At 38.6% G+C, this 144,179-nt stretch overlaps 1 protein-coding gene across 1 annotated transcript; it reads right to left on the reverse strand.

Moving 5' to 3' along the window:
• Positions 1-29,109: 29,109 nt before the first annotated feature.
• On the reverse strand, positions 29,110-107,119 carry LOC131420370 (ectonucleotide pyrophosphatase/phosphodiesterase family member 3-like). Its single transcript, XM_058566261.1, has 25 exons — positions 107,042-107,119; positions 103,908-103,983; positions 93,078-93,200; positions 91,255-91,380; positions 88,055-88,115; positions 84,808-84,905; positions 77,110-77,189; positions 75,012-75,131; positions 74,342-74,451; positions 73,021-73,086; positions 69,981-70,053; positions 64,417-64,525; positions 62,854-62,982; positions 62,440-62,471; positions 59,396-59,523; positions 53,983-54,049; positions 51,649-51,736; positions 50,158-50,336; positions 48,273-48,324; positions 47,098-47,252; positions 40,651-40,786; positions 38,059-38,136; positions 37,312-37,444; positions 35,569-35,725; positions 29,110-29,365 (listed from the first exon to the last, which is right to left on the reverse strand). The coding sequence occupies exons 1-25, from the start codon at positions 107,117-107,119 to the stop codon at positions 29,195-29,197; spliced, it is 2,625 nt and encodes an 874-aa protein (XP_058422244.1). The 3' UTR covers positions 29,110-29,194.
• Between the last annotated feature and the right edge of the window lie 37,060 nt (positions 107,120-144,179).

A 144,179-nucleotide genomic window follows, 5' to 3' on the forward strand; every position in this document is an offset into this window, starting at 1 on the left:
CTCTTTAAGAGGCAGGGCTATCCCTACTGGAGTGGGAATAATTGTAGAACTTTTACCCGGAATCTGTTAGATGCATCTATCTGTTCTGTTTGGGATCCCATTTCACTGTCTGTTCTGTATGTTTGTAATTCTTAAGGGGGAAAGTTCCATCTGTCCCCAAGGAGAGCCTCTGGGCCACCTCTTGACTAAATGGGCTATATTCAGCTAGGAGCTCATGTCCAAGAAGAAGATAGTTTTTTTTCTTGTAACACCACATGGCCACAATATTCCATAGACTCCAGAGAGAAAAAGTGACCAAAATGGGTGTCCTGACATGAGTACAGCCATGTTTGGCCGCTCCATTGACCTATAGCCACCAGCACACAAAGAAATACAAAGCTGCTTTCTGTGTGGTGGGAACTGGCCTTTTCCTGGGAACTGGCCTTTCTCCCACGGAGGGAGTTGCAAGTTGTAACAGTTCAAGACTCTTGGAGCGTCGTAGCACGGGATGGACTGGCCATCTGTGCCGGGCTAAGACGATAACCAAAGAAAACAATGCACGTACACAACTACTGGGCTGAGACGTCAGCCAAGGGGCTCAGTGCACGTACGCCACTGATAACTGTTTTGTGCATGGAAACACTGGATGCTTGCTCTGTAAACTCTGTAACTGCTTATATAAACTGCTGGAGACTGAGACCCGGTGAGAGTTCCACCTGTGGAAGGGACACCTTGCCCAGGACATGTGATCCTTGCCCAGCCGCGTAGATTGACAGGCTCTCCCGGCAGTGGGGCGTGGATATTGTGAGTAACTGATTTGATGTGAGTAATTGATTTACTGTGAAGTAACTGATTTGATGTGTCCTCTTTTCGGTCAACCTGGTGTTTCTCTTTCCGGTTGATTTGTGTCATTTCCCTTCAGTCGATCTGGTGTTTCCCTTTCCGATCGATCTGATGTTTTTCCCTCTTATTATATGACCTATTCGGATCTGCTGCTATCTCAGCCGATGTGGATGTTTTCCCTTTCCAGTCGAGCTGGTGTTTTTTCCCTCTTATTATTTGACCTATTCGGATCTGTTTGCGGACTATCGCCTTTACTATCCTCTATATAATAAAATATACCTTCAATCCATTTATTTAAAATAAAAAATTTCTTTTACGTCTCCGATCAAATCCCCAAACCTCTCATAACAGATATGCAAGAGAAATCCCGTTCAGAGAGGGTACAAAGACGGCTCTGTTCTGCAGAGGTCACCTCACCTGGAGTACTGAGTTGAGTTCCAAGCACCACAATCGAAATGAAAAGGAATACTGTTAAGCTGAGAACAATAAAAAGGTGCTGAGGGAGTACACAGCCTCTGTCTTATGAGGGGCAACAGAAAAGAAAAAACCAGGTTTGCCCTGAGAGAAAAGAAGATCCAGGGGACACACGATAGCTGCCTCTGTAGTAGAGTGAGTGCTGCCGGGTGCGGAACAGGAGAAAATGGCTGAACGTTCACTGCCCATCTCTGAGTCAGGCACTGCTCTGATGCAGTCTCTCATTTAATCCTCACGTTGAGCTTTAAAGTGCCTGGTCCCTGATGGACGCAAACAGGCGTGTAAGGAACATTGAAAGACATCTCTTCTGTACGGCCGGTCCTATCTTCCGAGACTCCGAATTACTGCCCTTGTATTAACTGATTCTCTTTGTTTGAAAAGTTCCAGCAGTTAAGGTCAGTGAAAACTAAGAAGAGACAAAAAGAAGTATTTTGTCCTTGGGGGCAGATGTTTAACTAAGAGGCAGAGGGAGAGAAATCACTCCAGCCATCACAAGTGACTGTGTGATCTGAAGGGACACAGGGAGTGCAGCCTATGATGTTGCTTAGAGCAGCCCAATCCCATAGAGAAGTGTGCTGACATAGCACGATCCTGTGCAAGCAGAGCTGTTCACTGATTGCCAAATGGGGCTCAAGGACTTTCAAATGTGGGGTCTGCTTTGGAAATGAAAAAAGCCGGTCTGCCTGATGGGAAAGTCAGTTGGGTTTCTGCAGTTCAATAAACATTTCTGAACCAGGCTTCTGTTCCTTTAAGCACCATGCTTACCTTCAAATTCATTTTGGTTTATAGAGGCCCTCCTTCATAGCAATGCTCAGGAAGAAAGGAGCCCTTTCAGGGAGACCTCAGAAAATATATGAAAAGATTCTTTGAAAGCTATCACATTTTGAAACTGCCTTTCAATGAGCTGCTGCCAGCTGCAGTGATCAGTTTAAGTAGAGTCAATGGCTTTTCTTTATTTTTGTATTTAATAGTTCACTTTTTCTACTATTCTCAAATAACCTAAATATTCTGAGCTTTCTGGTGTTCCCTTTACAAGGAAACCGATAGCATAAGAAGCAGCATTCTTTTTCCCCTGGTAATGTTCCCAGCAGATTTCTGCACATCTGAAGTTCTGTGGTTAAAGGGCATAAATTTATAGGCATACATTTAAGAGCTATTCAGGAAAACACACATCTAAAATATCACCTTCATGAAACGGTAGTGCTGTTTTAAATACTATGTTTTGGGGTTTGGGAATAGAAAGAAGTACTTTTACTGAATAAGTAACTGCCTAGATGACTCCACTTGGGCGGGGGGGGTCACAGTCCCCATGCGGTGGATTCTAGTCACAGGCTCCATCCAATCTGTCCTTCCACTGCCTCTCAAACCAGAGTCTGGTCAGTCCTTAACTCCCCCAAAGCTGTTCTTTGCTCACGTTGACTTTTTTTTTTTTTTTAAGGATTCACAGCAGGGTTTTCTTTTGTTGTTGTTGCTTTTTTTTTTGGTGAGGAAGATTGGCCCTGAGCTAACTAACATCTGTGCTAATCTTCCTCTATTTTGTATGTAGGACACCACCACAGCATGGCTTGATGAGTGGTACGTTGGTCCACGCCTGGGATTCGAACCTGCAAACTCTAGGCCTCCAAAGTTGAGCATGCAAACTTAACCACTACACCACAGGGCCGACCCGTCATGTTGACTTTTATTAAATACTTATTATATGCCAGGCATTTAAGGACACAATTGAATTTCATCTTCACAGCAATCTCTTGAAGTGGGTACTATTTTGACTCCCATTTGACAAAGGCAGAGACTGAAGATTAGAAATTCTTCAACCGTTGGCTGGTAAGTGGTGACTCAGAGCTGGAGTTCTTCACTATTATGCTAACAGGCCTCTCGCAGCCAAGTTCCTTCCACCTAGGATGGGTCCATAGAAGCCTGAATTTAATCAGAGGTGTTCTCATGAAAAGGAAAATCCCAGGTAAGAAATGAGCTAGTCAGACCTAGAATCTTTGGCCACTAGAAACAAAAGGCAGGAGTGACAGTGAGCACTATGTGTGAAATCAGTTATTCTGTCCGTTCACCCACAGCCGTGGCCACAGACTCTGCAAGGCTGGCCGCATGAGCACCAAGGAGAGACTCCAGTGCTTTACTGTCCTTTTTCATTTTTATTTTTTCAGGTTTCTGGGCTTTGGAAATCCACCAGAAATATCTGAGAATAGGCTTAGGAGAACTGTTGGCAGCACCCCTAGGAGTTGTCAGCCAAAAGCTTCAAACTCCTCCCCTCATCATTGAGACTTGTCTGTTGGGAGTAACTCAAAGATATTATTTCAACCAAGATAATTAGTTTAGCAAAAGGGAGTCATTGTGGTTAAGAGAGCTCACCATTGATTACTAGGTCAAGATAAGAATTGTTCTCTCCTTTTTCCCTCTTGAGACCTTAGATAATAAAGGACTTTTGACCATGTGCAATAGATATCTTCTTTCCTATTGAGAACAATGGGCGGAGGGACTGGAGGGAGGAGGGAGGAAGTAAACATCCATTGTACCACTTCTCAGCACTCGTGTTTACACCATCAGCCTCCGCTTAACCCACAGGCATGTGGCCCTCACCAGCAGAGTCAGGAGAAAAACATGACATTCCTAAGGCTGGCGATGGCCCTGAAGGTGTTCAGAACATGCCACCCTGAAATATACTGCTTTGGCACATCGGTTATTTTGAGCTGAAGGCACTTGAGAAATGGTGGATGCAGGAAGGGCTCTCTGACCTCTCCTTTTCTACCTGAACACAGGTCCTAAAATTTCGCATGAGACAGGTGCCCTCCCTGCCCCAGGAAGAGAAGACCATTCTCATCACAGGGAATAGTATACAAACAAACCTACTAAAATAACCCTTATCTTCCAGTAGTTTCCCCCATGTACTTTCTAGTCACTGTCTCATAATTTATTGCCCCTAGCCCAAATCCCCTTGTCCTATCACATCCCGCAAATTTATCATTCTTTGTTTAAAAAGATATATAAGCTTTGGGCCTAATGGCTTCTTCTGCTCGTCATTTTCCTTTTGAAGAGTCCCATGTACACATAAAAATATTACATAAAATTTGTATGATTTTCTCCTGTTAATCTGCCTTCTGTCAGTTTAATTGTCAAGCCCAGCCTCAGAACCAAGGAGGGGGTAAGGAAGTATTTCCTCCCCTAGATCCCTCTTGGAATGCCTGGAAACTTTTAACTCAAATAACTTGATGACAAAAACTAGCCAAACCGATGAAATGACTCTTTACAATATTTTTCTCTTTTTTTGCCCTTATGAATTCTATTCATGCTCATTGAAGAAACTTTAGAAAATACATATAAACAAAAAGAAAATAGGTAAATTAAAACCACTAAAATACCACTGCCCAGAGATAATTATCACTAATAATTTTGTGCAGGTTCTTCCAAGATTTTTCTATTCAAATATAAACATTAAAAGTTACTCTTTTTAAAAAAAAATGAGATCAAATTCTACACATGGTTTTGTAACTTACTTTTTCCTTAAGAGTATATCATGAATTTTTCATATAAAAATAAACATTTCTCTCATTTTATTGCCCTGTAGGTTGCAGTACATGGGCACCCCATCCTTTATCGGTCAGTTCAACATCAGGTCGTCCTTCACCTTTCACCTTTACTTTAAGCAACAACACAGCAGCATCATTCATACATTTTTGAGCACTTGCCAATTATTACCTCAAAATAAATTGCCAAAACTAAAACCAGTACACGTATTAAGGTTTCTGAGACACTGCCCTGCAGAAAGATGGTGTCCAACAGCAGTTTCACCAGCAATGTTCGTAAGTGCCGTAAAGCCCTTAGCATAGCAAACCAATGACCCCAAAATAATCCCAGGAGAGGGAAGATGCAGTTCCACTGCTTTGCCAGGAGGCGCCTCTACTGGGGCGCTTACATTTCACCAAGATAATGCAAATGATTGTCACCCTGTTCCTTCACCCCGAACTTGTAAAATGAGACAGCAGCGGAGTTAGATCATTGTCCCAGAACAATGGAGAGTCCCAGGGGCCTCCTGAGAAGGTATTGCTGTGGTGTGCAGCGTTGTTAAGAAAAGAGAGCAAAAACCAGCATTTGGTGTAAAAGCTCATCTGCGGCAGTTGGGAAAAGCTGATGCTTCAGAGGAGCAGAACATATTTATGAATCCAATACTTATACAGCATTGGAGCTATATATTATGAGCCAGCCCCTCTAAGTGCTTTATAAATCTCAAATCATTTAATTCTTATAACAACCCTATAATAGGGCAGATACCACTTCTACCCTCAGTTTTACATGGAGGTTAAGTAACTTGTTGGGATTAGTTCTAGAGTTTGTGTTTCTAACCACAATGTAATGTTGCCTTTTAGAGAATGTCCCTGATCCAACTAAGAGCATCTCCAACTGCCCCCACAAATATAGGACAGTAAATACCCAATTTTCCAATCAAACAGGAAGCACCATTTCGCTGGTGTCACCACAGTAAAAACAATGAAAATGGAACTTTGCACACAAAAAGCCACTTAATAACTAAAATAATGTTAGATAATAACATGTTCCCTGTACCTGAGTTGGCCCTGGCTTCATTTGCCATTTATTAATTTTAACTATTTGTTTTCTTGGGCAGATTCCATTTTTTCTTCAATAAATCATGGTTGAACTATTTAAGGCTTTATACTTTCCAAAGCCCTGTGACACATTTCATCTCATGTAATCCCCCAAACAACCAGTTTGGAAGGTCCTGAGGCTTAGAAAGGCTAAGTGAGGTATTTGTGGTAACAGAGGCAAGACGTGAACACATCTAACCACTTCCCCACTCCGTCACATCTCTAGCCTTCATAGGCTTGCAACAGGTATTGATGCCAAGCAGAAACATGAAAGAGTGTGCTGATAGGTTAAAAGACATAGGTAGCTAGATAGATAATTGTCTAGATACACACACGCTATAATATTTCATGTATTTTGAATTCAACCATCTGAACTCAAGACCATCTGGTCTATTGATCTATCTGTCTGTCTATCTATCTGTTTATTTGCTCATCTCTAGTCAGCTTCCTTTTCCATACCCCACAGAACTGATTCTTAAATTTCACCACATATCAAGCCCTGTGGCTTCTTTTCTCTCTGCAGTTGACAGAGAAAGTTAAGGCCATCCTCCACTCATTTGTTCATATGTGCACTCGTACGAGTGAACCCGCCCTGGCGCCTTCTACATAACTTACCAAAACACCCTCAGTCTCTCTCAGCATAAACACACACACACACACACACACACACGCGCGCGCGCGTGCGCGCGAACACACATGCACACACCTACATGCTGCAATCTTGCATTCCCTCTGGCTTCTATAGCTTACAGATAATATCTCAATTTCTTCTCTTATTCGTTAAACCTTATATTAAGATATTTCAAGCATTCCCCAAGGCCTCATCTACTAACCACCTAGCTTTGACAAATATTAAGATTTACCTTAATTTTTTTCCATTTATGAAAGGAATGCAACATTATACATGCCACAGAAGCTCTTGTACACCTCTCCTTGACTCTTACTATCTCTTCTTCACCAGAGGTAACCACTAACATGACTATATTATATAGGGGTTACGTCTTTTACTATTTATACATGTATTAACATTTTTTAATCTTTTGTATTCTTAAAATTTCCTTTAAATGGAATACTGGAGTATCATTCTGGAACTTTCTTTGTTCTTTAAACATGCTTTTGAAATTTATTCATGATGACACATGTAGCCATAGTTCATTGTAACTGCATTTTACTAGCATGCTATTGTTTGTACTTGCTACAATTTCTTTATATGGTTGCCTCTTTGTGAATATATAGGTTAGTTTTATTTTTTTCTAAATTACAAGATCTCATCTCCTGCTCCTTCATGAGAACTAAGCCCCTCACACCAAGACCAGTAAACTCCCCCAAGGCTGCTAGGGCACCAGTTCACACACTCACCACTCAGGTGTTGAGTTTTCTCTTTGTATATGGGTCCTGGGAATCTCACTTTTTGAAGGCTTAGCTCCACATTTAAAGCACGTGTGTCATATTTTATCCAACATATCTGGTTGTTACTTAGCAAGGATGTTTTCTGGTTAGCTAGTCCTTCATACTGCCTGAAATGGGAAGTCACTACTTTCCTTTCTAAACTTTCAATTTCTTTGGTGTCACCACATTCTATTGCTTCTCTTCCTCGTTGCTCCTCTCCTGATTTCTCGCCCTTTAAATATCAGAATTACCATCAGGTTTGTCCTGACTCTTTCTCACCCTAATGTGCACGTCCTGTGTGATCATTTTCATAGACATAACTGACAACAATGTGCTGATGACTCACAAATCAGGAACCCAGAATTCTCTAACCAGAATTTTCTTGACTTCCAGATCTGTGTATCCAATTCTTCCTGTATATTTTCACCTGAATGGGCCACTAGCATTTTAAATTGAGCATTTCCAAAACCTAACTATTCTTTCCCCAAAATCTTCTCTTTCTCTTGTATCTCTCAGAGACAGGAGATATCTTCCACTCAAGTCAGAAAACTTAAAGTTACTCTTGACTCCTCCTTTTCCCTGAGTCTCCACTTCCTGTCTCCCACCAGAGTAATCAACAACCACAGCCCATCCGGTCTACCTCCCTTCTCTTCTACTCAATGCTCCACTTTCCTATCTTTTCAGGCCTTTGTCATCCCTCTTTGAGCAATCACAATAGCTGCCTCACCTCTGCTCTTGCACTTTCCAACTAGGGTTGCCAAGTTTAGGGAATAAAAATACAGAATGCCCAGTTAAATTTGAATGTCAGACAAAAAATCAATATTTTTTTAGTGTAACTATTTCCCAAACATGAATGGGCAACCTATGATTTACCTGGCAACCCTACAAACACATCTTCAATATTGCCATCAAAGTGAGCCAAAAAAATGTACCATAGTATTCCCAGCTTAATGTCATCAAAAGTTCCCCATTGTCCACAATATTGTCTTTAGCAAGGCACACAAAAACCTCCATGATCTGGCCAGTTTATACCTCTCCAGTTTTTCTCACATATGTCCCCCCTTGTTCACTGTGTTCCAGCCAGACTGGCCTCCTTCTTGGTCCTGGAACACATGGAGCTTTTCTGCCTTGGGACTTGCAGGTCCATCTTCCTGGACCACTCTCCCTCAGATCTCTGTATGGCTGCCTGACTCTCTTTTGTCAGAACTTAGCTAAATGTCACTTCTTCAGAGACAACTTCTCTGGGCATTCTATCTAGCAGCTTCCAGTTACACTTCACCTCATTTTTGTTTCCTTTCTTGAATGCACTTTCACAACCTCAAAGTATCTTGTTTATTAGCTTATTACCTATATTTTCACTAGAATGTAAAGACTATGAAAGCAAAGACTTTTCTTGTTCACCGCTGTACTCCCAAGGGTTAATACACATACCCTCTCGACACATAGTTGGTGTTCAATAGATATTTATAGAACAAATGCATAAGTGAATGAATGAATGAACAAATGAATGAATAGTTAAGCCCTGTAGCCGTGAGTTCCTTGCTTATGCCCTGTGCTTCATGCCCTGTCTTAGTCAGTTTGGGTTGCCATAACAAAATACCCTAGACTGGGTGGATTACACAATAGAAATTTATTTTTCACAGTTCTGGAGCCTAGAAGTCCAAGATCAAGGTGCCAGCATGGTCAGTTTCTGGTGAGGACTCCCTTCCTGGCTGATAGATGGCTGCCTTCTCACTGAATCCTCACACGGTGGGGGGAGAGAGAGAGAGCAAGCTCTCTGTTGTTTCTTCTTATAAGGGTATTAATGCCATCATGAGGCCTCACCCTCATGACCTCACCTAAACCTAATATCTCCCAAAGGCCTCATCTCCAAATACCATTACATTGAGAGTGAGGGCTTTAACATATGAAATTTGGGGACGCACAATTCAGTCCATAGTATGCCCAAAGTGTAATGCCCTCTTTTCCCTTCTGTGTGCTCAAGAATCACCATCTCTACAAAGAGGCTCCAGGTAAAATAAGTCACTTCTTCCTTGAATCTCACCAACATCCTATGAACCTGAGTACTTCACTGTAATTAGTTTCTTACATTTCTTAGACTGTAAGCTCCCTGAAGGCTGTACCAATACCTCATTGTGCCATGTCTGATACATAAAAAGGGCTTAATAAAAATTCATTGATTGAATAAATAATTGGATGAATGAATACCAGCATCTAAGAAGGCAACATAAAATGACTAGGACTTGGGGTAGCCAATGTTCACATCGTAAAGCTCATAAGAACTACTCATAGGAGATATATTCTTGGATTCTCTTAAAGTCTATTTATAATTAATTTTCATGGTATTAATTAATTTGGTTACATGATTTCCAAGTCAACCTGTATTAGTTTGCTAGGACTAGGTATCAAAGTACCACAGATTGAGTGGCTTAAACAACAGAAATTTATTTTCTCACAGTTCTGGAGTCTAGAAGTCCTAGACACGGTGTTGGCAGGGTTGGTTGCTTTTGAGAGGTGTGAGAGAAGGATCTGTTCCAGGCCTCTCTCCTTGGCTTGGAGATGGCCATCTGCTCCCTATGTCTTCACATTGTCTTCCCTCTGAAAGTGTCTGTGTCCAAATTTTCTCTTTGCATAAGGAGACTGGTCGTATTGGATTAAGGCCCACCCTAATGATCTCATCTTAATTTGATTACACTTGCAAAGACCCTATTTCCAGACAGAGTTACATTCTGAAGTATTGGGGATTAGGAGTTCAATGTATAAATTTTGGGGAGAGCACAATTCAGCCCATAACACAATCTCTGTTATGCAAATTAGAAAAGGGGTAGGCAGGACTGGTCTAAGCAGTCACACAGCAGCAGAGAGAGAAGTGATATCCAACCACCTGAAACCAAGGGAGAGAACATGGCAGGCGATGGGGTGGGGATGGGGGGGAGCAGTGGAGAATGCAACAAAGAGCAAGCACAAAATTTCAAAAAAAGGAGACTGACCGAAGGGCAGAGTGCGCTACTGTTCATGATAATGAACAGGGTCTTTAGGAAAATATTCCGTTATGTTTAGAGTAGCCTGTTTAAAGGGGCAGGAAAGGCTGTAATACATTTTATAAAGTGGTCCTTGAAGTATGGTTACACAGTTTTAAATTGCTTCTTAAATGTCAACTTCCAGGCCCATGAAACATTTAGTTACTTAAAGACTCAGCCCCCCGGTGGTCCCAATGGTTTCTGATAACTTCTATCTCAAAGTGAATGACCACAGGTCCTAGAGGAGAAATGAAAAAGCAAAATATCAAGTGGTTCCAAAAGATGGGTGAAAATATCAGGAATATGCATTCAGGTGAGAAACACCGATGTGTAAAATAAGACACATTCTATTCTCTAATTCTTCTGCTTGCTCTTAATTTCTCTTCTTTGCCACCCACCTTTGAGAACATCTGCTTAGACATCCTGGAAGAGTGAATCACCATGTGTAAGGAAACCCAGGAGTATTGGTTTCTTGGAAGTCTGGCATGTGACTCATATTTCATAGATTTGCCTTTAACAATTTCATTTGGAAAAAAGTTTTCACATTTCCCAAATATACAGTGTGTCTGTTAAGAAGTTTAAACGTGATAAAATAGTGCATAGCCTGTTAAAGCTGGAAAGTGTTGTACACTTTTTGTAACATAAGATATTTTCACTTCACCATGTTGTCGTCTACATTCATTTTTTTAACCATAACTGTTATCAGTAATTGTATTAATTAGGGTAATGCTGTTTTAACAAATATCCTCCAAATATATGTTTCAAACAACCACCTTGAGTATTTTACTTGGGACGGCTTAGCTTTTCCTTTGGCAATCTTAACCCTTCCGTATTTGAAAATGGGTCAAGTATGAGGATACTGTTATGTTCCAATCAACAAAGAGAGAACTCTTTGTACGCTGGATATTCCTGAATTCTTTCCTCAGTATAGATTAGGAGATTTGGCTTTGGTTTGAATTTCTTTCTATTCCTAAAATCTCCTCGTGGAATTCTTCAACTTGGGCCAATGTCTGGACAACTAGAGTTATGGTGAGTCCTGCAACTTAAGTGACGATGAGGCTTACCTACTTAATGTGCCATAGGCCGTAAATAAATAGGAAGACTTCTGTTTGGAGAACTCCCAAAGGGGTTAATTTCTACCCCTTTGAACAGCCAAGTGTTTCCACATGTGTAAAATAGCATTTATCTCATGGTATAAAAAGAAGTTTAATGAAATATTGTACGTAGAGCACTTAGCACAGTTCTTGAGTATAGGAGACAGATAATAATCAACACACAGACTACGACCTCATACAAGCAGCACTAGAATGAAATGCATCCAGATATTAGTGATGATTTGCTCTGCTTAGTAGTATTTTGAGTGTTATGTCTTTTGCTTATCTGTATTTCACCGTTTATAGTAAACATTTATAGCTTTATAACAAGTAAAATTAATAAGTGATTTTTGGTTTTTAAGATAATATTTTAAATTCAGTGCAAGTATTTTTTAATTCTTCTCTCTTTACAACTAAAATTTCTCTGTTAACTGGATAGTTCAAAATACCCATTTGCAAAATGGGTCCTATTTCTCCATGAGGAGTTTAATGTATTCAAATTTTTGTTAGTGACATACAGATATAATCATAAAGCATATATGAAAGAAAGTACTTTCTCCCTAAGAAAGTAGTCATCTTTTTGCTTTACATTCTAAATTTGGAGAAAAAGTATTAACAGTAGATAATCTGATAATCATAACGGCATTTTCAATTAAGAACAGATAGATCAGTGCCTGAAAATTGAGGTAACCCAGATATGCCTGAACTTCCGTGGTGGCTTCTGTTCTCACCCTGTGCCTCCTCTGAAGCCAAACTCAGCTTTTTCCACATCTCCAAACGAAATCCAACACTATAATGCATTCATCAGTAATGTCAACTTTACTGAATACTTACAGGCGAGATGAGGAAAAGAAATTATATCACATATCACCCAGAAAAACTTAATAAAAGTTAATCTTCGGGGGCCGGCCCAGTGGCATAGTGATTAAGTTCACATGTTCCACTTCAGCGGCCGGGGGTTCGTGGATTCAGATCCCAGGCGCAGACCTACACACTGCTCATCAAGCCATGCTGTGGTGGCATCCCACATACAAAATAGAGGAAGAATCGCACAGATGTTAGCTCAGGGCCAATCTTCCCCACCAAAAAATAAATAAAGTTAATCTTCACTATTTGCCCCCACACTCCCTTTCATCTGTCAATCAAAAAATCTTCTCTATTGTCCTAATATTCAAATCAAGCCTTTGGCTTAAATTCTTTATTTACCAAAAAGAAACCCAGGTCACCAGCAATGCCCTCTACAAACAATAGCCATCACTATTGCAATAAAAAACAGATCAATAACTATTTAGGGTTAGTTAAGTATGTCCTGTGGATGTTTTATGCTCCATCTCAAGGAGTTTATCAAAATATTCACTCAATCAATTATTATACTATATATTATATTATATATTATATTATATTATCAAATATTCACCACATATCTGGTGTTGTGGTGGTGGTACCAAAATTCTGCAGCTGAGAGAATATCATTTTCACCAGATGGATAAATATACAACATGGTCATATGTCCATAAACACATTTGGATAAATACACAATATGAAAGTGACAAGGATTCCTTCACTTCTGCTCTCAGCCTGTCCTTGCCTTGAGCTTTGGCTTCTGATGAGAATGAGCCGCCCAGCCCTGGAGCCCCTGGTGACAGGACTGGGGATCTTTGACTTAAGTTCTCTCTACGTGGAAGCCTTCTCTATACTCTCTCACAAAGCACATTGCAGTGGCTTATGAGAACACGTGAAGCCTCTCAGTGCAAGTATTTTTTAAGAAAACTTTTAAAAACCAAAAAAAATTTTTCTCTATACTTTTGTACAACACACTTGACTGATCAAGATGAATTTTAATTAGAAATACATAACAAACTTCTACTTTCCTTCAACAGCCATGTGTCCTATTAATATATAAAACTGTCTATACCATGAGACTAAGAAGACTCCCTCGAGTCTTGAGCTGTCATGAATCCAAATTCAAGCTTTTTTCCAATTATTTATGCCATCACTCAGCAACCGTTTAGTAATTGCCCAGTTACTGTTTCCAAGTCTGTGGGCTCTGGCTCGTAAAGTCACAGTGGGAAGGAGGAAGACCCAGCCTACAAAGTTTCCATCAAATAAGCCTAAACTCCAGACATGTTTTGAGTCACTCCGACTCTACTTGGTTATTGAAATTACATGGAAACTTCTCTGGTCATTTGCCAAAACCTCCAGACAACCAATTTCCAACCTTATGGTGCGGTGTGCCATTTTTCCCTAATTGCTTTCTGAAACATAAGTGAGTTTAATACTTCTACTTTCATCCTTGCTGTTTTGGGGTTTCAAAATTTATGCTTGCATATTATCTAGATTATTCTTGTTTTCAAATAAAGATGATTACAGTTTTAGACTTCAATATTTGACTTCTTCATTTGCCATTGCTTTTCAAAACCTAAACCACCCAGCTTGTCTGAGGCGGCCACATTCCATGGCTGTCCCAGACTTTCCTGATGAACACAGCTTTCCCGCAGCAAATCTGTGAAGGAGGAGAGCGCGTTTGCCCTCGATAGACCTGGGCTCCCCTTTTGCTGATCCTTCCCCTACTAGCAGCATCTTACCCCCAAAGTTTTACCCACAGCTCTCAGGCAGTTACCATCTCTCAAGATTCCCGAAAAAATAAATTAAGAATTGAATGAGTCAATCTCTTAGGGACAGATACAATTCAAAAAAGGCGCAAAGATGTAGGATGAATTTAGCAGATCTCTGATGGGAATAGTTAAGACTCCAGAGGGGAAAAGTGTCAGAGCAGAGCCCTTACACGTGGTGGGTTTCACTCTGTTGGCCATCCCGTGGTCTTCAGAGGGGACCTCACACAGGACTAAAGACAGCACTGTGAATTCTCTGAACCTCACTTGCTGCATCTGTACCTACTCTCAGGGTGATGTAGAAAAATGAGATTGTGTAAATATAAATACGCAATATTTTATGAGTGCGTGTAAGAACTGGTGAAATCTGAATAAGACCAATAGGCTAGTTAACAGGATTGTACAATGACATTTCCTGGTTTTGATATTTTACTATAGTCATGTAAGATGTTACCCCCAGGGGAGTCTGGGGGAAGGGTATACTGGGCTCTTTGTACTATTTTTTCAACCTTCTGTGAGTCTATAATTATTTAAAAAATAATTTTTAAAAAATGGGAAAGGATTTTAGTCTTCCTAGAAAGGTACAGTAAGTTAAAGAAATAATATTAAAATGTTACTGCCTCATTTCCAATGTCTTTTATGTCCCTAAGTGCTACGTGCATCATTTTAAAGTAACTAATAACTACCCCCCCATACAACTCATTAAGCAAGAAACAGCTTCAATTCTCAAAAAAATTTTTTTTGAAAAACATTAATGCGATTTTTTTTCTTTTGCCTATTTTGAGCACAAGCCGTTCATCCTGACTTGTCCAAATGTAGATATTGGTGAAATGGGGGAAATTAATATGTTTTGCATTCTTTTTTCAAATACCAAAAGAAAGACTGATTCTGATATTCAAAATTAGGACTTTGCATAAAGACACTAGTCCTTTACAACAATTTATTATTTGGGGAAATGATTATCTAAATTCCTTTATCTCCCCTTGAACATATCCAGGTACTGACTTGACTGCCCAAACATGCAGTTTTCATCAGAGAAGGTCCAGATGGAGAAAAGGCTGCTCCTTTTCGGCCTCAGAGGACCGTGGAAAGAAGGAGAAAAAAGAAAGAGTAGCAGAAGCACTCAGATATGTGTATCAGTTTTTACATCTCTGGGCTACAGCCCAAAATGTGTTCGGTTCATGAGGAAATAACATATGGGTGATAGGGTAGGTGGTCTTGCATTTTGAACTTGGAGAGGAAACTGCCCTGAACCAACATAGGGCTCATGTGGAGCAGAGTGGTAGGCAGAGGGAGCCCCCGAAGTTAGCTTTCCTGAGCTACTCAATTTTCCTGTGGCATGGATCCTAAATTCAGGGCCAGCTTGCATGGGAGAAGAAATCCACAGTAGGGATTGGATTTAGGGGTCAGTTGGTTAGAGGGAAGATGTGGTGAGAGGCTCAGAGGCTGAGGTCCCTAAGCCAAATGGATGGACCTTGAGTTCACCACTGATAGATTTCAACATTGGAGACCAATAGGGCAATTCCATGACAAGGCAGAGAGGAATTTACCTCTGAGTCCAAAAGATGCCAGCCAGCACACACTCATGGACAACAGGAGGCCAGGAGTCTCTTCCCCTCAGCACTACAGCATCACAAAATCCACTTTTTCTTCTGTTAAACCTGGACACCATCCAAGAGAGAAAAAGAGGAGAGACACTATATGTGAACTAAATATTTTCATCCTAGAGTGTCTGAACACTACCCAAAAAGATTGCTTATGTTATAAGGTCACACTAGGCTTTAAACTGGACTAGACTTTTGGTTAAATTTTTTCCCGGTCAAAGAACATATGGTGACTCCTCTGTACATCTGAATTACAGCACAGTTCGTTATGAGTTAAAATTTTTCAGTCTGCTTTCTATGCATCTTTTAAACTACAGGCACTCTACAGGGTACCTGGGCAGCTAAAGAAGAGAAAAAAGATTAAAATTGAGCAGAATTTGTTCTCACTCAGATTTAAATATAAGGCAGGATAAATCATGTTCTTGCATCCTTACGTCTAAAGTTTCTCTAAGCGTAGTCCGGTAGAGCCAAAGCTCTTAGCACTTTCCTACCACAAGCTGAAATGGGCCCAGATAAGTTTACTTAGCATTTGCTGAGCCCCTCCTCAATCAGACACACTGGTAGGGACTGGTACAAAGAGGAATAAGACAAAGTTCCCACTCAAATCATTCATAAGCATCTAAATAAATAATTGTGATACAATATATGCACTTAAAATTACTTTTAAGAGCAATGGTGTCAACAGAAGTTCTGAAGTTAAGATACAAAAGAAGATTCATCAGCCAGCCTTTCACTAAGACTTCAGCCAATAATGGATCTGATTCAATAATGTGTCTAATAATAGTACCAGGCATAGTGGTTCAAAGAATTATATTTAAAAATTTGTGGATTGCTTTATATTTTCAATAAAATGCATTCTTTTTCTGCAATCTAATTTTTAAGGCTAGTCTAAGCGCTTTCACATTGGGATCCATAGGCTCATGGTAATTTTTGGAGCAAGTAACAGATCATAAGAGCAGCACTTTTCACTTTCCTGAGTATGTTTCATGTGTTATCTCACTTAATCCTCACAACATGCATTAAATTATCTCACTTTGCTGATGAAGAGGAACCACACAGAGTTCACTCAGTATGGCACAGGAGCCCCGCCTTTACCCACTGTGCTGCACTTCCTCTTCCCCGTGCTTTCCCTAAAGCACTTGGCGGGTCCTTCCATGTGGTGCTAGTTTGTACAAATTGGCTCTGTTGCTCCATATTTGTGAAAGTGTATTCTTTAGAACACCACAACTATATGCACAGGTTACTGGTACCTTTTGTTTTTAATTTTTAACTATAGTCAAAGTTTTTTTATTTTTAACTCAAAAAAATTGTTGAAGGCTTTGATATATTAACGTGCACTGTATACATTTCCAAAGGACATAATAGTGCTTAGGGCTTCCTAAACCCATATAGATGCTTTTGTAATGGAGCATCCCAGGTCTACCAGTGTTCTCCAGAGACACAGAACTCATAAGATATTATCTGTGTGTGTGTGTGTGTGTGTGTGTGTGTATACAAAATAAGATTTATTTGTTTATTTGTTTGTTTTAAGGAATTGGCTCACACAATTACGGAGGCTGGCGAGTCCAAAATCTGCAGGGTGGGCTGGCACACTGGAGACCCAGGGAGGAGTCAATATGCAGTTCAAGTCTGAAGAGCTGATATTGCAGATGAGGTCTGAAGGCAGTCTTCTGGAGAATTCCCTCTTACTTGGGGAGATCAGGCTTTTGTTCTATTCAGGCCTTTGACTGACTAGATGAGGTCCACCCACATTATGGAGAGCAATCTGCTTTTCTCAAAATCCACAGTTTTAAATGGATCAAAAATACCTTTACAGTAACATCCAGAATAGACCCAGGCAAGATAACACATAAAATCAACCCTCACACCTGGAGATTAGGATTCCACAGAACTCAACATAGAAAACACTTCCATCGCTTCATTATCAGCTCCTTGAAGGCAAGACCTGGGTTTTGAAATCCTTGTATCATTCAATATGCTGATGTAGTAGTAAATAGTAACAGACTGTGATTGTGGTAAAATGGAATGAGCACTGAAATTGGAGTCACAAATCTGGAGTCAAATCCTGGCTCAGCATTCTAGCAATTTTGTGGTCTTGAGTAAATACTTCAGAGTCTATTCTTATCAGATTTGTTTTATGTGAACTGGGAGTAATCCTAACTGCATCAAGATTGTAGAATTAAATGACGAGATATGTGAAAGTGTTTGCTACATAATATAAGTTGAAAAATGTTTCATAAAGCAAACAATTATAAGTCCATGATGAAAGACTATATCAAATTATGACGATGTCAAAGCACATATCTGGAAATCAACACACTCCATGTTATTTTAACATTACCAAAATGTGGTATAGGTTAAACCATACGAAATTGTCAACATTTAGCAGTTTTTGAGTTACGAGAATGGCAATTTCATATGGCTCATCATAACACAATAATGTGAATAGAGGGCACAATGCAGAGTTATACTTGGGGTTACTGCTAACTAGAACCTGATATGCCCCATTCATTATTGTCTCTGCCTATAAGGAGATTTTGGGACAGGGCGACTCAGAGTACCTATTAAACACAACACAAAGAAAAAAATTTGATCACTTTTTGAGTTGGCTGCAACTTAGAAAAAAAAATCTCTTTATCTAGTTTTTTATTCTTAAGGCGGATCCCAAGAAATGGTTATGAGAGGTCTGAGAGGACAAGGAATTTTTCCTAACAGCCATGCTGGCTTCCTACTGCTCCTTGAACACACCAGGCACACACCTTCATAGCTTCCGCCATGTATCTGCCTGATCAACACCTCATCTCCTCCAAGTCTTCGCTCAGATCTCAGTTTCTCAAGGAGGCCTACCTTGACCACTTTGTTTAGTATTTTTTGCAACCTGCCCCCACCATCCACACAACCCATTGTCCTAATTCTTTTTTACTCTGCTTTACTTCTCCATAGCACTTATCACTTTCTAACATACATAATTTAATTTTCTTATTTGTTGTATCTATTATATATTGTGTGTCTTCCCCATTGGAATATAAGCTTCTCAAGGGTAGGGATCTTTGTCAAGTTTGTTCACTGACTATCCAAAACCCCTAGAACAATGCCTGGAACATAATAGAAGCTCCATAAACATTAGTTGAATAAATAGATTTGGTGAGAAGGTCTTGAATCAGCAAGACATGCAGCTAGAATGACTAGGGAAAAAGGCAGTTGGTTCCAGATTCAAAAAGACAGCAAGAGAGGAAGACACTGAGTCTTGAAGTCATCAAAGATTTGATTCTAGGGCCTGGCTGGTGGCATAGTGGCTAAGTTTGGCACGTTCCGCTTATGCAATCTGGGTTCACAGGTTTGGATCCTGGGCAGTGATCTACACCACTCATCGAGACATGCTGTGGCTGTGATCCACATACAAAATAGAGGAAGCCAGCACAGATGTTTGCTTAGGGCCACTCTTCCTCAAGCACAAAGGGGAAGATTGGCAACAGGTGTTAGTTCAGGGCCAATCTCCCTCACCAAAAAAAAAAAAAAAAAAAAGTTTTGATTCTGTTTCTGTTCTTAATTTATGGAAAACTCTGCTTAACTCCTGGAAGAGGCTGAATCAGAATCTGAGGTTATAGTTGATGAAATCTCTGCAGAATGAATCCATTTTCTGAGATGAGATCCAGACAGATCTGGAGGACAAATGAAACTACTGCCAGGCCAGTTGACCTAAGCCACTGAGGCCAAACTGTTTCTGGTTTTTTTCAATATCCCAGAGTAACAGGATTAAACACACCATGGTTCCTTTTTTTTCATCTTAAATTGTTAATGTGGCCATAACTTATAAAAATATTCTTAGTCCTAACCAATGAATAAGGATTGTAATAGAGGCAGGCTAAATTTAAAGATCAGGGCAACCACAAACCATGATGGAGGATGCTATTAATGTGACTAACTCATCCTGGCAGGAAATATAGGAGTCAAACCCCCAAATCACAGGGCAAAGATTGATCTGACACAATCCAAAATTTGAGTCACTGAGACCTGAGCCTAAACCCACGAGAAGCAGAAGCAATTGCCTGGTTAGTTCAAAAAGAGTCTTTTCTATATGACTGAGAGAAGGTAATGCTACCTACCATGTTAGTGCCTCTGTTGTACACATCCTATATCTAGTAACTTATCGGATCCCCACAACAGCTCTGTGGGGCAGGTACTAAATGGTCCCCTTTTACAGATGAGAAAACTAACTTGTAGATTTTAAGGAACCTGCTCCAGGTCACACAGCTAGGAAGCCAGGATTTAAACCCTTGTGTCTGCAACTTAGGAAGGCGTGGTCTTATCATACACTCCAGCCTCATAACACTCAAATGAGAATAGATGATTCCTTAGGAAACTATATAAGCAAAATTGACAGATATCACATTACAGACAAGACACTGTGCTAACCATTAGTCAAATTTTCTTAATTTTAAGAAATATGAAAAATTGTTTAAGATCTTTGTCCTTCCCTTAGAGATACAGAACATTATTCTTTAGTGGAGTGAACCTTAAGAAATGAACTAGCTGGCCCCTCCAGATTTCTTCTAGACCTATGGATCTTTAGTTTACATTGAGAAACATGATATGTTAGGATAACAGAACCAGGCTGGTTCTAAGTCCAGGGTTATACCTTACTAGTTGTTATCTGGCTACGTTTATACTGTGGCTTTGGGATGAGTCAGAATTGCATGAATTCTCTGTCATTGGAAGGCTGAGGTTTGTTTCTGTCTGGAAGTTTGTTGAAGCGTGAGTCCACTGATTGAGGGAGTGATTGTGGTCTGCCAAGGCTGCTGTGTAAAAAGGAAGTCGTTTCTTCCAACAGCCTTGTTTATGTTTGTGAAAACTGTTTCAGTTTATGTCCTGTTTCCATTCCCATGCCCAGCCCTCCCAAAGTAAACAGACGACAAGGAGCAGTGGTGGGGTAGTGGTGATGCAGGGGTGGGCATGGAGGTGGAGGAAGGAAAGAGATTTCCCTAGGGCAAGAGGGTTGTCAAAGGACCCAAATGTAATTTGGAAATGAATTCAAATGCCAAAACCAGATGGGGTTTACAGTGTCAAGAACAGTATAGATATAGACTCGTAGAAATTCCATTTACTTATTCTAAAATGATCAAACACAGAAGGGACATTCTTATACTGAATTCTAGCTAAACTAGCGGCTGAAGATGAATCCTTGGCACATCAGTAGGTGTACCTCTTTATCCCATTCATCTCTACCCATCTACTTCTACTTGGCCAGAAAATTCATTTGTTTCTAATACTTTCTAGAAGAACAGACCCTGAACTCCCTTAATTCCAACTATGGCACTAAAACCTGTGAGAGGTTAAAAAAAAATAAAATAAAAAGGAAAGAAAAAAGAAAGAAAGAGAAAAGATAGAAAGAGAGGGAGGGAAAGAAAGAACAAACGAAAGATAAAGAAAGAAAGCAGGAAGAAAGATGAAAGAAAGAAAGGAAAGAAAAAGAAAGGAAAGAAGGAATGGAGGGACGGAGGGAGGGAGGGAGGAGGGAAGGAAGAAAGAAATGGATTGAGAAAATAAATTCCCAGAACTTTAGCTAAATCAGGAAAATAAGCCAACATTTAGAATTTCCCTTCTTTCCAAGTCTGCTCCCAAGACCTTAGCTGACCTCACTTGGACTAGAAAGTTCCCTTTCTACAAAAAAGAATTACTTGTAATCCTGGATTCAGTAACATTGGAACTCACAAAAATGTCCCTCTTATATGGCTGTCTATCAAAACACATATAACTAAAATAGCAGTAATATGTGGTTTCCTCTATTTAAAAGCAGGCAATTCTGTTGTATTAAATTCTCACATATAAAAAGCACTCGTCAAAAATTTAGTTGATCACATATTTCAATGTCAGCAGAACAGAAAGGAAAGACAGTTACATTAGCTGAGATGATATAGTTCTATTGTCCACAAGTCAAAAAAATACCTCAAGAAGACTGGTGTGATGATTGTTCATGGATGCTAATGTGGATTCTTACTACACCCACATGAGTCTCCATTAATTCTCAGTTACATGTGACTTGGGCACCAATTTGTAAAAAATCAAGACATTTGTTGAAATGTCAAACAGTCATTTACTTATTCCAATAAATTACACTTTCACATAGAAAGGATTTTCTAAATCCCCAAAACACAAGTATTTTCCTGAAAAATCTGAAATTCCCCCGAGAAAAAACTAAAAGTAATATGGATTGACTTTTCCCCAAAACCCATGTTCAAATACTACATTCAAAGGAGAGCTATGCCCAGGGGCCATGGGTTAATAGGGTTTAATTGTTATAATCATTGGTTGATAGGACTAGGTGTGATTTTAATATATGTATTATACATATATAATATATGTATATATATAGTTAAGTATATATATGTGTATGGCTTGGAAAGTCTTACAAAAAGTATGCATTACTTTTATAATTCAGAAAAAATAAATTATTTCCATTTTTGGTGGGGGAAAACAACATCTCAGTAAATGCAGATTTTGAATATAGTATCAATTTAGGAATGAACACTGTGCCAACATAGTACTTTTATTTTTAAAAAGTAAAACTTATTATATACATATAAATATATATGAATATATACATATGTTTACCCACTTCTAGAAATTTTCCAAGAAGATACACTTCCAACTAAACTGCATATGCATAAGAGTATTCACTGCTGTATATTTGTAACTACAAAATATTGGAAACACTCTAAAGGCCCTTATATAGGAGATTGATTTAATAAACTATGGTAGCTCACAAATTTGATAACTTAGATGAAATGGACCAATTCCTTGCAATACACATCTGCCAAAACTCACACAAGAGGAAACAGATGATCTGAATAGTCCTATACCTATTAAAGAAATTGAATCAATTATTAATGACCTTCCAAAACAGAAAGCACAAGGCCTAGATGGATTCATTGGTGAATTCCACTTAAGGAAGAAATTATGCCAATTCTCTACAATCTCTTTCAGAGAACAGAAGCAGAAGGAATACTTCCTAACTCATTTCATGAGGCCAGCATTACCCTAATACCTAAACCAGACTAAGACATTATAAGAAAAGAAAACTACAGACCAATATCTCTTATAAACATAGATGTAAAAATTCTCAACATAATATTAGCAAATCAAATCCAACAATGTATAAAAAGAATTATAAGCCACACTCAAGTGGGACTTATCCCAGGTATCCAAGGCTAGTTCAACATTTGAAAAACAGTGTAATCCATCACACCAACAAGCTAAAAAAGAAAAATCACATAATCATATCGATAAATGCAGAAACAGTTTTTGACAAAATCCAGCACCTATTCATGATAAATAACTCTCAGTAAACTAGGAATAGAGGGGAACTTCCTCAACTTGATAAAGAATATCTACAAAAAAAGCTATCACTAACATCAAACTTAAAACTTTGCCACTAAGATCAAGTACAAGGCAAGAATGTTCCCTCTCACCCTTCCTTTTCAACATCATACTGGAATTTGTAGCTAATATAATAAGACAATAAAAGGAAATACAAGGTATACAGATTGGGAAGGAAGAAATAAAACTGTCTTTGTTCACAGATGACATGATTGCTTATGTAGAAAATCCAAATCAACAAAAACTTCTGGAACTAATAAGCAATTAGAGAAAAGTTGTAAGATACAAGATTAATGTACTAAAGTCACTCACTTTCCTTAATACCACCAATAAACAAGTAGAATTTGAAAATAAAAACATAATAACATTCACATTAGCTCCCCCGAAAATGAAATACTTAGATATAAATCTAACAAAATATATGCAAGATCTAAATGAGGAAAATTATAAAACTGATGAACAAAACCAAAGAAGAACTTAATAAATGGAGAGATATTCCATGTTTATGGCTAGGAAGACTCAATATTATAGGATGTTAGTTCTTCCCAACTTGATCCATAGATTCAATGAGATCTTAACCAAAATCCTAGCAAGTTATTTTATGGATATGGATAATAAATTAATTCTAATATTTATAGAGGAAACAGACCCAGAATAGCCAACATGATATTGAAAGAGAAGAACAAAGTTGGAGGACTGAAGCTACCTGACTTCAAGTCTTACTATAAAGCTATAGTATTCAAGACAGAGTGGTATGGGTGAAAGGATAGACAAATCAGTGGAAGAGAATACAGAGCCCAGAGATAGACCTACACATATAGTCAACTGATATTTGACAAAGGAGTAAAGGCAATACAATGGAGCAAAGATAGTCTTTTTAACAAATGGTGCTAGAACAACTGGACATCTGCATGTGAAAAAAAAAGAAAAAAGAATCTAGATGCATACCTTACATCCTTCACAAAAATTAACTCAAAATGGATCACAGACCTAAAACTAAAATGCAAAACTATAAAATTCCTAGAAGATAACATAGGAGAAAATATAGATAATCTTGGATTTGGTGATGACTTTTTAGATACTAAACCAAAGTCATGATCAATGAAAGAAATAATTGATAAAGTGGACTTCATTAATATTTAAAACTTCTGCAAAAACAATATCAAGAGAATTAGAAGACAAGCCACAGACTAGGAGAAAATATTTGCAAGAGATATATCTGATAAAGGACTATTATTCAAAATATACAAAGAACTCTTTAAAACTCAACAATAAGAAAACAAGCAGTGTAATTAAAAATGGTCAAAAGACCTTGACACCTCACATGTACATGTTATACAGACACCTCATCTGTATAACAGATATACAGATGGCCAATAAGCATATGAAAAGGTGCTCCACATCATACGTCATCAGGAAAAGGCAAATTAAAACAACGAGATACCACTACACACCTATTAGAATAGCCAAAATTCAGAACACTACCACCACCAAGTGCTAGCAAGGATGGAGCAACAGAAACTCTCATTCATTGATGGTGGGAGTGCAAAATGGTACAACCACTTTGGAAGACAGTTTGGCGGTTTCTTACAAAACTAAACATACTCTTACCATATGATCCAGCAATCACACTCCTTTGTATTCAACCAAAGGAGCTGAAAACTCATGCCCACACAAAAACCTGTATACAGATGTTTATAGAAGCTTTTTCATAATTGGCAAAACTTGGAAGCAACCAAGACGTCCTTCAGTATGTGAATGAATAGACTCATACATTCAGACAATGATTATTATTATTCAGCACTAAAAAGAAATGAGCTATTAAACTATGAAAAGACATGGAGGAACTTTAAATGCATATTACTAAGTGAAAGAAGCCAGTATAAGAAGGCTACATAGTCTATCATTCCAACCATATGACATTCTGGAAAGGGCAACACTGTGGAGACAATAAAACAGTGATTGCCAGTGGCGGGAGAGGGTGGGGGGGAGAGAGATGAATAGGCAGAGCACAGAGGATTTTTAGGACAGTGAAAATGTTCTGTATGATATTATAATGATAGACGAATGCCATTATTTGTACAAAACTGTAGAGTGTCCAAAACCGTAGAGTGTACACCAAGAGTGAATCTTTAGGTAAACTATGGACTTTGGATGATTATGATGTATCAATGCAGATTCATCCTTGGGAGAAAATGACCATTCTGGTGAATGATGTTGATAATGAGGAAGGCTATGTATGTGCAAGAATAGGGGATATATAGGAAACCTTTGTACTTTCCTCTCAATTTTATTGTAAACCTAACACTGCTCTTAAAAAAGAGCCTTTAAGAAACAAACTACATACATCCATGCAATGCAGTACTATGCAACAATAAATGAGGAAGATCTATACAAACTGATATAGAGTGATTCCAGGATATGTCATTTCTTGTGTAAGAAAGGAAAAATTTTTACATATATCTGTTTATTTTTGTGAAAATGAATACAGGAGTGATAAAGCAGAAACTAACGACATGAGTTGTCTACACAGGGTAGATGGGAAAGGGCTGGAAGGAGAAAGGGAGGACACTTCTTCTCATTGTCTTTTTTCATCTAATTTTAATCTTTGGAACTATGTTAATATTTCATATACTCAAAAAAATAAAATTGACTCAACAAGAATGGGAAAACCTGTAAACGGAATATAAACAAAAACGAATACTACTGTATTTCAAAGAATAATGTAACTGCACTGAAGGAGGGGGAAATTTATCCAAGTAATTTTGAAACACAGAATTCTAACTATGAATTCTTAGCTAGAGACACAAAGAACTGGAAATATTTCTTGAATTCTACTTAGAAGATCTGTTTGCCTCAGTGGTATTCGTTAGCAATTCCAATGTTCCATGTATTGGATTGAGCAAATGAGTAAATATGTTGATAATGTTGGGAAGCAAATTTCTCACTATTGGAGAAGGGAAATACAATTGTGAAATAAGAAAGGCTTAGAAAGAAAGAACCATGTAGTACTGCATGGTAATTAAATTCATGGCTTTTTACATACATAGTTATTTATAAATATAGAGATAGAAACAGAGAGACACAGACAAAGAGATGTAGACATAGATTACACCTTTGTTGACTAAAGGGACCTGGACGCAATGATACCCCAGAAGTAATTAGGGCACCAGCGCTCACTCAATGTAACCAGGGCTCCTTGGAGAAATGGCCAATTCGAGTTAGCAGAAGGAAAGCACAAGATGAGCCTGAAACATTTTTGTTTGTGCCTAAAAGTAAGGAAGTGCTCAGAAATGAAGACGATATGTCAAAAGGATACAAAAGCCCACTTAAAGGAGTTCCCACAGGCCAAATCTGTGACAATTTGAGTACCAAAGTAAGTAATGATTATAGTGTATTTTAATTCATTGGAATAAAAAAGAATCCATGAATCTATGCAGATAACGAACAAATAATAAACAAATAAGAAGGGAACAGTAGTATGCTAATAAATGCAGAAGGAATAATGGTGGTTTAAAAAATCACCCTTTGCAAATGTCATAGTAAAAATTGAATCAGGGAAGAATTATGAATGGATACTAAAGCCAACGGGTGAAAATTTAATGAAAAACAGGATATTTATAGGATTTCAATTATTCCCCCTCACAAATAACATAAACTACAAAGGCAAAAATACTGTCTTTACAGAAGAGATGCCTGGTGAACACCAACTTCACCAAGTGATCGACTTTGGCGTCAATAATAACAGCACAAACCACCATCTTGTGCTTCCAGATATGAAGCACTGAGGACACACTATCACTAACACTGCTCCTGCCTAAAATGCAAAACATGGACCCAATCATGAGGATGTCAGACAAACCCATGTGGAGAGACAGTCTACAAAATAAATGACCTGGACTCATCAAAAATGCCAATGTTATTTGGTAAAGGCTGAGGAACTGCTGTAGCTTATAAGAGACCAAAGAGAAAAGAAAACTTAATGCATGAATGATATTGTTTTGGATCCCAGGAAAGAAAACATTATGGACACTATTGAAAATACGAGGAAAATGTGAATTAGATCTGTAAATTAAATAATACTGTTGTATTGACACTGAACTTCCTGATTGGGGTTGTGTGAGTTAATGTCCTTGATCTTAGGAAATACACTCTGAAGTATTGAGAGCTAAATGGGCAGAAACTTCAGGGGAAAAATAGAAATACATATATACACAGTGACATTACTAACTGATGAAGCTGGGTGAAGGTTATACAAGTTCTTTATACTACTCTTGGAACCATTCTCTATCTTTGATATTCTTTCTAAATAAATACTTTCTTTTAAATGCAACTAAGTTGTTTAGATTTTCAGATTTTTAAAATAAAACAAGCTCATTATAAAATACGGGCTATACACTGAACGTTATAAAGTAGCAATTGAAATTCCCTGTAATTCCATGTCCTGTTAAATCATCAGTGTTCCTTCAGAATTTTACTCCTACATATCTTTTTAATGGGATAATGAATATAAAAAAGGTATAACATTACACAATCTCTATGCAAAAAAATGTAACTTTAATGTTTCTCTGAAATCTTTCTATGTTGAGCACCCATTTGATCTGATATAGAAAACAATTTAGTCCCTTTCAGAGAAACTCAGAAGCAATGAGAGCGTCCAGAGCTCAACTCAGTTCAGGGTCGTAACCATCCTCCACTTGTCTCCCCCCAGTGGAGTCTCAATTCTGGGTGATCTCTTCTAGTTTTCAGGCTGCAGTGGGGCAGGGGGACATTGATTGGCGGAATTCTATCTATATACAGGATATTAACATTTTTGCCATACAGCTGGATAGTTTCCAATTTGTGTCTTGTCTTTCAGCCTCTCTGTATTGTAGATTTTTCACTGAATAAATTTTTAAACTAAATCCTAAAAGGGGAGAAAATGTGTAAAACAAAATCCAATGGCACTGAGTTAACATTTCAATTAGTTATTAATGACCATAATTCAATTGAAATCCTGAGAGAAACTGATTTTTGAAGCTTAGGCCACAACATTTTTCATCACCAGCAAAGACTCTGTCCCCTGGACAAACTGGTCTGTATTATTAGAAATGAATCTGAAATATTTCCACTCTAGCAATACAAATATCTGACCAATGGAATTGCCCCTCAAATAAGTACTGGGATCTCTTTAATAAGCACATTTTGAAAAATTAAAGAGATTCAGTACACAGGTGTTCTTTTTAAATTTTAGGCAATACCAAGGTCACAAAATAAAAATTTTATCTTACTCTCTCTCTTTAGTATTAATTCCTGCCTCTCCCCACATTGGCTTTATTATATATATCAGGGGTTGACAAACTATAGCCTGTGAGTCAAATCTAGTCCTCTGTTTTTGCAAACAAAGTTTCATTGGAATAGCCACTCCCAATTCCTTTCATATATTACCTAGGATACATCCTTGATGTAACGGCAGAGTTGATTAGTTGCAACAGACTGTATGGCCTAAAAAATTTTATCTGGCCCTTCACACAAAAAGTTTGCCAACCCCTAAAAAATGACAGCACACGTACTACACATGCTATTCTGCCCCCTGCTCCTCATCAACAACAGCCACACAGTCAGTGTACAGATCTACTTCTCTCTTTACAGTATTGGAACAGCAGTCCACTGTTTGTTTAAACAAATTCCACAACTTGTTGGACCAGTCTTTTAGGTTGTTTTCTGGCCTTCACTACTGTAAAAAATGATATTTTCACGCTTTTGTGCAAAGTATATCTGTTGGCACAGTTTTTACAGGTGAAATCACTGAATAAAGGTAATGTACATACTTTATTTTAATAAATATTGCCTAACTGCCAAATGTAAAAAGTTTTATGACAAAACTGATTGTAGAATGGATTCAGTTTCAAAGTGATACCTACTTCTCTTATACTCCCTTCTGTTTAGATAATGCTGGGCAGAAAAATATAGGCAAAGATTATACGAGAAATAATATAATAAGGAAGGTATAACATAGTATAATCTCTGTGCAAAAGAAAATGTAACTTTAAAATAATACATGTTCATAGAAATGAAAGAAGGGAATATGTATTGAAAATTGTGCAACATGGCTTTTAGAGGAGTTAAGGAAAAATAGAAAACTTTATTTTATGATTCTTCAACAGAAAAAATCATTTACATTTTGCCAAAACTCTTTTACAGATGAAATTAAATAATGGTTTCAAATGTGGGTAAATATGTCTTTAGTTGCAAAATTTCAGAGACAGGCTGTACTTTTTCCTGATAAAAGTCAAGTCCAGTAAGAAGTTCCACATCGCGGACCCGGGCAACGTGTTCTTTCAATCTTTCTTCAATCCATTCGGCTTCCAGTTTATCTTCCTGTAAAAGAAACAAAAGGCTATTTTCTATAGGGTGTGATTTTTCTTTAACAGGAAGATCTTTATTACTTAGAAATCGTCCTTTTTCCTTTTTTTATTGAGGTATACTTGACATACAACATGATACTAGTTTCAGGTGTACAACTTAATTTGATATTCCTGCGGTTTTTATTGCCTTAAATCTTAATTTGATACAGCTAAATTTTCTTGTTTATTAAAAATAAAACTAAAAGTACAAAGTATACTATAACAGATCACCACAAAGTCATAAAGTTTAGCTATTTTTATATTTACTTCAGATAGAAATTTTTTAAAGAAATGAAATCTTACGGATAAAGTTAAGTCCCCAGTGTTCCTCTACTCAGAGCTAATCATTATCATGAGTCCGTGTGAATCCAAACTGTTGTTAAAATTTTACTGCACATCTATATACAATATATGGAATTGATTTATGAGTTTTGAAATTTCTAGAAATGATATTGTAAGTGGCATTCTAGAATTACTTTTTCATTTAATATTATGTTTATAATCTATCCATTGTGACACATCTAGATCTAGTTAAGTCATCTGTTGTTAGCTGTGGTTTGTGGCAGCACAGTTTTCTTCATTGCCATACTGACAGTATTTTGGGCATTATAAATAACACTACAACGGATAACTTGGCCCATGCCTCCTGTGTTCAAGAACATGAGTTTCTAGGACGTACAAATGGAGCTGCTGGGTCGTAGAGTACATGCAACCTTGACTTTACCAGATGTTGTACCTAGCACTCCTCAAAGTGTTTATGCCAGTTTACACTTCCATTGGCAGTGGAGGATAATCCCCATTTCCCTGCATCCTTGTCAAACTGCAGGGTGAAACAGCGTTTATCCCTGTTTAAATTTTATTACCGTGAGAGTTAGTATAGTTGAGCATCTTTTCAGATATTCCTTGGCCATTTGAGTTTTAATAGGTTTTTTACTATATCAAAGTTAGTTCAATAATTTAGAGCCGTGGATTTCTATGAAATTCCTTACTCTTTATTTACTAATTTTCTGATATTCATATAATATTGCTAATTTTCAGTTAAATTTTAAAAAGTAAGAAAGTGTAAAAGTTTGCTTAATTAGAGGAGTGTGTGTTAAAACTCTCATTTGATTTCAGTGCAGTGGTTTACCAGTTTTTTAAATATGCCAGCTTAAAATAAGTGGCTACTGTTGGAGCCAGAGGAAGTATATGGGGAAATTACTCTGTTTCTAACCACTGAGGCATTTCTCTGTGTGCGATTCATGATGTGAGTTAATTTGTTTTTCTTTTTTTTTGAGGAGGACTAGCCCTGAGCTAACATCCAATGCCCACCCTCCCCCCTTTTTTTTTTCTTGAGGAAGAGTGGCCCTGAGCTAACATCCGTGCCCATCTTCCTCTACTTTATATGGGATGCCGCCACAGCATGGCTTGACAAGTGGTGCGTCAGTGCACACCCGGGATCTGAACCTGTGAACCCCAGGCCGCCGAAGCAGAACGCATGCACTTAACTGCTTGCGCCACTGGGCCTGCCCCAGGAGTTAATTTTTTAAACAACAAATATGCTGTGTACTAATTTGAGCTCATATTTCCAAGGAGAATCTAATTCAGTCTTTTTCCCCTGCCTTTACTAATTCATCCATCAGCAGCATTTAGTATTTTTGATCACTTTTTTCATAAAGTTTCCTCCCACTTGGTTTATAATACTCTACTCTCTCCTGGCTTATTTGGTATTCATCCAACTAAATGTTTAGTGAACACCTGACAGTCTTCCCTCTCTTAAAATTGCAATTAAATGATCTTAAAGTAGAACACATAATTGTATGTAGGCAGGGTGATACTCACGCTAGTTAGTACTCAAGCTAGTTAAATCAACGGCAACAACCAATCTGAAGAGAAGCCAGCTGTAGACAACTGCTCTAGCTGGACCAGTGAGTCCCAACAGAACAGCAGCCTTGCATATACACAGTTTTTATGAGCTATATTTAAATACATGCTTTTGGCTGTATATGTAATTGATTTATATACATATATATGATTACATATGTATTAGAACTGATACATAAATAGAAATACTCTACACTGAAAATACAACTCATTTTGTTAGTTTCTTGAGGCAATATCAGTTTCAGTATTTTTCTCCCCAAAGCACGTCCTCATTCACTCTCCTTAACCACCGACAGTCTGCTTGTGGCTGCTACCACACGAATGAAACTGCCTTGTCAAGGATGACCTCACTGAGTGGGTTTTTTTAGACCTTTCTCTTGGTTAATCACCTCTAGGTTCTGAAAGTTCCTCCTCTGTCTCGCATAGCTCTGACTGCTTACCTCTTTGACGACACCTTCTGTTCCCTTAACTGACTCCAGTTTTTTCCATCCTGGGAAGTACAGACATTTCCCGCAGTTCAATCTTTGGAACTCTTCTCTCTGCTTTCTTCCCTTTAGCAATTTTAGTTCACTCCTGTGATTTAAATCCAAATCTATCTCTATGGAACTTCTCTTCAAAGTTCCATACCTGTATTTTTTCCAATACCTGCTGAGTGATTTACAATAACGATAGTCACTGGGACTCATGGCAACATTCTCATTTATCTGACAGGAATTTCACAATACAAAGTTGAGGGAAAAAAGAAAGAGGAAAAGGGGGAAGAAAAGATGGAATGACCAAGGGAAGGAAGAAGGTAAGTAAGGAAATATGAATCTCGTTTCCTAGACCACGTGTGAGGTGGAATTGTGACTCTCTCATTTCTACAACTGGTGCCAGTGTCCTGAAACTCCTTCTGGTGGGAGTACCTCCCCACACCCAGTGATTAGAATACTTAACAGCGCGGAATTTTCATACAACATGACCCTTAAAGCAGGCCAACTATTTCACTGAGTGCTTAAAGCGCAATCACCTGTTCTAATGCTGGTGGACATACTGGCTATTTGCACTTATTAAGGGACAGTTTGTGTATGTAACTGTACTCTCTGGGTGATTTTATTATAGAGGATTTTCTCTGCATATGATTTCACTTCATGTTGACTTTAGAATGTAACTCCATCATAAAATGTGATTTCTTCATAATGGCCATCATTTGCTTACTATTTACTGAGAATTCTTTGGGTTTTATATGAAATATCTCATTTAATCCTCACAATCCTCATGAGGGGAAGTGAATTTTTTTATACAGTTGAGGAAAGTGATATTCAGTTATTTACCCACAGAGGTCAAGTCAGTAACTGAACCCAGGATGTTCAACTCTAATACCCATGCAGGTAAGTTCTATTCTATACTGTTCCTCACATATCCTCCTAGAGAGTCAACTAGTTTCTCAACCTGAAGACCACCAAGAGCAAGTCTGTCCTTTCCAAAACAACTGATTGTCTTATATATTTCCTGGCCAGTCATGACTAAATTTTCAGTCACCTTTGACTCTCTCTCATCCTGCCTCTCCCCACCCTCATATCTAATTGTCAGCCACATCTTATTAACTTCACAGTCTCTTATAATCATAGCTGGGATTAAGTTTGCTTTATACTCATCATATTTTGTCTTGTAATTATCTTTATAGATGTCATATCCTTATTACTATACTGAAAATTGCTTTAAAACCTTGGATAACGTCTGATTCATTAGTGATGATGTCCCACTCAACAGAGATGATGCCCTATTAATTTTGAGATCATCTCTGCTTGGACGATCAGGGAAGGCTTCATTCTGTTTGTACTTTACCTTGAAGTATACGTGGAATTTCTAGCAGATGCAACAAAAGAGCATTCTAGAGGAGAGAAGAGTATGAGCAATGATGCTGAGGTAGGGAAACTCAAGATGGGTTCAAGCAATTTCAAGGACTTCAGTTGACATGGAACTTGGGTCAATAAGATGACCTGAGGGTAAATTGTGAAGAGCCTTAAGCACAGACTAGGAGATTTTTGTTTGTTTGTGTATTCCTATTCAGGGTAGATAATCAAAGTTTGGGGATGAGAAAGTATGTCATAATGAAAAACTAAATTTCAAGGTGAATAAGTTGGTAGTGTACAGAGGTGAAGAGCAGGAGGACAGGAGACAATGAAGCTACTTAAGGTTCATCTTCATAAGTCCTAATAGAAGGTGATAAGGGCCTAGACCAGGGAGAGCAAAGAGTTTCTTCTTTGCACATGCATTCTTTTTTTTTTTTTTTAAAGATTTTATTTATTTATTTTTTTCCCCCCAAAGCCCCAGTAGATAGTTGTATGTCATAGCTGCACATCCTTCCAGTTGCTGTATGTGGGACACGGCCCCAGCATGGCCGGAGAAGCGGTGCGCGCCCGGGATCCAAACCCGGGCTGCCAGCAGCGGAGCGCGTGCACGTAACTGCTAAGCCACGGGGCCGGCCCTGCACATCCATTCTAAACAACCCAAAATGGTTACCTAGCACCTCTGTGATAAAGAACTTTTAATCTTGATTCAGTGGTAAAGAGCACACATTGTTTCAGGTCACCAATGTCTGCCACCGGAAGAGGAAGTGAAGAATGATGGCTTACCCTGGTTTCAACTCAATAAAATTCTGATGAGTAGGAAGAGATTCAACTACACAACATCTGACAGCTTCTTGTTTGCAAACTCTTCCTCACTCTAGGACTATGAGTGACCCACTGTTTAGCCTCTAACCTTTGCCCTCCATCTTCAATCCCTGAAAGACCATTCAAACACTCAAGTTTAAAACCTATCTTCAAGACCCAGCTAGAATGTCACCTTCCCTACCAGGAAGTATTTCTCTTTTGAAATCCTACAGCAATTTTATCTGTCCCTCTTTGTGCCACTTATCTCTTCCTTCTTGCATTTTACTAGGCTTCTAACTGCTAGACTATGAGCCCCTTTCGATAGAATTCACGTCTGATTTATCTGTGTATCTCCCACAGTACATAGTATGACGAAGGCAGTTACATGTTGAACACCTGAAAGAATAGAGGTGAATCCCAATCTGGCCTGGAACCTAAGCTTTAATTTCCAGCCTCTAATAGCCTATGGAATTTTCCACGTGAAAGCCCATTTCTATAAACTTGACATGCCTAAACTTAATTATCCTATCTATCTGCCAAAATAGTTCTCATTCCTAACTTCCCTCTTTCTGTGTTTTTCCTAATTACCCACATTTAAATCTGATTCATCTTTGAGTCTCCCTTTTCATTCGGCTCTTGCATCCAATTAGTTACCAAATCCTCTCCATTCTTCACTCTCTCACTGGAAGATTTTTCCTGATCCTCTCCATCTATTCCAATTCTGCCCATCCTTCAGGGCCCAGCCCTACTCCCACCTCATTTCACGTAACCTTTATTGATTATTCCAGCCAAATGTGTTTTTAATTTGAAACACTAAATCTTTATAAGAGTGTTTAGCAATTAATCCCAACTTTGTGACATCTCTTACTTTTTAATTTTTAAAATAATTCTTATACTATTGGCTGACCCATTTATGTGTCTCTATTTCATTTATCCTCATTTATATATCAAAATTATATATGAACTCCTTGAGGGCAGAGACAATGTATTCCTCCTTGGTGCATTATAAAGAGTTTCTGTCATAATACTGCACATTTAATAGGTACTCAATACATCTGTTGAGTAACTTCAGTAAAACCCAATCACCAAGATACGTATTTTTTCCTATAAAGAACATATATGAAAGTTAAAGTAACTATTTACACATAATTTGCCTTGATCCAAAAAGACTTTGAGGTCTTATCTAATACATGATGTTAAAAAAGGAATGTTACTTGAACTAACTTATTTTGTATATGCATATATATAGATGTAATTAATTGCAGACCTCATGTTTCAAGTTGATGGAGCTTTTATATTTACATAGTCATTCAGGAAACATTAATTTAGTGCCAACTTTGGAACAGAACTTTAACGTTTGTATCCAGAATCAAAATATTAATAAGATGCCACCCTTTCCCTTATTAGTGAGTGTGAATAAAATGTATATAAATAAAATACATAAGATGTGAATATATAAACACATGTTCATGCAGACATATACATGTTTAAATTGATATTAATTACACAGACATCAATAGTCAAAGAAAAAGTTAAAAAATGAGGTCATTTTTAGTACAACTCTACCCATGAAACACCTGAAACATGCACTGTTGTTGTCAGAGCCACTTTTCTGAAAGCCCAATGAGCTCTGACCCATCCTTTTCTTGAGTCCCAGACTCTCCCAGGGCGTACTCACAGGGCAGCTCTCCACGTTGGTGGGGTGGTGAGGGATGATAAAGGGTAGGACATCCAACCACCCCGGGCAGGCGTCAGGGGTGTGGCTCTGATTTTGACAGCTAGTCAGCACCACAAAGTAGTGCGTTGGGATGGGAACACTGGTGTTCACTACATATCTGAAAACACAATTGAAAAGACTGGATGTTAGTATACTTTTGCTTCTAAAGATTAAAAATGTCTTTAAATATTTTTAAAGAAACACCAAGGTAAAAGAAAAGTGAAAGAAAGTAAATAAACAGAAAGTACAAAATCTTATCACATATTTTTTGACTTCAATGAGCCAGAGATTTACAGAAGTCCAAGCTTGGTCATCTTAATATTATAGGAAAATATTAGAATACAAAGAAAAGCAGAGCATGATATGATGCCCTCTGTGTTTCCTAGTTCTATGGACTCCATACTTCACATGACCTTCTCTAACAGAAGAGGGGCTGGGACGGAGCCCTGACTTGGACTCGAGCTGTGCACTTCCACATGTGTACTAATCCTCTCACGTTCCATGACTTACTAAGTCTCCTCTACTTTAACACAGAGGTGATCCTGTGCTACCATCTCCTGTAGACGTGGAGATAAATCCTTGAGTTTCAGATAACAAACATGAAAGTACTTTTAAAAGCTTTAAGTGCACAATAAAGGTAAGTTATTAGAATGAGTCCACTGAAAGGAACATGAGCTGGTATAAGCAGTAACGCATCACTATGATTCAGAACTTCTACACTGACTCAAGCTAGACCGCTTGGGTTCGTATTCTGGCTTTACCACTTATTAGTTGTGGAACATAGACAAGTTACTTAACCCTATCTGTGTCTCCGTTTCCTCATTTGTAAATGGGGGCCAATGGAATCTAACAGGGATGTTTTGTGGATTAAACGAAGCCTATGAAAGTGCTTAGAAAAGTAGCTAGCACGCAGTAGAGTGCTGTCAAAGAGTTTGCTAGAATTATTAAATGGTGAAATGCAGGCTCCATAAACACTGAAATAGGGACAAAGCAAACAGTGTAGGACAAGGCCACACACTTAGTTGTCATAAATGTTACGCTGCAGGAAGGCGCAGGCAGAAATCATTGCTTTTCATAATCTAGGCTTACACAGCACACTTATTTAGTTTGGCCCTACCTACATTTTGATAATAAAGTAAAATAATGGATGACACTTCTAAACCTCTCTATTCCTGTGTGCTGCTTTCAAAGGTAATTCTTAGCAACCTGTTACGACCAGGTTTAGTACAAAGATGTACAGTTTAGTAGGACTAGTTTTCTACATGAAGCCTACACCCTCCCCTGGGAAATACTTTTATGAATCATCCACTATTGGACAATATTATGAATCGTCACTACTTGATTTTTTAATTTATTATATTGCTGGACTAGTTCTATATTTATCAATAGTATAGTGAGTCTTGCCCATCTCCTTAACCTTTACAGAATCACCTTCTTCCTTTGCCCATTAGTTTAGAAATTTTCTGAATAAAAATGTTGCTAAAGCTTTCCTGGACAATTTTTCTTTGCCCATTAGTTTAAATTTTTGCCACGTAAAGTTTTGGCTGAATATTTAGATAGTCTAGTTGAAAATAATCAGATAACATCTCTATAAACATATTGTGTATTGTTTAGAATACTGAGCTTTTGTTTAAAATACCAAAGTTTACCCTCACGATACCCTACTGCTGAATCAAAAAGTCCATTTGGTTTCAAATTACTTACTCTGTAATTTCATTTGGAGCATCAAAATGACCATCATAATTATGATCAAATACTGGTCCACTAACCACATTCACTCCATTTCTTTCCATGGCATGTTTTACAAGAAAAACACTGTGGAAGTAATCCCATATTTCTAAAAATAAAAGAATAAAGTGTTAAAAATATCTACCTCTATTGACCATGGAACTATCTTCTATTATAGACAGGTACATTTAAACAGCATCAAATTCTGCTTTAATAATTGTCAATGGTGATTGGATAATTCTGTAAAACAGTTCATGCAACAAAAATAAATGGCCACATTAATGATAGCTTTTTGTTGTTGATATGGTTGCAGTCTTGAAATTACAGTTAAATATGTCTCCAAATTCCTCCCTAGGGCTGAGTTGCCTTTGGGACCGTGAGTATTAAAAATGGCCAGAACACACACGCTGCCTTATTAATTATGACTCTAGGGACAAACACCTTTCACTTACTTATGATGAGTATCAGTAGAATTTTGTTTTGTGAATAGCTCTTTACAGTTAAATTAGGGTCAAAAGCAACTTATCAAAATTCTAGCAACAAGTCACCCAAAGTTGAAGGTGAAAAGAAATTATGTTAGACATCCTTCCTGTTTCTATATTTAAAACATTAGAACAAAATGACTCAATATCAGGAACAAATTGCAATAAAAGATGTGCTTAGTTTGTAAGTTCATAGAGTCACTTAGGTATTTTTAAATTAATGATCTAAATATGTACTTACTTTTGAATGCTTCATACATAGGAACCAAATTACTTGCAATTAAAGCATCATACTGACTCTGAGAAGTTCCACTGTTTGCTGCAAAACAAATTAAATTTATTAAATCTAGCTATAAGAGAAAATACGACATATTACATAATGGGTAAATTACTATTACATACGAATGTTAATTTATTAGCAGTCTAAACACCAAGATACTAAGTACTCTCCAGTACAGGTCATCAGTAACGCAGGCGGTTTTATGCATTTGATACTGTAGTGGGTTGAATGGTGACCCTCAAAAAGCTGTGTCCAAGTCCTAACCCCCTGTACCTGTGAAGGTGAAGGTAGGAAAACAGGGTCTTTGCAGATGTGATTATGTTAAGGGTCTTGAGATGAGATTATCCTGGATTTAGGCTGGGCTCTAAATCCAAGGACTGGCGTCCTTATAAGGAGAGAGAAGGCTGAGAAGAGGAGAGACTCAGGGGAGACGGCCATGTGAAGACGGAGGCGGAGACTGGAGAGATGCAGCTACAAGCTAAGTGATGCCTGGTTCCCCCAGAAGCTGGAAGAGGTAAAGAAGGATACTCCTCTGGATTCTCTCCTTCAAAGGGAGCATGGCCCTGCTGACACCTTGATTTCAGACTCCTGGCCTCCAGAACTCGGTAAGAATACATTTCTGTTGCTTTAAGCCACCAAGTTTGTGGTAATTTGTTACAGCAGCCCTGGGCAATGCATATAACACCAATATGAATGCAGAGCTATTGAATGTGCACAAAATAGTAAGGCAATTGTAAACAGTTCTTCCGAAATAAAATTTTCTTAAGAAAGTGAGTTTTAACCCAATGAAGACTGCTGACTGATGACACCACAAATGATTGGCTCTGAGGACTCATGGACGTGCCATCAAGCAAGTCCGTGCCATCAAGCAGAGTGAGTGCTGGGCATGTATGCTCTGGAAGCAGACTGCCCGGTTTGGAAGCCCAGCTCCACTGTCTCCCAGCTGAACCACCTGAGCAAAGTGCTCTGTCCTTCTGGGCTTCATTTGTCTCATGGCATCTATTTACTGGAAATATTGTGAGGATTAAAAAGGTACAAGCCCATAAAAGTTTATATTTATACTCCGCTTGGGTATCTTAACTAAGACTTAAATGAAAGGCCAGTGGGTGGGCACCAAAAGGCAGGGACAAACAAGTTGTTCGTGGTTTTTTCCTTAAGCTTTCTCATGCTGTTCACTATCCTCAGATCCCCTATAAGCCTTTTCTACTTTTTAAGCTGAAAGTTGGGAGGACAATCAACATAACATTACCTCCTTTTCAGAGGAAAATAAGAATTAGCTTATAATGGAATTCTAACAAACAGAATTTATAGTGGAGAGTTAGAAGGGAGTTTCATTTTATCCTTAATACTTTTTGAGATAAGCTGTTCAGTTATTAAAAAATTTCATTTCCTTCTTGAGGCAAACATTTATATATCAACCTATATCTTATTGTTTAAGACACAATTTTATATGCCCATTTAAAAAATTCTTTTTTTTTTTTAAATTTTATTTATTTATTTATTTTTTCCCCCAAAGCCCCAGTAGACAGTTGTATGTCATAGCTGCACATCCTTCTAGTTGCTGTATGTGGGACACAGCCTCAGCATGGCCGGAGAAGCGGTGCGTCGGTGCGCGCCTGGGATCCGAACCCGGGCCGCCAGCAGCGGAGTGTGCACACTTAACTGCTAAGCCACGGGGCCGGCCCTAAAAAATTCTATTAATAAAATGTTGCAACTATTTAAGGTTTATCCTAGGGTTTGCGTAAGTTTGGTAGTTCTAATTGACTCTAGATATGTTAATAAGATATATCAGTTTATCTGTCCTAATTCTGTGTTAGGGGCTTAAATTGTTGTGCTACTTGCCTTTCACGCCTTTTTTTTCCCCACTATAAATCTCACAATCTCTAAATTATAAATCTCTAAACTGACCTCTTTGGTCATGACTTTCAGAAAAATGAAGTCAAATATCAGGAGTAACCCCATTCCCAGAAGCTGAAATTGCTGAAAATCTCATGGGTGAGTTAACAAAAATGACATTTACTGCTGAACAGGGAAGAGATTTGAGTTTTAGAGAAATCACACTGGCTTTTGCATGTTCCCAAGAGAGACAGACACTCTCTAAAATGAACTTAAAGTTCATTCAGCTGCTTAATCCACAGTTTAAAATTGGTGAACATACACTGTAGGAGGCCTGAATTCCTGCCTGATTTCCTTTCACAGGCACAGCTGCATTCCCCATGCAGGCCTGAGCTTGGGCAGTAGCCAGAAAAAATGTTTTTTTAGACACTTGTGTCCCTTTCCAAAGAATCTTCCGTTTTAAAATTAAACTTAAACCTGCCGAACTCTCTGAACATCTGGGCCAGATTAGAGCTGATGTGTGGTTCCCACTGCAAAATTTATTAGTCTATATTATAGCTGTGGCACTGCTCTGGGCCGGCCCACAACCACTGGAAGCCTCCTGGGCAGCTCCTTCAGCCCAAGCAGGTAGTTTCGGTGGGGAGCGTATGTTTAAGGCACATGTCCACATCCAGCTGATGAGGGCTTTCTAAGCTGTTAAAAAAGAGTTATACCAACCAGGAGGATAGAGGAAGCCGTGGGAGATATTCTTGTCTGCTGAATAGAAGGAACATTTTTGGCTCTCAGAAGGAGCAACCCTGACATCAGCCCGCAGACAGTCTGGGACAGTGGGAGGAAGAGGAGATGTGTCTCCCTGTTGAAAAAGAGGAAAGAAAAAAAAGAGAAAAGAACGCCCACAGTGTGGCTCACCCATCACCTTATATGGTTTGTAACTTCCCTAGAATGTTTTTTATTTAACCTTTTCCTATTTTCTTAGTGAATCAGGTCTACGCAGCAAGGGAAATGGATGTCTTCAGCAATGTTTTCTTCTGTGGTTCCCTTCTGTTTAGGGACACCAGGAGGGCAAATCAAATACACCTGGGAAAGGAATATTTGCAGAATAAAACCTGAATTGAGAGCAGAGGAATAATGGGAGCTATTGCTAAAAACCAAACTCCTTTTCAGGATATAACTTTTAGGTGGGGATATATGTTGTATTTCAATAAAACTGAAAATAAAATATAAAAAAATTATTTTTAAAATATACGTATGAACTAAGGATATTATTTTTCAGTTGGGCAGGAACTTTTAATCAACCTAAGATTAATTCAAAGTAGCTCTAGTTGTCAAAACTTACTCATTTGGGGATTGAAATAAATGTGTAGCTATGCTTCATTCACCGTGAAACAGAAGAATATATTTTTTTATATTTTATTTGTAACTCCACTTAAAGACTAATACAATAATTTATTCGCTAGCAGGCATCCTATAATTGTGCTGCCTAATCCTAGTATTGCCCAAGGTAATACAGTATTGCATAATTATCATATTTTGATTAGCATATAATCATGAGTAAGTAAACATTTTGCTATTCATTTAATTTTTTCAGAGATTTTGACTTATATGCCTTCTACTGCCCATAATGTATACATTTCTTAATAAAATTTTTTTATAATTTATAAAAAAGAAGACTAAATTAAATTAGGATATCCTTCCTCTATTCACTGCATTGTACTAAAAGCAAAAATTAGCAACAGAGTCTAAAATGTATGCAGTAATCATTTTAAAATATATATGTGTATCAAATCATGTTGTACACCTTAAACTCACACGATGTTATATGTCAATTATATCTTAATAAAGCTGGGAAAAAAGTAAAATGTACAAGATCAATTCACAAAGGAAAAGGCAACTTACATTGTGTGCTATATTCATAGGCAAGAGCATACCACGAGAAGGTATAGAACAGGTAGGAGTTGAAGATGAGGGAAGTCTGGGGAAAGCCAAACAGAGAATGTAGCCGCTAACACACTGCAACAATCCAGTTGGAAAACACTATACAGAAGTCAAGGAGACTTCTCAACTTGACTGAACACATTTATCTCTGCTTCCTTCCAAAATCCCATGAAAAAGACAGTAAAAGAAGATATATAAGGGATGATAAGAAATTTTCAGAAGCTGGAAATCAGATAAACATATTTGTTTACTGCTGTAACATGACTTAACACACCAGCAAACACTGACAACCAAAAGCTTATGGTTAGGGAAAGCACAAAGAAGCTGATTCCTACTGCAGAACCTCAAGGGTAGAAATTGGAGTGTGCTAAAGACAGGGGATATGCGTAGCGCTGGAAAGAAGGGGATAGGCTAAAAGTCTGTAAAAGAGGCTAGAGAGAATGTTTACTCACTGGAGAGGTGGAACCAGAGGGATGATCAGACTAAAGGACACAAGACACACCAGAGAGCAGGCGCACCATATTGAAAGCAATGGGATTCAGTAAAAATCTATATGCTGAGTGGTAAGATTCCCCCCAGTCACACTGCCCCCATGTAGCCTGCCAATCTTATATGCTGGATCACATGAGAAGTGTCCTTTCTTTGGAAAACAAACCAGCCTGAAAACTAGATACTTACAATTGGGAGTCTCCAACAAAATGGCTGGCTCTCATTCTGATCAACCAATAGTGAAGCCTATCAGCTGGCAAGCCCCTGTCATGTAGCTTAGTGTCTGACCCTTAAAATATCAGCTGACAGCCAAGGACCACTAGACATTTTCTGAGGTTGGGGGTAGAAACCAAGAAGAAGAAAACTCGCTCCTCAGACAGATGAGAGTACATATGGCATCCATACAGAAGGATCAGAAAGCAACAGAAAAGGAAACATAACAGAAAGAGCCCTTGGGATTTAAAAATGTAACAGCAGAAATAAAATATTCAGTAAGATCTATAAGATGAAGTTGCACATATCTCTCAAAAAGTAGAATTTAAGACAAGAGATGTAAAAAAGTAGGGAACATATGAAAACATTGGAGGATAAGTCCAGGAAATCTAATGTCCTACTATTTTTGAAGGAAAATTATTTCTAAAATTCTAAAGATAAACCATCAATTAAGTATGTAGACTGAATAAGAATCTTTTGAGACACACAAAGTCTCAAAAACGTATCTTCCCTTCTTCCTTTCTCAGGAAGCTCCTGAGTGGTATAGTCCACCAAAACAAGAAGTGAACCAAGAAATATGAAGATATTTATGTCAGAGGCAGTAAATTAGTTCTCACTATTTATTTCACTCTCCTGGTAGCAGACACTGGAAAACTAAAAACATTTGTTTATATTCTTTAAAAGAATATATCATGGTAAACAGCTATGAACGACCAGGTTTCTTCACTTGGCAGAAGGGCACATAAAGATGTCATAAAATGGGAGAACCAAGAATAGCAACTGCTGACTGAGTCAGCCCCACAGACATCCAGAATATTGTGAGCTGATGTTCCCTACCACATATCTTTATAATTTTACTCTAAAACTTCACGTTTAGAAAGTTTTACTTGAAGAAATGCACAATACATAAATGTAGCCATATATGCATTTTCCATAATGTAAGGAAAACGAAATGCCTGTATTCAACAGCTAAAATTACAAAAATAAAATTATGAAAATGTTAAGGAGGGAAGTTCTGCAGCTGTGGAAGTTGTGCTCAAACAATTTAGTTGGACAAAATGTTGACTGTTTTCTCAAAGTGGCATAGACTTTGGGTTGGGGGAGATGGACCAGGATGGCTTTAGCCAGAAAGTACTAAAAAATGTTACTGTTTTCTGCTAACTGAAATCTTTTTTCTTACATACCAAACTTGAATCCCTAAATAAAAGTGCATCAAGACTAGGAAAGACAGGACGTGGCCTCCTTTACAAACGTGAGATTATGCAATAGCCACTCCTCTAGAAGGATTGAGCGAGATATGGTCACGTCATCTCTGAGTCTTCAGCTCCTGACAGAAGGCATAGAAACAACGCCCCCACCACACACATAAACAGCTTAAATCCTGCCAGCTTTTCAGAGTTCCTTAGAGTTTTTTAAGCCAGGGGATAGAAAGTCAGGAAAACAGTACATAGAACTGAGACACACAGACAAAATCTGAACTCCCTTGCTCTCAAAATTCTTCAAGAGAAGTAGACAATGAGGACAGACAGGAAAGTGAGATTCTTTCATTTATAGTGTGGTATGGGGATAAAATAAAACTTGAACAGGAGATAAAATTATTTTATTGAAGTTATACACTGTCTTTCCTGCAGGCTGAATGTAAAAGCTAAAACTTAAATATTTGCAGATTGGATAGTTACAATCTTGCCTTATGGTAAGCATAACAACTTTATAAATTTTTAATTATTTTTCTGGTCATGTGATTTTTTTCTACAAGGAACAAGATTTCTCATAGTTCAAAAAAAATTTTGCAATACACAATAATGTCTCTAGTTTTTGAAGACTTATAAAGCATGATTGGGTCATAATTTATAATATCAGAGCTAATAAACTTTAGAAACAATAAAGGGTTTTTAAACAATCAGTGGTATGGGAGATATATACATACTTAGATAAAGACAGAGAGGGAGACATATTCAAAGTACGTTAGATTTTCTTCTGTGAAAAAGCCCTTTGATTTCCTATTAAATTTCTGAAGTATATATTCTAAATAATAATTGTAATTCGTGCTTTTATTTTCAATTTTTCACTTAGCAACAGAAAAATACAGTTCACATTTTCCTACTGAGTAGGCCCAGAAGAAAAAACCTACATATAGTTTGATCAACCTTAAGAGTTTCGAAGCAGTTGTTGTAGGACCATGATTTCAAATCACGACTACTTCCTCAGAACTCTTCTGAGATAATAACAACAAAAACAACAATTTAAAAACCCATCTAAACCACAGAAAAACAAAAACTCCATAAAACTTAAAGGCACAAGCCAATTGGGCCCATGCCCCAAAGAGCGCTTATTTAAAGTCTGATTTTTCAAACACAGAGCTGATTTACAACATTTTTATGTGAATCTCAAAACATCCTTGTATGTAATTTTCTTGAACCACAACATAGTAACAGAGTAACTTCTGAATTAGAAAGCAGAAAATTGCTAGAATTCCATCCTGTCACATGGAGAGAGAAATACACAAGTGGTTCTGCGGGATCAGTAAAAGGACAGGGACTTCTGGTGACAAAGAAGCTAGTTTTAAAGCAACAACAAAAAAGAATTGTACTAAATGCCTAGTCTGAGCCCACTTACAATCTCTCTGCCTTTGATTTCCGCTAAAGCTCATACAAATTCAGGAATGCAAGACAGCAGAAGAAAGTATTAAAAATATAAACATTCCCTTAACTCCACACAATCTCTAGTACCTGGACTTTTCAAAATAGAGAAGTGACTCGTAAGACCAGCTTTGAATATACTGCCCCTCTCACAAACAAAAACAAATAGAAATTATTTTAAGGAATAAATAACTTCATATTGCTGTTTATTAGTACTTTCACAGTAGGTTGAAGAAAATCATGAACAACCGAACATTGTGCATATGAAGAAAGCGATGTTGCCATTAACCATATATACCAACTCAGGTGACTGTAACATATTTGCCCACATTGGGAAACAAAATTAGTGCTCCCCCACCACTGACCACAATTAAACCATTGTCAGCAGCAGAGCTGGCTTTCAGGACACACAAAGCTTTAATTAGTAGTGGGGAAATGTGCTTATTTTTCTCCAAAAATCTTGAATTGGAACAAAAAGAGTAAATAAACTGGATACAATCACTTCCTTTCCATAAAAAGAGAAGGAATATCTGTACCCATAGCAAGAACAGTAATAGGTTGAGGTTTGTCATTAGAGTCTTTGGATCTAAAATACTAGGGTTTTCTCTACAAAAACAGCTTCCTGACTATTTACTTCTGGTTGAAAATACTGCTTTGTCGTTAAGTCTTTAAAAATTATGGTTGAGATGAATTCATCCAATGCATTCATTCAATAGGCATTTACTGGGCAACTCTACTGTGCTGGGAATACATTAAATAAAACCACCCCTGCCCTGAAGGAGTATTTGGACTGATTTTTGGCAAATTTTGATTTTTGCTTTAATTTACATTTCCCAGATTGCTAATGAAGGTCAATTGCTTGGCTCATATCCTTTGCCCATTTATTAATTAAGATGCTTGTCATTCTCTTGTTTATTGGTAGAAATGTATTAGCTATTCTGGATCCTAATTACTATTCTAGATATTCATCATTTGTTTCTTACACACAATGTAAATATATTGTCCCATCCATAACTTTGTCTTTTTGTCACACATTAAAGCTAATCTAGTCAAATTAATCAACTGCCTCTGTATTTTTGCTGTTGTTTTTCTTGTGTCCTAAGAAATCCTTCTCTATCCCATGGTCATAAAGATATGCACAAAGGAAAATATGCATTTGCTGTTCACACGTAGGTCTATAAATTCACCAACAATTTAATTTTGTATATGGTGTGAGGCAGGGATCTGATATTTTCTTTCTTATGGTAGCCAAACGTCCCAGTATCATTTATTGAAAAGAAGTTTGCCAGATGCTGAAGAGGGGTGAAGAGGCAAGAGGATTTAAACAACTGGATTCCAACCTCAGTCTGGAGAGATCTGTGATGTAGCTCACCTGTACAGGTAACTCTAGCCTGACTTACTCGAGTGCTAGATCCTTCAGGGAAGAAGTACCTCTTTTTACATTGTGCTCCTGTGCTTACTATAATACACAGCAGACAGTAAAGTATTTGTTAAATATTCAAATAAATACAAAGCCCTTTATAATCTGGTTACCCTCACCTTCGAGGTGCACCCACCATGTCCTTAGGATATACCAAATGAACAGTGTGCCTCTGTACTTCTTGTTGCTTTTCTTTGAAATCTTGTTTTCTCCCTGCCTTATCAGTTGGACAGTTGGCCTGTAAACACTTTCCAATTTCTCCTCCAGGTAAAACACAATGTGTTGCTCTTTTGCACCCACAGGGCACCTATAAATACCTTTAAGCAGTACCTGGGAGACTGTTGTACAAGCCACAGGCCAGTGAGCTCCCTTGGGGATTTCTACTGAAAATCAAAATTCAACTCTCAGAATATTAGAAAACTACAAAGTTTTTCCAGCCTGCATGGATCAATACACATAGGAACTTACTGGTTTGGGGACTGTATATGAGCTCCACAGGGGCATCCTGATAGCTTTTCCAAATCCACTGACATATTCTCTATGGTAAAGGAGACAGTGTTCCTGGTTCTTCTGCATAACCCTGGGCCTCCCAAAGGGCAAATTTAGTTTCTCTGTTGCTGTCACTAAAATAAAAATAACAAAATAAAAATGTTTATAAAATTACCAAATGCTTCTATGCATAATAACTACCATTCTCAGATGGACTGTTATGTGCCAAGTACTCTGATAAATATTTTACACACTTAACCTCTTTTACTTCTTACAACCGTATGAGGTAGGCATTATTATTCATTCTACAGATTACAAAACAAAGGCTTCAATGAGTAATTTAGCCAAACAGCTAACAGGTCACAGGATATATCTGAAGAGATAAAACCTCAAAACCAAAAGTACATACATTATAACAAAGACGACCTATGTTAATAATTGTCATAGGGAAGATACTGGAATTTTATACAAAGTATGTCCTAATGTATTTACTTTTAATTGTCTGCTCCTATAATCTAAAAATCCATCAATTACTGATATTAAAAAACCTGCAGGGTATTCAAGCCATGGAATAACACACAGCAGACTATAAGAAGCTTATCAAACAACCAACATATTTACTGAACTGTAACTGGGTGCCAAGCGCTATTCTAAGTGCACAAAACAGGCCTAGTGAGTTTAATACAGGAACACCTAAAATAAAACCTGTAATAATAACATTGCTATAAATTCTTTCCATGGATTAGCTCCTTAAATCTTTACAACTACATGAGGTGGGTACCATTATTACAGATGAGGAGACCGAGGCACAGAGAGGTTAAGTGATTTGGCCCAGGTTACCCAGCCAGGAAGCAGTAGAGGGAGGACTCACACCCAGGCAGTTGGTCTGCTCACATCTAAGAAAGGGAACAGGGGACTGAGCATGCGGCACGACCATTTCAAGAAATTTGTTTTGTTCCTGGAACCACTGCAACTACCCCACACTTGCTATTGTGGTTATTAGATCTGGGTTTTCTTTGCCTCCTGTATATTGGCAATAAAATCTTTATGTTCAAAAGCCCCTGTGAGCTTCTTTCCAAGAATCCCCAAAAGAGCAGTACTGTGTTTTGTTAGGTCTAAACATCCAAGACTTAACATGTTTTCCACTGACTTACCTTCATCCTGGGTGAGATTCAGCATTTGATTCACACGTTCTAGAGAAGCATCCTGCAAGATGATGTGGGAGGGGCAGAAAGTCAGTCACAGTAATAACACACGTTTTAAACGGTGATCAGGATTATTTCTGCAGTACTCACACGAATGTTTTACTAGTGAACAAAGAAGCCAGACTCATGGAGTTTAAATTCCAATTCTGCCACTTACTCAGAAGTATAGAGAAACTACTCCCCCTGGAATACATTTTTTTTGTGAGAGTTTGTAAAGATAAAACTGATAATGGGGCAAAGCATTCTGACCAGAGCTGGAATCAACGACTAACTTGGGGTGACAACATCCCAGGGCTTCTCAAGCTTTAGAACACATACAACTCACTTGCAGGCCTGTTCACATGCAGCTTCTGATTCAGGGAGCCTGAGCTCAGTGGGGCCTGAGACTCTGGACCTCTCACTAGCTTGCAAGTGGCGCAGATGTTGACCCTGGGACCACACTTTGAATAGCAAAGGGCATTCTTCACAGAGAGGAACTTGGGGTTTGCAATCAGGGAAACCAAGCTCCTGTGACCTTGGACAACCTACCTAACTTCTCTAAGCCCTCCTTATCTCTAAAATGGGAATGAAACACCCACTCTGTAATGTTTATTATTGTTACTTTAAATGGTGGTTCCATGAGGTTACTGGAAGCAGTAGGTAGGAAAACAACACCCTCCCTCAGATTTGATATTTATTGAGTTTTGACTGGACTTTTGTCCCTCAAAGCCTCTTTGGTTGGTTACTTATTTATGTGGTGCAATGTTGTTCTGAGGATTAGCGAGTGTGGAGTTTTGCTGACTCCTTCCTGTGAGGAATAACTCTCACCTGAGGCAGCAGGTTTCTCTTGAGCTCTACAACCACATTTGAACTCAGCCTCAAATGCATCTTGACATTAGTTTTAGCTTGATGGACTCCTGATATCTGGACTTCAATTCCATTCTGAAATTGCAGCCCCACCCATGGCTCCAGTTCTCACAGGTGGGCTTGGTCTTTGCTCTTAAAGCTCCCGTTCTGACCCCTGGCCTTTGGGGGTCCCCTCCCAGCGCTCGAATCTCACCTTCTTGAGAGTCTCCTGGGATCTGAAGTCCTGCTCCTGAACTCAGCCAGGTGCCTGATCCACTAAAAAGGCCTTCCCAATGCTGACTGTCAGTCAGCCTCCACACGCTGCCTGATGGGATTCTTCACTGCTACCCAAAGGAGTACCCCCCACTCTGAAGGCTAGGCTTCTTGCTGGGTAGACTCCACAGCATCTCCCCTCATGGGTGTATCTGACGCTAGACTGCAATCCTGTAGCCTCGCAGCTATTTCTGCTCTAAGTAACCAAGCTTGACCATCTGATTCTTAAGCTGTAAGAGGGATGGTTTATGAGGGAAATCAAAGTGAGCTCCAGGATTCTACTGTTCCGAATGGTTAAGGACAGTTAGCTCACAAGGGAATTAACAACTTCCAAATAGTGCTTCCCAGTTTACAAAGCATATTTACATACTTTTAATCTTATAATGTATTTCTCATTTCCAGATAAGGTTCAGAGAAACCACATACCTTTACTGGGTAAGTATCTGAGCTGAACACAAAGCTGGTTGTTGGCTACCTGGTTATACATTGGTTGTTCCTTTACATTCTTATGGATACATGAAGTTATTACTTATGGCTTTTTTTTCTTTTTTTTGCTGAGGAAGATGCGCCTTGAGCTAACATCTGCGCCAATCTTCCTCTATTTTGTATATGGATTGCCTCAATAGCATGGCTGCCGACGAGTGGTGTAGGTCTGTGCCCAGGAACCGAACCCGGACCACTGCAGCAGAGCACACCAAACTTAACCACTAGGCCACCGGCCTGACGCATTACTTACCCTTTGTAGCTCAGGGCATGAGCAACCTAGATCATCTGTGGGCAACGGAACAGTAAAGTCACAAACAGAAAACTCGGACACTTCCTTGGCATGGGATGGCTCATAAAAAGGCACCTTCAGGAGATGGTTTAAACTGCCATGGGTACCGTTGTTTGGTGCTGGGTGAATGTGTAGAAGATCTGTTTTAAAAAATTTAGAGTGGTTTTAAATTGGAGGCAACAACATATCTGTAGGAGACGGGAGAAAACAAGCCCCTCCTGTTCACTTCCTTTAACAAATTCTGCTGCAATGCAGTCGCGTCCTGCACACGCCATTCAGTGTACTAACTTTCTTCCCCTGACTTGCCATCACCTAGCCTTTCCAGTTGCTGCAGATGAGCTGCAGGAACTTTTAGGAAGTGGTTCTGTTCCTCCAGAGAAAATATCATTGTTTAAATCATCAATTTGTTCCTTAAACATATCATGGTTTTCTAGCATAAAAAGCTATACTTTTAGTAAAAACAAATGGAAAGAAGTTAAACAATTTACAACCTTATTTGTAGTATATTTACTTAATTATATGAAAATTATCTAAGGACAGATACTATTTAAAAATTAAACTAGGGAATTTTGCTTAATATATAGAGAACTTTTTCTAGTTTTTTTTCTATAAAAGCAAAACATGCAAATATCTCACAAACATAGGCTTTCACGTGGCTCCCCCTGAGTTCTACCAAACAGATCTCTCCTTGACCTGGAATCCTCTCTAGTCCCTTCTAAGCCTCCTCCCAAAGGGCCAGCAGCCCTGACCACAAACTCAGCTTTGGGAACCAAGATCTTAAGTTGTTAAGGCTACAACACATTATTTTTAAGTGGATACTTTTTGTTCTCTAAGTCACATTCCATTACCACAGGCCAGAACAAGATTAAGAGCGACAACTGTGAGCATATTTATGCCCAGATTCCTGTAGCTAAAGGTGAAATTGTAACTTACCCACTGCCTTGCCTAGATGAATGACTTGTCAATACAATCTGAGGTAAGCATGCAGGCAGAAAAGGTAGGTTAGATTCCTCAAAACTCTAATTCTTTAAGGTTTTTTAACATTGATTGTACTAACAAGCGTCTATCCAAATAGGGCATACTTTTATGCCAGAAGCTCTCTCTGTAATTACAAGAAAATACTTGCGTTTTTCAGCTTGTTTTTCTTGCTTTGAAATGTTGGAAGTGTAATTTTATTTAAGTTTTATTAAATTAAATTTTCATATAGTAAATAACTAATAGAAAAGCTGGTCTCCTGAGATCTAACGTTTATCATTACTAGAAACACAAAAGAATTAATTCTTATCGCTGAATAATTCTGAATAATAAATAATTCTTCTCCATCTTTTCTATTTTCTGTCTTCTTAGTGCAGAGCATCCACCTTTGGGGATTCAATTTACCACCAATTTCATAATACATATTTTAAAAACTATATCCACATTTTGCTGTTGAATTTATATAGATATACTTACCACATATTAGATTATAGACTTCAATATTTTCAAATGGTTCAATTTCAGTCTTCTCTTTAAAACTGGGTCCATACGCCAAAAAGATAGCCTAGGTGGTAACAGTCCTACCATTACTAGATGCATCTAAACTCAGAAACAGATGGTAGGAGAGATACACTGTGGTTCTGTAACAGCTCTCCTATTTGTACTTAGGCCTTTGTAAGGATTTCTTTTCAGATTTCAAAGTGATTTTTATATCACTTCCACCTGTGATGTTGTACCAATCCCAATTAAATACAATCCGTCCTGTGTTGACTTCTCTCTCTACTTGCATCCACAGCACCTCAGATGTCAACAGGCTGGGAGAATACAGGCAACAGTGGACAACCAACGTCAGCACAATGCTACCACGTCTGGGCAACAGAAATTACAAATTCATCCTATAACATCATGTATTCTTTTCATATTCCTTTCATATCATTTCTCAAATATGTTAATTTACGAAAAAAATGTTGAAGTTTCTAAGCATTAAATTTTTGCACTTCTACAAAACCACTGATTTCTTAAATACATCTCCCCTTTATTTTTCAGATGAACAGACCTAAATATTTTTATTTATATTTAATTAATTAATGTTAATTATACTCTTTATAACAGATCTAATTATTTTAGATTGCAAATAACTAGAAGAAAAGTATCAAACATAAGCTATTCTTTTCTGGTAACAGGGGTGTACATATATACATACATATATATGTATATACATATAATACATATTTTTTCTTCCCCAAAACACTCAGCAAAGAATTGGAGGTGTAGGTTTTTCTTGCAGCAGTTAACTTAATAGTCAAATAGTGCTCTAATTAATAGAGAAGCACTTTGGCTCCAGAGATTTTTCAAATATTTGCAGAGATATAACTCATCATGACAATGTTAAGAGGCCGTACATTCGATAAGAGTCTAACATTTTTTGCTATTTGGAAAGGGATATACATGCGTGTATGTGTGTGTGGTGTGTGTGTTTTATGTAGTGTGTGTGTGTGGTGTGTATGTATGGTGTGCAGTGTGTGTGTGTGTGTGGTGTGTGTGTATGGTGTGTAGTGTATGTGTGGTGTGAGTGTGTGTGTGGTGTATGTATATGTATGGTGTGCAGTGTGTGTGTGGTGTGTGTGTGTGTATGGTGTGTAGTGTTTGTGTGTGTGTGGGGTATGTGTGTGTGTATGTATGGTGTGTAGTGTTTGTGTATGTGTGGTGTGAGTGTGTGTGTGTGTGTGTATGGTATATAGTGTGTGTGTATGTGTATGGTGTGTGTGTGTATGGTGTGTAGTGTTTGTGTGTGTGTGGTGTGTGTGTGTGTACGTATGGTGTGTGGTGTGTGTATATGTATGGTGTGCAGTGTGTGTGGTTGTGTGGTGTGTGTGTGTGGTGTGTAGTGTGTATGTGGTGTGTGTATTACAAATGGAACCAGATAAGACAGTCAGGGTGTAACAAGCATCAAGCTTCACCAATGGGGAACACGGCTACACTTCCTCATGGGCTCCTCCAAGAGCTTCTTCCTGGGCTTCCAGGACACCACAGCCTCCTGGTTTTCTTCCTGCCTCGCTGGCTCTACTTCTAGGTCTCTTTGCCGGTAACCCTTTTTCTCCCCCACTCTTCTAAGAGAAGTGCTTAGGGCTCTATACATGGTCCTCCCCTCCACCTACACTCAATCCCTGCAGATCTTATTAGTTGCATATCTTCTAAATGATTTATACGCCTCAAACTCAATTGTTTATCTCTGGGTAGACTCTCTCTTAATTGCCTATCTAACATCCCTACTTGCACATCTGATAAATGTTTTGAACTTAACATGTCCAGCTGAATCGCGCTCTTCCCCTCCATCAGTGGCAGCCACAGTCCCACATCCGATGGCTACGAAGGCTCTCGCCCCAACACAGCAGACACTCCCACCCTCTAGGCCTTTGCACTGGCTGTCTCCTCTGCCTGAGACCTTTGTCCCCTGAATATCTGAAAAGTTCTTCCTTCACCTTCTTCAAGTCTCTGCTCAAATGTCATCTCAATGGGTCTCCACCTCACCTAAGGTTTCATACTGCCTCCATGGCACCCCTCAACACCCCCAATTTCCACCCACTCTGCTTTACTTTTTCTTTATTTCCCATAACACTTATCCCCTAACATACCAAATAATACATTCATTTACTATGCCAACTGTCCGTATCCCCTTGTTAGAATGAACGCTACATGAGGGCAGGGATCTTTATCTTTCTGTTCACAGATGTATTCAAGAGTCCTGAACATTGCCCATCACAAAGTAGGTGCTCAATAAGTACTTGTTAAAAGAAAGCAGTGAGTTACCTCCATGCTCTTAAACTTATTGTCGTAACCATGGGTGCCTCCTCCACAGGATGAATAATCTCTACTCCTATAAGGAATAATAGTAGTACACTGTGATCCATATATTGATATGAGACCCTAATGATTGCAAACTGAGATTTAATGGATTTTTATGTAGCTTCCGCTTTTATATAAGCAAATTTTTCTGTCAGCAACAGCATAAATATGGTTATTTTCCTGCTCAAATTCATAACCACAGAGGAACAATCAGAATGGTCGGAGAGAGGGAAGGAGAATTCCAGGGTCTGTAAATAGAATTCAAAAGCCTTTGACTTTTAGATGTAGACAAAAGAATAACAAAGGCATAGATTTTAAAAAAGAATTTGGCTTCGAGCTTACCTGTCCCTTTACACGTCTGTGTGATTGAGAAGAGTCTGATTAATATGTAACTGCAAGCATTTTAGTACTTTAGAAATAAATCTTTGGAACTGGGGAAAATATTGATTCTTATTTTACAGTGGAGATGTCTAAGGAAATAATATAAAAGTATGAGTAAAGAATACTCAGTAAGTTACCTATAACACTTGGTAAGGGGAAGCCAGTATATTCTGTAAATTCAGAGTTTATTTTTAACTTTTGGGATTTTCTTCCATAGGCCATTGCTCTACTACTTGAATGACTTTCCAAATTTAATTAATTAGTCTTTTGCCTACTTTTTTATATTTTAACCTTCGAATTGCACAGTATTAGCAATTTTATACATTCTTAGATTTTATACTTGAAAACAAAATAGTAATAAATGAACCTAGACTTTTTTTAAAGCAACAACGTTATACTGGTTCAAATTAGGTCTCTAAAGGGAAAAAAAGACTCCTATTTCCAAAGGTTGACCTGAAAAGATTCCTCTCATTTGCTTCCCCACTCCCCACCTCCCACTCCCCAGGGCAAATACACACACAAACACACACACACGCGCACGCGCACACACACACACACACACACGTTTCTGTTTGTTTTTACATTTTAGGCTCAACTGAAAGCAGGACTTAAATGTAGTGTCTTAAAAAGTCAACTTTTTAAAAATGTATAACTGACTCTAACTCAGCTTAACTAAAAATAAATTACAAAATAAGAAATAAATCACAACACCAAGCAGGCCACACTCAACTCTACCCAAAAGGGGGAAGAAAGGAGAGGCTAAGTAGTGCCTGCAACAGGGAAAGCCAGAGGAGTCCTATTTAAGGGGCTTAAATTCGGTTACCCTAAGGAGCCACTTCATGTCCTTGTCTTAGGTAACTCCAGCAAAGTTGTTGGCATAAGGTAAAAGCAGTTTAGAAAATATTTTTATCCTTATTGCACAGATATTTGGTTCCCCAAGATTACCGGAAGTATTTGACTGGGGATAATTAAGTTTTTTTTTTGTTTTTTGTAAGGAAAATCAGCCCTGTGCTAACATCTGCTAATCCTCCTCTTTTTTTGCTGAGGGAGACTGGCCCTGGGCTAACATCTGTGTCCATCTTCCTCCACTTTATACGGAACACCGCCACAGCATGGCTTGACAGCGGTGCATCAGTGCGCGCCCAGGATCAAAACCGGCGAACCCCAGGCCACCGCAGTGGAGCACGCACACTTAACCGCTTGCGCTACTGGGCCTGCCCTGGGGATAATTAAGTTTTATTTTATTATTTTACTTTATTTATTTATTTTATTAAATTCTGTGTGGGAGGCTAGAGTACTCATTAATGAAAGAAAGGTCTTTTGAACCGAGTCGTTGGTAAAATTTTCTAAAATTGACCCTTTATTTATCTTTCAATTTTCAGAAAAATCTAGTTTTTTTATGTTTTTACCTCCTAACCCAACTCTATTAGAAAACTTTAGTAAATATTGCAAAGCTTTATTTGGAAGCAAAATACTCTTAGAAAATGCTCTATTTTCTATTGCTTTCCAAGTGAAAACTTTAGAGGTTTGCTCTTCTAACTGTTCATGTTCATGCTTTCCAACCATTCATTTGACTCTAGAAATTACATATGGAAAAATGGAAGCCGGCATTTGGAAAAGATGAGTCGATTTTAACTGTCATAATTTAGCTCAACTTCCAAGTACTATATGAAATCTTTTGGAACAAATTCTCCTTTATTTTCTCCATGTCTAATTAACAAAGTTATAATCAAGGCCAGGTTTTCCCCCATGGCTGGTGATGACATAGATGGGAGATGAACAAGACTTCTCTCCTGGTACCTATCAGTCGCCAAGTTCTATCTTTCTCTGTGGTATCCTTCACATTTTCCCTTGCTTTCCTCTTCTACTGCCACCATTCTAAGCTCGATCCTCATTACCTCTGACCTGAACCAACTTCCTAATTGGTTATCTTGACTCTGATCTTCAGAATCTTCCCCCACACACACACATGCATATCCACACTCCTAATCATATTTAACACTCTTTATGACTGCTGGAAATGGAAACATATGTTTAATGAGTACAATGTGGGATAAAATGTGATGAACCAGTACTACCCTGGGAAATCTGAGTCATAAGTTCACCTCATATTTTCCTGATAATGTGCTACCTAACTAGTCTCACCATCCCACGTGGCTCCATAGCCTCCCTCGGGCTGTCATAATGCTGAAGAACGGGTCACTACACATCTTTCTAAATGGCCTCGCTGCTGCTCACTTGACCATCCTCCTCCATATGGCAGCTGGAGTGAGCTCTCTGAAACGCAGATCCCACTATCTACCAGTGGTCTCCTACTTTCTTCACGGTCAAGGTCACACTCTTTAGTCATGACAGATAAAGTGCGTCATGCAGAGGGCAGCTTCATTCACCCAGTGCTCTAGCAACACGGGACTACTTGCCATTTCTGGAATCTAGTCCTTATGTCAGGAAATCTGACTCTTTCTTTCTAATCCTCCTTGCCCTAGAGCAGCTGCTGGCTTTAAAAAGGTGCCCCACTGTTCTGGGCAGAGCATTTAGAAGAAGCAGCACCTCTGAGAAGACACAGCCTGGCAGTGCTCAAGGCTTGGCAAGCAGATGGATGCCTTCCAGCAAAGAAAAGTGGTCCCTTTCTTCTTGCAGACACAGCCCCATCAGGGCTTGATGAGCTGAGCAAGGGTTACATTTCAGCACCCCACTCATCTTCTTGGCTGAGTACCTTGTACAATGCACAGACTGCACAACTGCACAGGGCAGACCTGCTGTATGGCAGCAGCTAGCCTAACCCACCTTGAGTCTTCAAAACCCAGAGTAAGAATCACCCTACCAGGAGGCATTCTCGGACATTCTCTGACATCCTCGCCTGGGGTGTGTGATCACTCTTTGTTTCCTTGAGCCTTGTACTTGATCGTAGTGCAGAGGTTGTTACACCTGATTATAATTGTTCTCTTCCTCCTCACCTGGGCTAAGACCCTTATGGTGGAGACTGTGTCTTTATCTCCAGTTCTTAGAAAGGTGCCTGGGACATATTTGTCAGTCTCCAATCATAAAATAAAAAGCTATTATTCATGTTCTCTAAAAGGGCACTTTAACAATACTTCAACTATAGTTTCAAATAACTGGGTTTCCCCAAATTAGTAAAATCCAACATGTTTTAGGCAAAATAAGAATGATTACAAAAACAGATTACACTAAATGATGAAATCTGCTATAATTTTGAAAAGAGAATCTAATCTAGTTACTGAATATTGAACATTATTACTGAAGACAACATACTTTCACTTAGAAAATAGGTCTCCTGAGACTCATGTGTTGGAGATAGAGCGGATCCAGGATTGGATCAGATGAAACTGCTGGGTTGATCTGGCAAGAGCTGCAGTTAACACTCCTCCGATCTAAGTTAATTTACTTTGTGTGCTAAGGGCACGAGAATAACAAAACCAGGCTAACCTTGTGTTACAGATGAGGAAAATGAAGCCCCGAGATACAATCTGTCCGAACTCCCACAAGGAGCCAGGCATGGAGCCAGGCCTTGTAAGCCAGGCTCTTTTCACATCTCACTGCCAGCTGTTCAACGTACAGCTCACAGTTCGAGACTGAGTATTAATGAGAGACACCCAGAGATGTTCTGGAGGCTGGATTCTCCTTCTGTAACCCACTGGTCATGTTGTCGGACAGATGGGCACGTTCTCGTTTTGCACCAGTGGCCTCCTAACTACTTTAATCTCATATTCTTAACAGTAAATATTTGGAGAACTTACCCACATTTATTTATATATTATATACATACATTACCAACAATCTTATATACTTCATATTAGTAAAGCTTAATTTTGTTCACATAGTTTAATGTTCTTTTGGAGAACACTGTCCTGAGCCCTAGACCAGCCCGCTGACCTACACAAAAGGCTGTGAAACTCCAATCCCAAGAAGAGAGGCAGCGCCATCTAGTGACCGCTGTGAGCTGCACCCTCTCTGGCCTCGAATGCACTGCGTGGGTTTCCTGGTTACACATCTTCAAGAATAGGCTCTGCCAAATCTCTAGTTCCTCCCCCTGCACACACTTACATTAGAGCTCAGCTCTCTCATCTTCTTTTGTCTCCCCTCTGTTAAACATATCTCTCAGCCACTGTATTCCTATCGTCCTCCGTAGCCCCTTGGCATTACACAGCACACACACAAGATAGGCCAGAAAACATAGTATGATCCTGATTCTATTTATAACCTCCTATGCCCATGGAAAAAAACACGGGAATGAAATACAAAAGTAGGAAACGTTCATTAAACTACCAGACAGTGTGTATTTATTTGTTTACTGGCTTGTTATCAGTCTTGTCCATTTGACAAGGAGGGCAGGAATCATGTCTGTATTCCAAACGCCTGGAACCGACCCGGCACACACGTAGCAAGCATCAATAAAACTGTGTTGTATCCATTATTACTTGGTTATTTTGGGAAGGAGAGATTCAGAATGCTTTTCATTTTCTCTAAACACACTTATATTTTGCAAATGCTGAACAAATAAATTATAATTGTAACTAGAAAAAAGAAATAAATGTTACAACTAATTGGTTAGCCTGGTTTTATAGCAATAAACATGCTCTTTTATAAAAACCACAAAGACGACAAAGATCTTAATTAATCAGCCATCTTACTACCAGCCTGGAAGACAGCTGTCATCTTTATATCCTGTCGGCTGCCTAAAGGAGATCCCAATAGGGATTAAGACTGCGTCGCTACCGACAGTCTCTGGAACAGTCGATGAACAGTCTCAGCCTTCCTCACTCTCATCTATATTTGTGAACATTAGGATGCTAGGATCAGCAATCTAATAACAGTCATTACAAATGCAGGAGTGCTAGATAGCATATAAAATGTTGAGAAAATGTCAATGCTCAGGAGAAGTTACATGATCGTAGTAGCAGGGTAAAGTGAAGAAAATTTATAATGAAAGATGGTTGTTAAAAGTATTACGAGAGAAGTAAAAAGACACACGAACCTCACAGCCAGCCACGGTTGATCCACCAAAAGATGAACTTTGTCGATTCTGATATTTTTGGCAAAGTGTAGTCGTTTTGGTAAATCAGGACTCAAATAGGGTTTGAAATGCTGATCAGGTTTTCGGCACTGAAAAACAGGTAAACGATTTCTTCATGAGGCTTAAAAAATATGCAAGCTAGGGCCGGCCCTGTGGCATAGCGGTTAAGTGCGCATGCTCCGCTGCTGGTGGCCTGGTTTCGGATGCTGGGCACACACCGAGGCACCACTTGTCAGGCCACGCTGTGGCGGTGTCCCATATAAAGTGGAGGAAGATGGGCATAGATGTCAGCTTAGGGCCAGTCTTCCTCAGCAAAAAGAGGAGGATTGGCATGGTTGTTAGCTCAGGGATGATCTTCCTCACAAAAAAATAAATACATAAATATGCAAGCTAATTCAACAATTTCATTTCCTAAAACAATTTATTAAGCACTTTTTAAAAGTAAGAGGATTTAAGCTTGGTGAATAAAACAGAGATATTAAACCTATTATCAATGCAGCTACATTCCCTCATTATTAAGAATAATAGGCGTTTTTATTGCTGTAACAATAATTAGGTTGCAATTAAAAATATGATGTAAATTAGTTTTATATTCTAAGTTTTTATTCCTGTGTATATATCTTAATCACCATAAATCTCTCCTCCTTTTTTGACAGAGAACAGATATAAGTCTAGATTTAGAAAGGCAATTACAACTTTTGTGTCTAAATTATATATGAAAAGTATAAAATACACTAGTAGATGTGAGTAAAAATTTTAAAAATCAGTTTAATTGAACCCAAATCTCTTCACAATTGACTCAATTTACCCTTTAAAAACCTACACTTGCTTAATTTTCAAATCAATTCAACAGTTTTTGAAATCTAGTGCAGTCTTCCTATTTGTGAAAAATTCATGGATTTCTCACACACTAGAGTGAAATTTTGTTTCTTTAGTAATTACTGCTGTAACTAGATGGCATATTTTAAAACTACGTAAGAATGCAAATCATATTATCTCTGTAAAAAAAGTGAGGAAATGAGGAATAGAACTACAAAGGAACTTTTTCTCCCTCGTGACCTTTTTGACAAACAAGAGAAAAAAAAAATACAGGTAAAAATATGAGGAAATGAATTTTTTCTACTTCCTCATTTTCTCATTTAGTTTAAGCCTTGATAATCTCATAAATATTTAAAATCTGTCACTATTATCTCATGCTCAATTTATATAAGAAAAATAGGAGACACTATGAAATTGAACAAAAAAAATTTAAAAAGAAATATAGAAAACGGGAGAGTAAAGAGAGTTAAGGAATGAAAAAGGGGAAGAGAAAAGTATTTATTGCACAGATATTTCTGCCAGTTTTTTTCTTGCCTATATTGGTATCTTCTCCAGGCTTCTTATTTTTCTACTTTTTCATCTGTCATTACTTCCTTCTTAAGCCAGTATTTTTGTAACTTCCAGGCAAGCGCATAATGGCAGCTGCAGTGTATGCAGCTTCCTCAAAGACACAAGGGACTAGAATACGCCCTTACAGACCATAGATCATTTGAGGAGTCAGTTTCCTAGCTGGGTGTGTAGCCAGAGTAAATCCAGAGAAAATCAGGGGTACACCGCCAACCTTTGAAGAAGTACTGGGTTATTCTTTGCATTTGAGATGAAGACACCAGAGTTGAGACAAAATTTAGGTCATTTTATCTAAAAACAAAGTTGATGCTGCTGTCTGTCACGCAGCCAGAACTTAGACCTGCCAGTTCATGTCTGGTTATGGTTGTCTAATATGCGCTCAATACAGGCCCACAGAACAGCATTACTGGGAATATTGTACTACCACATGGAATATTTTCCTGGCAATAACAGACTACTTCAGGAAATGGTAGTCCATTTCTTCAGGGTTCTGTAGCTCCAGGCCCAGTCCATATCTGTGATGCCATGTAATGGATTTCCAAAGCCTGTGGGATCCAATCCCCTTGCACCACAGGGATTATTGGCGATTTGTCCTTCCTCACCCACCAACAGGACTTCAGCTACATGGATCATGAGGTGATGGGAAAAAGGGGAAAACAATGTGCAGATTGAGAGTGTCCACATGTTAATTCTTGACTACCCACCTAATCAGCATGAACACACTGTGTGTACACCCTTCACCAGCAGGGAGTGAGACTGTCTATCTGTTTACTCAAGATCAGAATCTCAGAAAGGGCAAGAGGAAAAAGGAGTGACTGACACCCTAAGGGATTTCTGCTCTAGCTGCCATTCCTCCTTCAAACTCACAGTGGGCCCCGGGTTACAGTAACCATTCCTTACCTGGTGTGTCCTTATCTTCAGTCATTCACATTTCATCCTAACCATTTTTACTATAATTGCACACTACTTATACTTAAATAAATTGAGCCCCATGCCAAGCAATGGTAAACTCATGAATTCTATATAATAAATATGTATTTGTGAATATACTTTAAATAGAGCACTATTAAAACTACCACACAAGAATATTTCAGGTCTCTCCAGGTGTAGTGAACTCCACCTTGAAAAACCCAGATTGTTTTAAACTATTTGGAATTTGCCCTGCTTGTTTACTTACAACCTGGGATATGGAACCAATCAAAAGCAGCTGCAATTATACTTAGAGGGTAAGGAGATGATCTTTCTGACCTGTTCAAAAAGATCCGTAGAGTCTGTGATTCCCTATTTTCTGAAATTAAGTCACACAAAAAATGTGAAAAGCGATGCAGCTTGAAGCTCTCTAGCACAGCCCCTTTGAATGAAACCTCAGCCCGTTCAATGAAAACCAGGAGTCAGCGCCACTGTTACCCCAAACTAATTTCCTATGACAGTGTCAACTCCAAAATGAAAACAACTAAGATAAAAGCAACTCATATGCATATAAAATAATGTTGAGGGAGGGTTTAAAAAATAAATTACAAGTGGCTTGGACTCAGAAGTATAGAATATAAATTTCTTGAAACCCAGATTAAAGACATTACATTAACTTAAATAGATTTATTAGGAGATTGTATACTTACAGTGAGGTTTCTAACAATTTCTTCAGAATTAACTGTTTAAAAAGAAAATAAATAAATCACATTACAATTGATACTTGATAACTGAAAAATGTGAACAACTTACATGAATTTGACACATTCATTTATTAAAGACTATGATCTGGTAAAATTAAATAAAAAATGATTTTAAGCAAAAAATTATTTTAGCATTTAAGAATGGATAGAATATATTTTAACCTAACAATATTAGATATTACCACAGACTCCATAGACTGACTATCCTTAAACATGGGAATTTCTTATTTGCTTCTATGTGGTCTTCCCAAGAAGTCAGAAGAGGTGCCTAGTAATCCCTACATCCTCAGACTTGGGGACTACGGTTATTCACCTTAAGTTTTACCTTTTTTTTTTCCACATGGGCATCTTCATACTTACAGCTATAAAAGTCTTGAGGTACATTATAAGCCCTGATGCGAGGGGCAGGCCCTTCATACATGTAGAAGTTTATTTGGGGTAGATAATCAGTCATATATTCCACCTTGTCACAGTAAGTCTGATCCATTCCTGAAAAAAATAAAAAAATTACCCACTGAATGTATAGATGGTAACAGTTGGTTGTCTTTAATCACGTCAAATAGGAGACACTTTACTTCACAGATCTCAAACCAGGTTTCCTGCGAACCTATATGATCTACCCTGTACTCTACTCCAAATGGCAGATCTTGAAAATCTTGGCAGGGGAAGAGAAGGGTCACGTTTATAAGAGAAGAACAGACAGGAATTATCAACAGATCATCTGTTGAATGTCGATCAATTAAAGTCATTTCGAAGAAAATCCTCTGTAGGAAGCTAATTAGATCTTTATAATATCTGATTTGTATGTAAAGCAACATGATATATTTTTAAATCAAAAAGGCAACATGCATTTTTATGAAACAATAGATTAAGAGAATAAGGACTAGAGAATATTTACTTTCCATAAGCATATTATTTAAATTTATATAAGCAGCATGTGCTCTAAACCAGGTTTAGCAGTTAAACCTTTCTTATTTGAAGATTCTTCAGACTATATCACAATTTGTATTTTTATGATTTTTCTTTTTATATATCTTATATTTTATAATTTCTTTTAACAAAATGTGCTAAAATATTTCCTTTAATTTTAAAACAATAAGTGTTAGGGAACTATTTTAGAAATTTTTAAAATAAATTACTGTTTCACACTATCTTGATGTCCTACAACACAAACAAAAGTTCTGCAGACTGCTCCTTTTCCTCTTCTTGCCCCATGTCTGGTTCCTTCAGAGATACTGGAGTTTAGCTTGAATGTCCTCCTAGAAAAGATGGTTCTGATGACCCAACTAGAAAAGGTCCATTTCTGCTATAGGCACCTATGAACACGCCGTGTCTAGTAAAGTACTCGGCATTGAGTAAGGGCTTAAAAAATATGTGTTGAATGAATGAGGACTTCAAAACTGTGTGAGGTGGCAGAGTGGCAGCTGTTCCAGTTCCTTGAACTTCAGGTTAGCTGAGATGAGAGTTCACCTCAAGCAGACAAACAAGGGGTGACGGGGACTTCATAGAAGTCTATTCACACAAGTCAAAAAAAATAATACACAGGACACGGTAAAACCAGCCAATATAGTAAACTGCAGCCAATCCATGTGAATGAAACTCCCGCTGAAAAGAAGGCCTGAAAAGTACTTTTTGTGACTGAATAACAACCCAATCACATCTTTGTTAAGTACCACTAACTCCATTTTTACAGAAAATTAAGTGTATGGATGGATGTTCAGATGGAATGTTAAAATAATTAAACTAGAAATTTTAATTTTAGTCCTCTGTCCATCACAGCCTACCACTAACTCACTCTTGGCTCATTCAAGCGCTTCTAGGTGTAGAAGTACAGACTTTAAAATATCATTATTATTTTTGTCTGCTCCCTGAAGTGATAAGATAGAATCAACGATAAAATACGATCTAAAAAAAAAGGCATACCATGGTCAGTCACAAGGATTATGTTGACACAACTGTCTAAATTCCGCTGTTTCAGGCCTTCCATCAACATTCCAAAAGCGTTATCTACTAACTGTAACGCTTGAATTACCTAAGAAAAAAAATTGGAGTTAAGATGGTCTTCATGAATTAAGGTATAATAACCAAATCATTTTCTAATCAAAATTTTAATTTTAATTTAATTTTTAATTTAATCAAAAAAATTAATTTTAATTTTTAATTCAATCAAAAAATTAAATACATTTCCTTCTCTGAACTGCTGAGTTTTGAAATAGGACATCAGAGCCCAGCATCCACGCTACCACATTTATCAAATATCAATTCCCTAAATTTCTATAAACAAAAATATTAGACCATGTTCCTGACAAAGGAAGATAGACTACTGGCCAATAAAAATCTGAGAAATATGTTCAACCTCAACAAACATTATACAACGGCAAAGGTGTTCATGATAATGACCAATGCTGGGGAGGGGAGTCCACAGACTCTTCTATAGGAGCCTAAATGGTTACATGTGGTCTGGAGGATCATGTGACAATGTGTAACCAGAGAGTTAAAAAGGAGGGGGCATATCCTGTAACCAAATAATTCTACTTCTGGGCATTTGGCCTAAGAAAACACTTAGAGTACAAATGGAGACTTACATACAAGGATATTCATCACCTTACTTATAATTTAACTACATGAAAAAATAAATTATGCCACATTCTTAAGAAGGCATACTTGACAGCCTTTAAAAAATGTTTTAAAGAACATGGCGGGACCCGCTGGGTGGCGCAAGTGGTTAAGTGCGAACGCTCTGCTGCGGCGGCCCAGGGTTCACCAGTTCGGATCCCGGGCGTGCACCGACGCACTGCTTGTCGAGCCATGCAGTGGCGTCCCATATAAAGTAGAGGAAGATGGGCACAGATGTTAGCTCAGGGCCAATCTTCCTCAGAAAAAATAAGAGGGTTGGCATCAGATGTTAGCTCAGGGCTGATCTTCCTCACAAAAAAAAAAATAAATAAATAAAATAAAGGACATGCCATAGGAAAATGCTCACAATACAACGCTAAACATAAAAAATTAAAACCAAACTGTTTTAATTTGATTTAACCAAACTGTACCCATACATACTGCAGAATCCCAATTTTGTTTTTAAATGTATTTAGCATTTCTTAGTAAAGCACACATACAGAAAACGAAAAGGAAATATATCAAGATACTATTAAGTGGTTGTCTCTGCCTGGGGAATTGAATTCATTTTTATTGTTTATATTCTTTTATGTTTTTAAATTTTTCTACACTTTATCAATATAGTGCATTGAATTGACTTAAGGTTCAAGTGAATAACGTTTACTGATAGAACTTTTCATTATTCTTTTCAGTCAATAAGAAAGTGTCACAGCAATGGGATTGGGAAACAAGGTTTAATCTCTTGTAGTACTATAAGAGCACTATAATTAACAGTGATTGCCTTTTTTTAAATTTTTTTGAGAAAGAATTTTTCAAGCCAATTACCACTAAGAAGTTTAGCACATTGTCTCACAAAATCCTCACAGTAAATGTTCATGGATGGTGCTACTGGACCTTCCAGTTGTAGAGACCAGGAAACTTGAAGTTTAAGAAGTGAAGAAACGTGTTCATGGCCACACAGTTAATAAGGGACAGAGCAGGACTTGAACTCAAACCATCTCTATCTACTGTTAAATCCATCAACTCCAACATGCTTTCCTGAGCCTCATTCTCAGGGTGACCATGCCCCCTGGTATGCCAGTGAGAGTCACGGTTTCCACCTGTCATCATGACATAGTTATGTCCCCTCTCACAGAGTCACCCTAGTCACTCCTCCCAACTGCACTGAGAGCCCTCCTCCTCTGTCCTCGCCCAGCACCCTGGTATGCTGCCACCACCGGACTCACCACAGTTTTGAAACCATCTGTGCATGTGTCTGCCTTCCCAGGAAAGCATGAGCTCCTGTAGGGTAAGACCGTGCAACCTCACTCATCACACGCTTCCCAAGCACAGAGCCCCACAAAGTGCACACTCCATAGATGGCACATTTTACTGAACGTGACTAGACATCAGCCCCCTACTCCAGCCCAAAGAAAGGAAAGGAAGAAGAAATCCCCTTAACAGGCAACGAGTGAGCAGTTTTTGAGCAGTAAGATCAATAACAGGCATAGAAATGTTTGCAGCTGTGGGGCAAACCAAGTTTGGGTAGAAAACCCTGCTCCTTTCACATGGAATCACGATCACTCACCTTCACAGTGGGTACTGTGGAAGCAGTAAAACCAGTCCTGCTACAATGAATTAACTGGTAAGACCCTCAGTGAACAAGTGTTGTCTCCTGAAGTCCCTTTCTGTAAAATGGAATTCAAAGTTGCAGAGGAACCTGCTACCCAGAAGCTCTACACCTCACTGAAATAATCTGCTTTTCAAAAGGTACAACATCCTTCCTCTCGTTTTACCTCCACATGCTTCCTCAAGAGTTGAGTTCTTCAGTGCTCTGAATTCTTCCACCATGTACACGAGCATGACCAAGATTTAAATCAGTCTGTTCTTAATTTCAATTTTCTTTTCTCAATTGAATTTTTCTTCCCAATCTTACATTCCATCTAAGATGTAATTTGTTTTTCAGTAATGAATAACAGCTGAATCTTATTAAAGTATTAGGTAGGTCATTTATTTAAGGTTCTCAAGACCACTCAGGACATTCTGTGCCTAATTCAATTTGAATGCTAGCGACTCAATGGAACAAATTTGCTATTAAGAAGTTGCTAGCGGGCCCAGCCCCGTGGCTTGGCGGTTAAGTGCGCGCGCTCTGCCGCTGGCAGCCCGGGTTCGGATCCCGGGCGCGCACCGATGCACCGCTTCTCCGGCCGTGCTGAGGCCGTGTCCCACATGCAGCAACTAGAAGGATGTGCAGCTATGACATACAACTATCTACTGCAGCTTTGGGGGGAAAAAAATAAGTAAATAAAAATTAAAAAAAAAAAAAAAAAGAAGTTGCTAGTTCTGGGGCCTGCCGGTGGCATTAGCGGTTAAGTGTGTGCGCTCCGCTGTAGCTGCCCAGGGTTCGTGGGTTCGGATCCCAGGCACGCACCGATGCACCGCTTGTCAGGCCATGCTATGGCGGCGTCCCATATAAAGTAGAGGAAGATGGACACAGATGTTAGCCCAGGGCCAATCTTCCTCAGCAAAATAGGAGGATCGGCATCGGATGTTAGCTCAGGGCCGGTCTTCCTCACAAAAAAAAAAAAATAGGCCTTAAAGGGCTTGTAGAGCAAGAACAAGAGTGTTAACTGAAAAATCTAGAACAAGTTAATAAGCTTTCAACATAATAAATGAGTCAAAACAAACTAAAATAGCCTTTTTACTTTTAAATTGTCATACGAACTATGAAGTAAAGTATGTGATTAAAACTAACAATACAAATAAAGCTATGAAGCCCTCCAGTTTCTCCACCATTCTGCCTCTTCTTCTTAAGTTTTAAACGAGGCTTGGTCTGAATCCCTCTTCTGTTTTCACTATTCACTCTCTTCCTAGGACATCGCCCCTTCCATGAACCATCTCCATGCTGCCAAGCTGCCTGACCTTCATCTCCTTTGAGCTTTAAATCCATATTCGATGGTCTTCTGAATATCTTCCTTTAGACGTCACAGACACCTCAATCACAGCATGATCTTCTCCCCCAAACCTATCCCACTTCAGCAGTCATAATTAATGTAAACAGAACCACCTGCCTGCTTATGATAGAAACCTGAAATCATCCTTGACCTCCCAACCCAGTCACCCATCTCACACCAAGTCATGCCAAGTCTGTCTCCTTAATGCATCTCAAATGCATCGTCTTCCATCCATGATGGTTGCCACTACCCCAGTCCAAGTCACTATAATCTCTTTTCTGGAATGTTGCAAAAGCTAACTTGTCTATCCCCATTTTCTTTTGCTCCCTCCAACCCATTCCTCTTACACAATAAAAGTGATCTTTAAACACACACAGATCCTATCATGTCACTTCCCTCGATGCCTCCCATTGCACTTTTTATGGCCCATAAGGACGTGCATGATTTGGTGCTTGCCTCCTTCTCTAGGCTTCCTCTGAGCCCTCTCCCCTGGTTCACAATGTTCCCCACATTGGCGGGAGATAATACTCATACAGCAATTCGAACAGTACCTGGCACAGAGTAGCACGCAATGAGGGTTAGGTGCTATTATTATTCTTACCATTATCACACTGTCCATTTGTCTCGCCATCTGTCTATTTGTCTGTCCATTTGTTCATTCTCTGTGTTCCTCTAATGTGCTCAACTCCTCCCTCAAGTGGGCCATTGGTGAACTTTTTTCCGTTTTGTTATTCAAACGAGAACTTTCTAGCCCCAGCCCCAACCCCCACCCCACCCAGACTAGGTTAGGACCTCCTCAAAGACCCTTCAGGGCACCCTGATCTTTTCCTTTGCAGCACTTTTGAAAATTATACTTACAATTTACTTGGGTGCTAACCTGGAGCACTGAATAGAAGTTATCACGCTTAATCTTAAGTCAGCGGTATAGTTCAGACACACACAGACCGTGGTGGCCCCTCTCAAGTAATTAATCATACCAAATATGGGTAACAAAACAGAAAAGAACAAACAGTGAATATAATTTAGATATTTACTAAGCCATTCACTGTTACAATAACCTGATTAAGTGTTCAATCTTGTGATGCAGTGAAGAGCAGTGTTGGAATACAGAGGGGGACTAAAGGGTTAAAGCGGTCGGACTTGCACCCAGCCTTGTATTAAGAATCATTCTGGCTTAATGGAAAGCAAGAAGAAGGGCATTTCTGATAAACTGCAAAGCCATGCTGCCAGAATAAATATGCTTGCATTCCAATTGAGGATGATTGCGTTCCAACTGAGGACAATTGTTAAATGAGTTTCCACGGGGTAGGGAAATGCCATACTCGTGGGCACCTTTGCAGCTTTCGGTCATGTCCAAGACAATACAGCATGGAATAAATTTTAGAAGAGAGATGACTTTTTTTTTCTTAAGCAATATTTAAGGACTATATTTCTGTAGTAAAAGTCTAACAGAACGGTTTAGATAATGAAGAAACTAATAGTAAAAAGTCTACTGCAATTACAATGGCGGCCCAGGAGCGGAATAACTCTGTCTGAGGCAGTAACATCTTAAGTCCAATTTTAAGGAACTCATCAACAGAACTGTGCATGAACAGACAGCTGGCTATTCCACCGTGGACTTACAGGGGACCTAGCTTGAAACCGGCTGCACTAATGCCTTAACCTGGCACATGCGGTATCTACCTTGATGCTTTCATATATCAATAACAGTGCTACATCAAAGCACCTACTCAATACGTGTTTATCAAATGAATCAAAACGTGGTTAATGAGGTAGATATCCTTTTTAAACTATTTTGTGGACAATAAGGCAGATATTCCTTTTAGATTTTTAACTATTTTATCAAATACATTTGTATTCAATGGGAATTACAGAATATCATTTTATTTTGTGGGTTAGGGCTAGATGATTTTACATGTGTTTTAAAAAGAAACTTACTGCAGCACTGACTGGTCCTTTTTCGTGTCCTGCAGAATCAGGCTGTCCCACATACAGGGTATAAAAATCAGGTCTAGGGATGAAATGGAAACAGAGAAGGACATCAGTAAACCCGGAGTAAACCTACAGGTTGGATTCGGGAACTTTGTAGATCTAGAACTTTGGGGCCGTCTCCTCTTTTCCTCTGGCCTCCGTCTCTTCATCGGGGTCCGGTGGTCCCACTTGGCCCGAGTAGGGACAGTCTCCTGACGGGAATTAAGACCTTCCGGGCTGTAAGCGCTGGTCAGACTCAGTAACGAAAGCCTGTCTTGTTCTTGCTCTGATGACCTCTCTCAGTGCCCCTCAGCCCTCATATTTCTGGGTTTCTGACTTTTTGCTGATTCTGTTCTGCCACTCCTTGAAATTTCCTTTAAACGTCTGGTCTCAGATGCACCGCTGACCTGGCGCTCTCTTCCAGGATGCTCTGACCGCATCCCGGGGCCTGGGCCTTGCCCCGGCCCCTCTGGCTCCGGGGTCAGTCCTCACGACCAACTTGCAGATCCACCGCAGTCCTGCTCCCAGCCCGTTATCTGGTTCTGAGATCTGCCTCCCCTCTCTGGTTCTAGCTCTGTCTCTATTGTCCCATCGTGTCAACCACATTCTCAAGAGCAAAAAGTCAACTGCTCTCAGAAATAATTCTTGAAAAGCGCCCGTTGAAAGGAAATGCCAAGGTTCCCCCCCAAAAAATGGTCATTTAAAGAATTAGACCCCCTCCCCTACCCGTTCCGGCCGTGGGTCGGGGGTCCGCGGGGCCTGCGGTGACCCTTGGCTCCAGGCACTGGGGGAGCAGCGACACGGGGCCCACGGCCACCGCGGCGGCTCCGTCTTCCTCGGCCCTCAGCGTCTCGAGGCCGGCCGCGGCCCGCAGCCCGTACGGGGTGGCCTGCAAGGGGCTGTCCCGCACGCGGCTCGCCTTCTTCGAGCTGGCCTGGCAGCTGCACACGAAGTTTCCCTACTTCTACGTCCCGGGCTCCTTGATCCTCAACACCCGCTTGCAGGCACACACTTAGCGCCGCGACTGAGACGCCGGCCTCGGGGCCACCACAACGGTGTACTCCCATGAGCCCCCGAGGTGAAGCGGACGGCCGCAGTCTCGCGAGAATGCCTGGGCGCCCTCCGCGGCTGCGCTCTGCCGTCTTAACCCGGCTCCCAAGAGGTCGCGGAGCGCCTGGCGTGACTAGAAAGAGGAAACGCGCCATTTTCCGAGAACAGCGAGGAATCTCCCTTAAGGCCCACGGCAATATTTAATAAGCTGTGCATCCTTAAAACAAAACCAGGTCTAACAGGATGCAGTAAGAAAAAGAAGGCTACTAAAAGTTTAGGGAAGAAAAAATTTTAAGTTACAAGCTTATGATCCAAGTTAAAATAAGAAATCATAAATTCCGGGAATATTGGATTGGATTGTAAGCAAGACGTTGAATGAGTAAGAAGGTGAAAATCTTAAGGATACGATGTGGAAGGCATACATTTCTTCATCCCACAAGAGAAAACAGTGACAATCAGAAATTTTCAGTGAAAAAAACCGAAAACTGTACAGGAAAAGCATCCTTCTGATAGCAAACAACGTAAAATGCTGCAGGATTTTGAACAGAAGGTTGGAGTGTAAGAAAGTGGACTCTGTTTCAGTGTCCCTGTGAGTAGCATGTGGTTCAAGACCTTGGAGCCAAAGAGAAAGAAATCCAGTTATATAGCACAAAGCTTGGCTATTTAGTGAATAACACTTAGATAATCATAATAATGTAAATGTTGTTTATGGTTTTCCTCTTTTAAGAGAATACTTAATTAGGGTTACAAAGTAGAATGCAAATATTATCAGCCTTGATAACGTAAAAGTACAGTTTTCAAGTGGGGATGTTGAAGGGGGAGGGGAAGGTAAATGGTATGGTAGTGGTGTTCTTATAAAGTGGGAAGTTCAAAGACAGTCTGTTGTTGATCAGGAAAAAATGCATATTATTTAAAGAGTAGCTATAAAGTTGCTAAAATAGTAATACAATTATATTAAAGACGGAGGAGAGTAGGGGAGAACAGCATGAAGTCAATAAGAAATGCCTCAAGATGGAGAGTTCAGGTGGTATGTGTGAAAAAGAAAGCTGGGAATACCTGTGTGTTTGAATATGGAGCCAAGAGATTTTTAGTTTTTCAGTCTGGAGATGAGTTAGTGGTCTGCAGATTTTTTAAAAAATTAAGAAAACAAAGCTGAGGCAATTATGAACCTCAGGAAAAATAAAAGTTTTTCAAGAAACTACACTGCATACCTCAAGTGTAATAATACTAGTCATATAAAGTCAGTCATAATTATGTAAATACTGAGTACCAATGTAACAAGAAATGATTATGTAACATTGGGAGAGAGAGGTGTGTGTAATAGGGGAAAATCAGTCAAGATCTAATATAGAAAAGTCAATAAAGAAGCAGTATAAATGTGTTATTAGAAAAAAACTGCAATAAGAAACAACTAAGAATTAAAAGTGGTTAAGAGAAAAAAAATTAGGGAAGGGTAGAGAAAAAGTGGAGGATTACTATTTTCCACTACCCATCCAACAGTATTATTTTGACTTTTCTTAACTATATATATTTCTTTGATTAAGAATTAATTTAAATAAACTTCATTTTTAAAATTCCCAGGTAATTGAAATGTACACTACTGGTTAAGAGCCACCATAGTAAAATGGGATTGAGTTTTGAAATCAGGCCGAATTGTGTTAAAATACAAACTCTAATTTTGTGGTGTTAGGTGAGTCCATTAATCTGCCTAAACCCCAGTTTCCTCAACTATTAAGTGAGGGTAAAAATACTGACCTTTAAAAGTTAGTCTGAGAATTAAAAATAAACCTGCCTGAGTGCTTGATATATACACAATAAACAGTATTCGTTATAACAGAATATCTAATTAATGTGACTAAAACTTAAAACTCACTCATGAAAAAAAATAAAGAATTAATTTTGTTTTATTCCCACAAATATCCCACTGTGCCAGCACTTCTCTGACACTAGACATTACCTTTTTGCTTTGGGCAGGTCCAGCCAGTTTAGCAATGTAGAGATCCTCTCTTCATATGGCACACTTCTGAAAAGAGCAAATAATTTAAAAAAAATTAATAAAGTAAAGAATAATTCCATTATATTCCTGCTCAGGAAGGCAGGTTGATATTTTCAGGTATCCATTTTGTGTTCATATGTGATCAAAATACTGAAAGGGATTCAGCATGACTCAGAGGAATTCCTGTTTTCAACACTTATATAGAGATACACTTGCCACACTATAAATTAAATATATATTGTTTTCTTTCCTTCTCATCCTTCCCTCCTTCAGTTTTCCCCCAACTAAAATAAAAGACCATTGATTATTATCCATTCATTTATTTTTATTCATTTCATTCATTTACGCATTTAAGTATATTGAGCATCTATTGCCACTAAATTTGTTCAGTTTAAACAGAATTTATCAGTGAGCAAACCCAAGATGCATTTTTTCCTGGAGATTACATTCTCTAGCAGGAAGACAAATAATAAACAATAATCCTAATGCATAAATAAATTATATAGTGTGTTAACAGGTGATAAGAAAGAGAGAGAGTAGAGCAGAGAAAGGGGCACTGAGAAAGTGGGATGGGTGAATTGGAATTTGAAATCTTAGTGTGATCAGGCTAAGACAATATTGAGAAGGTAATTTCTGAGCAATGGCCTAAAGGAGGGGAGGGAGTGGGCTGTGCAGATTCTCAGGCAGAGGGAACAGCCCGCACAAAGGCCCTACAGCAGAAGCAAGCCTGGGGTGTTGCGGCCACCAAGGAGTCAGCATGGCTGGAGCAGAGTGAGCACCCAGAGGAGGAGCAGGAGAGAAGGTCTGAGAGGCAAGGGGACAGTCGGGGTCATACCATGTGGGGCCTTGTAGGCTTGCACTCTCAGTGAAATGGGGCCACTGAAGTTTTTGGTTCCAAAGAGCGTCACGGTTAGAGTTGTTTTTTAAGTAATCATTCTGGCTGGTAGATTGAGAACAGATTATAGGGGGAGATTATAGGGAGAATAGAAGCAGGAGCTGTGTAAAGAGGCGACGACAGGAAGACTGGCAAAAGATGATGACAGCTCAAACCAGAGGGTTAATGCTGGAGGCAATAGGAAGTTCTCAGCTGCATATATTTTGAATTAGAGCTACAAGCATTTACTGACAGACTGAATGAGGGACCCAAGAGAGAGGAATCAATAATGACTACAAGATTTTTGGCCCCAAAACTGGAAGAATAGAATTACCACCAAGATTAAGACCAAAAAAAATCCTAATCATGTCTGCCCAGTCGGGGAAATATCTACGAGTGCTTTACTACCTGTTGTAAATCCTATATAAGGAAGGAAAGGAGCCATTTATAGCCACGTCTGATCCTGGCCAAAAGTAGGTACCAGCTTTTAAACCTTGATACATTGCTGTCAGCCAGACCTATAAGAAGAGAAAATTTAAGATAAGTGGAAGTCAAGAGAATAATCAGTTTTATAGAGATGGTGCCACTTGTTAGAAACTGACCAATATTAATAGTTGAAAAATTTATTTATTAAAATTTATTTAAATTAGGGGAAATTTGTCTTTGTATCAGTTAATTATCCAGGGATCCACCTCAAAAATCAAAAATGTAGTAAGGTAGTAAGAAAGAAGATCATTTTTTCAAATCGGTAAAATTGTACAGTTTCCCTTTTAAAGAATGAGGAAAAAAATTAACAGATAATCTTTCCAAGTAACTTCCAGATTAATATGTTTATAATACAACATCCAAGTTTCAAGAGAAGACCATTTAGGTGAACTAAATGTTTAAAATGAACTATAAATGTTTATAAAATTTGAATTATAATTATATATAGTGGTGAAACACTTTCCCACCCACAGCCCTTAGAAATTAGAAAGATAATGTAAAACTCAAAGTTTTACAAAAGAGAGAGAAAAGTGATCCACTGTCACATTGGAAAATGGAGGTTACTTTGGTGCCACATGTAGAAGCTACATACTGGTTGTCCATGCCACCAAGCTGGATCATATGTCCCGTCTGAAAAAATTGAAAAACTCTTCTTGAGATTTACATCATACATATTATTGTCAATGATGCCATGTGATTCTGGATATAAGCCCTAAAAAGATCATTTCAAAAAGAGATTTAAGATAAAATATTAATAAAACATTTAAATTGAAAGAGCATAAAATCTATAACTCATATCTTGGAAGTGTGTCATATATCTTTCAATACAAAACTCTTGGATCTGAACCTAAATGTATATATATATGTATGGTCTATAGCAGCAAATGAATGATATTAGGCAGCTGGTTTGTGTTGGTGGTATTAATATAAGTGTCGAGTGATTAATACCTATTTGTGAATTAAAGTTTCCCATATTATAATGATCAGCCACTGGCTGTATTGGCAATAATAGCAAGAAATTTACTACGTAGAAGCTGTTAAGTATCAAATATCCTGGTTAAATGGGTTAAAGTGTGTTCCAGCACTTTAGAAGGGAGCCTGCCAAGTCTCCATCCATCCTCCCTTCCATCCATACCTCAATCCAATCGTTCCTTCAGTGCAATCACAAATATTCATTCAATCATTCCACACATTTTCTATGCCTATGATATCCCATGCTGTTGTAACTACTTTTAGATAGATTTTAGAGTAATTATTTCAGAACATTACTATATATATGAATATGAATACATACACATATTTACAGTGACTGAATAGCACTTACATGCAATCCCTTATTTATGTATACATACAGGTATACATATGTATGCATGTATGTGTACAGACAGTCGATTCTTGTAGTTACGCAGTAGTTATGTTCTATAAAGTTGCTGCCAACACTAAATAGCGAACATGGAACCATTGCTCCTAGGGAAAATACAGGGTTGGGTTTCTGTGAACCTCTGGTCACATTTTCGTCTACTGATCAATATATAATCTTGTTTTATGTGTATTTCTGTTTAAAGATAACTTATTTAATATATATTGTTGATTCACAATGACTCATGCCTGAACAGAGCTTATCTAAGAAACGTATTTTCTCTATAAGGCACATCACAGCCCTCTTGCTCTTAGGAACGCTAGACAGCATTTCAGCACTACGCTAGAGGGCCATTTAAAACAGCAAAATCACCAACAAAAAGCACGAACATGCGAAAAACATGGCACTAACTAGACAACAGACTGTGAAAACAACATTTGTTTACAGTGTGAGAGCTAAAACAGGAAGGCAGAGTGTCACCTTATTAGACCTCAGCTGGGAACATATGAGCTGGGCAACTCGAATGTTTTGCCCCTCTGTGAATGTCCACAAATGACTATGAATATGTCGCAGGTATTGATTTTGGGGTTACAAATGAATTTTAGTGAGTAGGTGAATCTGCAAGTATAGAATCTACAAATACATATATAAATATATATATATACATGTAATTACTTACAGGTTAAAATTTAAATGTTATAGTTACTGTTCCACAGTAACAAAAGACTAAATGCAAAGTAGTAAAGACACAATAAAGGCTTTGTCAGTGGCCTCCTTAAGATGTGTTCTAAATCTATAAGTGTCAAATAACCTAATTTTCCTTTGAGTTCATTTTGATTATTTCACTTTTGTCTTTTCATACATCGAGGAGAATTTACTTGCTTTATCTAAAGAGATATAAATAATCTCAATTCATTTATGAATTAGAATCCTTTATCAAGTTAAATATAATGAAAAGACTAAGGAAGAAATTCCCCACATCCAGGGGCTGTCCTCATACACAGCCTACCATTCCCAGCAGACCTTCAGATAAGTAGACGCTAAGCAAAAGATCAGAGGACAATGGTATTTCTCATATCCCAGAGGCCACCTGGCCTATCACAGAGGTGAAGTAGCCTAGTGCTAGGACACTCATTCATAGTTAACTCTGCACAGCCCTGGATCGGCCTCAGTCCAAGACACTCCTGCCTGGCCTGACTAAGCCATGAACTGTCACCACATGTACTTGTGAAATGTGAGCCATGGGGTGTGGCCACTGCCTGCCTGAGCACGTCTGGTGGGGTCAGTCACCTGTCTGTGGCCTCAGTCTTGCCACTGGCCAAGCACTTACCGTGACAATGGTGTAATGATTTGGGAAGGTTTTGGTTGGATAGACAGGTCTCAGGTATTTTGAATGAATTCCACATGTTTCTGCAACCAAGTAGAGTGGGAAATGAAGAAGGGGTTACTTCCTCAGAAGTTTTTCAGATAATCAAAAATCTGAACATGCAAGTTTCCCAGAGGAATAGAAATCTAAAGAGTGGACTGAAGATAGAAAAAGGTTGAAATTCTGGCACCTAGAACTCCTCTGTTCCAAGGAATGTCAGTTTTTAGGAGAGGAGTGAGCTAATGCAAGGATCTGCGAAACTTTCCTGTAAAAAGCCAGATAACAAATCCGTTATGCTTTGCAAGTCCATACGGTCTCTGTGCAACAGTTCAACTCTGCTATTGAGGCCCCAAAGTATCCATAGACAATATGTAAACAAATGAGCATTCCCATGTTCCAATAGGACCTCATTTACTGACATTGAAATTTGAATTTCATATGATTTTTACATGTCAAAAAATATACTTTAGGGCCGGCCCCGTGGCTTAGCGGTTAAGTACACGCGCTCTGCTGCTGGCAGCCCGGGTTCGGATCCCGGGCGCGCACCGCTTCTCCGGCCATGCTGGGGCCGCATCCCACATACAGCAACTGGAAGGATGTGCAGCTATGACATACAACTATCTACTGGGGCTTTGGGGGGAAAAAATAAATAAATAAAATCTTTAAAAAAAAAAAAATATATATATATACTTTATTTCCCAACCATTCTGGAATGTAAAACAATTCGTAGCATATAGCGGGCCATACAAAAACAGGCAGAGGGGGCTGGGTTTGGCCCATGGACCACAGCTCGCTGACCCCTGATCTAAATGACTCTAAACGATACACTACCTGCTTTGTGTCCTTTTGCTGCTTCCCTCTCTCTGACCAGGTCATTACAATAAGAATTTCTATGTAACTTTACATGTCACGATCAACTCTTATATGTAAAGTATCCGATATAGCAAAAGTTAACACAACTCTCTAGAAAATGAAAAGGAATTTGACTGTATAAGTGCACAAGCCCATGTCATGTAGCAATGTTTACATAGTGAGCCAACTTTACTGCTTGTTATTTTCAGTACCGTTTCCACTCGATCAGTGAAGTTTCCTGCGATCTGTTTTCCACAAAGCATGGCATTAATTTTGCTTTTAATCATTCTGTTGTTTCCGGTGTGTGCAATAACCCTGCTGAAGGAGGTCAGAACCGCTAGAACATATTATATTTCCTCTGCAGCAGTGAAATACTAGAAATTTCCCATTCCAAAATCCTGTCAACTCTAATTCTAAAAGAAGCTTCACCAGATTCTATTTAGGTTAAAACAAAAAGTGAAAATGACTGTTGTTCAGAAAAGGACAAATTTGCAGCTTGAAATAATGAATCTTTTCTAAAATACACTTGGAGTTGGTCTCCTTCCCAGCCTCTAGTTCAGTGTTTCCAATATGATCCAGGAATGTCCTTCTTCAGAATCTTCTTGGCCCCATATTAAGTCTACTATATAGGACTCTGGTGGGGTTGGGGATAGGAGGTGGGTGGACGGTGGAGGAAAGGGAGGTCAAAAAAATCTACATGTTTAACAAGCACCCCAAGTGGTTCTGATGTACATAAGTTTGCAGCCTGCTCTGGACCTTGACTCATAAGGTATAATTAAAGATCAAAATAACCTTTTTTTCTTTCTTAGTCAATAACACCAATAAATAAACCCTGTCCTCAGTCAGGGAAAGACACATTTAATATTGTTAAGAATTTGTATGATAAGAAAATAAAATGACATCCAACTCACTTATATAACTTAACGAATTTAAGTAGGGAACAAATCATACAATAAACAGAGATATAACGTCAGTTTCTGTTTTTATTTCCTTGAAACATAGCTGACTCAGTCAAATTCTTAAGTGCTTAAAGGCACAGGGTATAAAATAAAATACAAACTAAGCTAGCAGTGTTGTGAAAACATGACACCTCCCTAGTCAGGATGTCCTAAACAGGACACACTTGCTGACTATCTACAGACTCAGGCTACCATTTCGATCAACTGTCTTTGAACCAGAGCTATTGTAGAACAGCTCTTAGAAAGCAAGATCTTGTACCATTGTTTCTTCCAGGTCTTAATAATCTAAATTATGACTGAATAGAATAATTCTGGAAGGATAGACAATAAACCAATAAGAGTAGTTTCTTCTGCAGAAAAAAAAATAGATCAGGAAAGAGAGGTTTTTTTGTTTGTTGATTTTTTTACTATATACCCTTTAATATAATTTTTAACAGCTTATCATTTGCATATTTTACTCCTTAAAAAAAAAATCATTTTTTTAAAAGAAAGTACCGACCAAAAAAATCTGAAAATATAAATGGAATAAACATATATCCATAGTAACTATAAACTAAACAAAGAAGCAGAAGACTAATGGACGAGTAGGTGAAACAGCTGAAGAATGTACAGATGCAGCAAAAGCAGTACTAGGAGGGAAGTTGATAGCGATAAACTCCTACGTTGAAAAAGAAGAAATTTCAAATAAACAACCTAACTTTACACCTCAAGGAACTAGAAAAAGAACAAATGAAACCCAAAGTTAGCAGAAGGAAGGAAACAATGAGGACTATAGCAGAAATAAATGAAATAGAGAATAGAAAGATAATTTCAAAAATCAGCAAAATTAAAGTTGATTGAAAAGATAAACAAATTGACAAACCTTTAGCTAGACTAACTAAGAAAAAAAGAAGCCTCAAATCAATAAAATCAGAAATGAAAGAGAAGACATTACAACCAAAACCACAGAAATAAAAAGGATTATGGGACTACTATGAACAATTATACCCTTCAAACTGGATATCATTCAAGAAATGGGTAAATTCCTAGAAACAATCAACCTACCAAAACTGAATCATGAAGAAATAGAAAGTCTGAACAGACCTATAACTAGTAAGGAAGTTGAATCAGTGATCAAAAATCTTCCAACAAAGAAAAGCCTGGAACCAGATGGCTTCGCTGGTGAATTCTACCAAACATTCAAAGAATGCCAATAATTTTGAAACTCTTCCAAATAATTGAAGAGAAAGGAACACTTCCAAAATCATTTTACAAGATCAGCGTTACCCTAATACCGAAGCCAGACAAAGACACCACAAGAAAGAAAATTACAGGCCAATATTCCTGATGAACATGGATGCAAAAATCTTCAACCTAATACTAGCAAACTAGATTCAACAGCACGTTAAAATAATCCTACACCATGACCAAGTGGGATTTATCCCTGGGATGCAAGGATGTTTCAACAAATGAAAATCAATTAATGTGAGACACCACATTAACAGAATGCAGGATAAAAATCACATGACCATCTCAATAGATGTAGAAAAGGCGTTTGATAAAATTCAATACGCTTTCATGATAAAAACTCTCAACAAAATAGGAATAGAGGGAAATTACCTCAACATAATAAAAGCTATATGTGGAAAGCCCACAGCTAACATCATACTCAACAATGAAAAACTGAGAGCTTTTCCACTAATATTCAGAAGAAGGCAAGGATGCCCACTTGCACCACTTCTTTTCAATATAGTACTGGAAGTACTAGCCAGAACAATTAGCAAGAAAAAAAGTAAAAGTCATAAAAATCAGAAGGGAAGAAGCAAAAGTGTCCCTGTTTGCAGATGATACGATATTATATATAGAAAACCCAAAGACTCCACACAAATAACTGTTAGAACTAATAAATGAATTCAGTAAAGTTGCAGGATACAAAATCGTCATACAAAAATCAGTTGTGTTTCTATACACTAATAACAAACTATGAAAGGAAATTAGGAAAACAATCCCATTTACAATAGCATCAAAAAGAATAAAATACTTTGGAATAAACTTAACTAAAGAAGTGAAAGATTTGTACACTGAACACTATAAAACTCTGATAAAAGAAATTAAAGAAAACATAAACAAATGGAAAGTCACCCATGTTCGTGGATTAGAAGACTAAATATTGTTAAAATGTCCATACCACCCAAAGAGATCTACAAACTCAATGCAATATCTATCAAAATCCTCATGGCATTTTTTACAAAAAAAGAAAAAACAATTCTAAAATTCTTATGGAACCACAAAAGTACCTAAATAGCCAAAACAATCTTGAAGAACAAAGCTGGAGGCATCACACTTCCTGATTTCAAAATATATTACAAAGCTACAGTAATTAAAACAGTATGGAACTAGCATAAAGATAGACATATAGATCAATGGAACAGAATAGAGAGTCCAGAAATAAATCCACACGTATATGGTCAACTGATCTGCAACAAGGATGCCCAGAATACACAATGAAGAAAGAATAGTGTCTTCAGCAAATGGTGCTGGGAAAACTGGATGTCCACATGCAAAAGAATGAAATTGGACCCTTATCATACAGCATAAACAAAAACCAACTCAAAATGAATTAAAGACTCAAACATAAGACTGAAACTGTAAAACTCTTAGAAGAAAACATATGAACAAACGAAGAAATCTTCATTACATTGGTCTTAGTAATTATTTCACGGATATGATACCAATACCACAGGCAACAAAAGCAAAAATAGACTAGTGGGACTATACCAAACTAAAAAGCTTCTGCACAGCAAAGGAAGCCATCAAGAGAGTGAAAAGGTAACATATGGAATGGGGAAAAATATTTGCAAACCATATATCAGATAAAGAAATAATTTCTAAAATACATAATGAACTCCTACAGCTCAATAGAAAAAAAAATGATAACCGGATTAAAAATTGGGCTAAAGATTTGAATAGATATTTTTCCAAAGAAGACATACAAATGGCCAACAGGTATAAGAAAAGATGATCAGTGTCGCTAAACATCAGGGAAATGCAGATCAAAACTACAATGAGATGTCACCTCGCACATGCTGGGATGGCTAGTCAAAAAAAACAAAAGACAAGTGTCAGCGAGGATGTGAAGAAATCACAATACTTGTGTACAGTTGGTGAGAATGCAAAATAGTGCAGACACTATAAAAAACAGTACCAAGTTTCCACAAATAATTAAAAACACAACTACCATATAATCTAGCCATCCCACTTCTGGGCATTTATTCAAAAGAATTGAGATAAGGATCCCGAAAAGATATTAACACTCCATGTTCAATGCAGCACTATTCGCAATAGCCAAGATGTGGAAACAATCTAAATGTCCAGCGACAGATAAATGGATTTTTTTAAAGTGGTATATATATGTGTGTGTGTATATATATATGCATATATATAATGGAACTTCATTCAGCCTTACAAAAGAGAGAAATCCTATGATATACAACCACATGGATGAACATAGAGGACATAAAGTGAAATAAGCCTATTTCAGAAAGACAAACACTATACGATTCCACTTATATGAGGTATATAAAAGAGTCAACTCATAAAAGCAAAGAATAGAATGGTGGTTTCCAGGGGCTGCAGGGAGGGGAAAATGGAGAGTTGCTAATCAGTGGGTATAAAATTACAGTTACCCAGGATGAATAAATTCTAGAGATCTGCTGTACAACATTGTGCCTGTAGATAACAATACTGTATTATACACTTAAAAATCTAAGAGAGTAGATCTCATGTTAAGTCTTGTTACCTCAATAAATACCAAATAAATAAATAAATAAATAAATAAATAAATAAATAAAAGGCAGATGGCAAATGGCATCTGCTGTGGAGAATGTAAGAGTTCTACTGTCCATGAATGTCAACCTTGCTGCTCTAATCTACACAACTCTGCATGTGCTGCCTGCAGAGCAACATGTTACTACGAGTCTTGTTCTATCTGAGTTTCAGAGCAACCTGTTACTACGAGTCTTGTTCTATCTGAGTTTCCTACCTAACTTTCCAGGAAGCCTGATTTCTAGCTCCAGCAGAAGCACTTCCATCTCACCTGACAGTTTCCTGATCTTGGGCCTGGCCCTTCTTTGTCTGCTCCCACCCACACTGAGACAAGACAAAGACCTCACCTCCTCACTAGAGTTAAGTCCCAGAGTCCCCTTAGTCACTGACATGACTCACTCATGCTCAGTTTCCACAACCACTGTAGCCCAACCCAGGAAGCTTGATGGACACCAGAGATGGGGTTCCAGACTTCCTGAAAGTGATGCCTGCTGTCACATACCTCACCTCAAGCCCACCATTCCCGGGAGCCCTGATCCTAACACTTCTACCACATCCACTCTTAACTGGGCCTCCTAGAAACTAAGAGCTCATTCTGCCCTGGTGGAGCTAGTTAGTGAGGTCTGCATACATGAAAGGATCGAGATGTCATCTGGATGACTTAAAAAAATATTTTAAACCTTAGAAAGAGGAAAGCTCTCAGTGGCCCAATATTTCATTGATGTCATTTCCAACTCTCAATGAGATGAGAAAATCAAATAATTCCACCTCCAAAGGGGTTCAGTTCAGCCTGGCTAGTTCAATTCCCTTTTGGACACAGGATGTGATATCCAGATTATCAAGGGCAATGCAGTTAAGGAAATAGAAACTGAGAGGTGTTAGTTAACTTTCCAGGCCAAAGTAAATCAGCAGCAAGTGACAAGTCCTGAATTTGGAGCCAATTCTGTCAGAGCCCCAAGATCTGCCTCAAAGCGTGAAGGAGAAGCTGAAGGGACAAGGCACCTTGTGTTGTAGGGGGAGGTAGTTTATCTCTCTACAGTCACGGAATTTTAGAGCTGGAATTAGCAGCAGGAATCCTTAGATCTAAGCCTCTCATTTTACCACTGAGGAAACCGAGACCCAGAAAAAGTAATCGACCTACTCAGGGTTAAACATCTATTTTTTAATAATTTGGAGAAAAGTGAAAACAGGAAACCAGTAAAATAGTTATAAACTTTGAGGACTTTGAAAGTAAAAGAGGGCCTGGTAGAAGAGGGAAGAAAGAGGGGAATTGCAGGGCAGGAGAGTGTGGACTCTGAAGCCAACCCTGTGACACTTTGTAGCTCTGTGTCCTTGGGGAGTCGGTTTCTCTTTATTCTTCACTTTATGAAACTATAAGAAGGCAAGCGCCCTAACGCAGAAGTACAACATCATGATAAAGATGATAATAAAAACAGTAATTATAGTAATAACATAAAATCATCCAAAGTACGCTACGTATATGTTCTCACAGAATTCCTCTCAGGTGGGAAGTGACCATTTTATAGACGAAGAGACTGGGGCACCAATAGGTGAGGTAAACTTCCCCAGGTCTCACAGCTGCTAAGCGGTGGAGCCAGGTTCCAGGCACTTGGAGTCCAGAACCAGCTAGAGATACTGGACTTTTCACCTCCTGGAGCGTTGGTATGTGCTGGCTCTGTCCAGTCTACTCAGGCTCCTTCAGGATCTTGACCTGGCTGGTCATAGTCACCTTGCTGAGACCCAGAACCCAGGTCTGACAAATGCCACTTTTGAGACAGTATACATAAACAGATTTCCATAGAGCAGAAGTTATATTCAAATACAAAACAATCAAAATAAACAAACAAAAAGATGAACACGCTGAAAAAAAGGAAGGAGGAGCCAACAAGCATGAAAATAGACACCACGTAGTGAAGTCATCGGGATCTCGAGAGGCCCTGTGCTGACACAAACACTAAGGTTAGAGATCAGAAAGAAAGGCGCACCCCCTAGACATTGACTAATGAGGCGTCTTTATGATTCGCATCCTCAGTTGTAGAAGACTTACTCAGTTTATTAATATTAGGTATTAGAGGACTCCACGTCTGTAAATACTCAGCTCTAAATCCATCCATGGAAAACAAAATAACTGGCGGCAGGTCAAATCTGAAAACGGAAAACAAAAAATTAGTCCATTATTTTGATGGGAAAAAAATAGACACTTTTCTATACTACTTACAATTCTGTAAATTAGAAAATGCTTACAAAGTACAGTAAGAAAATAGTTATAGGTCAAATTTTCCTTTCTCTTGCTAAAAATCATTTCCCTTAACAGTCTGTACTTCCAGTATCTTAGTAATCTCTAATAAAAATGTACAATATTTTTTTTTAAAAAGTGTGACATAAATTATCTGAATCTTTCAACTTTAAGGTCTACCAACCTTTGAGTTCTAGAGTTTAAATAACTTTGGCTAACTTTCTTTATTCCCATTGGCTCCTTGGCATTGGCGGTCTCTGAGAGCCAAGTATGACAGGTATGAAATTTCTCTAGCCCCGAGGGTCTATAATGAAAGGCAGTGTGCTGTGGAGAGGATGGAAGGGTTTTGGCCTCAGCAAAACTTGAGTTCAACTCTCTGCTTCATTCTTTATGAGCTGCTTGACACTAAACAGTTACTCAATCTCTCAAAGTTCAGTCCCAACCCACTCGCCCAATACTTGGGAATCATTACAACACAGCACATTATTATCACTGCCTCACCTCAAATATATTTAGTATTTTACAGTGAGAGGTATACACGGAGCTAATTAATTGTAGTTTTACAACAGAGGTCAGCAGCATGCAAGCAGAGCATTAACAAAACATCACCAGAAACCAGGTTCTAGATTGCAGCCCTTTCACCATTCTGGCTTTGGGCAATGAGCCAAAAGAAATGATAACCGAATTCAATGCTCAAACTTAAACATTATAAAAGTTAAAATTATTCTACCATCTTTTTTATATAATTATGAATGGAATTTAGGAACTTTGCAGCTTATGAGGTATTTTATTATTCTAAAGTCTACATGTTTAACTCTTTATTCTAATATCTCTTTATTCTAATATCTAATAATACTAATGACTCTTTAATTAATATTAACCTTAAAAGCATTACAATCTCTTTTTAGATGAGTATTTAAGTTAAAATGATGGAAGGTAACTTTTGGGTTGTAGCCAGAGACTGTCTTTTTTTCATTCAATGTTTTTCTCATTTTTAAAATTTTACTTGCATTTTATATACATACACACACACACTTTTCAGAGTTTCTGAAAAAATTTTACTTGCATTTTATATACATACACACACACTCATAAATTTTTCCTAACTGAACTCCACTGTGTGGCATCACCCAGATCAAGAAATGGAATGTTACCAGCACCCTAGAATCCTGCCCCCACACTCCCCTCTAATCGCTAGCCTCTGCCAACCACACCTCCACCCATGGTGATCACCATCTTGACTTCTAACGGCATAGATTAGTTGTGTCTATTTTTGTACTTATGTTTACATGCAAACAGAATCATAGAGTACATATTCTGTCATGTCTGGCTTCTTTCACTTAACATTATGTTTGAGATTCATCCACATTGTTGCATGTAGTTGTAGATCATTCATTCTCATGGCTGTCTAGCATTCCAGTGAATGAATAAACCACAACTTATTGATTCTCGTGTTGGTGGGTATTTGGGTACTTTCCAGTTCAGGGCTATTATAAATAGCAATGATGAACACAGTAAGTTTGTTTTAAATTCCAAACATAATGCATGCAAGTGAGAATGCAAAAGAAATTATTTTCAACACTATGCTCAAGCAGTTTCACATCTAAATTTTTTAACAAGAACATGTTTTTCCAAGAAATTTGGTTAGAATAAGTCTCTAAAAATTCTGACAAACACCCAATATTATTATAAAGAAAATTCTGAATGCTGATAGCAGCTAAAAATAAGAAGAATAATTTCAGTTTTTTTCAATGTGCTTGAGTAAAGCTAGAAAAAATATCAGTGTAGCCACCTAATTCCACATTGTGAATGAACACATAACGTGAGCATTTCAATGTATATAAACTATACCTTGAAAAATAAAAATGGAATATTGGGACTGTTTTAACTACAATGTGTAGAAAATTCATCAAGAAATTAAAGTGGTATATTGCAATTTGCATTGGAAAATACTTATTTCTTTCACAAAGTTATTAGCATAATGCTGATTTAAAAATTTATATTCATCAATACATGATTAAAATAATCTTGCAGCTGAAAAACAGGGTCAAACATCTGTGGGGTCAAGATGTTGACTTAATTCTTACAAGAAATCTTCTGAACTTGGCCATCATTATTATTCTGATTTTATACATGAAGTTCAGAGAAGTGACTAATGCAAAGTCCCACGAGCAAAACCAGGACTCAAACTCAAGTCGCCTTTTTATTCTAAATTTTTGGTCTTCTACCCAGAGGCTGCTGAAGAGGGCAGCTGGATCGGAGGATTGCAGTAAACCAACATAGCATGGTACAAAAACAGACAGGTTATCCACACACATTTTTTAAATGAAACAATGCTATTTACAAATGCCTCTACCAGTTCTTCCCATAACCAGGTATTCTTTTCTCCTTCCTCTTTCTCACCATCATCCTCTCACTGCTTGGGCCAGAAGACTGAAGTAGGTGAAGGGCAGAAGGGGCAACTGAAGGAAAGGGGAAATCCACCCTGACTCTGAAGTGATGTTGGGCACATTTCCAGGGCTAGGCAAGTGTGGGAAACAGCCATCATACATATGTGGAGGAGATGCATGGAGGAGTGGGGTGAGGGGTGTTACCTCACGGGTCATCACCTGTGCCCACCTGACAAAGTCCCCCTCCTCCATTCTTCAAGGTCCACCTTTCCCTGTGAGGCCTTCCATGGACAAACCTCTTCCCCTTCCCTCAGTAAGAACAAATTTGAGGTGCCAGGATGTTCACAGAAAAGAGTTCCAGCTGGAGTAATTTAGATAGAAATTCTAGGCCTGACAATACGACCTTGAGAATGTTAGGATAAAGACTTCAACAAATTTCTTAAGTCATTGTTGTAAGACAGGAATGTAATAAATTAATATAAAAATGCTTTGTAAACAATAAAACTAACAAAAGTCGTTATGAGTTTGAAGCCACAAGGAATCTAATCTTTTGTTAACTTTTTTATTTTAAAATGTAAACAGAGTGGAGGAACTTCCACCCTGCCTCTCAGCTACATTCCCGTGTGCCATCCGGTAAAAGAGGATAAAAACCCCCAGAGCATTCTCACCCCTCTGGACACTGAGGCTGCTGGGCTGTGCCACACTCTTCATTCACCCACGGGCTTTCTCCTGAAAAGCATCAGATCAAAAGCTTTAGACGGCTGCCCCAGAGACAAGAGAAGGGAAACAAATGTTCAATGGACATGATCTTTCCAAACTACTTAATTCCTGTTACTCCAATGACTAAATTCTTCCGGAATGTGTTTAGTGCTATTTCACATGTTTGCAAGGTCATTGCCTCTAGTGCCTCGCTCGATCAGAAATCTACACTAACTGAATACCAGGAAACCCATCTTTACTGAGAAAAACAAAGGGGTTTCCTCTAGCCTAAAAGGGACAATTTCTTCTTCCTTTTCTTAATAATGTTTTTTTCCTCATGGACAATGTTTTCCAACTGCTTAAAAAAAATGACTTTAATAAATATGGATATACAGTATAAAGTAAAGAGAAAAGAAAGCACGAAAAAAAAAAAAGGAAATGGCCAATGAGAATAATTGATATCAAATGGGCAAAAGTGAAAAAACAAACAGTTAAGATCTTAACTAAAAAATTCTTACTCCACGGATGTTACTGGTTATAGAACACTCAGCTAATTAATGAAGTAGAAATGATAGAATATGAATGTCATCATTTGCAACACCTGTGGATTTAGGCCGTGATCATCAACAGCTAACATCCCCAAAAAAGAGACAAGACAAGATGTGCCTCTTAATGGAAGTAATACCTCCTCCTATGAAATACATGTGCTAAATAAATAAATAAAACCTGAATCTAAACGGTCCTTTGATTCTAACTACCAATTTTCAAGAAACATTGGAGAGGACAAACTGCTTAAGTCACAGGACATGCAATCTGCAAAACCCAGACTGGAAAACTCTACAGGACAAATGACTCATTTCTCCAACATGTAAATTGCAAGGGGAAAAAAGGTGGAAGAAAGAATCTACTTTTAAAGGACTTAAAATATATCATCCTGTTGCAATGTATGAAATCGATTTCAATCTTACTTCAAACAATCTTTTTAAAAAATATTATGAAACAAACAGAAAAATTTGAACACTGGGTATTTGATGACAATAAATAATTATCAATGATATTTTTAGATATATTGATGGTATTATAATTTTCTTAAATCTTTATCTTCTTTAGATATATACTGAAAATATTTACAGATAAATGATATTAACTCTAGAGTTTGCTTTGAAATAATCTAAAGTTTGGGGAGATAGGTTGGGGGGGAATAAAGTGTATATTTTATTATCAAAAATAATTCCAAAACTTGGAAGTAAGCAAAAGGAGGACTGATCACTAAATTTCATTTTAATGTCATGGTAGGAATTATCTAAAAAGCCCAACTACAGATTATCTAATTACCTAGGTGTATATACCTTTACCCAGCTTATTCTTTACAATTCACTTTACAACTCAGTAGTGGTAGCAGTTAATTGGTAGGTACGAATAGCCATATAACTGCTTCTTGTCTGATAACAAATAATTTGCCCTGTAGAAATACAAATCATTTCTGTCCCACCAGAAATTAGAGTTTTAGTGATTTTATTCCAACATTCTTTCAGTCCTATATATTCTTAGTCTCACTGATTCTCTTTGAGCCAGCTTAACATTCCAGTTGGTTAACTCATTAATGACTTTTAATAAGTCTTTGACATCTTCACTTTACATTCATATGAGTCTTGTTTTTATGTTTCTGAAAATTATACTGTGTCAATATGAGACAAGATAGGCCATGAGTTGATCATTGCTGAAGCTGGGTGACAGACATACAAGGAAAAGATCATACTATTCTCTCCTTTGCATATGTTAGAAATTTATCATAAAGTTTTAAAAAATTCTTAACAAAATATAAAAGTAACTAGCTGTTGATTTCTTACACAAAAATTTTTCAAATCCCCTCAAACTCCTATCTGAAGGTATAATTTTGGTAAAAATCATTTAACATCTTTAAAGTATTGAATCCTTAGAGTGAGAAAACATTTACATTTATTTAAATAATAAACTGAAATGATTAAATTAACTCCATCAAAGTAACCGGTTAGTAATGGCAAACTTCAACACTGCTTATAACAATTACTTTTGTTTCTGTTAAATTCAAACAGTCTTGTGCAATGAATTCTGTGGGAAAATTTACCGCATGACATGAGGATCAGTCTTGAGATAAAAAGTTAAGAATTACAAAATTGGGAAAGAAGGTGGGAGAATATAGAGGTCAGAGGTAGTATGGTCAGTTAACTTGTTAGAGAAATAAGCAAACTAAAAACCATACTTGCCTTTATCAATTTAGAGAGATTTTTAATGATACAATATTCACCATAAATATAAAACAATTATCATTTAAAAACAGAGTTACCATTTCAGGCTTTTGTTTTCCTTTCTGATTGCCCTTTTTAGCTGATTTTTCAATAATATTTTGCATAAAAATGGATTCCTCTGTTAGTGCAAAATCTATTTTCTACTAAGGGATTATAGTTAATAATGTTTCTACGATAACATTTTACTCCTTTTTAAAAAATCAGAATTCAACCAAATTCTTTTTTTTGTCTAAAAATATTAAAACTGTAAGTTAATTAGCTCTACTGGATGTAGTGTTATGAAAAAGGCATTGATAGCTTGAAGCAATTTTGTTGCTATGTGTATAAGTGCATTTTTCATAAATATCATCAGATGTTCTGAGGGATTGGTGATTTAAGAAAAAAATCTGCACCACCTATAAAGTGGCAAGGGGGGTAGCATCAGAGGTGAATAACCTGGATTAGAATTTTGGCTCTGCGTTAACTCTCTGAGGGCCCTAAATCAGTAATTGAACCACTCAGGACACAATCGTTTCAACAATAACATTGGTTTAATGGACTGATGTTTGGGCCAGATAACCTTTTTCGTGATGTTTTAACTTTAGGATCTGCCATCTGGTGTCCCAAACCACAAGTCTAGCAGAGTCAATGGACTGAAAAAGACCTCGTCTTACAGAGAAATACAGGACTTGAGGCTTTCTCATCTTTTCTATAATATCTACGCTATGAGCTCTCTTCCTCTATGGGGCACAAACCACATTTCTTCCCACAGTAAACACATTTGGTCTTTTCTTCTATATGGACTAGCTAAAGATTCTCTGACTTATTTTAATTTTTGCAGCCCAAGCCAGCTTTAGGTCACTGAACTCTCAGAGGCAAATGGGTTGACATCCTTTGCTTACCTTGGCAAACACTCTTATAGTTAGTACAGCAGTCTTTCCTCTGCAAACAGTCATCTGAACAGGAGCAAAGGCTGGATTCTAGTCTGGTCTCCCCACAACGAAACTTATTGCATGTCCATATTCGAGCTGTAAAATTACACACTTTTGTTCTGAGCATTTAAATTAAGTATCCAATACCAAAAATATAAATTTCATGCATTTCTCCCTGCGTTATTGTACAGTCAAATTCTCAGTTTATCTGCATTAATAAATGAAAACACATAATACAAATAAGGCACAATCCACCACTTTCACCTCTGAGTCTGGAGAAACTCTGAACACCAGTCCTATTCCCACCCAGGGGTAGGAGCTCCCCATGGTGAAGAACCACTAACCCTGAGTGATTGCTGCCACTCAAGAGCAGCTTTGCCCAGGCTTGTCTAAGGACAGGCAGCAAGGAAGAGGCAGTGACAACAGAAGGAACAGGAACATGGTCAGGTCTGTAAGAATGTAGGCAGGTCAGGGTGCCTGCCAGCTGAGAGTGACAGAAGTGGTAGATCAGCTCCTACCATGCCTCTCCTGTTCTCCCAGGCTATGTACTTAGTATGAGATCAGTTTAAATAAGTCCCAATGCTAAAAACAACAAGAGGCTGGACCGAGGCTACTTCCCAGTGTACCAGCTAGGAAACGATGACTAAAATCAATGTCAGCCCTGTGCTTAGACAAATACTGACTGCTGGGTGACTGCTGTGTGCTTCAGTTGTACACAGAGTTCTTCATTCCTCATTATTTAGTATTTACTTAGAAAGAAAAGATTTTGGGAGATTAAGCAAAGGGAACACAGATTTTATTTAGACTAGGTTATCCCCTCCCTCCTGCCCTTTGCAGAGAGCATAGTGTAAGGAGCTCTACTGTTCTAATCTTCACTCTCCTCGACCCTCTAGACTCCCCACCTGCCCTGATTTCTCAGAAAATCAAACATCACAAACTGTGTCTTCCACCTAGAGAACAAAAGTTCTTAAGTTGTGTTCTGTGAACACTGGCACCAGAATCACCAAGAATCACCAGCTTTCTTAATAAGCCTTATGCACCTGAAATTTGAGAACCACTACAAATGAAATCAAATAAGAGGATTAACTTAAGCCATAGTAAAACTCCATTGAAATAGATGTAATTATACAGCATTTCATCTGCTATAGACTGCTATTCCTCAGCCTCAATTAAATAAGTGTGGACTCCGCATTTGGCACTCTAAAGGGAGACATGATAATACTAGACCTTGTATACAAGGTATTATGGGTTGAAATGTGTCCCCCCGAAAAAATTTTGAAGTTCTAACCCCTGTTACTGTGAATGCAAGCTTACTTTAGAAAAGGATCTTTGCAGATAGCCAAGTTACAATGAGGTCATTAGGGTGGGCCCTAATCCGGTATGACTGGTGCTCTTATAAAAAGGGTAAGTCTGGACATGGACACACCCAGAGGGAGGACTGTGAAGACACAGGGGGAAGGCCATGTGAAGGTGAAGGCAGAGTTTGAAGTTAAGCTGCCACAGGGCAAAGAATGCCAAGATTGCCAGCAACCTCCCAGAAGCTTGGAGAGAGGCATGGGGCACAGTCTCCCTCACAGTCTTCAGAAGGAAGCAACCCTGCCAACACCTAGATCTTGGATTTCTAGCTTCTAGAACAGTGATAAAATGAATTTCTGTGGTTTAAGCCACCCAGTTTGTGGACATTATTATGGCAGCCCTAGCAAACTAATACACAAGATGTAAGGTGAGCATTTGTGCATGCATTAATGATAGCATCATCAACATGCTAATAAACTTATTCTCAGAATTCATACTTGATTCCACACAGGTGTCTTGAAAATCCCAGCAGCAGTCGCCTCGGTCTTGACATCGCACATCACACCGGCAGCCCTCCAATCCCCTAAATGAAGAATCAAAGCATTTTTTCCTGCAGCTGCCTGTAGAATGAAGGAAATAAGGAAACAAACACTTAGAAGGTATCCAATATCTCATAGCCAGATGGTGGAAGCACACAGAAGTACTAGCACAGACAATGCAGACAAATAGGTAATTTTTATTGTGCTGTATGATCCATCAGTGCAAAGTAATAAGTAATGAGTGACAAATAATGAGTGATTTTTCCCAAGGCCCCAGAGAGGCCCCAGACTCAGAGACATCAGGCACCATTAGACGAGGGTAGGAGGGACAGGCAGAGGCTAAACACAGTGGAATCGGTTGAAAGTCTGAATATGGAGCAGTGACTACACACTCCACTTCCTACTACAGAGTAGAAGGATCATAATCTGGAGGAATTCAGGAGGAGTGGCTCTCATCACAGAGACAGCAGACATAGAAGATGAGCTACAATGAGAAAAGATGAACAAGCCTTACTCTTAAATGTGAACAGATAATTACAGATATCTGAGGATGACAGGAAGCATCCAACATAAAAGACAAAGACCAAAACAAGAAAAAAAGAAAAACTTGGTTGAAAGGGAAATTATGCAGGGAGCGGAAGAGTTACACACATGCACACACACACACACACACACACACACACACGCTTAAGTAATATTCAGATCCTCTGAAAAGAGAAGATACTGCATCCATGAAACAAGAAAGAAAGCTTAATCAAAAAGAGAGAAATAGTGAGTGACGTCAGCATCATGGAGGACTGAGCTCTTCCCTTAGCCGTTCTCCTCTAAGATACAATGAAAAGAACATTCATAAACCAACAGAGCACCTTGATACAACACAATAGACATCTGAGAGATCCACACAGCCATACGTCTCTAGATGGGGGTGCCGGACCCTCCCGGGAGGCAGCGGAAGGAGGTAAGGGGATCTCCTCTCCCTCCTGAGCAGCAGTGATCTAGGGCACAGGACCTTGCACGGCAGCCAGCATGCGACCCTGAGAGGAGAATGGGGGAAAGGGCAGCCCTACGTGGGACTGCTCTCACTCTTGGAGTTGCCTCCCAACCCATGGGAATGCTCCACACTGAGGCAGCTAAGCAACTTGGGGGGCGGCGTCCCTACCAAGCTGAGCAGCCCAGGCAGGCAAAGAGGGCAGAGTGGAAGCACATGGGATCACGTGTGTGAAAGAAAGCACCCCTCTTGCCTCGCGCACCAGATCAGACAGTTAGCCAGAGCAGGGGATCTCTGCCAGAGCGCCTGTGCCTACATGTGTAAAGCAGCAGTGACCAGTGGAAAAATGCAGACAGGGCCTGTCAGCACAGCTTGCAACAGACAGGCACAACTGCCAAGGGTCGCAGCGGGCTCAGAAAACACAGCACTTAGCCCCCAAGTGGCAGCAGGTGGAATCTGTGGCCAGATACTACCACTATGTGATGGAAAAAGTCCAATCCGTAAAGTAGTATGAAGAAGTATATTAACACTCCAGACCAGAAGGAAAATGGCAAGCACCCAGAAATCAATCCTGAAGTCACAGAAACTTACAACCTAAATGACAGAGAATTCAAAATAGCTATCATAAAGAAATTCAATGAGTTACAAGAAAACTCACAAAGACAGTTCAATGAAATCACAAATAAAATTAATGAACAGAGGGAATTCTTCACAAAACAGATTGAAACTATAAAAAAAATTGGAAATTGTGGAGATGAAAAATACAATGAATGAGACAAGGTAAAACCTGAAGTCCTTAAAAAACAGAGCTGATATTATGGGGGATAGAATTAGTAATATAGAGGACAGAAAAAATAAATGCTTCAGAAGGAGGAGGAGAGAGACCTAAGACTAAAAAGAAATGAAGAAATTATCCAAGAAATATCAGACTCAATTAGGAAATGCAACATAAAGATTATAGTTATTCCAGAAGGAGAAGAGAGGGAGAAAGGAGCAGAGAGCTTGTTCAAAGAAATAATAGCTGAGAACTTCCCAAACCTGGGGAAGGAGCTGGAATTATATGTAAATAAAGCTAATAGAACTCCTAATTACATCAACGTAAAAAGAGCTTGTCCAAGGCATGTATCAGTAAAACTGGCAAAAGTCAATGACAAAGAAAAAATATTAAGGAAGGCAAGGCAGAAGAAAATAACCTACAGAGGAATATTTATCAGGCTTTCAGTGGATTTCTTGGCAGAAATGTTACAGGCTAGAAGAGAGCAGAATGATATCTTCAAAACTCTGAAAGACAAAAACTTTCAGCCAAGAATACTCTAGCCAGTGAAAACATCCTTTAGATAAAATCGAGAAATAAAAACTTTCCCAGATAAACAAAAGCTGAGGAAGTTCATCGCCACAAGAACCTCCCTACAAGAAATGATCAATAAGGCCTTCATATCTGAAAAAAAAAAAAAGGGTTTACAAAGCCTTGAGCTAGAAGATAAATAGACAAAATCAGAAAACTACAGTTCTCTATCAGAACAGGTTAGAAAACACTTAATTATAACATTAAAGATAAAGAGAATGAAAACATCAAAAATAAATATAATCACGTCATTCTAATCACAAACTCATAACACAAAATGGAATAAGTTGTGACAACAATAACTTAGATGGGAAAGAGAAAATGGACGAACTGTGCTTAGAGTAAGGAAATGAGAGGCTATCAGAAAATGGACTATCTCATCTATGAGATCTTTTATACAAACCTCATGGTAACCACTAAACAAAAAATGAGAACAGAGACACAAATGATGAATAAAGAGAAACTGAGAAAACCATCATAGAGAACCACCAAACTGAATTGGCAGTTGGAAATATACCAGATAAGAAACAAGGGAAATATAGAACAACAAGAAAACAAGTGATAAAATGGCAGTATTAAGCCCTCATGCATCAACAATCACTCTAAATGTAAATGGATTGAATTCTCCAATCAAAAGACACAGAGTGGCTGGATGGATTTAAAAAGAAGACCCAACAATATGCTGCCTCCAGGAAACACATCTCAGCTCTAAAGACAAACACAGGCTCAGAGTGAAGGGATAGAAGATGATACTCCAAGCTAATAGCAAACAAAAGAAAGCAAGTGTTGCCATACTTATAACAGACAAAGTAGACTTCAAGATAAAAAAGGGAATGAGAGACAAAGAGGGACAGGATATAATGATAAAAGGGAGACTCCACCAAGAGAACATAACACATACAAATATATATGCACCTAATACAGGATGTAAAGGGAGCAACTATTAACAGATATAAAGGGAGAAATTAACAGCAACACAATAATAGTGGGGGACCTCAACACTCAACTTACATCAATGGATAGATCAGCCAGACAGAAAGTCAATAATGAAATAGTAGAATTAAGTGAAAAACTAGATCAGATGAACTTAGGAGATATACATAGAACATTCCATCCCCAAACAGTAGAATACACATTCTTCCCAAGTGCACATGGAGTATTCTTAAAGATAGATTATATGTTGGGAAACAAGGCAAGCCTCAATAAATTTAAGAAGACTGAAATCATATCAAGCATCTTTTCCAATCATAATACTATGGAACTGGAAATCAACTACAAAAAAGCTGGAAAAGTGACAAATATGTGGAGATTAAATAACATGTTACAACAACCGAAGGATCAATGAAGAAATTAAAGGAGAAATCAAAAATATCTGGAGACTAATGAAAATGAAAAAACACCATACCAATTCCTATGGGATCCAGCAAAAGCAGTCCTGAGAGGGAAATTCATAGCAATACAGGCCCACCTTAACAAACAAGAAAAACTGCAAATAAGTCATCTTAAACTACACCTAACAGAACTAGAAAAAGAAGAACAAACAAAGCCCAAAGTCAGTAGAAAGAGGGAAATAATAAAAATTAGAGCAGAAATAAAGGAAACAGAAACCGAAAAAAAAAAAAAAAAACAGTAGAAAGGATCAATGAAACTAAGAGCTGATTCTTTGAGAAGATAAACAAAATTGACAAACTGTTAGCCAGATTAACTAACAAAAAAGGGAGAGAAGGCTTAAATAAATAAAAATAGAAGTGAAAGAGGAGAAACTACAACAGATACCACAGACATACAAAGGATTATAAGAGAATACTATAAAAAACTATGCCGACAAATTGAATAACATAGAAGAAATGGATAAATTCTTAGACTCATAGAACTCCCAAAACTGAATCAAGAAGAAATAGAGAATCTGAATAGACCAATCACAGGTAAACAAATTGAAACAGTAATCAAAAACCTCCACAAAAATAAAAGTCCAGGACCAGATAGCTTCTCTAGAGAATTCTACCAAATATTCAAAGAAGATTTAATACCTATCCTTCTCAAATGATTCCAAAAAATTGAAGAAGATAGAACAATTCCTAACACATTCTATGAGGCCAACATCACCCTGATCCCAAAGCCAGACAAGGACAACACAAAGAAGGAAAATTACAGGCCAATATCGCTGATGAACATGGATGCAAAAATCCTCAACAAAATATTGGCAAACTGAATATAGCAATACATTAAAAGGATCAGACACCATAATCAAGTGGGATTTATACCAGGGATGCAGGGATGGTTCAACATCCACAAATCAATCAATGTGATACACCACATTAAAAAATGAGGAAGAAAAATCACAGGACCATTTAAATAGATACAGAGAAAGCATTTGAAAAGATTCCACATTCACTTATGATAAAAAACTTTCAATAAAATTGGTATAGAAGGAAAGTACCTCAACATATAAAAGCCATATATGACAAATCCACAGCCCACATACTCAATGTTGAAAAACTGAAACCCATCCTTCTGAAAACAGGAACAAGACAAGGGTGCCCACTCCCACCACTCTTATTCAACATAGTACTGGAGGTTTACACCAGAGCAATTAGGCAAGAAAAAGAAATAAAATGTATCCAAATAAGAAAGGAAGAAGTGAAACTCTTCCTGTTTGCAGACAACATGATTATATATGTAGAAAACCCTAAACAATCCATCAGAAAACCATTAGAAATAATCAACAACTACAGCAAAGTTGCAGGGCACAAAATCAGCTGACAAAAATCAGTTGCATTTTTATACTCTAATAATGAACTAACAGAAAGAGAACTCGAGAATACAATCCCATTTACAATCACAATGAAAAGAATAAAATATCTAGGAATAACTTCAACCAAGGGGGGAAAGACCTACACACCGAAAACTATAAGACATTATTGAAAGAAATCAAAGAAGACATAAAGAAATAGAAAGATATTCCATGCTCATGGATTGGAAGAATAAACATAGTTAAAATGTCCATATTACGTAAAGCAATCTATAGATTCAATGCAATGCCAATGACATTCTTCACAGAAAAAGAACAAAAAATCCTAAAATTCATATGGGCAAGAAAAGACCCTGAATAGCTAAAGCAATCCTAAGACAAAAGAACAAAGCTAGAGGCATCACAATCCCTGACTTCAAAATATACTACAAAGCTATAATAATTAGAACAGCATGGTACTGGTACAAAAACAGACACAAAGATCAATGGAGCAGAATTGAAAGCCCGGAAAGAAAAGCACACATCTACGGACAGCTAGTCTTCAACAAAAGAGCCAAGAACATACAATAGAGACAGGAAAGTCTCTTCAATGAATGGTGTTGGGAAAACGGGACAGCCACGTGCAAAAGAATGAAAGTAGACCACTATCTTTTGCAATACACAAAAATTAACTCAAAACGGATTAAAGACTTGAAGATAAGACGTGAAACCATAAAACTCCAAGAAAAAAATATTGGCAGTATGCTCTTTAAAATCAATCTTAGAAGAATTTACTCAAATTCCATGTCTACTTAGGCAAGGGAAACAAAAGAAATAATAAATAAATGGGACTTCATCAGATTAAAGAGCTTCTACAAGGCAAAGGAATCCAGGAACAAAACAAAAAGACAGCCCACAAGTTGGGAGAAAATATTTACAAATCATATACCCGACAAGGGGTTAATCTTCAAAATATATAAAGAACTCATATAAATCAACAACAAATAAACAACCTGATCAAATAATGGGCAAAGGATATGAACAGACGTTTTTCCCAAGAAGATATACAGATGGCCAACAAGCGCCTGAAATATATTCAACATCACTAATCATTAGGGAAATGTAAATCAAAATAAGGAGATATCACCTTACACCTGTTAGAATGGCTATAATTACCAAGACAAAAAATAAAAAATGTTGGAGAGGATGTGGAGAAAAGGGAACCCTCATACATTGCTGCTGGGAATGTAAACTGGTGCAGCCACTATGGAAAACAGTATGGAAATTTCTCAAAAACTTAACAATAGAAATACCATATGCCCCAGCTATCCCACTACTGGATATTTATCCAAAGAACTTGAAGTCAACAATTCAAAGGGACTTATGCACCCCTATGTTCACTGCAGCATTATTTACAATAGCCAAGATGTGGAAGCAACCCAAATGCCCATCAACTGATGAATAGATAAAGAATATGTGGTATATATCCACAATGGAATACTACTCAGCCATAAGAAAAGACAAAATAGTCCCATTTGCAACAACATGGATGGGCCTTGAGGGTATTATGTTAAGTGAAATAAGCCAGACAGAGAAAGACAAACACCACATGATTTCACTCATATGTGGAAGATAAATAAACACATCAATGAAGAAAACAAATTAGTGGTTACTAGAGGGGAAAGAGTTTGGGTGTGGGCATAAGGGGTAAAGGGCACATACGTATTCTGATTTACCAATAATAATGTACAACTGAAATTTCACAATGCTATAAACTATTATGACCTCAATAAAATAATAATGAATAAAGAGAGAAAGAAATAACATTCAGGGTGCTCTTGGAAATAAAAACATGAGAGCAGTAATAAAAAATTCAATAGAGGGGTATGGTAGGGAGAATTATGGTTCCCAAGAAGATTCTATGCCCTAACCCCCAAGGTGTGAATATGTTGCCTTACATGGCAAAAGGACTTTGCAGATGTAATTAAGGCTACTATTTAGTTGACCTTAAAACAGGGAGGTAGTACCTTAAAGTGAAAACAAAGAAAATGGAGATGATATTATCAAAGAAATCACGTTATAAAATTTCCCATAACTGAAGAGCATAAATTATTACAACAAAATTATCCAGTCATATATATATAAAGGGTCACAAGTCAGAATGGTTTCAAATTTGTTAAAAGCAACGCTGGAAGCTAGGAGACAGGAAAGTAACGTCTTTAAATTTCTAGAGGAAAATTATTTTCATCTTAGAATTCAACATCTAGCCAAACTCTCAAGTGTTAGGCTAAGATGATGAAGATGTCTTTAGATGGGTAAGAACTCAAGTGATGTCTCTCATGCATCCTATGTTAGGAAGCTACTGAATGATGTTCTTCAGCAAAATGAAGTAAAACAAAAAAAGAGATCCAAAAAATATGAGATCCAGTACAATGGAGAAGCTAGGGAAACACCAACCACACACCAAACAAACCAAGAGAGCAAGCAACACAGATTGGAGCAGGAGAACAGAGAAACAAAAATTAAAATTAAAGATATCACTCTATACCCAACTTTAGACTACCAAAATGAGGGAGCCAGATAGTGCCAAGCGTTGGTGGGGATGCGCGGTAAAGGCAGGGTAGGCTGTAGCAGCCATTCTAGAAAGAAATGGGACTACTTATCCAAAAAAAAAATGTAAACTCTAAGATCTAGGACTTCCATTCCTGGGTGTGTGACAAAGCAAATCTCACACAGGTCCCTAAGGGAACCTGCAGGATTTACATGGTGTTAGGGAACTAAAGTTACCTGGGTATCCAGCACTGAGAGAGGGCATAAGTTAAACGGCGTGTTGGATACACTCCAAAGAGTCTATATAGTAAGTAGATAGACGCATAAGAATTGATGCATGCATAGCAATTTAGATGGATCTTAAAAAACATTCAATGAAAAAGCAAGGGAAAAAAAGGTTTATATACCATTTACATAAAAGGCCTTCAGATTTTTATTCATTCTCCTCCTTTGAAACATTTTCCACACTTGGCTTCCAGGACCCAACAATCACCTGGCTTTCCTCCTACACTCCTGGCTGCTCCTTCCTAGTCTCCTTCTGTGTTTTTTTTATTCCCCTCATCTTCCCAATCCTTTAAGGTTGGCGTACCCTGGTCACATCGCTTTAAATCCCATCTATGATGCTGAGAGTCACCACATCGTAAGTCCAGCCAGGAGTCGCCCTCTAAAGTCAGCCTCAACTACCACCCAACCACCATCAAGACTTTTCTACTTGAACATCTAGTAGATGTTTCAAATTTAACACATCCCAGACTGAGCTCCTGATTATTTTCCCCAAACTGCTCCTTCTACAGTCCTCCCCATCTCAATTACGGAAATGCCACATTTTCAGATGTTCATGCCAAAAAGCTTGAGGTCACTCTTGACTCCTCTCTTTCTCACTTCACAGCCAATTTGTCAATAAAATCTATCCACTACATCAAAAGATATCCAGAAACCAAATACTTCTCACCAATTACAATGCCCCACCCTGGTCTGAGACACAAGGCCTGTCTGTATTATTGCAATAATTTCCTAACTGGTCTCTCTCTTTCTCCTGGTCTCATTCTGCCATTTGTTCATAACACAGCAGCCTGAGTGATTGTGTGAAAAACAAACTGCACATGTCATTCCTCTGCTCAAAACCTCCAATCACCTCCCATTACACTCAGAAGGGAAGCCGAAGGCCACACTGTGGCCCACCAACCCCTCTCTGATCTGGCTTCTCTTGGTCCATCTCGTTTTATGACTCCCTCCCTCTAGTCCTCCTAGTTCTAGCTCACCGATCTTCCTGTTATTCCCTAAATGGTGTTCTTTACACACCAGGCAAGCTCTGGCCCTGGCCCTTCACACTTGCTATTCCCTCTTGCCTGGACTGTTCTTCCCCAAAATATCCCTGTTTCCCCCTCACCTCCTTCAGCTCTTTAGAAAAGCTACTTCATACACACAGCCCACCCTGCCTTGACTCAATATTTCATATTCCCCTTTTCAGGTTTACTTATCCCTTAGCATTTTCTCCATCATATTATATATATTTTGCTTATTTATATTTTTATTGTCTGTCTTCCCTGCTAGAATATAAACTCTTTGAAGGATTTTTGTCTGTTATCTTCACCACTGTATCCCCAGTAATTAGAATAGTACCTAGCACATAGTCAGTGCTCAGTTGTTAAAGAATAAATAAAAAGTATGTGCATGCATAATAATAAATTTGTAAGAATGCTTACCAACTCAAGCTAAAAAACCTAGTTTAAAAACTCACAGTAGAAAAAAATAGATTGCCTATGAAGAGTGGGTTAACTGGAGCAGAGAATGGTGAAAGTGGTCCAGGGTGGGCTATTAGGACACAGTTGTGGTGGAAGATAGAGGGGGGATGAACATGTTAAGGACGTTGGCAAAGAGGGACTGGAGTTAAATATCAAGGGGAGGGCAGGGTGGGAGGGGGAAGGGAGCGATGCCACCTGAGGGCTGATGGACTGAGATGAAAGGAGAATAAGGAACAACGACTGTGGGAAGCCAGCCAGTGGGTGTGCTAAAGGAAGGAAGGGAGTGTAAGAGCTGGAATAATAGCAGATTTTGTTCAGAGATTAGTATATGCCTCTTGCAATTAGTTTAAGTGATTTGTGGGATAAAATAAGCAAGAAATGACACCCATTTGTGTACACTAACATCAGAATAATACTACCAGAATGGCCTGCCGACATCTGTTAGATCTAGGACTGGTACTATAGTTGAGAAACGCAAGAGCCAAGTGACCAAGTAGAGACGGTAACTTTCCAGCTAATGTCCACCTTTTCCGTTCCACTGTGCTCCCCTGTTACACGAGGGGTCCTGAGTGCTCATAAATTCTTAAATGGAACCGTAACTGGAAATCTGTCAGTCATCCTCACCACGAGTCTCCCTAATGAAGAAGCGATAATACTTTCCCCACTGGAGTCAAACTAGAAGTTAATGAGCCAAATTAAAAAGGGGAATAATTTACCTAACATTTGACCTCCTACTTCGCCTTAGTAAAAGTATCAAAACAACCACAACAAGTTTATAGAAAGTGCTTTTTATACAGTCACTTGTAAGTGGTTTATTTACTATTTCTCCTAATGGGATATGACAAAAGAGAGGTGAGGTCTATTGATATTTTGGGGCATGTAGCTCCTCTTTATTTTTTGCTTCTTGTGAGAAAAAAATGTGAAGCTTCTATTCTGCACTACATTTCAAGAATGTGACACTGCCTGACCAAGAAACAGGGAGATTTCAGGGATGGAGCAACACTAACGTAATAACCAGGTGCAGCATTGGTGGCAGGAGGTCCTGGGAGAGGAACCACAAAGACTTTCGAGGACAAGTTTATCAACAGATAGTAAAGATCAGAGAAGGACTAGGGACAGAGGAATCTCTGATCAGTTATCAAAGTCCTCGATGAAGGTGAGGAAAAGTCAGAGAAAAATACTGAAGTGATACAAATCTCAAAGTAGCAGGGGGATGAGGGCAAAGAGTGAAGTCCAGAAATGACAGTGGGTAATGCTAACCAGGGATGCGGGCTTCCCATGAGCAGGGTTGGCAGAAGGAGAAGCCTAGTAGGAGAGTGCTGCATGTAGGAGGGAAAGGGCTCTGGAGAGGAGCGTACAAGTTTTAACAGGTGAAGGTGAGGAGAAAGAAGCAACACAGGATGTTCCGAGACATTGCTGAAGGGTATACCTTGCTGTTCCAGTTGCCTGAGTCCAAGGCCCAGCCCTAATCCAAGTGACAGAATCACCAACAAAACGAGAAGAACCTATTACAAAAAAGGAAAGTGACCTTTACAATATTTTTAAAATACACAAAGATCCAGAGAACCATCCTCCCTCAGTGAGTATTAAGGGTACACAGCATGCTAGTTATGCCTGATACCAGATCCAACAATGATAGAAGTACATAATTTTATTTAACACCTGGAAATAAGAAAGGTTTAGAAAGAATTTTTAAATACTATTTATTACAGATCTTCAAAGTCAGATACATGAGTCCCAGTGAGTTTAACCCCAAATTGAGTTAAAGTGTGAATGAAACCAACGGAACCATTTACCTTTTGCCCAGTTTTCTTTCTTAGCTAGACACCTGTTTGGAAATCATTTATGTAAAAGTATTCCAAAACTGTGAAATTGTTAACTACCTCATTCCTAGGGAGCAGGGTTCTTTTTCGCCACCCTGTCCATCAGAGGATAATGAGAATATGTAACACATGTAAAAATACAGCGCCCAAATAATTAACTGGCAAATGATCTGCTTTCATCTACAGCTCAAACCAATCATTTAGAGTAACTTGGAAGCTGTGCGACCAAAAATCGTGCGTGTCATTCATTATCACAACTGCTGACAAAGCTCTTCAGTGTAGTGGACTTTATGCTCTGATTAAAATTAAACTGCAATATAATTAAAGAGAATTCTTCCTGCTGACCTCTTTCCCCATCCGTTAAGTCCAATGATAAGCATGCTGGATGATAGAGCTTGAGTAATGTGTATCGCCATAAAGAATATGAATGCAATGGACACAGCGATTCCTTAGGAAAGTATTTTACAATACCACTAACCTTTGTTATTTTTTAAAAATACTTCTTTTATGAAAGAAAAAAACACAAAATCAAAATTTGCTTAAATAATAAGGACCTACATAAACTATTGATATCTTGTTTATTTTTATTCTGAAAATCAACTGAAAAATTAACATATCTAACTCATAAGAGAAGTGAATTCAACAACTGGGAAAATACGTTAAAACACTATGAAAACAATTCTCATACGAAGTTTCAAAGTTAGCCCCAGGGTCAATGACCTTCCAGCAGCATTCATTCAGTGGAGTGAATGAAGAGGGAAAGGGGAACATAAACAGTTGTCAAATAACATCATTAGCACTTAGTTCCTTATTATGATGCTCAAAAGCCACAGGTGACCAAGCCTGGGAATACTACAAAGCAACAAAATGCTGGGAAACTTTCCTATAGTAAACCTCATGCATTACAGATTTACAAATTGGTGTATTTTGGTTGACATCTTATATTTGGTCTGTTCACCATTCAAAGCACTGGAAAAATAAACAATATCTAGCTGTCCTTAGGATGCTTTAAAACTTTTTAATGTTCAATCTTAGTGCCTGTTTCTTCATGACTTTGTACTTATTCTATATATTAACGGCTTGCTCTCTGCATTATTCTGTCAGCTCCTTGAGAGTGAGAAGGTTCATTTTTAACACATACAATCATTTACTCTAAACATGTAATTCTGAATAAGCTTCTTGATATTGAGGTGCATATGTATCTTAACCTATCTCATGCTATCTACAAAGTGAAGAGAGGAGTACTCCAGGCTCCAACAGTCACTGAGAGCCGAGCATTTGGCTTTGGCTTGGCTGAATAAAGTGTACTAGAAACACAGTAGAGGACCTTTAAATTTGTTCAATGAAACTTTTGTTAAAATTTGGAAACATTAGGGTACCTTTGAAACTATGATTTTAAAATATTATATGTAATAATACACCACTAGAAAGAAACAAAGAAGGGAAATAAATGATGCCCAAGTTTTGTTCCCAAGGAGTTTATAATTTCCTGACTTTATAAGATAAGATACATTTAATAAATGGCACAGGAGCTAGAAGAGCACTCTAAAGTTCCCAGAAGGATACTGAATAAATAGAATATCTTCAAGGTTTGCTGTGTTATAGTCCCCGGGCTCAATGCTTCCACACATGTTTTGTTTACTCCTCAAAACAGTGCTTGAGTGACAGGATGGTGATGACATTAACTAAAGAAGGGAATTCAGGAGAAAACTGTAGCAGGATATGTGATAGAAAATTATGCACTTGGTTTTGGCTTGAGGTCCTGGATGAGGAGCCAGCAAGCAGGCATCTGAAATTGAGTGACAAAAGCTCAGCAAGATGTCAGAGCTGGTGGCTTACTTGGAATTCCTGGTTGAGAATATGACTCTTCAAACCATGAAAGAAGATGAGATTGCCTAAAGAAAAGATCTTTAGATAGGGTTTGGTGGAACACTTACATGCAATGTGCAATGAGAAGAAAGATAAATCAGTCAAGAATGCAGGTAAGGAGAAACATCATAAAAATGGGAATTTCACTGCCATCATGCAAGCAAAGAGAGAGAATAATTCAAAATGAGAAAAGACTCAACAATATCCATGTACTGTTATTCTGGAGACTCAGCAGGAGAATGCGAGGGGAGAAGGACTGACTTTGAGAGGGTGACTTCAGTAGAGTAAAAACAAAGCCAGAGAACAGAAGTTAGACAGTGAGAAAACCCAGGCAGTGGATAGAACTCTGCTTTCCCTGAAAGAGTAACCATGGAGGGAAAAGAAAAACTAATACAATCAAAGGAAAGTTTTTTTTGAGGACAAGGAAGATCTTATGATATAAAAGGACAAGAAAGAGAAAATAGGCAAGAGAGACTATCTCTAGGAGTGAAGTAAAATAGGATAAAATCAGTAGTCCAATAAAGAATATAAGATCAGTGATTTTAATTTCTCACTCTCTGCTCTTAAAATAGTCATGCAATAAAAAGGTGACTTGAAGGTAATTATAATCATGCTAACATCAATGTTGCAAGGTGTTCTGCCACAGATCCCAACTTTCTAGATTGATCAAATATTAATTTGCTGTTACTCAAATTTATAAAATATGATTAAAAACATTAACTTTGCATTCAAGTTGTCATAAGGGATAAAACTGAACACAATTACTTAAAACTTTACATTTAAATAGCAACACAAACAAATATAAACGGGGAGTCATACACTTAACATTTGTCACAAAGCTAGAAAGACTAGAATTAAGAACTGTACTTACAATACAAATTATTTTAAGTTTCTTAACAGAGTTCTTCTTAATAGGTTCTTCCACTGATAAAGACAGCATAGAATCCATTGTTCTGTTAACTATATAAACCTGTTTCTACCAGAAGACAGTAGCACTCTTTCCTTTTCCCAGTCTGGCAAAGAGAAACTGTATGAGTTACGTGGCTGTGGCTGACTTTTAAATGTTTGGGAAGATCATAGCTCTTTAGTGATTGGGCAATCAAGAGAGAGGAAAAAAATTGTAATAACAATACTGTTGAGAGATGAAAGTCCATTTCCAGTGCATTGTAGACGATTGTTCTTTTCCTCTTTATAGTTTATACTAAATCCTAATCAAAATAATATGTAACAAGAATAATACAATAATCAAATTTTAATACAATCTGATCATCTATTTTCTTTAAAAATAACCCCTAACTAAAGGTCTTGTTACAGAAATTCCAGGCGGTTTCTACATTTATATAAACTTCATGTCACAGTTGAAAGCCAAAATACGAAAAATGTGCTTTAACAAGAGTAGGAATTCCAACTTTGCTGAATCTATGTAAAGTACTTAATTACGTGATAATTATGTCTTGCATTTTACATCGTTCACAATTTGATATGTTTTTATACACATTATCTCACGTCAAAGTTAATATCCCTTATAAACATTTTATCCCTGTTTTGTAGATGAGTAAATAAGGCTCTGGTTATTTACACTAAGTGACAGGACTTGCCTGTCCCAAGTCACATAGCTACCAGATGCCAGAAGTGGAGCTGGAACCCAACTCTTCTAACGCCCCAAATCCAAGGCAACTTTCGCTAACTAATTACACTCACTCTTTTCTCATTTATGTAGACGAGAGCATCCTGACACACGTACTGCACGCGGAGAAGGGGTTACAGGCATATGATGAGAGAAGCTAACTGAATAGCGGTGTGGCCAAAGACGGTCATAGTAAATGGCGGGGGTTAAGCTCTTCCAGTTTCAACGACCCTGAGACAGTAATTCTCAGTGTGACCCCGTGGAACATTAGTCCTATGAAACCTCCTGGTCAAATCAAGCTTGAGAGCTCTTTTCTAATGTAAAGATTGTAAAAATGCTGTAGGCCGCAGTACACTCTTTGGAAAATACTATTCCAAACTATTCCAACCCTAAAAGCAGTGAAAAGAACAGGAAAAGAATCTGTGCAAATATCCAATGACTCCTAAATGTTAAAAATATTTCTGAAAATCACATCTAAATCCCTTTTTCTGTTATTGAAGTCCACTCCCTTAAGGAAAAATCTTCAGCATAAGAGCCATGTTTCCTTTATGGCTTTGAGGGTCTGTGCTCTTTTTTCCCATTACTTCCTCAGTCCAGTATACCCCATCTTCACCAGTTCCACCCATAGGCCTCACCAGTGGAAGCATCTGCATTAGCTGTTGTGACAGAAGTGCAAGTGAACACAAGTGAGGCCATCTTGTTACACTAAATGACCCCAACCCCTCCTCTGTGAGACTGCTTGCTGCCCTGTACATACTCTAAAATAAGTCATATGCTCTCCTGATTTATGGCCTCTGCTTACACATGTACTCCCCTATAGCCCGATAAATTAAAACTTTGTGGGGCTGGCATGGTGGCATAGTGGTTAAGTTTGCACACTCTGCTTTGGTGGCCTGGGGTTTGCAAGTTCAGATCCTGAGCATGGACCTACACCACTCATCAAGCCATGCTGTGGTGGCAGCCCACATATAAAGTAGAGGAAGATTGCCACAGATGTTAGCTCCAGAACAATCTTCTTCAAGCAAAAAGAAGAAGACTGGCAACAGATGTTAGCTCACAAGCAAAACAAAACAAAACTTTATTCTATGAGTTTCTCTCCAGGAACAGACTGACCACAGGTGAGAAACACACCTACAAGATGTTCATCATCACTGACAGAAGAAAAGAACATTGAAAGACCCTGGAGTCTGTCATGCCTGAAGGCTGACATTTCTAAACCCCCTCCTTACTGCCTATTTTCCCTATATAACCACCTCAAAATTCTGTAATTTTCTAAGATAGTTTTTCCAAGACATTAGTCTGCCATCTTCCCAATTATGCTGGCTAATCAAATTAAACTTTTCTTTCTCAGTCCCTAACTTGTGATTAATTGGTTCAGATCACGGCAAGCAGAGCGAGCCCATTGCTTTGTATCAAATTTCTGGTGACCCAGATGGGACTACAGCCTGTGTTCATGGCTAGTGGACTTGCAGGAGGCTGTTCTAGGACTTTCACAGCAGCTGCCAGGCAGCTTTTTTCCGTCCCTGGGGAATTCTCCTTGTGGCTTCCTTGCTTGCGGACTGCCTCTAACACTTCACTGATCAGGAAACGAAGGACTGGATTGTGAGCAGATGAGCTTGCGTCTGCAGCTAGGTGAGTCATCCTGGAGTGCACTCGTGGGTACTGTATTCCTTTTTCCTTGTCTGGAGGCCTTGGTCAGGCCAAGGTCCATCTGGTTTAGGCATCATGATTGAGGGATAAAGGAAAGTACAGACTGCCTAGTATATTATCTGGAAGACTGGTCTCTGGTTTGTCTGTGGTGTGCACACTTCTATGTTCTGTTCTCCTGAATGTGTCATTCCACTAGTCTGTGTGCCAGTTTTTCTCTGTGTCAGAACCCTACAGCACACTTTCAGTGCCTGTCACATCATCTGTGGGGACGTGAAGTCTGCAACCTTTTCTGTCAAGTGTGAGCCAGAATTGTACACCTCAATGAGGGTGGTACTGTTTGTGTGTTCCCTATCTTAATAACCATTGGGAGGAAGCTGTGAGAGTATGGCCTGACAATCTTTTCCCCCTCTTTGTCTTTCTTATCTGGCATATTCTGTGCTGTCATTGTAGGGAAGTTAGGTTTGGGCTTAAAGTAAGCTGGACTTGGACTTCCTGCAAAATAGAAGATTTAAAAAACTTTCTGCCAGGCACCTGACCTCCTACACTGGTGTTGGAAAATTAGATCTTTACCCTGCCTTAAACCATTACCTCTTGCCTCTTTGGCTGGTTTAGCATTGGTGTGAGGACTATGCACTCAGGCAGAGTTGGATTTGGATAAGTCTTATCATTTTCTGGACGCCTGGAGTCGAGCCTTGCACCCTTCTCCCAGTCCATTAATTGTTGGACACGAGCTTTATCGCCGTGGGAACCACTCTGTCCATCCCAAGAAAACAGCCCACTAGTGTGCATCCAATTGACCACTAGGTCAATTGGACTGATTTCAGTTATGAGCCCACGACAAAGAAAAGGATGATCTTTTACTATAATGTAGCCTGGCCCAAGTATACACTAAGCTCAGGAAAAAAGTGGCCCCCAAACAGGTTGCTCAGTTATGATACCATCTTGATTCTAGAACTGTTCTGCAAGAAGGAAGGAAAGGAGGATGAAATCCCCTTTGTTCAAGCCTTTAGGCTGCTATATCTAGATCAGGGAAGGGGCAACAATGGACCCAGGAGTCACCTAATGGTACAAAGACCTTCTATCATGCAGGTGGGTCAAAAGGTGGATGAGGATTTAATGGCCCTACAGACCCTGAATCCACCTACATCACTCCCGGCTCCTCCTCCTCCTCGCCCTTTTCCAGGCCCACTGCTTGCCCAAGGGGAAATGCCTAAGGGATTGCCAGGTCTAAGAGAGGGACTCTCTCCTCCTTGAGCCCAGCAAGGGACACAATTCAGTCACGGAGCCCTTCCTGGAGGGGGGCAATTTCTGCTGCGACAATATCCCATAGGCATAACTGGACAAGGGCAATTGGCCAGCTTTGTTTGAATGCACTCTCCTTTCTGTACTTTGGATCTTTTTAATTGGAAAAATAATAACCCACCATATGGAGAAGACCCTCAAAGGATGACTGATTTGTTTTCTTCCATCTATCACCCCACATGGGCAGATATACACTTTTTTTGTGTGTGTGAGGAAGATCAGCCCTGAGCTAACATCCGATGCTGATCCTCCTCTTTTTTGCCGAGGAACATTGGCCCTTAGCTAACATCTGTGCCCGTTTTCCTCTACTTTATGGGATGCTGCCACAGCATGGCGTGACAAGCAGTGCATCGGTGTGCGCCCAGGATCTGAACCCGTGAACCCTGGGCTGCCGAAGCAGAGTGCGCACACACAACCACTTGTGCCACCGGGCCGGCCCCCACATTTTTTTATATATGCCTGAATGCCCTGTTCCCCTCCTGAGATGAAACCTTCTATGTAAACTGAATGCTCAAGTGACTTTTGCTCCAGGCCAACTAGAGGTACAAATGCCTCCAGAACAAATCTTATGGTTCTAGATGGCCCTACTAGGTGTTCAAACACCACCACCAGACCCGCTACCACCAGAGATTCTCAAGGAGGTAAGACTGGATGTGTGGGCAGAGGGGAAGCCTGGGAAAGCAAAGAATGTCCAGCCAATACATATACCCTTAAAAACCCAAAAGATAAAGCCTAGCCTGAAACAATATCTGCTAAAACAGGAGGCTCAGACGGGCATTTAGCCAGTGCTGCAGAAATTCCTGGTGGCAGGATTAATCAGACTTTGCCAGTCGCCATATAATACTCCTATTGTCCCGGTCAAGAAACCCAATTCAGAGGAATATTGGTCTGTTCAGGACCTTCACGCCATAAATGAGGTGGTTCAGGACCTGCACCCTGTGGTGCCCAGCCTTTACACCTTGCTAACCAACATTCTGGATAAATATGGCTGGTTTCCAGTTTTGAGACTTAAAGGATGCATTCTTCTGCATATCACTCATGGAAGAATTGCAACAACTCTCTGCCTTTGAATGGCGTGACCCAGACACTCAGACCACTCAACAATATTGCTGGACAGTGCTCCCCCAGGGTTTCAAGAACTCCCCTATGTTATTTGGGGAGGCCCTAGCTAAAGACTCGAGCCACTTACAATTACAAGAAGGAATGCAGGATTACTGTTACAGTATGTGGGTAACTTGCTGATAGCGAGCCCCACTTATGAGCAATGTCCGGCCAACACAATAAAGATCATTTGGCTAATTGTGGGTACAAGGTCTCACAAAAGAAAGCACAGATCTGCAAACAAAAAGTTACATACTTAGGCTTTACATTGTCAGAAGACCAGAGGGGACTGCTGCCAAACCGGAAAAAAAGGCTATAGCATGCCCGAGCCCGCCCACCACCCAGTGACAACTATGAGGATTCTTGGGCATGGCTAGTTTCTGTCAAATCTGGATTCCTAATTATGGTCTCATAGTAAAACCCCTCTATAGGCTCTAAAAGGGAGAGACCAGGAGCCACTAGAATGGACAAAGGAGTGTCAGGTGGCCTTTGATACCATTAAGACAAAGTTAACTTCAGCCCCACCCTTGGGTCTTCCTAATTTGTACAAGCCCGTCAGCCTACACATACATGAAAGGCAGGGAATAAGCTTGGGGATTTTAACTCAAAAACTGGGCATGGCCCCTTGACCAATGGCTTACTTTTCCAAGCAATTGGATCAGACTGCCAAGGGATGCTCCCCTCCTCCTCCCCACCCCCCTCAGAACAGCGGCTGCTACTTGTGACATTCTGCAGGAAACTGAAAATTTTACCCTGGGCCAACCCACCACAGTATATTTGCCACATCAAGTACTCATATCATTGGAACAAAATGTGGGATACTGGCTCACTTCAGGAAGGATGAGCAAATACCAGGCCATCCTTTTGGAGAATCCAAATGTACGCATGCAAGTATCATCCTCTCTAAACCAAGGCAAATAGACTTTACCCAGATGCCCTGGGCAACTGGGAATTTCAGGTTTTTGTTAGTGTTTGTGGACACCTTCACTGGATAGGCAAATGCCTTTCCCACTCAGACTGAGAGAGCATCAGAAGTCACTCACGTGTTGCTGAAAGAAATCATCCCTAGGTTTGGTCTGCCTAATACCTTGCAGAATGATAGACCAGCTTTTGTCACCCAAATAACCCAACAAGTGTCCAGAAGCTTAGCCATCTGATGGATACTACACTCAGCTTGGAGACCTCAATCAAATGGAAAGATGGAGAAAATGAATCACACCTTAAAAAAGGCCAATGCTAAAATCTGTCAGGAATCGCAACTAACTTGTGATAAGGTGCTGCCCCTTGCCCCACTACGGGTTAGAGTAGCTCCCTGAAGCGGACTTAAATTGAGTCCTTTCGAAATTCTATATGGGAGATCCTTTCAGGCGTCTTCCCCTGGAACTAAATCTCTGGATGTTTTAAGAAATGTTATGAATGCTAATTATGTTAAATCATTAAGCTCCGTATTAACTTCTATCCATGAGTTTCCTTCTCATAGGTCTGTATATCTGACATCCCTCTACATGCCTTTCAATCTGGTGATCATGTTTTGCTGAAAACTTGGAAAGACAAGGGACCCAAAAACCACCAGTCACCCAAATGGACCGGCACCTTTGAGATTCTTTTCACCACTCACTCATCCATATAACTTGCAGGCGTGAAACTCTGGATTCATCACTCCTGGATCAAGGCAGCCCCCAAATCACAGGAAAGTATCCCACCTGTATCGAGGGATAAGTGGGTGGCAGAACCCCTTGGAGAGCTAAAATATGTCTTTAAAAGACAATTTTGATCTCTTCTATCTAACCCTTCTCACAGTTCTACTTGTTGGGGTATTAATCTTTCTCAACAACACAAAAGCTCCCCTCAAGGGACCCCTCCAATGAATTCAAAAGGAAAGTAACTCTTTTCCACGCTGTGGTCCCTCTACGATGTCCTGATTCAGCAGGAAGTAGCTAGAGAAATTATGACGCCCTGTCTCCCCCTTGACCATAAGATTATGAATGGATTACTACTGACAGGGGGGGAGTTGTAAATGAACATAAGTGAAGACATCTTGTTGTGCTAAAGGACCCCAGCCCCTCCTCTGTGAATGACTCATTGCTCTGCACATACTCTAAAATAATTCACATGCTCTCCTGATTTATGGCCTCCACTTACATATGTACTCCTCTATAGCTTGATAAATTAAAACTTTGTTCTATGAGTTTCTTTCCAGGAACAGGCTGACCGCAGGTGGGAAGAACACCTACAAGATATTCATCATCACCGACAGAAGAAAAGAACAATGAAAGACCCTGGAGTCTGTCATGCCTGAAGGCTGACCTTTCTAACCCCCCTCCTTACCGACATTTTCCCTATATAACTACTCAAGATTCTGTAATTCTTGAAGATGGTTTTTTTGAGACATTCATCTGCCATCTTCCTCATCATGCAGGCTAATCAAATTAAATCTTCCTTTCTCCATCCCTAACTCATTGTGATTAATTGGCTCAGATCACAGTGAGCAGAGCGAACCCACTGCTCAGTATCAGAAGGAATCAGTTTTAGAACTAGAAGATGCCATAGAGATAATCTTACCAGTGTTTTGCAGACTTCTTTCCACAGACCACAATGGACTACCAGGTCTTTAAAAATCAGAAATGAACAAAAACATATCTGAATACCTTTGGCAAGTGGTTCTCCACACTGGATAAACTTAGAAGCACCCAAAGTAGTTTCTTAATTTTAATTTTTTTAATTCTGAAGCCCAGGCTCCACTTCATTATATTAGAATCTTTAGAGTTTTGGCTAAGGCAGCAGTGTTTGTTTATATGGGATTTTATACGTAACCAAGGGATTTTATATGTAGCCAATGTCAGTGTCAACACTTTGCTTTGAGCGGTGCATACACGTTTGAATTCTCTACTGCAAACATTCACTCTGGATTCTAATCAAACTTGCTAATTTTACAGATGAGGGTAGAGGACCCGAGGGGCTGGATCCCTTGCCCAAGGTCACCTTGGTTAGTGGTAGCTCAGAAGTGAGATTCCACCAGGGCCTCAGACTCCCTCTTCAGGGTATTTTGTTGTTGTTGTTGTTGTCGTGTCATACTGATTGTGTAAAAGAAAGGTCAAGCCTACATCACAATTTGCCTCAAAATTAGGAAATTTATAGGACCTATGGCTTTTACCTTGACATCTGGCATAGGTCCTCCATTTTTCTGGGCTTCTGGGTTCTAATTGCCTCTCTGCACTTACAACAATCTATCTCATCTGCTTGGACTCTGGTTTACAGCACTCCTGCTTTTATCTTCCCCTGTGTGGTGGTTAGTTTTGTGTTTCAACTTGGCTAGGCTATAGAAACCAGTTACTTAATCGAACACTAATCTAGGGTGGTGTTGTGATGGTATTTTGTAGATGTGGTAAGACTTTAAGTAAAAGAGATTACCCTCAATAATGTGAGTGGGCCTCATCCAATCAGTTGAAGGCCTTAAGGACAAAACAAGTTGACCAGAGAAGAAGAAATTCTGCCCCAAGACTACAGCATTAGCCTGTGTTCCTAGCCTGCCAACCTGCCCTGTCCTATAAATTTTGGGTTTGCTAGCCCCACAATCAAGTGAGCCAATTCATTTCTCTCTCTTTCCCTCTCACTTTCTCACTCTCTCTCCTTGTTCTGTTTTTCTGGAAAACTTCTGTTTCTGTTTTTCTGATACACCTTTTGAACAGCTCACATTTTTCCTTCTTTGTTTTGCTGAGGAACATTTACTCTGAGCTAACATCTATTGCCAATCTTCCTCTTATTTTTTGCTTGAGGAAGGTTAGCCATGACCTAACATCTCTGCCAGTCTTCCTCTATCTTGTATGTGGGTCACTGCCACACCATGGCTGATGAGTAGTATAGGTCTGCACCCAGGATCCGAACCCATGAACCCAGGTTGCTGAGGCAGAACACATCAAACTCAACCACCACGCCATGGGGCTGGCTCCCATCTTTCCTTCTTTTAAAGACTTTGCCTCACTTACGACCTCTCCCCCTTATTTGGACCTCCAAGATCTGTTCTCTTGGTTTCTGACTGTCTTCTTGATTTTTAACTCCTTGTCTTGATATTTCCTATATTAATTTGTATACTTTGACCCCAGAATGCTTACCTGATACCCCAGCTGCACTTTCAGATGCTGCTTCCTGGTGCTCTCCAAGATGTCACTTGATCCTGCTCCAGCTTTGTTTACCAGGGTATCACTGACTCTGGCTTTATACTTTTACTTTGTGATTCATTATCTCCCACATGGCCAGAATGTCCCTCCTCTCTTCTTCCACCCTCATGCCCCATCCCCTTTCAATGCTGAGAATACAAAAAACACTAGATAAGGAAGTTAGAAGGCCTCTGATAAAGTACTGTTTCTGTGACTTCCAAGGTAATTGACCTTTGACATCAAAGTCTTCTTTATTTTTAAGGTAATCTCAGATTATCACTGTTACATTTTGAATATTATAATGGAGAAATATCTTAGTTCATTGGGTCCTGAAGTGAGTAAAACTCAGAGAATCTACCTGGGGCATGGACAGGTAGGTAGAGAGGTTGGCCTTGCCCAACATCTAGTTATAACTAGTCTCTAGTTATATTTCCTGCTATGGTGATCCCTCTAACTTGCTAGAGTCCAGAGAAACTAGATACACGGAGGGGGCTGGTGGAGGTGAAGCAGAGACTAGGCTCAGGTCCGGCAACAAGAAGGAGTCCATCAAGGCAGGGAGACCTCAGATAACATAATAGCAGGGATAGGTGGGCAGTGGCCAACTTCAAGGAGAGCCCATCATGAGGAAAAGGCAGAAAAACCTCCAGAGAGATGGCTGAGTGCCTAGCAAGCAGAAAGCTAACCAGGTAGGCAGTTGGTATAGGAAGGACAGATGCTAGTCCTTGGCAAGTGGAGATCCAATACTGGAGCTGAACCTAGAACTAGCTGTCTAGGTGGGACTGGTGTTAGCAATGCCAAACCAGGGCCCGAGAGGCAACTTTAGACAAGAGAGGACAAGGCAAATGTCAGCATGGACTATGGGACCCAAGTCCCTGGAACTGAAATATCGGTAAAGTGGCTGGGTTCCTAGACAACCACACAATGACTATGACAAAGTAGAATCAATGCTCATGGATTGATATCAGTATTTTGCAGTACCTATGGTGTGAAAAGACATTTCCCAAGATGAAACACATAAAATCTCATGACTGATCAGCAGAGATGAACATTTATAATCAACTTATAATCAATAGGGAACAGTAATTTTGAACCTCAATTAAAGAAAATGTTATCCCTCAACCTTGGGGGGGAAAAAAAAAAGAGTTCCATTCTTATTAGTAGACTCATATCACCAAAAAAAAAAAAAATGTGCTCCGTTATTATACTATTTTGAATGTTATCAATAAAAATTTGTGAAAATTTGTTTCCTCTCTTGTAAGTGCACACATCTTTGATTTCCTATGCATACCTACATACTATCTTTGGTTTTCCTCTTGGCCAACAAAGCTCAAAATATTTACTAACTGACCCTTTGCAGGACTGCTGATCTCTGATCTACCCCTTGATTCTTCCAGGTTTCAAAGGCTGGCACTAATGTACTTAACCAGAGGAAACTGTGCCAGCTTGTCACCTGAGCCATGGGTTACTACCTCTGATGATGTAGAAAGTCAGAAACCTGATGTGATGCCTCCTTGTGGCATTGCAATTGTTTTCTACTGGACAGCCAACATTTCTCAGGTTGTCTGTGGGGACTGCAGGACTGCTTCTCTTACTTTGCCTTGAGTGCAGAAATCTGCCCTACTGAAATTGAGAACTAAGAGTTTAAAAAAATCTTCCCTAGAGCAAAAAACTCGGAGATAAGTTTTGTTAACTGCAGCTGTGCGTATTCAGTGTAATCAATTGTTGTTTAAAACTAACCAGGTCTTTCTGTCCCTCCTTAGTATATGAGTGAGCTGTCCCTCCTAGAAATTCAAGGTCAAGATTCAGCCTTACAAGGCCAGAAGCAGGCTGATGTGCAGGCACAAACCAGCAAGAACACATGCTTCCCTTCCCCTACCTAAAAAGCCTGTACATGCTCTCCCTCCCCTACCTAAAACCCCTGATTAAAACCCCTACATTTTTCCCTTCAAGGAGGTTGTTTGGAGTTTTAGCTCCCATCTCCTCATCTAGCTTCCTTTCAACAATAATAAACCCTCTTTCCTTGCTACAAGCCTGAGGTTTCAGTTATTGGCCCTGCTGTGTAACGCATAAACGGATCTGTGTTGGTGTTCAGTAACAATTTGGCAAGCCAGCCAGTACGCTCTTTGCCTGGGGCTCTGTGGCCCTCAGTCAACTGGGATTTCCTGGGAAGCAGTCCACCAACTGCCTAGGTGATTTGCCCTAGGGACTGTCCCAAGTACTTTCTGTCTGACCCAGCGCCACTGGCCCTAGGCACATTTTTCTTGCAATAAGGAAACAGGCTCTAGATTTGGTTGGTTGTTTTTGCTTCTGGTGAGTCAATGGACTCATATCTGGAGTAGGGTAAGTTGCCTCAGAGTACACTCCCGAGTCCTTTTCCCCCCTCTGTCTGTAGATTCAAACATGTTTTTGGGTCCATCTGGTTTAGGTACCATCTCTTGAGGGAAAGGATAGTAAAGGGCTGCCTGGTATCTGATGGACTAGTCTTGGTTTTGCTGGTGTGTGTGTGCATGTGTGCCCACCTGTACTGTTCTGTGTTACAAGAAATAGGGCACTTTCACTTTTCCAAAACTGGTGTATTTGCATATGCAATTATAAAAAGCCAGCTATACAATTAAACCACCAATGGGAAGCCTATTTTAATCTTTTGAGACTTCTAAATGAAATCAGGAATACTTTACTCCCTCTTTAAAAGAAAAAAATTAAATAATTAAACATGCCAGATTAGGGGATGTCAGTGGACCTGCTAGCAAAATAAAACCTCTCACAATGGAAAGCAGCCTTTGATTAATATTGATAAATAAATGACAAGCAACAGGATATATTGGAGTATATGAGGGAGCAATCTGGGTTAAAACTAATCTGGCCTGTCCTTGTTTTTCCAAAAGGGCCTGATGTGGCCTGTTGAGCATGCCTTGTACATTGTACATGTAAATATTTGCTATGTCCCAAAGACAAGAACAATGCCCTTAAAGATAATGATGTAACTTCCCCCACATTGGCATTTCCTTAGGGATAAGCATCTCTCCCTAAACTAAGGATTGATTGCTGACTTACCTTGTGACCACCCACCTTGTGAGCTTCTGTGTTCACCAAATTGCTGTGTTGGCAAAGCAACCTCATGACTATTGTAAAAGGGACATCCCTATCATATGTGATGCATGCTCTTTGATGATATATAACCTCTCTGTACATCCCACTTCTTTGGAGTGCTCCCTTCCTCTGTGAAAGGACTCTCCTGGGCTATATGGTCATCAGGGTTGGCTCATATTGAACTCACCCCAATTTTGATTTATAGATTGGTTATGGATTATTTGTGTTGACATTTCTTGGTGTAGTCACAGTAGGATTTCAGTGAAACCTATTGGAGACCCCCTAGAATCTACACTGAACCAGTGCTTGGTCCCACAGGGGCCCATTGAGTCCCACCAATCACTGCATTCTTCAGGTGACACCAGTGAGTTCTCCTGAAACCCAGACCTCCTTATTTTAAGGTGATGGTCCAAGAGTTTATATGAGCTGTTTAAGGTCTTGAGACTAGAAAATTTTAGGAGTACAGGTACATTTCCTAGGTGAAGAGAAACCTAGGGGAAATTTCCTAGTCCAGGGAGATTAGGGGAAGCTTGGAGTGAACTGGGTTGGTTGTCTTTTTAATTCGGCTTTAAAATTGCAAAGAAATGCATTTAAAAAGTCTGAACAAACTGCTTGATAGAGAAATGAGAGTCTGAACTTGTTCAGCTCAAAAGAAAAGGGACATCCAGTCCTCCCAGCCAAAAGGCATTTTCAGGTAACTGAGAACCACGTGGAGTGTCAAATCATCAATCCTCAAGATGAGTGGTGGTCCCATAGGGAACTCCACTATCATTCATGTTAATTAATTAAAGGCTTATCCGGGGAAGTGCATATAAAAGTGGGTCCCTCATGGGCTCCGAGCCACCATGGCAATTTTAGACTGCCAGCAGGAGAAACTGAGACATGTAGGAGAGTGTTTACAATTTTTCTTCAGGGAGTATCACTCACAAGCACACTTCTGACCCACTAGAAACTGTCCTTAGAAATTGTTCAGACTTTATAATAAAAACAAAACTAAAAGAAAATGGGAGGGGCTGGCCCAGTGGCATGGTGATTAAAGTTCATGCACTCTGCTTTGGTGGCCTGGGGTTCACGGGTTTGGATCCTGGGCATGGACCTACACCACTCATCAAGCCATGCTGTGGCGGTGTCCCACATACAAAATAGAGGAAGATGGGCACAGATGTTAGCTCAGGGCCAATCTGCCTCAAGCAAAAAAAGAAGAAGATTGGCAAAAGATGTTAGCTCAGGGCCAATCTTCCTCATCAAAAAGAAAGGAAGGGAGGGAGGGAGGGAAGAAGGGAGGGAGGAAGGAAGAAAGGAAGAAAGTAAGAAAGAAAGAAAATGGAACCGTGCTTCTAAAGCTGGCCAGCTCCTGGATAGACAACCCCCCCAGTGGAACTGCAGTTGGTTTCATGTCAAATGCATACCGAAACAATGTTTGCAAGTATTTAACAAAATGGGAAAGATTAACTAAGAATGACAAGTCTTAAATGGCCAAAGTGGGGGATGTTTGACCTGTCAAAACTACTATATTTGCACACACAAGTTGAAAAAGTTGTCTGTAAAACTAAAACAAAAGAATGGGAAGCCTATTACAATTGGCATTTAGAGGCTTCAAAACATAATAACAATAAAATGACTTCTGTACAGGAGACTAACTGTAAATTGGCAGAGACTGTGTCTGAATTAAAGAGAGATAAGAAGTCAGAAGAGGTCCCACTCCCTTTATTTATTTCATCTCCTCCACCACTGCTTTTGGCACCTTAGAGCTCATCTTCTTCTTCTTCTCCATCAGCAGCCTTATATCCTTTCCTTTCAGAACTTCAGTACCCCGACCTGTCCACTCTACCTCCTCTTCCTCCTCCTTTACCCCTAGAACAAACAAGGAGTAACTCTCAGGGAGCAGATACTGAAAGTCCTAAAGTTACAGTGGCTCCCTTTAAGGAGAAACTTGTTACTGGGGGAGGTGAGACTATTCTTGTGTATACTCCCTGGACTAGAACTGAACTTAAGAATTTAATGAAGGACTTCCCCCAGAGCCTTTGCAAGATCCTTTAGGCTTTACTAAAGAATTTGATTTAATTGTTAGAACATATGCACCAGGATATTCAGATTTATATCAGCTTGTGCATTTGCTGGTGTCTAAGAGAAAAGCAAAGGAATGGATAAAAGAGGCAAGTTGGAGAGATCCCCTGGAGGATTTCCATAAACATGAGCCTTATGACATTATGGAGTGTAGAGATATTGCTCAAGACTTATATAAAGCCATTCCTGTAATTTTTCCCAGGAAAATAGATTCAGCTAAAGACTATCAATGCAAGCACAGACCCAAAGAATCTATACTTGATTATTTTGAAAGGCTTGAGAAAACCTTCAAACAGCACTCTGGGATGGCTCTCAAAAGTTTTCAGGTTCATCAAAATGATCCAATTTTAAATTCAATTTTCTTAGAAGGATTAGATGAAGAATTAGCAAAGTTAACTAACAGACATGAATTGGATTGGACTTTAATGCACAATTGTGCTCTTGTCACTACTGTGGATAAACTATCTAAAACCTTACAGAAAAAAGAAAAAACCAGTAGAGTTGTAAGTATACAACTGAAACAGCTTAGTGGCCCAACAAAAGCCATCCTTCTAAAATCTAACCAGAAAGGAAATAATTGTGCCTACTACTATTGCAAAAAGCCTGGTCATTTCAAACAAGATTGCCATAAGCTCAAATGGGATTTAGGGCGTGACACCAATAAATAGGAATAGGGATGCTCTGAGGGTTATGAGAGGGTGTTTCCCCTCCTCCTCACAAATACATTAGGGGAAATTGAGATAACTCTCAGAGGGGAAACTTCAAATGCCTTTGTAGATACTAGGGCCTCATTATCTGTCCTCAATCTTACCCTTATTCATTGCCCTCTCTCTTGGAGTAAACAGATAGTTCAAATGGTAGGGGTTTCAAATTGTCCAGTGCAGATTTTTAAATCCAAACCAATAATTTTTCAATTAGGAACCACCACACGAAAACATGTTTCTCCTGGTAAAAGTGCTCCAATTCATTTGATTGGATGAGATCTTCTAGAAGCATACAATGCCCATATTGCCTTTTCACAAAAGGGTGAAATGCTTCTAGATTTAGAAAATAGAGGTGCTGACCAAAATTTAGTTACTGAAAGGTCGATGATTGTGAAATCAATGACTCAGAAGAAGAGAAAACTGATGACCTGTTATTACAAGTGCCTAGAGAATTACGGTCATCATCCTCTTCAGATATTGAGAAAATAAAATTGGCCACTTCTGTTAAGGTGACTGTTGACAACTCTAAGCTTCTACCTAATATTCCGCAATATCCACTTAAACCAGAGACATTAAATGGGATAAGGCTTATCATTCAGGAATTTCTTGAAAAGGGATTTATAATTCCTTGTACCAGTTCCTGTAATACTCCTGTCTTGCCAGTAAAAAAGCCAAATGGGGGGCTGGCCCCATGGCCTAGAAGTTAAGTTTGGCATACTCTGCTTTGATGGCCCAGATTCGGTTCCAGGGCATGGATCTACACCACTCATCAGCAGCCATACTGTGGCAGCAACCCACATTACAAAATAGAGGAAGATTGGCACAGATGTTAGCTCAAGGTGAATCTTCCTCAAGCAAAAAGAAGAAGATTGACAATGGATGTTAGCTCAGAGTGAATCTTCCTCAGTCAAAAAAATAAATAAATAAATAAAGCCGAATGGGAAGGACTGGAGACTTCTTTAAGATCTGAGAGCTATAAGTAACATTGTCATTCCCCAATATCCTGTGGTTCCAAAGCCACTTACTTTGCTGTCAGCCATTCCAACTAACAGCTGCTATTTCTCAGTCATTGATTTGTGCATTCCTGTAGAAAAGAATAGTCAATATCTTTTTGCCTTCAAGTGGTACGATCACCAGCATACCTGGACAGTTATGCCACAGGGCTATACTGAAAGCCCTACTTACTTTTCCCAGATACTCAAGGCTGAGTTAGCTAATATAGATTTCCCTAATGACTCCATTTAATTCAATATGTGGATGATTTGCTCTTGTGTTCAAAGACTAAGTTGGATTCTCATTTATCTGTTACAACAGTTAGCATCTAAGGGACATAGAGTGTCCAAGGACAAACTACAATTTTGCCTGCCTAAAATATCTGGGACACTTAAAATATCTAGGACACTTAATATATAAGGATGGATTCTTGATTGATTCTGAAAGGATTAAAGGAATCTTGGCTTTTTCTCTCCCTAAGACAAAGAAACAATTAAGAGGATTTCTAGGACTAATTGGATATTGCAGGAACTGGGCACCTAACTTTTCACTTATTGCCCAACCTTTCTTTATATTACTAAAGTCTGACCACCCTGATTTAATTGAATGGATGCCAGAAGGAGAGAAGGGAGTAACTACCTTAAAGTCTATTTTTGTTCAAGCACCAGCCTTAGGGCACCCTAATTACAGCATGCCATTTTTCCTCTGTGTTCACAAAGATAAAGAAAATGCCTTAGATATCTTAACTCAAAAACATTGAGGTCAACATCGACCTATAGGGTATTCTAGTCAGCAATTATACTCAGTGGCAAAAGCGCTTCTGCCTTGTATGAGAGCCATTTCAGCAGCAGCTCTCTTATGTAAGACCACTGAAAAAATAGTGATGGGGTCTCCTTTAGCTATCTATGTTCCTCACTCAGTTGAGTCTCTCCTAAATTCTCATCACACTCAGCATTACTCTGTATGCTGAGGAGGCCAACTAGCCACCTATAAAGTTCTGTTGCTCTCGTCACCTAATATTACCTTAGCCGATGTAATAATCTTAACCCTGCAACATTACTTCCAGTGTCACAGGAGGAAGATGACCACGACTGCATTTTATTAACTGATTTTCTACTTATACTTAGGAATGATTTGCCAGAAATCTCCATTGATAACGTTGATCTAACTTGGTTTACAGATGGGTCTTACTTAAACGATGAACAAGGACATCATGGGGCTGGATATGCAGTAAAGTCTTCAGTGGACATAACTGAGAGTTCTTATTTACCAGGTTTAAATTCAGCACAGCAAGCTGAATTAATTGCTTCAACTCGAGCTTGTCAATTAGCCAGAGACCAGGTAGCAAATATCTACACTGACAGCCATTATGCTTTCAGTAGCACATGACTTTGGAATGCTGTGGAACCAATGAGGGTTTTTAACCTCTTCAGGTCAACCTTTAAAGAATGGGAAACAGGTTGCAGAATTATTAAATTCTACACAGCTATGGAGAAAACTAGCAATTATTAAAATACCAGGGCATTCCAAATCTATGGAATCTTTGGAATTCCAAATACTTTGGAAGCTAAAGGAAACTGAATTGCTGATTCAACTGCTAAATAAGCAGGCTTGAAGCCTTGCCCTGTCCAGCTTCAAGAATGCCTGCTGCTTCCTACTAACTCTGCTAACCCAGTAAAAGATTTCCTTCTACAGACTCAAGAAATCACCACAGAAGAAGAGAAACAGATATAGCAACAAAAACCAGGAATTTTTGAAACCCCCTCACAGATGTGGTTCAGGCCCAATAAGAAACCTATAGTGCCTACTGGAGCACAATTGCCACTGCTCCAGCATATACACCAACTAACCCATTGGGCACATGAAAAGATGATTTTACGGTGAGAACAATACTTTTGGAAACTTTCTCTCACAGTGGCCCATAAATCCTATACTTGTTGTGTTATACGCCCAAAGTATCATCCAGGGAAACCACTTCTTGGGTCACAAGGCCACTTTCCCCTTCCTAAGGGACTCTTTGAGGTATGGCAATTGGACTTTGTCCAAATGCCACCATCTCAAGGATATAAATATATCTTGGTAATGATCTGTATGTTCTCACATTGGGGTGAGGCCTTTCCTTGCAAAAGAGCAATGGCTCTAACAGTAGGTAAATTACTATTGGAAAGAATAATTCCTGTTTGGAGAATTCCGAGTTACAGAGTGACCAGGGAACTCATTTCACAGGACAAATAACTAAATCTATTTGTAACATTTGGCCAATAATGCAGCATTTCCACTGCACTTACCATCCCCAATCCTCAGGATTATTGGAAAGAACTAATGGCACAATCAAAACTCAATTGGCAAAGCTTTCAGAAGCATTTAATCTCTCGTGGCCAAAAGCTCTTCCACTAGTGCTTCTCAATCTAAGATTGAGAAGCACCCTTTGGTAAACATCGGCTGTCTCCTTTGGAGATAATAACTGGACTGCCTATGCAATTAGACAAAGGAATGTATGAACCAACTTTGCTTAATGGAAGTATTTTACATTATTGTCAACATCTCAATGAGGCACTTAAAAGAAATGAGAGGTTGGTAGCTGACTTTTTTCACAGTGAGCTCCTGGGAGACAAAGACCTTAAGGATCATGGATTACAACCTGGAGATTTTTTTTATTGGAAAAGACACGAGATAAATGACTCTTTGCAGCCCCATTGGAAAGGACCATATCAGGTGCTTTTAACCAACATATGTGCTGCAAAATTAAAAGGCAAATACTCATGTATTCACGTTTCTCACTTAAAAAAGTCTCTACCTGAGTGGGTTTCAACTCCGGTGTATGACACCTGACTTCAACTGACCAAGATAAATATCTCCAAACCAGGATGAGAAGAAGACAACATCTGTTGTAGACAACTGTCTCAAGACTCTGGACCAGGCCTGTATTCCTAATCTTATATTTCCCCCATTTAAATCCTTGTAATGTTTAAACTTTATGTAATTGCTACTATAATCAATTTCTATATTGCCTTACCTTTTTCCTACCCCAATACTTTACTCCCCTCAATTTTATAAGATTGATTAAAACCTAATTACAAAACCTTTTAATTAACTACAAAAATGCCATTTAAGATTTTCCTGATACTATGTTTGTTTTTCAATACACATCCTAATGGGCCTGTGATGGCCTTTCTGCAATGAGCTCATTCCTTTGCTACACACAAAAATCAGTCCAATTGTTGGATATGTGGCCAACTTCCACTTTCTGACTTGCCTTGGTGGGTCTCTCTCTCTCTCAAGGCATGGATTGGAAAGCTATAAAGCAATTTATTGTGATGAAAAAATCTAGTTCAAATATTCACAGTTCTGATATTACTAATTATGATCCTGAAACATGGCCAATAGCCCATACTATTAATGATACAGGGCATGGCTACTCTTTTTCTGTTACTCAGTCCATCCAATTACCCCAAGAAGTTGCAAATAAACAAAAGAAACCAGATATTACAGTAAGAACTATTGAGGGTATCACACAAATTTGGGATGAATATGTTTGGCTTACTCCTAGCCATGGATCTTTTTTTGTGTGTGTGTGTGAGGAAGATCAGCCCTGAGCTAACATCCATGCTAATCCTCCTCTTTTTGCTGAGGAAGACCGGCTCTGAGCTAACATCTATTGCCAATCCTCCTCCCTTTTTTTTTTCCCCCCAAAGCTCCAGTAGATATTTGTATGTCATAGCTGCACATCCTTCTAGTTGCTGTACGTGGGACGTGGCCTCAGCATGGCCAGACAAGCGGTGCATCAGTGCGCGCCCGGGATCCGAATCCGGGCCGCCAGTAGCAGAGCGCACGCACTTAACCGCTAAGCCATGGGGCCGGCCCCTAGCCATGGATCTTTAAACACACTGGCACTTTTATGTTGGGAACAAAGAAATCATTCCAAACAAAATCTAACAAATTACACTCAAAATATGGGCTGGAGATCCCGTGAGTCACTTCAGAATAATATCATACATAAAGTGATTGGTTTGGAACAGACTGGTCTCAGAGACGTGGCATTTATTGGATGGCTCCCAATGGAACTCATTGGTTATGCGAAACAAACCTCTGGCCTTGGCTGCTACCTGGATGGCTAGGGTGCTGCACCTTGGGCTTCACTGGGATACAGGGAAGGATTCGCCCTGAGCCAACCACATGTTGCCAATCTCCCTCTCCTTAAGGCCAGATGGGCTCGTTTGGTGTTCCACTGGTATGACCACCTAGCAACTATATTTGTTCCTTCCTTGGGGCTAGAAGATGTCATATCACATATAGAGGCTCTGACTAAATTTACTCAACAAGCCCTTAATAATAGTCAAGCAGGAATAGCTTTATTAAATACTGAAATGTCTTTAATGAGAAAGGATATTCTTCAAAATAGAATGGCCTCAGATAGTCTAACAGCATCCCAAGGTGGTACGTGTGCAATCGTTCAAACTGAATGCTGTGTTTTTATACCCGACAAGTCTTCCAATGTGTTATCTCTGCTAAAGCACATGAAAAAACATATGAATGCCTTAGGCAATCCTACACAAAGTCTTGATCTGTTTGGTTGGCTCCCTTCAGGTATTGGTTCCCTTTTTTGATCTGGATTGCAATTCCTACTTCTATTACTTCTTGGAATTCTTGTATTAGTCATAATATTCAAACTAATTGCTGTTTTCATTACTCAGTGTTGTAAGACTGGCATGCAAGATAGAGTAATGGTTGCTCTGAGACTTGAGATGGTTGATCGATCTTATAAGCCTGGACAAATTTCCTTTGCTGATAAGAACTATACCTAAGAACTCATTTTTAAAGTAATCTTTTCAAACATTGAATTATTATCATCATGACTGTACTTGTTCTATAATTTTAAACAATGTAAACATAAGGAGTCATAGAAAAACACACATACAATGTTTGTGCAACAACATAAAATTAATTGAAAAACCTATGAAATGCTTTCTCTGTTAATATATATGCCTCTATGCTTGTCCACTATATCTGATTATTTCCCCCTAATGTGGAAAACCCAGCAAATAAATGAGACAAAAGCCTGGAACCAAAGGATATGATGGACCCAGGGCAGGCAGCAACCACCCTGGTGCCAAGGGACAATATTTTGATCATCAATGCTTTCTATTGAAAGATTATGGAACAAAAGGGGGAAAATGATAAATAAATGACAAGCAATGGGATATATTGCAGTATGTGAGGAAGCCATTTGGGTTAAAACTAATCTGGCCTGACCTTATTTTTCCAAAAGGGCCTCATGTGGCCTGTTGAGCATGCACTGTATATCTCCTTTAAATATTTACTGTGCCCTGAAGACAAGAACAATGCCCTTAAAGATAAGGATGTAACTTCCCCCACATCAGCATTTCCTTAAGGATAAGCATCTCTCCCTAAACTAAGGATTGATTGCTGACCTGCTGCACTCACCTTGTGACCACCCACCTTATGACCTCTGGCCTGCTGTGTTCACCAAATTGCTGTGTCAGTAAAGTAATCTCATGGTATTGTAAAAGGGACATTCCTATCATATGAGATGCATGCCATTTGATATTATATAACCACTCTGTACACTCCATTTCTTTGGAGTGCTCCTTTCCTTTCTGAAAGGACTCTCCAGGACTATATGTTCCTCAGGGTTGGCTCATAATAAACTCACTCCAATTTGTAGATTGTTTATGGATTGTTTGTGTTGACAATATGCAGAAACTTCCAAAAGACAAAATGATTTCAAAAACAGATCTAAAAAGGATCCTTACAGCAAAAAGAAAAAAATCTTTAGTAAATATCTTTGGCTATCTGAACAGGTCCATCTGCAAGAAAAACAGTTTAGACCAAACTATTCTTTTGAGTTTTGAACCTGAGACCTGGTTAAAATTTTGAAGATCTCTCTTTGTGTTTATATATCTCTATATGTATTTGTCTGCCTCCAGATGATATAATTTCTAAAGGGGCTCTATTTAATTGGCTTGGTGTAAACCTTTTTATAAGTTATTTCTAAATGTAATAGAAACTAGCCCAGATATCTTTCAAGTTAACATGATATAAAATGATCTTTGGTAAATGAAAGCTTGTTTAAGTTTGTTGGTTTAATTGAAATAAACATGTTTGGGGAATTATCAACATTGGATATGATGCAAACATGTTATCTCTGTTACAAAACTTGTCAGCAAAAAATAATAACAGAATAATACTGATTTTGTCTGATGTCTCATGAGGGTTTTGTAAGCAATCTAAATATAATTATTGGGAACAAGTAAACTAAATAAATGTGAAAAGGATGAAAGTCTTGGGGAGAACTTTTTAGCAATAATTATGTGTTATAGTGGATGTACTTAAAACAATTCAAGATAATGGTTAACTGCTCTAATATCACATGAAATTTTGGAGAGTAATCAAAACATAATTGTTGGGAACAAATTATTCATGTATTTATTTATTTGTCTATTTATTTATTTACTTATTTATTTTTAGGGGAAGATTCACCTTAAGCTAACATCTGTTGCCAATCTTCCTCTTTTTCTCCCTTACAGCCCCAGTACATAGTTGTGTATATTTGCAAGTTCTTCTATGTGAGTTACCACCACAGCATGGCTACTGACAGACAAGTGGTGTGGTTCCATGCCCAGAAACCAAACCTGGGCTGCTGAAGTGGAGTGCACTGAACTTTAACCACTAGACCATCAGGGCTGGCTCAACAAATAATTCAAATAGATAAAAATGGGTAAAATTTTTCAAGTTCAATAATTATGTTTTATGGTATATATATACTTGAAAAATAGCTTCCAAAATCTTCTTGGTAACTTGGAATTTTAGAGTTTTACTAAATTAAGTTAAATAATAAAAGTTTATTGGGTATCCAAGTCATTTCCAAACAAGATAAAATATTAAAAATTGATTACTAAGCATAGATTACTCTGCCTTTGGTTTCTTATCTCAGAGAAACTAAAAGATGCTTAGGGTTTATTGATAAACATGTTTTGTGCATGCTGAGAAATTTTCTATGAGAAAATGTATTTCTAAAAAGTCTTTATACAAGAAAAGTAAAATGTATATTTTCAGTAAAGAAGGTATAAAAAATAGAGATATTATTGTTTGTTTTGTTAAGGGAGATAAATTTATCCTAACACACTAGGAAAGAAAAAAAGAAAAGGCACAGGACAAATTCTGAATGTAAAAAGTAAGTGACAGAGGTTTGCAAGTAAAACCCTGAGGAGTTTTGTGCATGTTCAAGTTGGCTATATTAAAATAAATTCAATTAAATGAATGAGTTTCAATGTCAAAAGTAAGCTGTTGCAAAATTAGAATTTGTCTTTCTCTCTTAAATAGATAATTTTCTTGAACTTTTGGTCTGTTCTTGATAAAGAGGTTATAAAACATCTTTACCTTTAAGTAAGTTTACCTAAAAGACAGAAAATCTATGTTTTTTAAAAATAATTTCCTATGTTCAAAAGGACTGAGGTATCTCTATTAAAGGTTTTTTTTTTTTTGACTGTTTTAACTATCTGTTTGCTTTTGACATCTTCTGTTGTCACTGTGATTGAATGGATAACTAAGCACTGTTTCTTATTTGACCAAGTGTTTTAAAACCTTTTGATATTTTTGACAAACTTCTCCCCAAATTAAAGTCTTTCTTTTGATTTAAAAGGGAACTTTGAAAATTTCCAATCAGCTTTGAGACTTCTAAAAATTTTGTACTCTCTTTCTATAAGGAGGAAGATATTAAACTAATTAAACTTATTTGGTACATTAAATTACATAGAAAACACTATCGAATAGATGATAATAAGCCTCCCTAGGTTATATTGTGTGCATAAGTGTTATTAATATGAATGTTTTTTTTAAAAACTATATAAGTGCAAAAATTCTGATCTGTCCTGGTTGTCAGTCGTAACTCTGGTTATTATCTGAAAGTGTTATATGTTACAGAAATAGCCAAGTGTCTGTCAATTGCCATTTTTGAGTGTTTTGTTATTTGCAGACACTTATTTTACTCTGATGTCTTTGCAAATATGTTTCATCTTGAGAGAGATTCATGGAAAGGACTCTGACACTTGCTCTAGAATGCAGGTTTCTGATAAACTTTCAGATTAAAAAACTGAGCTGGGTAAAAAATTACAGAAGTCTAGTAGAAAAACCAATAGCCTCATAAAACTGTTAAAGATCAAAAATTGGTTATATGGGGGGTTGGCCCAGTGGCATAGTGGTTAAGTTCATGTGCTCTGCTTTGGCTGTCTAGGTTTGCAGGTTCAGATCCTGGGCACAGACCTACACACCACTCATCAAGTCATACTGTGGCAGGCATCCCATGTATAAAATAGAGAAAGATGGGCAGCGATATTAGCCCACAGGCAATCTTGCTCAGAAAAAAGAGGAGGATTTGCAACAGATGTTATCTCAGGGCTAATCTTCCTCACCAGAAAAAAAAAAAAAGAGGAAGATTGGCAATGGATGTTAGCTCATGGCTGACCTTCCTTACCAAAAAAAATAAATAAATAATTACATGGAACTAAATAAATTGATGAGGATGATTATAATGTTTATGATTTTTCCTTTGAAATATTACTGATTTTTTAAATGTTTTATTTTTCCAGATTTAAGGAAAGCTTTTCCTCTTTTCTTAAGGACCTGACTTCGAACAAATTGTAAACAGAATTAAATGAAGCATTTTTCTTTTTCTCCCTATCTGATCCCTCCAGAATTTGAAAACTCTTGATGAGTGAGTGTTCTTATATTCATGACAATATAGTTATTTGCATAAGATCAACAAGAATCTGTTCTTATAGCAGGACACAATTGGAAACCCTGGTTAAATTATCAAGGTTTTGACTGGAATGTAATATTTAAAAAACACATACCGACTCAGATATAACCGGACAGCCTTTGGGGAACAAAGACTGGACTTTACGGAATAAAGACACTTGGAAATATTGGCCTGATACCTTAATTACAGGGTTCCCAGCAAGCTTACCAGGTGAGTACAGAAGGTCACTTCTCCGGAAGGTGCAGAGAACCCGAGGATATTTTGGGGACCTTGAGGAGAGAGGAATTCACCCAAATCTGTAGGTACCGCAGGCAGAGTCTGAGGAGAAGTCTTTGGCTTGGCTTTCCTAGCTTCAAGAGGCCTTTAAAGTTCAATCTAAGATTCCTATAAAATGTTGCAGCAAAGCAGATTTAGAAGAGCCTATATGATCAATTGATATTCTTGCTGTACTTTTGTAAATAATTGGGGCAAGTTTATTAAAACTAATTTTACAAACCAACAACTCTAAAAAGTTTTTTCAATAGAAACTATAATACACATTTGTGGAAGCTGGATTGTGGTTCTGCTAATTGTCCTTGAAGTTTTTGTTTTCTATCTGTAAACTAGACTGAATTCTGAATTCTTCTAGTTTCCTCACATATCAGATAAAGATCTCCAAATTAACGTTTTCAATTTCTTTCTGTCATTTTCATTTAAAATCATTAAAAACTGAAACCACTCTCATTCCTGAAGCCCTGCAAACTGAAGCTGGACAACTTAATATACGTAAGCCACTCAAAAAATACCTGAACACCCACTGACATCATTAGAGCTTCTTGCTTTGGGGGTTCAAGCATGACCTGGTGGGAAAAATTACTGATAATTCTAATTCCTATAATCTGTGTTGGTATTTGCCTCTCTTGTGATGTCTATTATTGTTACAATGTATACATAAATTTACAAGATAGGTTACTACAATGCCTTGTAAAACTCCTACTGAAAAAAACACTAAAAGTCATTTTATCACACAGGTCAAGTTGTTCCATTCCATGGCTCCCTTATGACACCCCCATTCAGCAGGAAGTAGCCAGATTTGAAATGATGCCCTTAATCCCACAAGATTTTGAAATGAACAGCTGACAGTGGGGGACTGAAACTGAGAACTAAGAGGTTAAAAAATCTTCCCTGAAGTGGGGCAAGCCTGGTGGCATAGTGGTTAAGTTCACACATTCCACTTTGGTGGCCCAGAGTTTGCAGGTTCAGATCCCAGGCACAGACCTATGCACCACTCAACAAGCCATGCTGTGGAGACTTCCCACATACAAAATAGAGGAAGATGGGCATGGATCTTAGCTCAGGGCTAATCTTCCTTAGCAAAAAGAGGAAGACTGGCAATGGATGTTAGCTCAGGGCCAGTCTTCCTCACTAAAAAATTAAAAATTTAAAAAATAAAAATAAAAAGGTAATAATTGGCACAAGAATAAAAAAAGATACTCATAAAAAAAATCTTCCCTAAAGCAAAAAAACTCTGTGATAAGCTGTGCTAACTGCAGCTGTGCATATTCAGCATAACCAACTGTTGTTTAAAATTGACCAGGTCTTTCTGTCCCTCCTTAGAATATGAGTGAGCTGTGTTTCCCAGAAATTCAAGGTCCAAATGCCAATGTTCAGTTCAACGCCAAATGCAGGCTAGTGGGAAGGAGCCAACCAGCAAGTCCACATGATTCCCCTACCCTAACTAAAATGCCAGCACATGCTCTCCCTCCCCTACCTAAAAACCCCTACCTTTTTCCCTTCGAGCAGGTGGATCTGAGTTTTAGCTCCCATCTCCTCCTCTAGCTGCCTTTCAATAATAATAAATCCTCTTTCCTTGCCACAAGCCTGACTTTTTCAGTTATTGGCCCTACTGTGTGTTGAGTAAACAAAATTTATGTTTGGTAACACTGCTAGTGTTAGAATTCTAGCAGCCCTCTCGTTTATTTCAAAACTCAAAATTATTTTACTTCCAATAATTTTCCAAGCTTTAGCAGGCTTTTCTTGTGTTTAGTGTTCTCAATCAGGCCTCTTTCATGACTCAAATTCTAGAGACATCTCCAGAAGAGACATCCTAAAACCAGAGTGCCACCATGCTATCTGGGCTCTCCAAGGCTTGGGAGAGCAGCCCCACAAGTGCCAGTCCATGAAGGTACAGGCTGTGGATTCATTCTACTTCTCTGAACCCTGGCAGGAATTGGGTTATTTCCCCAAACCTGGGGACCCCTCTGGCATGTCAGTTCCGTGGGAGCAGGGACTGGGGTAATTTAGCCTTGCCTTTTTCTTCCAGTGTCTAGCACAATGGCCAGCACCTAGAAGACATTCAGTGAACACTTCCTGAATAAATTATTTAATGATTTCAGAAATAACCTTGGAGGTCTAAGTCCACCTCATAAATGTCTAGTGAAACACATTCTTATAAATTCTGACAAACTTATATGTATAACTTTGTATGTCATCCAAATGTTTCTCTACACCCAGCATTTCAGAAATAGCTATTACCTCAAAGGAAGCCTCACCCATGACATCATAGTACTTTGGATGCTTTTATTCAATCCACAGTAACAAATGATAACTGAGTACCACCAAGGCCCAGAGTTTATGCCAGGTGTTAGGAGACACAAGAATGTTCAGTTTCTGTATCTACTCTAAAGGGCTTCAGTCTGGTAGAATAAAACAGACATTTTTAACCATAATATAGTGTGATATGTGCTATACCAGTGGTATTAATGAAGTATCAGGGGAAAGGTACCTGTACTCATTTGTAAGGCTGCCAGAACAAGATACCCCAGACTGTGGGGCTTAAACCACAGAGATTTATTTTCTCACAATTTTGGAGACTAGAAGTCCAAGATCAAGGTGCCAGCAGGGTGAGTTTCTTCAAAGGCCTCTCTCCTTGACTTGCAGATGGCCATCTTCTCCTGTATCTTCACACAGTCATCTCTCCATGAGTGCACCTGTCTGGTGTCTCTGTGTCACAATCTTTTCTTCTCATAAAGAAACCATCCATATTGTATTAGGACCCACCTAATGACCTCATTTTAACTTAATAACCTATTTAAAGACCCTATTTCCAAATACACTCACATTCTGAAGTACTGGGGGTTAGAACTTGAACGTATGAATTCTGGGGGAACAAGTCAGCCCATAACAGTACCTTAAGAGGTAACATTTCTAAGAAACGTCATGTGACTTAAAAACAAACTCAAGCACTGTTGCTGAGTAGGGGGAACATCAGTCCCATCACCTACGTCGATTGTGTTTACAGCAGCGTCTTTGCCAAGGTTTCATGCACTGGCACGCACAGGCTTCAGGGAAGGTCTGACCTTCCTGGGCCACTTGAAATTATGCACAAACTTTATTTGTGTATGTGTGCATATGCATATGTATATGTATGTATTTGTTTTCTATATCGCTTACATGAGTCTCCAAGGCAAAGAGCTAAACCTTCTAAGAAACAACCCTTTTAAGGTCATATACAACAGGAGCTATATAATATATCTATAGAAAATAAAGTTTGTTTAACCTGAATATAATCATGAGAAATGAGACAAATCCAAATTGAGGGATATTCTACAAAACAACTCTCCTAGAATCTTCAAAAATGTCAATTTTATGAAAAGTAGGAGAAAGAAAGGGTTAGTGAACCATTCTGATTAAAGGAGACTACAGAAACCTAACAACTAAATGCAGTGCAAGACCCATGATTGGATCCTGGGTGAAAGAAAAAAGTGATGCATGAAGGACATTATTGGGACAATTGAGGAAATGTGAGTATGGATGTATTTTAGATGATAGTATTGTATTGATGTTAAATTTCCTGAGTGTGGTAAGTGTACTGTTGTTATGCAAGTTAAGTCCTATGTGCGTGACTTTCAGAAGGCACAAGATGAAGTATTTAAGGGTGAAGTTATGATGTCTGTAAATAATTCTCAAGTAGTTCACATAGAGATGATTAGATTGGTAGAGAGAAGGAGAAGGATAGAGAGGAGAGAGAGAGAGGAAGAGACAGGGAGAAATAGAAAATGTGGTAAAGTGTTTAAAACATGTGTGTTGATTGTAAAATTCTTGCAATTTTTCTCTAGGTTTAATTTTTTTTTAAATAAAAAGTTGGCGGGAAAGCAATAGTCTTTCTGAGGAAGTTAATGGAGGATGTGCTCTCCTCCATCCCCAAATGAAGGAGTAAATTGAGGAAGAGAAAGACATGAAACTGAGACACCACAGATGCGTATAGGAGAGAGAAAAGAGAACCTCTGGGAGGCCACCCCTGGGTAGTAGTCATGAGGCAGCTCAGGGAGCAGCCACTCCGACAGGCAGCGGGAGGGCAGAAGGTACAGGAGAGATGTCCCCTGGAGCAAGATGAAAGACTTCCAGAGAGGAGGTTAATATCTCAGGCAGAGGTTTCTGGATGAGTTACTGGTAGGTACATTCAAAACTAAGCAAAGAAAAAACATGAGACAATTATTAACTCGAAAGACAAAACAAAAAGCTGTACAGAAAAGGAAAGTATAAGCTCAATGCACTGTGTTGCTAAAGTGCAAATAACAGCTATAGAGTCAGAACAATATAAACAGTCTGTAATTATCTCACCAACAAATTCTGACACATGAGAAGGATGGAAAAGGAGCAAATGTGAGGGGTCTTCAGGAACACTAAATACTCATCTTTCATAGTAAGAAGTCAATATATAATACCTAAAACTGAAATAGCAAGGAATAGGTGACCCAAGAATCCCAGGCAAACCAAAACACTTCTATCAGGCCTCACATTCCAAGAGTTTAGAGATTACCTTCCAGAAGTCAAGGACAAAGACCACACCTCTATTTGATCAAAGCTAAATTCTTTCTATACAGGATCACAATACTCATTACTGTGCAACCACTCCCGTCCCAACCCTCACCCTCCATCACATACACAAACACCGAGATGGTTAGATGATGTTCCTTTACAGAGGTTCCCAGAACAGCTCCCCAATAATATCCTTCCAGCCTCAGAGCTACCAGGATACTCTCCCTTTTAAGTACCCATGCATAAACATGATTGAATGTCTCCTCCAAAGCTCTTATCCCTGAGATAAGGATTTTCTCCCTCTTTTTAATTTATTTTGTAGTTCTCCTACTTAACTGAACTTTGCTGATGAGCTCAGCCATCTTAGAGAGTGAGGGAGCTATAAAAAGTGCATAAATTAGCAGGAGCTACTGATTACAGATCGCTTACTCTATGCCTGGTACTGGATTGAATTCTTTAAGCACATGCCCTTTTCCTTCCCCAGGAATTGGCAGTTTTGCAGATGGTAAAATTGAACCTTCAAGAGATTAAAGGGCTTGGCATCAGTTAGTTAAGCGGGAAGTGTCAGAATGTGAACCTAGGCTGTTTAACACCAGAGTCTATTTGTTTGAGCATGTGTGTGTGCGTAAAAGTATTTTGCATGCTTGATAGACATGAATTTGGGGGGCCAGTGGGAGGAGTTTTGGGGCCAAACTGTATGCCCCCAAAATCCATATGTTGAAGATGTAACTGTATTTGGAGATAGGGTTTATAAAGAGTTAATTATTTTAAAATGAGGTCTTTATGGTGGGCCCTAATCTAATATGACCAGTGTCCTTATAAGAAAAAGAAATTAGCCACAGACATGCACAGAGGGAAGACCACGTGAAGACACAGAGAGAAGATGAGCATCTGCAAGCCAAGGAGGAAGGCCTCAAATGAAATCAACCAATTGATGTATCTATCAATTATAAACATATATAGTTGATATATTTATCAAAATAAATAGTGATAATAATGGATTATGACTCCTTGACTAAAACAGGAAACCTTGATCTCAGACTTCTAACTTCCAGAATTATGAGAAAATAAGTATCTGTTGTTTAAGCCACCAGACTGGGTACTTTGTTATGGCAGCCCTAGCAAACTAATACCTGAAGCCTAACCCCTGAAGCTATTCTCCAGCAGGAAATTTGAATTCTTACATCTCAGTTTTTAGAAGCTATTATGTGGTAACAGTGGCATACAGTGGTTGCATGTGGATATGTCAGGGAACTGAGTTTCCGCCAGGTCAAAGACTTATCTATCAAAGCCGTGACTGGGACTCTGTGCTTCCAAATCAGCGTGTTCTCAGCAAATGCCAGCAAATCTTAACATTTACCAGGGCTCGTATAATAAAAAGGTAAAATGGTTGGGAAAGAATTGTATTTTTGCCATAACCAAAAACAAGTTGATTTTTATATCATGCTTACAGATGCTCCATTCATTGAACATAAGCTGACCATCCATTTCTAGACCATTCTCCACCACCATTGCATGGAAATCCGCCAGAGAGCAAATCAAAACTGTCTTAGAGGTGTATCTGAGTAAACATGATCCACAGTAAGGTCATCTATTCAGCATACAAAAGAGAACCATAAGTTGTTAGTGGACTTGGATTTTAATAATTTTGGCTCTGTGATCCTCCTAGCTTGGACATTCTGCAAAATCAATAACTGCAATACTGTTCATTAAATCCCTAACACCCGTGTCTAGCACAGAGCAAATGGCAGATAAATATTCCGTAAATGAAGTACTCTACTATTCATGCACAAAGCTGTTATACGAGGATAAAGAAGAGACACCTAACTCAGCTAGAAGAAGGAGGGTAAGCATCGATGAATACGTCGGTGATGCTGAAAGAATAAAGCGGTGGAGGAAACACTACTCAGCGCACTTAGGCATCTGCTCTGACCACACCAGTGGACCAGACTTCTTCTTTGCCACCCTTCTCCACCACTACCCCACCAAAGAGGCTATAATTATTCAGTGATTGATACATATTATTATTTTTAGATGATTATAACTAAAAACAGTAGGTATTTTTTTTATTATTCCAATTAAAAATCAAGTGCGATGTATTCATTCATTTTTTTCTTCATTTTTCAATTATTTTATTGAGGTCACAATGGTTTATAACATTGTGTAATTTCAGGTGTACATTATTATTTATCAGTTTCTGTATACGCTGCATCGTGCTCACCACCAACAGTGTAATTTTTATCTCTCAACATCCATCTGTGCCCCTTTATGCCTTTCACCAATCCCCCACCCTCTTTCCCTCTGGTAACCACTGATTTGTTCTCTTTATCCATGTGTTTGTTTATCTTCCAAATATGAGTGAAATCATGAAGTGTTTCTTTCTCTGCCTGGCTAATTTCACTTAACATAATACTCTCAAGTGCATCTGTGTTGTTGCAAATGGGAAGATTTTGTCTTTTTTATGGCTGAGTGGTATTTCATTGTGTATATATATACCACATCTTCTTTATCCATTCATCAGTTGAAGGGCACTTGGTTTGCTTCCACATCTCAGCTATTGTGAATAATGCGGCAATGAACACAGGGGAGCATAAAATCCTTTGGATTATTGATTTCAGGTTCTTTAGATAAATACCCAGTAGTGGGATAGCTGGATCACATGGTATTTTTATTTTTAATTTTTTGAGAAATCTCCATACTGTTTTCTACAGTGGCTGCACCAGTTTGCCTTTCCACTAGCAGTATAATAGGGTTCCATTTTCTCCACATCTTCTCCAACATTTGTTATTTTTTCTCTTGTAAATTATAGCCATTCTTACAGGTCTAAGTGATATCTCATTGTAGTTTTGATTTGCATTTCCCTAATAGTTAGTGAGGTTGAACATCTTTTCATGCCCCCTTGGCCATCTGTATATATTCTATGAAAAATGTCTATTGATATCATCTGCCCATTTTTTGACTGGCTGTTTTTTTCTTGTTGAGTGGTATGAGTTCTTTATATATTTTGGAAAGTAACCCCTTGTCAGATATATGATTTGCAAATATTTTCTCCCAGTTGGTGGGTTGTCTTTTCATTATAATTATGATTTCCTTTGCCTTGCAGAATCCTTTTACTCTGATGTAGCCCCATTTGTTTATATTTTCTTTTTATTCCCTGCCCGTGTAGTCATGGTATTCAAAAGGATCCCTCTAAGGCCAAGGTCAAAGAGTGTCCTGCCTACATTTTCTTCTAGGAGTTTTACGGTTTCAGGTCTTACATTCAAGTCTGTAATCCATTTTGCGCTAATTTTTGTGTATGGTGTAAGACAATGGTCTACTTTCATTCTTTTGCATGTGGCTGTCCAGTTTTCCCAACACCATTTACTGAAGAGATTTTTCCTTTCTCCATTGTAAGTTCTTGGATCCTCTGTTGAAGATTAGGTGTCCACAGAGGGGTGGTTTTCTTTCTGGGCTTTCAATTTTGTTCCATTGAATGTGTGTCTGTTTTAGCACCAGTACCATGCTGTTTTAATCACTATAGCTTTGTAGTATATTTTGAAGTCAGGGATTGTGATGTCTCCAGCTTTGTTCTTTTTTCTCAGGATTGCTTTGGCTATTCAGGGTCTTTTGTTGTTCCACATAAATTTTAGGGTTCTTTGTTTTATTTCTACAAAGAATGTCATTGGGATTCTTATTGGGATTGCATTGAATCTGCAGATTGCTTTAGGTAGTATGGACATTTTAACTATGCTTATTCTTCCAATCCATGTGCATGGAATATCTTCCCATTTCTTTATATCTTCTTCAATTTCTTTCAATAATGTCTTCTAGTTTTCAGTGTATAGGCTTTCAACTCCTTGGTTAAATTTATTCCTAGATATTTTATTCTTTTTGTTGCAATTATAAATGGGAGTGTATGCCTGACTTCTCTTTCTGCTAGCTCACTATTAGAGTATGGAAATGCAAGTGATTTTTTGAAGTTGACTTTGTACCCTGCAACTTTGCTGTAGTTGTTGAGTATTTCTAATAGTTTTCTGATGGATTCTTCAGGGTTTTCTATATGTAAAATCATGCCATGAGCAAACAGTGAGAGTTTCACTTCTGCCTTTCCAATTTGGGTACTTTTAATTTCTTTTTCTTGCCTAATTGCTCTGGCCAAAACCTCCAGTACTATGTTGAATAGGAGTGATGAGAGTGGGCACTCTTGTCTTGTGCCTGTTCTCAGATGGATGACTTTCAGTTTTTCACCATTGAGTATGATGTTGGCTGTGGGTCTGTCATATATGGCCTTTATTATCATGAGGTACTTTCCTTCTACACATTTTTTTTTTTCGAGGAAGATCAGCCCTGAGCTAATATCCATGCCAATCCTCCTCTTTTTGCTGAGGAAGACCAGCTCTGAGCTAACATCTATTGCCAATCCTCCTCCTTTTTTTCCACAAAGCCCCAGCAGATAGTTGTATGTCATAGTTGCCCATCCTTCTAGTTGCTGTATGTGGGATGCCGCCTCAGCATTGCTGGAGAAGGGGTGTGTCAGTGTGCCCCCAGGATCCGAACCTGGGCCGCCAGTAGCAGAGCACGCGCACTTAACTGCTAAGCCATGGGACCGGCCCCTATACATATTTTATTGAGAGTTTTTATCACAATTGGATGTTGGATCTTGTCAAATGCTTCCTCTGCCTCTATTGAGATGACCATGTGAATTTTATTCCCCATTTTGTTAATGTGGTGTATCACATTGATTGATTTGCAGATGTTGAACCATCCCTGCATCCCTGGTATAAATCCCACTTGATCATGGTGTATGATCGCTTTAATGTATTGCTGTCTTTGGTTTGCCAATATTTTATTGAGGATTTTTGCATCTATGTTCATCAGCGATATTGGCCTATATAATTTTCTTTGTGTTCTCCTTGCCTGTTTTTGCTGTCAGGTTTTAAAGTTGGCCTCATAGAATGTGTTAGGAAGCATTCCATCTTCTTCAATTTTTTGGAATTGTTTGAGAAGGACAGGTATTAAATCTTTGAATGTGTGGCAGAATTCTCTGGAGAAGCCATCTGGTCCTGGACTTTTGTTTTTTGGAAGGTTTTTGATTACTGTCTCAATCTCTTTACTTGTGATTGGTCTATTCAGATTCTCTATTTCTTCTTGATTCAGCTTGGGAAGGTTGTATGACTCTAAAAAATTTATCCATTTCTTCTAGGTTATCCAATTTGTTGGCACATAGATTTTCATAGTATTCTTTTATAACCTTTGTATTTCCGTGGTATCCATTGTAATTTCTCCTCTTTCATTTCTAATTTTATTTATTTGAGTCTTCTCTTTTTTTTCCTTAGTGATTCTGGATAAGGGTTTGTCAATTTTTTTATCTTCTCAAAGAACCAGCTCTTAGTTTCACTGATCCTTTCTGTTTTTTGTTTTTTTTAAGTCTGTATTTCATTTATTTATGCTCTAATTTGTATAATTTCCCTTCTTCTGCTGACTTTGGGCTTAATTTGTTTTTCTTTTTCTAGTTCTGTTAGGTGTAGTTTAAGATTACTTATTTGACATTTTTCTTGTTTTTTGAGCTGGGCTTGTATTGCTATGATGCTTTTGGTGCATCCCATATCAGTTGGTATGTTGTCTTTTCATTTTCATTTGCCTCCAAGTATTTTTTTGATTTCTCCTTTTTTTCTTCATTGATCCAATGGTTGTTCAGTAGCATGTTGTTTAGTCTCCACATATTTGTGACTACCCCAGCTTTTTTCATAAGATTTCTAGTTTCATAATATTGTGGTCAGAAAAGATGCTTGATATGATTTCAATATTCTTCAATTTATTGAGGCTTGCCTTGTTTCTCAACATATCGTCTATCTTTGAGAATGTTCCTTGTGCACTTGAGAATAACATGTATTCTGCTGTTCTTGGATGGAATGTTCTCTATATATCTACTAAGTCCATCTGGTCTAGTATTTCATTTAAGGCCACTGTTTCCTTGTTGACTTTCTGTCTGGATGATCTATCCATTGATGTAAGAGGAGTGTTGTGGTCCCCTACTATTATTGTGTTCTTGTCAATTTCTCCCTTGAGGTCTGTTAATAGTTGCTTTATGTACTTTAGTGTTCTCGTGTTAGGTTCATATATATTCATAACCGTTATGTCCTCTTGGTGGAATGTCCCTTTTATCATTATATACTAGCCCTCTTTGTCTCTTATTGTCTTTTTTATGTTGAAGTCTGCTTTGTCTGATGTAAGTATGACAATATCTGCTGTCTTTTCCTTACCATTCGCTTGGAGTATCGTCTTCCATCCCCTCGCTCGGAGCCTATGTTTGTCTTTAGAGCTGAGATGTGTTTCCTGGAGGCAGCATATTTTGGGGTCTTTTTTTTTTTTTTTTAATCCACATAGCTACTCTGTGTCTTTTGATTGGAAAATTCAATCCTTTCACATTTAGAGTGATTATTGGCATATGAGGGCTTAGTATTGCCATTTTATCTCTTGTTTTCTGGTTGTTCTATATTTCCATTGTTTCTTTTCCCTTGTATTTCTGACTGCCATTTCAGTTTGGTGTTTTTCTGTGATGGTTTTCTCTGTTTTATCTTTATTTAGGAATGTGGCTCTGCTCTGACTTTTTGTTTGGTGGTTACCATGAGGTTTGTAAAAGATCTTATACATGAGATAGTCCATTTTCTGATAACCTCTTATCTCCATTAGCCTGAGAATGTTCCATCCCTTCTCTCTTCCCCTTCCGAATGATTGTTGTCACAAATTATTCTGTTTTGTGTTGTGAGTTTGTGACTAAATTGAAGTGTTTACAGTTATTTTTTCATGCTTCCCTTTCCTTTACCTTTTATGTTATAATTAAGTGTTTGCTAACCTGTTCTTATAGAGAGCTGCAATTTTCTCATTTTGTCTATTTACCTCCTTGCTCTAAGCTTTGTACACATTTGCCTTTTTGTTATAGGTAGGAGGGCTTCCTTTACTCATTTCTTGTAAGGGAGGTCTAGTGAATTCCCTCAGCTTTTATCTGGGAAAGTTTTTATTTCTCCATCATATCTGAAGGATACTTTCACTGGACAGAGTATTCTCAGCTGAAAGTTTTTGTCTTTCAGTATTTTGAATATATCATTCCATTCTCTCCTAGCCTGTAAGGTTTCAGCCAAGAAATCTGCTGAAAGCCTCATAGGGCTTCTTTTATGGGTTATTTTCTTCCGTCTTGGTGCCCTTAATATTTTTTCTTTTCATTGACTTTTGCCAGTTTTACTATTATCTACCTTGGAGAAGGTCTTTTTGCATTGATGTAAAGAGAAGATCTATTGGTTTAATGTATTTGTAAGTCAAGTTCCTTCCCCAGGTTTGGGAAGTTCTCAGCTATTATTTCTTAGAACAAGCTCTCTGTTCCTTTCTCCCTCTCTCCACTTTCTGGAATACCTATAATACTTATGTTGCTTTTCCTAATTGAATTGGATATTTCTCAAAGAATTCTTTTTTTTAAATCTTAATTCTCGCTCCTTCTCCACCAGAAATATTCTATATTTCTATCCACTAAATTGCTAATTCTGTCCTCTATAACATCAGCTCTATTTTTTATGGATTCTAGATTATTTTTTACCTCATTAATTGTGTTCTTCATATACAGAATTTCTGTTTGTTTGGGGGTTTTTTTGGAGTTTCAATCTTCTTGGTGAAGTATTCCTTGTGCTCATTAATTTTATTTCTGAGCTCAGTGAACTGTCTTTCCTAGTTTTCTTATAACTCATTGAGTTTCTTTATGACAGTTA

This window comes from Diceros bicornis, chromosome 23 (assembly GCF_020826845.1).
Source record: "Diceros bicornis minor isolate mBicDic1 chromosome 23, mDicBic1.mat.cur, whole genome shotgun sequence".
Lineage (NCBI taxonomy): Eukaryota > Metazoa > Chordata > Mammalia > Perissodactyla > Rhinocerotidae > Diceros > Diceros bicornis.

What these genes read in the sequence shown, in the direction of transcription:
- LOC131420370 (XM_058566261.1), bottom strand. Translation starts at nt 107,119, where the DNA reads ATGGATTCTATGCTGTCTTTATCAGTGGAAGAACCTATTAAGAAGAAC. An exon ending in AGTCTATAATCTAATATGTG is followed by an intron (nt 50,337 to 51,648) that starts GTAAGTATATCT and finishes TTTTTAAAACAG; the next exon opens with ATCTTCTACACATTCACCCA. An exon ending in CATGCCCTGAGCTACAAAGG is followed by an intron (nt 48,325 to 50,157) that starts GTAAGTAATGCG and finishes ATCATCTTGCAG; the next exon opens with GATGCTTCTCTAGAACGTGT.